Source organism: Pongo pygmaeus, chromosome 1, assembly GCF_028885625.2.
Source record: "Pongo pygmaeus isolate AG05252 chromosome 1, NHGRI_mPonPyg2-v2.0_pri, whole genome shotgun sequence".
NCBI classification, from domain to species: Eukaryota; Metazoa; Chordata; class Mammalia; order Primates; family Hominidae; genus Pongo; species Pongo pygmaeus.
In genome coordinates, this window is record NC_072373.2 from 171212769 (window position 1) to 171356947 (window position 144179).

General features: G+C 42.6%; 1 long non-coding RNA gene and 1 pseudogene across 1 annotated transcript; both read right to left on the reverse strand.

The window, feature by feature from the left end:
- Positions 1-24669: 24669 nt before the first annotated feature.
- Positions 24670-91018, reverse strand: LOC129015556 (uncharacterized). Its single transcript, XR_008494621.1, has 3 exons — positions 90870-91018; positions 89900-89989; positions 24670-24902 (listed from the first exon to the last, which is right to left on the reverse strand). It is a non-coding gene; the product is annotated as an uncharacterized LOC129015556 (long non-coding RNA).
- A 20037-nt stretch (positions 91019-111055) lies between these two features.
- LOC129012071 (prohibitin 1-like) lies at positions 111056-111869 on the reverse strand (annotated as a pseudogene).
- Positions 111870-144179: the final 32310 nt, after the last annotated feature.

The following is a 144179-nucleotide window of genomic DNA, read 5'->3' on the forward strand; positions in this document are numbered from 1 at the left end:
AAAGGGAAAGAGAGAAACTGGGTCAAAGATAGATTAAAGGAGTAGGGAATAAGGACGAACATAGGAAATGGTTAATAACATAATAATAGGCATCTTTTAAATGTATTGTTAGTATGTTCAGGCATTGAGCTAGTTCTTTTACATATATCATCATTTCTATTCTCATGAGAACCCCAGGGAACACTCCCACTACCACCCTTATTTTTGATTCCAGCCAGTAGAGTAAAGCAGTTGAAAGCACAAACCTGGGGGTAGAGTGTCTGAATTTGCGTGTCAGCTCTCTATTTATTAGCCGTGATCCCTGAATTTTTCTGTGCCTGTTTTTTCATCTGTGAAATGAACATAATGATAATTTTGCCCACTTTTAGAGGGTTGTTTATAGGATTAAAATTTAACAATTACTTACATCAGTGTGTGGCACAGTTTAAACAATAAATTCAGCTACTATTTCAACTGCAGCTGAGGAATCTGAGCTCAGAAGCTAAATCACTTGTCCAAGATCACAGAACTAGAAAGTGACAGAGCTGGGATCTGAACCCAAGGCTGTCTGATTCCAGAACACGTGCTCTCCATCTCTCTGCCTTGGCTGATGGCAACAGTAATGGTGGGCACTAGAAATACCACAGAGCATCTTTTCCTAAGGCACATGATGCCAACACCTGCCATTTGAATCAATCAATTTTAAATTTGTGGGTTATTTTATAACCAGAGAGTACAATTTAGAAACAACCCTAGAGGGCATCTCATCCAAAGATTGCAAACTGTTAGCCCAGGCATCCACTCATTTCCTACAGATATGATTTGTTTGGTCTGCACAGTGTTGGCTGGTGCAGAGCTATGAAAGCTTTTGAATCAATTACTCAAATGAAAATTGTGAGGTTTCATGAAAAACAAACAAACTAACCCAGAGGTAAATATTCTCTAGAAAAGTTGGAGGATCTTGAAACACCGGACCCCTATCCTTACGTGTAAGAGTTAGGTGTGCTGAGAAGCCTCTGAGTCTGTTTTCAATCACTTTTGGCTGTCTCCTGCATTGGGCCCACTTCACATGTTTATGTCCACATGACTGTCCATGTGGACATCAAATATGGTCAATAGAACCCATGCTCGCTGAACTTCCTCTTTTTTGACTTAATACCTTGTTCAATACATTTTTCCAAAGGATGGCGTCTTAATCCTCTCCCCAGGCTGCCTTCCTCTTCTAAAGCCTTGCATGGATCCATGCCCCTCTTCCAGCATGTGGCACTGAGAGAACCCGACTCCTTGAGTGGAGACTGACCAGCACAGAGTACTGGGCAACAGTCAACTCACTTCCCCTGAGGCCTCCCATTCAACTGTCTCTTATTAGACCAGCCTCCTCATATTAAGGAGGACTTCCATATGGCTCTCCTCAGCTTCCTGGTGATAAGGAAGCTTGGGATATTCCAGAACGTGGGTCTGTCCCAGGACCTTCACTGAGCATTGGAGAAGCTTCTTCCCTGAGGTTCTCTCTGAAAGTTACAGGGTTTCTCTTCCACTACAGCCAAGCCCATCTTGTTCAAGTGTTTTCAAGATCACAGTGACACTCACTTAACTTGTACAGCTGCAAACAGTGACACCCAGCAAACTTCAGAGACTCCAGCAGGAGCCTCCAATTCAACAGCTCAGTAATTCCCCATCCCCAGTGAAGACCTCCTTTATGTCAGGCTCTGTGCTTCTGCTGCATTCTCATGAGCAGGTGCTGCTAACCTTGCTTTGAGTACCAGACTCTCTTATTTAATCTTCATGACTACTCTGCGAGGCAAGTGTTAAAATCCCTATTCTACAGATGGGAAAACTGAGCCTGAGCAAAGTTAATGTCTTGTCCAATGATGAGTCTGTCTAATTTCAAATCTCCATGTTCTTTACAGTCTAGCAAATATAAAAACTCGGATATATACTATGGAGGAAATAATATAAGAACATAATAAATCCTCTGTAAGGTAAGAGGTAATTCAAAAAAGTGAGATAATATCTTACGGAGAAGATAGCTGATAGAGGACTGAGATAGGTCAGAGCTCCACAGAGAAGGTAAACTGGAGTAGATCCTTGAGAAATGGGGACAGTCTTTAGGGTGGAAGAGAAGATTACATATGGAGGCCACAGCAATACACAGTGTCGAATGGGAAAAATCTTAGGATATGTAATTGAGTTTACCTGACCTGGGATATCTTTGCAGTAATAAAGAGAAAGATAAGGCTAGATGATGACTGTTTCTCTAAGAGGCAATGAGGAATTCCAGATAGAGTTGGAGCGGTGGCCAGTCATAATCATTAGCCCCAGAGAAAGACACTCTCTCCTCCCCTACTTCCTCCTTCTGCTGATGTTGTGTCCTCCTGCTACAGATAGGCTTTAGTGTGGAGGTCAAAAGAGGCAGTAATGCATACTAAAAAATGTATGGGCTTTGGAGATTGACTCCAGCTGGGGCAAGGAGAGTTGGGAGTTATTGATAGAGAAGGGGGCATTTGACCAGAGTTGTGAAGGACAGTTGAGCTGTCAGCACTCAGAGATGAGGGCAAAGGACATCCCAGGTGGAAGAACCAGTGGGAGCAAAGGGACAGAGGCAGGAATTTAGCAGGTACATTTGGGGAGCAGTGAATAATTTACTGTTCCTGAAACAGAAAGTTTGTGAGAGGACAAGGGGTGTGAAGTAGGTATAAGGCAGAAATGATAGATTTTTGGCAAATGTCAGAATAAGGGCTCCTTTTCTCATCTGAAACGCAAAGTCAGCCTGGACCCATTTTGAGCAAGGGAGTGATATTGAAGACTTGGGCAATAGCTGGCAGAATGGATCAAGGAGAGGGAAGGAGACTTTAGACAGACAGCAAATAGAGCCGACCCAACATTTCAGGTGAGATGTAATGAGGATGTAATGTGGCGGTGAGACTGTAGCATTCTTTCTACCTTGGACTCCAGGAATATTGTAGTCTGGTTGTAAGCAAGACATATGCTTGTCATTATGATCATCTCCTCCTCCTTCCCCCACCCCTTCTTTTCCTCTTCCTTTTCTTCTTCCTAGTCTTTCTCTTCCTCCTCTTCTTCTACCCTTCTCCTCCTTCTCTTTGCTTTCTCTTTCCCTTTCCCTTTCTCCCCTTCTTCTATAATTATGTACATCTCAATAGCCTACTCAGATTTACTTTCACAATTATTTGCTCATTTGGTCGTTCAGAATGTTTTTCAACTCTATAGGAATTAGAATTGGATTCTACTGGGAGTAACAGAAGACCTAAAATAATGGTAAGCTTCCTTCTCCATCTCATCGTGTAGGCAGCCCAGGCCTAGTATGGCAGCTCCCTGATTGTCAGACCCAGGCTCTTTCTATCTTATTGCTCTACCCTTCTCAACTCATGGTTTCCATCTCGTCACTGAAGATGGCTGTTCAAGCTTTAGTCATATCTGTTTTTCAGACAGCAGCATGGCAGAGGAGAGCTGGGGAAGGGTACCCTCTCCCCTTTAAAGACACTTCCTGGAATTTGTACACTGCAGTTCTGTTTACGTCCCATTAGCCAGATATTGGTCCTTTGTGTTTCTTAGCCCTTTGTCCTCCTCTGTGTTTCAGATTTCCAGGCCTAGGGCTCAGGGAGGCTGAGAAAGGAGGGCTTTATTGCCACTTGCTGGAATTGAGACCTGGCATGGCAAAGAGAGATATCCTTGATCTCCCATTTTGAGGACCAGGCAGAGGAAAGTGATTACGTTACTGGCAACACCAGCAGACATTTTCTTACCACTGCCTGTGTAGGCCTGTGCCGTATGCTCTGGGGAGCATGGAAAGTTATTGAATGCCATATCTACCCTCAAGATGCTTAAATGCTCACAAACTGTAGAATCCCCCAGCTGGAAGGGATCTTAGGGATTGTCTAGTCCAGGCCTCTCTCTACTTCATTTACAATGGAGTAGAAGAGAGGCCTGGACTAGATAATCACCTAGTGCAATTATGATGTGCGTCTCCAGAGTTGGGGGCTACCATCTGAGCAACTTACTCTGTGAGTCAATAATGGTCATTTCTTCACTGAGTGACATGTGCAACCCTGTAACTTCTACGTAGCTGCTCTGGTGTTTTCAGGAAACAGGTCTTGCTTATTCTTCATTCTACAAAATAAATCACTTGCTATATGAAGGCAGCTCTCACATCTGTTTGTCCATCTGTCTGTCCTCTGCTTTCCCAACCAGTCTCCTCTTTTCTAAAAGGGTTGTGCCATAAGTTTAAGCTCACATACTTTGGAGCTCTCGGGCCTGGCTCTGACACTTAACAGCTGTGTGACCTTGAGCAAGTGACTTACACTCTCTGAGCCTTCATTTCTCCATTTGTAAAATGAGGCTAATATCAATATTACTCACCTCACGACATTATTGTAAGGTTTAAAGGAGCTAATGAATGTAAAACACAGAGCCTGACATCAAAGACAGCAGTTATTATCACTACTTATATCTTTATAATTAATAATAATGAAACATCTGGCCCCTCTTCTCTCTTGAGTAACTTGTGATATTAGCTAATAAAGGAAAGCAAACATTTAACACTTGGGGGGAAATTAGCATAAAAGTGCTGCCTACAATTGTGAGCAGGAGCCAAACTTTTTGTTCCTTTTACCAGTGCCACAGGATCCCTAATGCTGTTCATAAAAAATCACCTCCTGGGGTCGCCAGTTTGCTGTCTCCATTTGCAAACTGCCTCCTGGGAGGTTCCATCTGTTACAATGGGTATTGGCATTCCTTGGCTAATTTTTTTTTTTTTCTGGTTAGCAGAAGCAGACAGAACACAAATAAACAAACATATTGGAGAACTCAGATTGTACAGCATAGGGAAAAGAAGTCAGGAAGACTGGAATTCTGAATTCCACCTTACCACCCACTGGCTGGGTGACCAGCGATAAATTACAGTGCCCCTGTGGGTCTCTTGGATTTTTGAGAGCCTGTTCAGCAACAGCATCCTGTGACTTGAGAAAGGATTTGCAATGGCCCGGATTCCCCTGGAATCTCTTTCTTCCCACCTAGGGCTGGTCCAGGTGGGACCAGCATCTGGGCGGAGGCTGGGTACATGCCCAGACAGCCCTGCATGGTCTGTGAGCCAAGCATAGCCTGCCTGCTACTAGGGTGTGATTGTTCTTGTGATTTGGCAATACCCGGCAAACATGTCCCATCGGGGCTGAGCTAAAAATAGGTCTGATGCATGGGGCCCAGGAAAATCAGCAGCCCAGCACACAGGAGGTTGCCCAACAAGGCAGAACCAAGCTGCCACCACCACTTCAGGGGTACGATGACCAAAGAGATGAGGTTTGGCCAATTTTTCCACATGTATCCTCTTATTTCACCCTCCTCTGGTATCAGGTCCAATGCCTTCCCACTCTCTCTTCTCCTTCTCTTCTACTTCTGGATAAACTGATTTCTGCAGAGGTACTGAACATGGGCATGGTATAGTGAAAAAAGTGGTGTTTGGGCATAGGGGGCTCAGGTTGAAATCCTGGCTGTACTATTTTCTAGCTGTTTGACCCATGAGCATGAGACCCTTTTGAGGCTCAGTTGCCTCAGTGAAATAGTGACATTAATTATCCTTAATTATAAAAAATTTTATGAGTTACTGAAAGCAGTTAGTGTCTAGAGCAAGGTTCTCAAAATTTATCATACATGATAATCACTTGAGGAGTGGGGAAAGCTTGTTAAAATAGAGCTAGGCCAGATGCAATGGCTCATGCCTGTAATCCAAGCTTTGGGAGGCTTGGGCAGGAGGATTGCTTGAGCCCAGGAGTTTGCTACCAGCCTGGGAAACATAGTGAGACCCAGTCTCTCCAAAAAACAGAAAAAAAAAAGCTGGGTTTGGTGGTGTGCACCTGCACCTGTAGTCCCAGCTACTTGAGAGGCTGAGGTAGGAGGATCGCTTGACCCCAGGAAGTAGAGGCTGCAGTGAGCCGTGATCACACCACTGCACTCCAGCCAGGGCAGCAGAGCAAGACCCTGTCTCAAAATAATAATAATAATAATAATAATAAAATAAATATAAAAAAACAGAGGGCCCCACTGTACCACACCCCCACTTTCGGATTGGGTGGGTTGGAGAGCATGGCCTTCCTAGCAAGTCTCCAGAGGATGCTGATGATGCTGTTCCAGCAATCATGGTGAGGAGGAGCATGACGTTAGAGGTCAAGTGTGTGAGCTCTGGGGCCCTACCATGAGAGTGCAACCCTGGGCCCTGCCCCTTCTAGCAGAGTGTCTTTGGGCAAGTTCCTGAACCTTTCTGAACCTTATTTGGAAAATGGGAGATAATAATTGTTACTTTATAGTGTTGATCTGAAGATTAAGTGAGTTAATTCATATAAAAGCACTTAAAACAGCATCTGGCAAACAGCAAGCTTTGAGTGAACATTAGCTTTTATTAGTATCACAGAGTCTGCACAGGGTTCAGTACGTGTTCTTTTTCTGCTCTCTCCCTGCAGTTACTGCCAGTTTCGCTTGCATTTCTGTCTCTAGGCCACCCCTCCCAGGGTCTGTGCTCTGAGCCTTGCCCTTCTGCATGGAAGCGCAGGCGTATATTGGGAGGATCTGGGGCCACCAATGTGCACAGACTGAATGTTAAAGTTTAGAGATCACAGACGAACCTGAAACCCTCAGACAGGAATGGGCTTACCCCAGGGGATCCGTTCTGGAGTAGCAAAACTAGAACTTGACCCAGGTTTTCTGTCTTCCCAGCCAGGACACTTCCCATGACATCATGACCTGAGCCCTGGCTATTCCTGAGAGTGCTTAGGAAACAACCAGCTCCCCACCCCACTCCTACACCATTGCTTGCTTGGCATTTGGGAGGTTTCTCCTTTGATTGTTTGTGCTTGAGGATGACACAGTGGTAAACATTTAACATCTGACTATAAATGACTATTTTCTTTTGGATTTTTTTTTCCCTTTGGGCTAATGTCCTCAGAATGGAATTACTGGGTTAAAAAGTACAGACAGTGTTATAACTAAAAGAAAACTAGACTTAGCAACTCTCCCAGGGGGAAGAACTCACTGCTCAGAAATCTGAAGGTGGCTGGGATGTTGGTGTCTGAAGCAAGTTAGGGAATGGAGGGAGAGCCCAGAGCTGAATCTTCAAGTCAGCAGTAGGAGATAACAGTGGCTGGGAGAAGAGAGCCCTGGACTGAGAACTAGACACCTATCAGCCACTGGTAATTTCCCCAAGAAATTGTGTTTAGACCAATGCCTCTCAAACATTAATGTGCTTAGGAATTCCCTGGGAGATCTTACTAATATGCAGGATAAGATTCAGGAGGTCTTGGAGGGGGCAAGATTCTGCATTTCTAACAGTTCTAGATAAGTTTTGGTAATGCTAATTCTGCTGATCAATGGACCACACCTTGGAAAGGCAACGGTTTAGGTTACCATGCTTTTGCTCATGGTACTTCTCTTTCTAACCCACCAGTCTCACCATTTTTTAGACCCAGCTCTGAAGATGTCCCTGGATTTACCTCACTAGGCTGGGCTGGGTACCCCTCTTCTATGGTACCCTGTACCTATGACTATGACAGCACTTACCTTGCTGTACTAAATTGTCTGTCCCTCTCTCTTCCTAGGGCATGGAGCAGTCTTATTCATCACTGTATTCCCAGCATCTAGCACAATGCCTTTTGTGATGTGGGCCTAATTATTATTATTTATTTATTTATTTAATTAATTAATTAATTTATTTATTTATTGAGACAGGGTCTTGCTCTGTTGCCCAGGCTGGAGTGCAGTGGTGTGATCTCGGCTCACTGTAATCTCCACCTCCCGGGTTCAAGTGAGTCTCCTGCCTCAGCCTCTTGAGTAGCTAGGACTACAGGTGGGCACCACCACGCCTGGCTAATTTTTGTATTTTTTAGTAGAGTTGAGGTTTCACCATGTTGGCCAAGCTGCTCTTGAACTCCTGAACTCAGGTGATCTGCCTGCCTTGGCTTCCCAAAGTGCTGGAGTTACAGGCATCAGCCACCATGCCCGGCCGCCTAATTATAATTATTACTGTAGTGGGTGAATAGATGGATAGATGGATGGATGAATTAATAAATAACTCTAAGGAGAAGGGAATAGAAAGTGATGGGTTAGGAAAAGCATCATGAGCAACCAAATTTGGCTTCAAGATCACTATTATCCACTTGGCATTCTTTGAACCATATTCACCTACTGAAAGCCCGGAGTCAGTGACCCTCCTCTGATACTTGCCAGCTTTTTCCAGGCCCTGAAAAATGTTGACCCTGAACCAAGAGTGAACTCAGATAAATGAATAAGATCCAGGAAGCTTAGAGGTCCTTCACAGGGTGGCTCTAATAAATACCAGAAAACAAATAGCAGGTGTTGGCAATCTTTCTCCTGCCCAAAGAACTATTTACACAAGTTTCCAAAACAATCCCTTCATCGCTTTACATGCCTATTACATGGTTCTCTTTAGGGAAAGGTCTGGAGTTGGTTAGCTCAGTGGATTGAAGAGTGAGTCCCTGAAAGACAAAGGGTGGTGGGAGGGGGCCTTTTTCCTTCATTTTCTCCAAGGCTGAAAACTGACTCCCCAATCCTGGCCACAGTGCCTATGATCCTACGTCTTAATGATTAGAGAAAGCACGAGTCTGTGCAAACCCAATTCTCCTGCTCAAAATGAAAGGGAGTGCCACGAAGTAGAATGAACTTGAGCTTTGGTATCAGACAACCCTAGGTACAAAAACACACATGCCTCAGTCACTTCCAACTGTATACTCTTTTTCTAAAATTACTTTTTATTTTGTAACATTTCAAATCTGTAGAAAAGTTGCAAGAACAGTACAGAAAACTCCTGTGTACATTTTGCCCAGATTCACCAATTTTTTAAATCTCTTTTTTTATTATTATACTTTAAGTTCTGGGATACATGTGCAGAACGTGCAGGTTTGTTACATAGGTATACACATGCCATGGTGGTTTGCTGCACCCATCAACCCATCATCTGCATTAGGTATTTCTCCTAATGCTATCTCTCCCCTAGCCCCCTACCCTCTGACAGGCCCCGGTGTGTGATGTTCCCACCACCCCCGCCGTGTCCATGTGTTCTCATTGTTCAACTCCTACTTATGAGTGAGAACATGCGGTGTTTGGTTTTCTGTTCCTGTTTTAGTTTGCTGAGAATGATAGTTTCAAGCTTCATACATGGCCCTGCAAAGGACATGAACTCATCCTTTTTTATGGCTGCATAGTATTCCATAACAGATTCATGAATTTTTAAGTTTGTCATATTTGCTATCTCAGTCTCTTTCTTTCTTCTGAGTTTTTTGTTTCTGTCTTTCTCATTGAAGATGGCAAAAGTTCACTGAAACAAAAATATTAAAATAAAAAGGTTATTCAGAAGTCACAAAACTGAATTAAAAGAAACAAGTAAATTTCAAAATCATACTGTTTGTAAGTTGTAGCATTTATATTTTAAAAACTTTAAAAGTTAAATCTGCACTAAGATTTTTGGGACACTCTGTAATACAGTCATGTGTCACTGAATGAAGGAGATATGTTCTGAGAAATGTGACATTAGGCAATTTTGTTGTTGTTTGAACATCATAGAGTGTACTTACACAAACCTATGTGGTGTAGCCTACTGTGAACCTAGGCTTATGGTATAACACATTGGTGCTAGGCTACAAACCTATACAACATGTCACTGTACTGTTGTACACATGGCAATTTTCACACAATGGTGAGTATTCGTGTATCTAAACATAGAAAAGATATAGCAAAAATACTGTATTATAGGCTGGGCAAGGTGGCTTATGCCTGTAATCTCAGCACTTTGGGAGGCCAAGGTGGGTGGATCACCTGAGGTCAGGAGTTTGAGGCCAGCCTGGCCAACAGGGTGAAACCCTGTTTCTGCTAAAGAATATACACGTCTCTACTAAAAATACAAAAATTAGCTGGGCATGGTGGCAGGCGCCTGTAATCCCAGCTACTTGGGAGGCTGAGGCAGGGAGAATCACTTGAACCTGGGAGGCGGAGGTTGCAGTGAGCCGAGATGGCGACATTGCACTCCAGGCTGGGTGACAGAGCAAGACTCCGTCTCAAAAAGCAACAACAACAAAAACAGTATTATAATCTCACGGGAACACCATCATGTATGTGGCTAACCGTCGATTGAAATATCATTTACAGTGCATGACTGAATTATATAATAATATATAATGTATTTTTGGAACCATTTAAGAGTAGGTTGCCTATATCATGCTCCATATAGCATACCTTTTAATACTTCTGTATATACTACCTAAGAACAAAGGTATTCTCTTATACAACCCCAGTGAAGTTTCAGGAAATTTAAAATTAATAGAACACTTTTATATATAGGTCATATTCCAGTTTTTAAAATTGTACCAGTAGTGTCTTTTATAGTAGCCTTTGTTTTTCTCCAGTATCTGAAGTAATTATTTGGTATATTTGTTTCTGTTTGTATTCAGTTTTATGTTTTTCCTTGTTGATTTAACTTTGTTTTTTGAATCTGTAGAATATTAACATTCTTCCAAAGTCAAGCTATACAAAAAGGTGTACTCAGAGAAGTGTTCTCCCTTCATTCTCTCAAGCGTTGCAGGTAACCAATTTTATTGTTTCCTGATTTATCATTCCTGTGTTTCTTTTTGCAAAAGTAAGGCGATAGATACATATGAGTGTTCTTATTTCTTCTTTTTTTCTCACAAAAGGTAGCATCCTATATGTATACTTTTGCACTTTGCTTTTTTTCTGGCAGTCACTCCAGGTGCACTCATGGAAATGTTCCTTATTATTTTTTTACACTTGCATATTTGTGGAAGATTATTTGCTGCTTCTCTGAGCTACAAATTATCTGCTGCTCCCCTAGGGAGAGGTAGAGTCTATTTCCTCTCCCTTGAACTTGGATGGCCTTGTGAACTGTTTGAGCAATAGCGTGTGGTATATGTGATGTTCTGGGACTTCTATGCTCAGACCTTAAAAGGACCATTGGATTTTGTTTTCTCACTCTTGGAAGGCGTCTACCATACTGTAAAGAAGCTCAGGATAGGCCACTGGGTGATGAGAGGTCACATGCAGAGTGGTCCTGGAGAACAAGAGACTATCTTGTGTGTTCCGGCACCAGCTGAGTGACCTCAACCTATTTCATGTGGCCAAGAGAACAACCCAGCTGAGCCCAGTCAACTTACAGAATCATGAAGCATGATAAGATGTAGTTTAAAGCCAGTAAGTTTTGAGGTGGTTTGTTACCAAGCAATAGATAACTGAAACAATAATATGCCACTGTAGGTATGCTCAATCTCCCACATTTGAGCATTTAGGTAGTTTTTGCAATTACAAATAATGCCTCAGTGAATGACCTTGTACATATGTATTTTTGTGTTATTGGTTGTGTATCTTTAGGGTAAAACTCTAGAAGTAGGATTACTGAATTTTGCTTCTGAATTTTTGCCAGTCTGATGTGTGGAAATGGTATCTCACTGTAGTTTTAATTTGCATTTGTATTAGTTATCTATCATTACATAACAAATTGTCCCAAAATGTAGTGGCTTAAAACATTAAAAGATTGCTATCTCATAGTCTTTGTGAGTCAGGAATCCAGGCATAGTTTAGCTGGTATTTCTAGCTCAGGGCCTCTCAAAACAGCAGATCAAGGTGTCTGCTGAGGCTGCAGTCATCTCAAGGATGACTAGAAAAGGATCCATTTCCAAGCACATTCACGTGGCTGTTGGAAGGCCTCAAGTTTTTGCTGGCTGCCAACTAGAGACATTGTGGGCCTTTCCAGAGGGTGGCTCACAACATGGCAGCTGGCTTCTCTCAGGGCAAATGAGCTAGAGAATGAGAGGAGGTACCCAAAACAGAAGCCACAGACTTTTTGTAACCTAATCTGAGTAGTGACATCCCATCACTTTTGCAATATCCTACTCATTAGAAGACAGTCACTAGGTCCAGCTCACAATCAAGTGAAGGCAATTACATAAGGGTGTGAATACCAAAAGGTGGATATCATTGACACCTTGTTAGAGGCTCCCTACCACAGCATTTCTTAGCAGGAGTGGCTCATTTATGCATATATCTCTGGCATCTATTCATGTTTTTTTACATACAATCTTTGTTTTTCCCCTTGAGATTTGAAATCTCTTTATATGTTAGAAATTATCTGTGATTTGCATTGTAAGTACTTTTTCCCAATTTGTCATTTGTCTTTTGGCTTTGCTTATAGTATTTTGCCATGCAAAAGGTTTTTTGAATTTTTTAAGTAGTCAAATTTATCAATTTTCTTCTTTTATCATATCTTGACTTTGAGTCATAGTTAGCAACCCTTTCTCAACAGTCAGCTTATAGGAAATTTATCCATGTTTTCTTCTAATACTTGTATTATTCACTTATTTTACATTTAGATCTTTGATGCATTTAGAATTTATTTTTATCCATGGTATTAGGAATAGATCTAATTTTATATTTTTCAAATGTCTAACTAATTGTTCCAATACCACTTATTAAAAAGTCCATTTCTTTCGATCATTAAAAAAAAGTTTGAAAAAAAGTTCATTTTTGTCCTAATGATCTGAGTTATTACTTTTATTATATTCTTGAACTTCATATATGGTTAGGTTTATTTCTGGACTTCCTAATCTAGTCTATTGGTATACCTATTCACATAGTAGTGTTATACTATTTAAACCTATAGATGTTTTAATATTTGGTAGGGCTAGTGCCCTCTTCTAGCAATTTCCTTCAGTGTTTTCCTAGCCATTTTTTGCATTCTTATTTTATACAAATTTTTTTTTTTTTTTTTTTTTTTTTGAGAGGGAGTCTTGCTCTGTCACCCAGGCTGGAGTGCAGTGGCACGATCTCGGCTCACTGCAAGCTCCGCCTCCCAGGTTCACACCATTCTCCTGCCTCAGCCTCCTGAGTAGCTGGGACTACAGGTGCCCACCACCACGTCCAGCTAATTTTTTTGTACTTTTAGTAGAGATGGGGTTTCACCGTGTTAGCCAGGATGGTCTGGATCTCCTGACTTTGTGATCCGCCCGCCTTGGCCTCCCAAAGTGCTGGGATTACAGGCATGAGCCACTGCGCCCGGCCTTTTATACAAATTTTAATATCAGCTTGTTTAGCTTCAGGAAAAAAGTTTTTTTTATATTTTTATTAGAATTACAATAAATTAATAAATTAACTTAGGGTAGACTGGCTGGCTGATGATGTTGAGATGTCTGAACCAAGAACAGAGATATTTTTCTATTTGTTCAAGTCTACTTTTATGTCTTTTAGGTGTGTTTTAGTTTTCTTCATATAATTTCTGAACATTTCTAATTTAAAGTTATGTAATCTTAAACAAGTTACTTCATCCTTCAGAACCTCAGATTTCTCATCAATCAAAAAGGGGATTGTAATATCTTTCTTGAAGACTTGTTATGAAAAGTAAATGAGATAAATTGCAAAATAAGCGCTGTGTTAATCCTGGTTTCCTTATTCCTTCCCTTGAAGCTCATGCTTGCTCTTGGGCAGGGAGAGAAAGAGAATAACTTGCCACGTATATCTAGCAATAACATTGTCTATGTCAGTCAATAAGTAAATCGATATTCTGGAGTTCATCGTGTACCAAGGGCTGTACCAGTTGTTGGGGATATAATGATGAGAAAATCAAACATGATTCCTGCTCTTATAAAGCTTCTGGTTAATGAACCTTTCCTATTTATCATATGGGGTTTTATAAAAGCAAAATGTAAACCCAATTAGCAAGCCAGGCCCTGGAATTTCAACAGATTCTATAATTGCACAGCATAGAAAAGTGAAGGCTTTAAATACTTTTATGATCCAGATCCCAGTTTGACTCATCATGCAAGCAGATATTACCTAAAATGAGACAGAATCAGAACTGGAGGGAATACATGAAGGAGGGAACTGGGGAACAGTGGGTCATGATCTGACCAGGATCATATAATTAGTGAGTAACTGAACTGGGACGGGAACCTTGGTATCTAGCCTTCCAGGCTGGGGTGCTTTCCAGCACACACCCACTGTCATTCTACTTTCCATCTGCATCTTTTGTCACTGCCATGGATGTATCAGGGTTTCAGTATCTATGCTGATTGTCTAGGGAACATTAGCCAGAAATGAACAGCACATTTCTAAGAAGGACCTGATATCACCAGTCATTATGTCATGAGGCTGCAACTCAATCCCCAAAGAGGGTAATTTAACAAAACTACACTGATATGTAGATTCAGGATGTGGACTGAATGAGAAAAAAATTGGAGTTACTCTAGCACAGAGTTTTTTGGAATCAGACACAATAATCTACTCTTTGTGTGACTTTTTTCAGGTTGTTTAATTTCACTAAGCTTTATTTTTTTTTTTCACCTTTAAAATGAGCTTACTAGCATGTTTCTTGTGGGATCCAGGGAAGAGACTGCTAATTGTTCCCAGTTTGGTTTTCTCCTTCCTCTATAATAATAGAACTCAAAAAAAAAAAAAAATAGAACTCTTAGTTCTTAGCTGAGCAAACAACTGTCTGGAATGAAGACATTTCCTCAGTTTTTATTGTAGTTAGGGATAGCCACATGAATCTGTTCTGCACAGCGGGAGGTCAGCAGAAATGGCATGTCCAACTTCTAGGAAATATCCTTAAAGTACCAAGGCATGGCCTTCTTTTTCTCCCATTTTTCCACTGCCTCCCTTTGGTTGGAATATGGGGGTGAAAACTTCTGCTAGAGGAGCTATCGGGGACCATGAAGTAACTTTGGGAATGAAGTCCGCATGTAAGGAAGCATAAGATAACAGTCTGGGATGCTGTGAGCACTAAACCCCTATCCTTTTTAAACTATGGCTATTTGAGAACTAAGATGTCTCACACAGTGATGGGAAGAAGTCCCGCTAATATTAACTCCTTGCTCTAAGGACAGCTTTTGCTTTTGCCTGCTTGGCTTCCCTTTCTCCTGATTTTAATAATTGCACCTCATGTTTTCTTTGAGGAATGACCTCTTCCTCCAGACTTAGTAGAACTGTCAATTTAAGTTGTATCACCCTTTCCTAAACTGGACCAACTGGACTTTGATTTTGGATGGAACTTGAATCTTGAACAGTGTAACCCAAGCACGAAGAGTGCAAGAATGGATATGTTCTGGAGGTAGGTGACAAGGAAAGCTCTTTCTTACTAAAGAATATCAATATGGAAATGTAGCAGGAACTCTAAAAATAGAAAATCGGCATGGCTGTCATACTGGATTCAAACAAAAATCATCAATGGAGCTAAAACCATTGCATGAAAAGATGCTGGGAAACAGGATACTCATACAGTCTCCAAGTATAGTACTCTACAGATTACTTATCAACTACAAAGGCATAAAGCTACATCCCCAGTGGAGTAATCTCGTGAGCATCACTTAGCCAGGTGATCAAAATTTATATCACCAATGATAGAGCATACTGTGGGGCCCTGAGAAGGAACATCACCTATCTAGTACTCATGCCCAAATGGGTTAACCCGAATCAAATCAAGAAGAAATAAGCAGATGAATCCAAACTGAGGGAGATATTTTATGTCAGTTGGCCTAGACTCTTCAAACATTTTACTGTTATGAAAGACAAAAGGCAAACAAACACAATAACCTGGGAATTCTAGTTGAGGAGACTAAAAATAATGATAGTTAAAATACATGATGCTTGATTGAATCCTGGATAAACAAAACAACTTTAAAAGACAGTTTGAGGACAATTGGGGAAATTTGCATCTGGACTGTGTATTGGATTATAGTATTGTATTAAGTTTCCTGAGTGTGAAAACTGTGGTTATGTGGGAGAATATTCTTGTTTCCTTGTTCTTGGAAGCTCCATGCTGAAGTATTTGGATCAAAGTATCATGATGACTGCAACTAGTATTAAAAAGATTCAGCAAAAAAATTGAAAATAAATACACACACAAACACACAGGAGAGAGAGAGCACGCAAATATTGCCAAGTGTGAACCCTTGGTGGGCTGCTTGGAGGCTCGATGAACTTGTTGTGCTCATTGTACTATCCATGCAATTTTTCTGTAGCTTTGACATTTTTACAAATAAAAAGTGGGGAGAAAGTCTCTCTTCCTCTTTCCATTTATAGAGTGAAACACAAAGACCTTCAGTGCAATGCTTATCTCTTGTCACATGCCTTGGGTCCTTAAAGCCAAAAAGCCAGTTGATGTCCGGGGTGTGAGTCTGCAGCTATCAGCACAGAGCCGAGGAGACTGTCCGCTGCTAGGGGTGACACTTGATGTGACGTCCGTGCAGTCCATTCAGTCCGTGTATCAGTGGCCTTTGGGACATTCCCAGTGCAAGGAAATTGAGAGCCCATGACAGAAGTAATGAGGCCTGGCCCCTCTCCTTCAGGCTTGTCTCCTACCTCTCTCCTGGCCTTCTACTCTCTGGTTCCTTCTTCTCCGTAAATAGGTCCTGTTGGTCCTCAGCTCTAGACATTTGAGCCTGTTGGTCTCAAAGTCTGTAATGTTTTTCCTCAGGAGCCTTGCATGGCTGCCTCTCTCAGCTAAAAGCCACCTCCTCACCAAGGTCTTTCTTGCCCACAACAGCTAATGCTTTCCTCCACCCCCAGACCCCTCTCTACCCCATTTCACCCTTAGGCTTCTTTCACAACCTTCATCACTAGCTGAAATTCTAGCTGGAATTCTCTTACTCATTGTCTTCTGCACCCAGATATTGTATTATTCAGGATTCTGCAGAGAAACAGAACCAATATGAAAGGAGATTTATTATGAGGAATTGGCTTAAGTGCTTATAGAGATGGAGAAGTCCCATAATCTGCTGTCTGCAAGGTGGATACCCAGGACAGCTGGGGGTGTAATTCAGTCTAAAAGTCTGGGGGCCAGAGATCCAGGAGAGCCAATGGTGTCATTCCCAGTCTGAGGGCAGGAGAAGATGAGATCAGATGTTCCAGCTTAAGCAGTGAGGGAGGGAAAAAAAGGGGTGAATTCTTCCTTCCTCTGCCTTGTGTTCTATTCAGGCCCACATGGATTAGATGATGCCCATCTAGGCTGGGGAGGGCTGTTTGCTTTACTAAGTCCACTGATTCAAATCCTAGTCACATTGGAAGTATTCTTGCAGACATATCCAGAAATGATGTGTAGTCTGGGCACCCCATGGCCCCATCAAGTTAATCCATAAAATTAACCATCACAGATGGGACAAGGCCTGCACAGCTTCTGCTCTTGTGGTGCTTACATTCTAGCAGGGAGGGTAGCATTAGACAAGTAGCCAGGAACATGATGGGGTTAGGACATGAGGAGGAGCTATGGGAGGGGAGGGCAGGCACTTGGGCTGGAGGTTGGTGGGATTATTTGCAATCATCCAGGGATGGAGTGATTCCCATCAGGGTAGGAAATATACTCTACCTGTGTCTAATAATAAAGCTACAATGAGGAACTAGGTCTCACTGAAGCTCCTTTCCCTACTCCTAGAACCCACTATATCAGGCTTCTGTGGGTGCAGTGCCACTGAAGTTGTCCTCTCTAAAATCACTAACTGGCCTTCCAACTGCCCAATCCACTGGTCACTTTTTTTAAACTTTACATTTTATTTATTTAATTTTTTATTTGATAAGAATATTTACTCCTGCAAGAAAAAGCTCATAAAATTAGATTAAGTGAAAAAGGTAGTATACAAAACCAAATAAAGTATGCTCTCACTTTTGTTATATAAATTTATGCTTTTGTTTATTTGAGCATGTAAACCGATGTGCACATTGCAAGGATATGCAGCAAAATCCTAACAGGGATCATGTGAGGAGATGGAATTATGGTGATTTTCATTTTCCCCTTTATACTTTTTCATGATAAGCATGTATTACTTTTAGAGTCAGGGGAGGAATATTTTTATTTTTAAAGTGTATTGAGTGTGTTCCACCATCTTGCACTATGAACTGACAGTAGCAGCCATTTGTGGATGTGAAATGGCAGCTTAAAGAAGTGGCGCCAGTTCTTCACCTTTCTCTGGACCATGTGACTGCAGCTCCTCCCACAGTGGCAGAGTGAACCTCATGGCCTCTGTTTTGTTTTGTTTTGTTTCTTTTTCTTTTTTTTTTTTTTTGATGGAGTCTTGCTATGTCGCCCAGGCTGGAGCACAGTGGCATGATCTCGGCTCACTGCAAGCTCTGCCTCCCAGGTTCACGCCATTCTCCTGCCTCAGCCTCCTGAGTAGCTGGGACTACAGGTGCCTGCCACCATGCCCAGCTAATTTTTTGTATTTTTAGTGGAGACGGGGTTTCACCGTCTTAGCCAGGATAGTCTCGATCTCCTGACCTCATGATCTGCCTGCCTCAGCCTCCCAAAATGCTGGGATTACAAGCGTGAGCCACCACGCCCAGCCTGTTTTTTTCTTCTTCAACTGTTACTTTAGAATTGGGGGTATATGTGCAGATTTGTTACAAAGATATATTGCCTGATGCTGAGGTGTAGGGTATAGCAGAACCTGTCACCACTGGTTACTTTTAAGGCCTCTTCTCACTTGATTTTTCTCTGTGACATCTCTAGTATTGATGGTCACTTTTTCAACACTCTTTCCCTTCTGTGTTTCTGTGACGCATTCTCCTGATTCATTAACATTTACCACACTCTTAGTAAGTGCAGGACACTTTTTTTTTGAATCTTACTTGCAACATCTCACTTGATCCTCACAACAATCTTATAAGCTAGATGCCATTGCTGTTTCCTTTTACCAAAGAGGAGATAGAGGCTCAAATGTGAACTAAGTTGCACAAGCTCACAGAGTTCATAGTGGCAGATCCTAGACTCAAGTCTACTCTTATCTGATGCCCAAGACCATGGCCTTAGTTGGGCTCCATGCCATCATGCCATCTTTTCTCTCCAACCCCTCTCAATCCTTCTTCATCAGTCTCCTTCGTGGGCATTGCTTTCCAGACAGCTTAGCAAATATCAGGGTTCACTAAGGTTTTATCTTCATGTCTCTTCTTCATAAACTGAGTAGTCTCTTCTTAAAATAACCTCAGCTACCTTCAGCTTTGAACTACCTACATGCTGATGATAACCAAATCTTTGTCTATGACTTGGATGCTCCCAGGATGCTACTGGACATCACTGCCTGGTGGTTGTCTCCTGGGCATTACTATCCTAATATTTTCCAACTTGAACTCATCATTGTTAAATGAGACCTGCTTTTTTGCCTTCCTGTGTTCCCTGTAGATGGTGTGAATATCCATTTAGTTGCCTGAGCCTCATATCCTGCATTCTAGCAGTTAGCAAAGCCTGGGAAGTCTATTCTCTCCTCTTTCTCCTTGCTCTATTTGCCCTAGCACTGGTCCTCATCATCTCTCAGGATTGTTCTCCCCATCTGGACCCCTCCAACCCATCCTCCATCCATTCTCTAGAATGTGGAGGCCATCGCAGAGACCATCACTTCATGTCCCAGCTTAAATTTAGGCAATGTCTCTCCACTTTGGATGGAACCCCAGTCCTTGTGCACAGAGGGCCTTCCATCCTTGGATCTTTTATGCTTCATCCAGAGATATTCTCATTTGAGTCTTTTACTACGTTTTTGTACCTATGTACAAGTCAGTCTGGACCTTCTGTTGTTTGCCAACTTCAACATGTGCTGCTTTACCTTTCAAGGCTGCCCACCGGAAGTGGCCCTCCCCCTTACCCTGTCTCCAGTGACCATCCACACTTTCTTCAACCTTAGCTCAGTGCCTTCTTTAGTGGAGTTTTTCCTGGTCTCTCTTCCTGATACAGAAATTACTACGTCTACCAGTCTCCCTCCCTGACTGACCCCACTACACCCTTTCATTCTAATTGATACCTGGAATGTTTCACTCTTCATTGATCTTTCTCCTTCATGATTTTGTGAACTTCTTGCTACCTGGAATGTTGACTGACCCATTCCAATGTCAAGAGAAATGTCTAACACAGAGAAGGCACTTCAGGTTTAGGAACGAATGAATGAATCAATCAATCAATCAAAGGTAAAAAACTTCAGGTTTAATGATAAGATCAACCACAACAGCAACACTGTTGATAACAAACATTTATTGAGTAGTTATTCTGTGCCAAACATTGTGCTAGTTGTTTTTACCCAAATTACTAAGTTCCCAGAGGAATCATGGGTTATTGGCTCCTAATAACAGACAATCAGTATCAAGCTATTATCATGTGTCTAAGCATTTACATGCACTTGCTCATTAAGCCTCACAGTAGCCTTAAGAAGAATATTACTACTATTATTATTTTCTCTTGAAAATGAAGATACGGAGGCCTCAAGAGATAAGGTTATTTGTCTCAGGTGACACATCTAGTAAGTGAAGGAAGTGGGATTCATCTCCCTAAAGTCAATGACTAGACTCCAGAATCCATTATCACATACCTCCAAGTGTCCTTTTCAAAGTTTAGAATAACTGTAACTATAGTGTATAGTTTTAAATATTCAGTGTGGTCATTGCAAACAGTTCTGAACTTCAAAACAAATTTTTGGGAGGTGAGAATGTGATTCACATGCCTATGCACACCACACCTCTGAGTTGCCTGTTACTTAAACTCAGATGTCATGATAACAGACATTTTTACTTGCATCAGGTGAGATAAGTAACATGATAAAATATCTTAGCATGAATAAGTGCAGAAGATGTGACCAGGAGTGCTTTGGAAAAGCCATTTGTTCTGGATTCCTAAGTTGTAATCCTCCAGCAAAATGACTTGAAATTCAGACTTGCTGGAAACCAACAATAGACTAAACATTGCATGCTCACATTCATGCCAGAAGGTGGGATGTTAGAGGAGCCTGACTTGCTGGCTTCAGCCTCTGGCTCCTTGGAATATAGAGTGAAGCAGGATCTAGAAGTTCACAATTTGTACATTCATTTGGCATGAATGCTTGAATCACAAGTGGACTTCAGAATTAGGGCCAGGCTGGGGCTTGTGCTATCGCAACCCCAGAAACGTTGGGAGCTAGAGTCAGAGAGAAGGAGATGAGAACAGTGGATATAGTGACAAGTCAGGAATCCTTCAATCTGGGGCTAAATTCTTGCTCTATAGCCTACTTTCTGTGTGAACCTAGGCAAATTACTTGGCCTCTCTGTTTTATTTTCTGTAAGATGGCGATAATAGTTTCTACCTCATACATTTGTGAGAATTAAATGAGAATATGTCTGTAAAGTTCTTTGTAATAATGAACAACATTTATTGGGAATGTCCAATGCCAGGCATTGTTTTAAGCATATTTTACATGCATTAACTTATTTAATCTTCCCAAGAACCTGTAAGTAAGGTACCTGGAAATCAACAGGCTCTCCTGGGACACCAGAGACCAGGGATCCAGGAATGGAAGTAGTCAAGCACTCTGACTGTCCCACATAGCAGGTACATCTTGGAAAAGCTACTGCTTAATCTATATGCCTGCCCCTCACCTCCACCTTTAACGAGGAAGCACAGCAGTGAATAGCAGCAGACAACTTTAAAGTTAGTCCTCATTCTAGCTTTTCCACATACCACTGAATGTTCTTAAGCAAGTTGCCTAAACATTCTGAGCTGTAGTTTCCTCATTTATATTATGAGGGATAATCCACTGAACTAAGAGGTGGCAATGAGGATTAACTGTGATAAGATCTGCAATGATCCTAACTTTAATGAGTGCTCAGCAATGAAGCTGCTACTGTTATCATTTTAATTATTATTTCCCAAATGTAGGCAGTGCACACCTGCAGCCCCACCCTTGCCTCAACTTTATGCAGGTCTCAGCGCTAATTTCCACTCTCCAGAAGAAATTCGTTTCTACCAAAGATGGATTTTGCTGGAGATCTTATCAGGGAGACAGAGGAGGTAATTTACATCCCACATTCCAGATCAAGAACTTGGAATCCTCTGTTATCTTTCCTCATATACTTACTAAATCTATTTTCTGTGCTTCCCCTAAACCAGCTCATCTGTCTACCATGCAAAGCTCCATTCTCCAACTTTCAAATTCTTCCCGAATCCTTTCAGTCTCTCACCGCTTCTTAGTCTTGACTGAATTTTACATCTAAACTCACACATCCTACTCAACAAACACAAAGTGCTTCCATGAACCAGCAGATCCTCCTTAGAAGCTGTTTAACTCTTTAGGGATCTCAGTTCTGCCTCCACTCTAAGCCATCTATTAAAGTTCCTTCTAAACTCACAGAGCCCACCTGAAAAGTGTTCCATTAAGTAAATTTTCTCTATCTCATTCCATTACTACACCCTTCACTACTAATATTGGGTAGTAAAATCACCTTTGCAAAATTATAAGTGAAAGAATTCTGACATAGCTGACTCAGTCTTGCTTCTAACCTCACAAGCTGCCTTTTCTCATTCCTACTTGTATGCCAAGCTAAATATGAGAAGAATTTAGTTTACATTTTAATTTTAAACTAAGGATGATAATAGCCTCTTCCAAAAGCTAACCCCTTTCTTGTTCAGTGACTGAAGCTGTTTTTGTAAAACTAATGAAAGGCCACAAGGTAGAATTATGGTGGGGGCCTCAATTATGCTAAGATGTAGGCATAAACTCTAATTGGTCATTGTTTCTTCTGCTAAGATGTAGGTATTGTTAAACTGTAACCAGGCTATGTTTTATAATCTGCCTTTTGGAACTGCTTATTACTCAAGAGTCACATAGCCAGTGGTCATAAGATTTATAACATCCCCAATTGCCCCTTTAGATAATGTCACTATTGTAAAATCTAAGACTGGTGTTTGAGATATTTTTTAGACCTTCCTTTCTGATGGACCAACTGGCACCACCTGGACTGGTAACCCATACCAAGAAACTGACTCAACTGGTCCTGTAACTCCCATCTGAGAACTGACTCAGTGCAAGAAGACAGTTTTTTGGTGTTTCTGAGAGAGTCTCACTCTGTCACCCAGAGTAGAGTGCAGTGGCATGATCTCAGCTCACTGCAACCTCTGCCTTCTGGGTTCAAGCGATTCTTGTGCCTCAGCCTCCCTAGTGGCTGGGATTACAGGTGTTTGCCACTAACACCCTGCTAATTTTTGTGTTTTTAGTAGAGACGGGGTTTCACTATGTTGGCCAGGCTGGTCTCGAACTCCTGACCTCAGGTGACCCACCCTCCTCAGCCTCTCAAAGTGCTGGGATTACAGGCATGAGCCACAGCACCCAGCCAAGAAGACAGTTTTGACACCCTATGATTTTATCCCCAATCCAACCAATTACATTTTCTATTCTCTAGCCCTGCTGCTGCCCACCAAACCATCCTTGAAAAACCCTAGCTTCTGATTTCTCAAGGAGGCAAATTTGAGAAATATCTTCTGTCCTCCTCATTCAGTTGCCCTGTGATTATTAAACTCTTTCTCTGCTGCAACATCTGCTGTTTTCAGTGTGTTGTCTTTTTCTGGGAAGTAGACAAGAATAACTCAATTGCACAATAACAGTAGCTTGGCACATAATAAGTATTCAGTAAATGACAATGATCATATTATTATTTACAGATCACTCTTTCTGTTCTTAGTAAAGCAGGTTTCTTACTGACTTTTCTACAAAATACACTTAACTGATAGAGTAATTCTGCATACGTGGGTGTCACAAACATATAGCTTTTTAAAAACATGATAGTAGAGTGGCTGATATGGTTTGGCTCTGTGTCCACAACCAAATCTCATCTTGAATTGTACTCCCATAATTCCAACATGTTGTGGGAGGGAGCTGGTGGGAGATCATTTGAATCATGGGGGTGGTTTCCCCCACACTGTTCTCATGGTAGTGAATAAGTCTCATGAGATCTGATGGTTTTATCAGGGGTTTCTGCTTTTGCATTTCCTCATGTTCTCTTGCCACTGCCATGTAAAAAGTGCCTTTCACCTTCCGCCATGATTCTGAGGCCTCCCAGCTATGTGGAACTGTAAGTCCAATTAAACCTATTTTTCTTACCAGTCTCAGGTATGTCTTTATCAGCAGCATGAAAATGGACTAATACAGTGGGCTTACTCAAGATTTATTCAAATGATGATGACTCTTTCCACAGTTTAACATGTAATGACATTTTTTTAAAACTAGGATTTTCTTGAATGTTACTGACTAATAGGTAAACAAAGAAAGTTGAACTGGTACAGAAACACCCTTGCTTGATCCTTTAATAACAAGGAAGACAAAATTATATCAGCTCTTTATAAAGCAGCAAATGACCATTAGTTTGTTGGATGTAAAACACTGATGACCTGCAAGTGATATTAGCAGTTAGACAAAATCATCAAAATTTCAAATATTATTCTGGTTTCAAAGGATTGGACTATCAGGTCTCATTGAGTATTTTACTGACAAAGGTGTGTGTATGTGTATAGAACAGATGGAGTGAATCTAAGCAGTTTCTGACTATCCAGGCCACTTTCTAGAGCAAGTTTTTAACTTTGCCCCCAAGGCTGATGAATCCTATTCTTCACTACTGGAGAAGAGGGAAGGTCTTCTATTCTTGGACAGAAAAGAACTCAACATAAGATCCGACTTTCTTTATTAGAACCACCTGCTCCGGGCAGAAATTTGCAGATCTTGGTAATATGCTACATTTCTAAAGACTTTTCTTATTCTTTTTGACTTTGGGTGTTTCCAGTTCAGGTGTATGAATCCAAGGGAATAGGAGCAGGGTATAGAAAGAAAATACAAGAGACAGAATGTGGGGGATAAAAGCATTTATTGAGCACTCACTATATTCCAGGCATGCTGCCAGTTGGTTTTACCTACATAAGGATGTTTAATTTTCATTACATTTCAGGTGATCTGTATTATTATTTTAATTAAATAAATGAGGAAACTGAAACTCACAGAGGGTAAGAGGCTTGCCCAAGTTCTCAGAGCTCTGGAGGGGCAGAGTTAAATTGTTTCTTGGTCTTCTGATTCCAAGGCTATGTTCTCTTGTATGTTCTTAGTCTTCTGATTTCAAGGCTACATATACTATAATGCCTATGAGAGACAGAAGAGAGGTAACGTGCTATGGTTTTCCCTAGTCAGATTCCTTGCATGTCTTTTGGGGAATGTGGCGTGGTGGTAAGAGCTCAGGCTTTGGAGAGAGTTTGCAATGTACCTGTAAGGCTGCACCAGTTGTAAAAATAGTAAAAATTGAAACATTTTTATGCCAATTGATAGATTTCTGTTGCCCTGAGTCCCTTGAATATTCTCTCTGTTACCTCAGCCATTCCAGACTCTACTCCAGGATTTTCCTTACCTCCCTGTGAGTCAGCAGCCCAGTGGTTAGGTCATTGGACATTAGAGGGCCTTGAGGACCCTAATCCAATTCCTTGGCTAATCTATTCTGATTCATAGGTATCTTTATGATATGGTTTGGCTGTGTCCCCACCAAAATCTCAACTTGAATTGTATATCCCAGAATTCCTATGTGTTGTGGGAGGGATCCAGGTGGAGGTAATTGAACCATGGGGGGCCGGTCTTTCTCATGCTATTCTTGTGATAGTGAATAAGTCTCACAAGATATGATGGGGATTCAGCTTTTGCTTCTTCCTCATTTTCTCTTGCTGCCACCATGTAAGAAGTGCCTTTTGCCTCTCGCCATGATTCTGAGGCCTCCCCAGCCATGTGCAACTGTAAGTCCAATTAAACCTCTTTTTCTTCCCAGTCTCGGATGTGTCTTTATCAGCAGTGTGAAAATGGACTAATACACTTTACTATATCCATTGTTAATAATTTTGAGTACCATTTCTGCCCCATTCTCCTTCCTCCTCTCTCATGAACCCAGTCCATCTATGGAGATTTCTATCTTTGCTAATATGAGTCCTTGATTTTTGTGGTGCTTTATGTGAAATATGGGTAGAGAAAAGCAGGAGAGGTAGTCCATACAAGGCAGAAGACAGAAACTCAGTTCATCTACATTATAAAGAATTGAGAGGAAATATAGGAAAGAAAATAGCACCTTGAAGGCTGAAATTTGAGAAAGAGTGCCAGTGTGTTTGCTGAGCATGTGGTCCTGCAACAACAGTCAAATTCAATAAATTAGTAAGGAAGGAAAGATTTCTTGAGACATGTTTTTTGGGAATTGATCTTTCTTAAAGTTTTCAAAGGACATAAGAGAAAATGAGAATTTGTTTCTAATTACTACTGGGTTATGCTTCTTTATATTCTAGTCAATGCAAAGACTGGGACACATGAAGCTCCGGATTTCTGAAGGCGACAAGATGATCTCTAAGATTCCTTCCAATGTTAATCACAAACCAAACACCTGAATCAATCCCTCAGAGGTTCATCAACTTCTGTGGGTTCTATAGGTAAGATGACAAGGTATGAGGTCACATGAAACTGATCTCAGTATGTGAGTTACAGTCTTGGATGTACCTACATTTGACTGTGAGTTCTTAAGAAAGTATCTCACCTTTATTGGTCTCAGTATTTTCATTTGTAAAATAGTAGGTAACATTTATTGCTGTTGCTTATTTTGAAATTGTTTTTGTTGTTACCATTTTTTGAGTTTGACTTGTGCCACTCTACTTTTTGTCTATCACTTAATTAAATCCTTACAGCAAATGTGTGAATTATGTATGATCATTTCCTTTTCACAGAGTAGACCTGGAAAACATGAGAGGCATGTGTAAGACTCCTTGCTAGACAGCGGCAGAGCTGCAATTCACGGTGTCCTCTCTGCTCCAAATCCAAAGCTTTCTCCTTTATAACATATGGCTTCCCAGCCTACCTCAAGACCCTAGACTGGAAGTCATGAGTAAGCTTTTGTCTAAGAGAATGCTTTGAAAAATATAAAATGCCATAGAAATATCAGGGTTTTAAATATATATTATTAGCTACTCATCTTCTTCTCTGTACTTTTTGTTGTTTCATCAAAGTTGACCTTATAGATTTGAGGTGGACACTGGGATGCATCTCCCATATCTCCTTCCTTCCTTCCTTCTTCTCTCTCTTTCTCTCTCTCTTCCTTTTTTTGAGACAGGATCTCACTCTGTCACCCAGGCTAGAGTGCAGCAGTGCGATCTTGTCTCACTGCAACTTCCACCTCCCGGTTTCAAGTGATTCTCCTGCCTCAGCCTCCCAAGTAGCTGGAATTACAGGCAAGCGTCACCATGCCCAACTAATTTTTGTAATTTTTGATAGGATAGGGTTTCACCGTGTTGGCAAGACTGGTCTCAAACTCCTGGGCTTAAGCAATCCGCTCACCTCAGCCTCCCAAAGTGCTGAGATTACAAACGTGAGCCACTTTGCCTGGCTCCAGATCCCTTTTCAATCAAGAACTTGTTACTCTAGTTCCTGGAGTACTGTCAACCTTTAGGGAAGAGATGGCTGATCCCAAGTCACACTCCTTCCTGTAGCAACCTACATCCAGTGACTGATTGATACAGGAGTATAAAGAGCTCTGGCTTTCTTGGCTTCACTTCTGACAACTCTGAAGGGTCATTTTAGTTCCAGAGCTGTTGGTGGGATTGGCCAAGATAGTTTTAGAGCCTGCATCATGCTTTGCCTTCTCACTCTGTCAGTCCTGCTTGTGGCCTTTCCCTCTTCCACAAGTGTTCATCTCAAGGCATTCCCTAAGAACATCCTGAGTGCTAAACACCTTCTGAGCCTGCTTCCTAGGGGGATCCATCCTGTAATAATATTTTGTTATAGTTGGTTCTTCACAAGTCTGACTTCCCTACTGACCTGAAAACTTCTTGAGGGCAGGAAGTGTGTCATATTCATTCCTAAGTCACCAGTGCTTGGCTTGATATTAGGTCCAGAAAAAAAAAAGTTCATTACATGTTCAATGAACCTCTGGGATAATAATAATAATAGTTAACCCTTATATAGTATCCTCGATTAGCTAAATTCTATATTAAAGGCTTTGAACATATTAGCTTAAACCTACAACAGTCCTAGAAAGTAATATTATTATTATTACCATTTTACAGATAAGTAAAGGCAAGCACCTAATGGTTCGAAGTTCTACCCAAGCTTACATATCTGGTGGTGGATCTGGGCTTTGATTGCAGGAAGTCTGTCTCTGAAATTCACTCTCCTAGCCACTACTCCTTACTGCTTCTTGTATCTGTGTACCTATCAATCCACCACTTTATTGAAGGGGGATAGGAAAGAGCTAGGTAAGAGGATAGGGAAGGATAGTTTTTTTGTCTGTTTGTTTTTTGTTTTTAATTTCAGGGGAACTGGAATTACCACAGAACATTTCTGGGGATGGAGTGTCTACTTGTTTTGCCTGGAGTCCAGGCATGGCATATGAAGAGTGTAGGGCAACAGAGCTCTCCAGGTGACTCAGATGCACAGGCAGGTGTGGGAATCCCTGATGCAGGGGGCAGTTTCAAGTGTGCAGAAGGCACTTACACAATTGCCATAACAGAGGCCCTAAGATGTGCTATGATCTGGCAGTAGTTACTCTGGTAGAGAGAGAGGAGCCAAGACTCTCCCTTGTTTCAGGGTCCTGGTCCAGGGCTCTTTGAGCTGCACTTCCTGAAGTTGGGCCAGGAATCTGCCTTGGGCATGGGGGAACCGCATACCTCACACGTGCATCTAGTGATTACTCAGGAAGTAGAGGCTTTGGGGCTGACAAACGGTACACCGGAAAGGAGAGGGGAGAGCCTGCCAGGAGGGGGTCGGCAAAGCCAGTTCCCTCAAAGCATTGTCCTTTCCTTCCTCCAACAGGATGCCAGGAGCCCCACAGAAAAGGGACTCATTTGTCTTCCTCCCCAGCACAATAACCTGTTGCTGGCCTTTCTCTTGGGCCTTGCTCAGAGCAACAGGATACAGTCTTTGCCAGGGGAGAAGGAAGGAAGGAAGGAGGGGAGGGAAATGACAGGAGCTCAGGATCTCCAGTCCCCAGCCTGGGCCCCGGAGAGACCCAGCACTGTGAGGCCAGGACCCAGCCTAGGGCTCTCCAAGTCCAGTGGGCCTGGTATGAGGAACAATTTCATTTTACAGAAAACCTTAATCAGATGTAAGCTGAGTAACCGTTAGAAGCTGAGCTATCATTTCTGAGCATATCTGAGCGGCCTTTCTCCAACTTTTATCTTAATCTCATTTAGAAAAGAAAAATAAATTGGGTCAGTTTAGAACTGTACCTTCTTTCCTTTTTTCATTCATTGCTAAAAAGAAGAAAAGAAGGTATGCATTGGAGTTTGTTTGTTTGCCATGGAAAAACCCTCTTATTTGCTTGATTAAACAAAAATAACACAAGCTACATAGGAAACATTTTAGCTACATAGACACCACCTTTGTTTTAAGGCTGTAGTAGTTGACATAGCATCTTCTTGCTACTTTCTCCAGCCTTCTCTGTGGACCACAGTGATACATTCAGAAGCCTGTTAGTTAACACAGGAGTTTTTGAACACTTTTCTATTGGTTTTTCACCTGCTTATTGTCTGTCATGCCTGAGGCCTGCAATGGTAACCTTTAAAATTTAAAGGTGAAAGCTGCTGGGCACAGTGGCTCACACCTATAATCCTAGCACCTTGGGAGCCCAAGGCAGGAGGATAGCTCGAGTTCAGGAGTTCAAGACCAGCCTGGATAATGTAGTGAGACTCCATCTCTACAAAAAAAAAAATACAAAAATTAGCTGGGTGCCGTGGTGTGCACCTGTAGCCCCAGCTACTTGGGAGGCTGAGGTGGGAGGATTGCTTGACTCAGGAACATTTGAGCCTGGGAGGTAGAGGTTACAGTGATCTGAAATTGTGCCACTGCACTCCAGCCTGGGCAACAGAGTGAGACCTTGTCTCAAATTTAGAAAAAAAAAAAAAAAAAAAAAAAAAAAAAAAGGAGGGTGGGGTAGGTGGGGGGAAGCTAAAAGAGAAAAAAAAATAGAGCACTTTTAAAGCTCTTTTTTTTACAATTGAGGTTCTTCTGGTTTCACCCAAAACCTACAGCATCAGAAAGTGCATGTGTGTGGATGGTAGAGGCGTGGAGGGGGCTTAGCTGTGGAAAAGATGGCAGTGGGGTGGGTTGTAGAATTGGAATCAATATTGCAATCCACCACAGAGGTATAAACAAAACTGAACAAATCAATGCATTTTAATAAATGCTTATTTGTTGCATTTATGAACATGTATATATGCCAGACCCTGTGCTGGGTGTGGGTTGTACAAAGCTAATCCTGAAGCTTATAGTTCAATAGGTGGCTCAGATGAGTGATGAATAACTGACAGCGTTAGAATTATTTACACAGGGAGAGTCAGCTGTCTGGGAGACTGAGGGGCCCTCCTGAGGAGACTCCCTTACCCTGGCCAAGCACATGGGGGAGAAGGACAGATGAAAGTGAGTCTGAGCTCACCTTCCTCCGTGGGAATGGTTGTTGAAGAAATTTGCACTCCTTTTAGATTAACATTCTAGTCTTGCCTCTAAGACTCTTCCAAGGTGAAAAAAAAAATCATTATATTCAGCTAAAACATGGGCCCTTGATATGAACTCTGCTGCCTGTCAAAGAGATCACATAATTAATTTTTAAAATTAAAGTTATTTGGATTTCAGCACCGACAATTTAGTGATGAGACTAGTGCTCTCGCATACACACACACTCTCTCTCTCTCTTTTCTGTGTTTCCCACCTGGAGTTGAGGTGCAGATGTGAGGTGGTGAAGAGGGCCTGAAGACATTTCTGTGATGGGCCCTGAGGGAAGAAAGGGAAGAAAACAAAGTCCCTGGCCTGTGTAGCTCCCAGCCCTGCTGGAGGTCATAGTAGAAAGTAGTAGACTGGGACAAAGTCTAGAGTCAACTGACTCCATCCTCTCTTCACCACTCAGAGTTGCCCTTGGAGAAGATTTCCTAAAATAGGTGAGAAAAACAGGAAGGGTGGGAAGGAGTGAGAGGGCCAGGGAGAAACAGGGGCAGAGGAGACACTCATTTATTAAGTGTGCGCCCTGTCAAGCACTTTACACATAGGATTTCTCTTGGCCTTTACTATTAATACATCTCCATGAATTACAAATGCTCATCCTCATTTTCCCCGGGCTGAAAACGGAGGCTCAGAGGGATGGATGATTCATACACAGTCATATCACTGGAGAGGGGAAGAACTGGGATTCTTCCCCAAACCAGCCTCATTCCAAAGCACATGTTCTTTAGACTACCCCACCCTTTGGATTAAGAACCCTTTCCTGGCTGATTTTGCATCATCTGATGAAACTGAGATGTGACTGGACGGCAGGTGAACCTTGCCTGGCGAAGAACCACTCCACTGCCCAATGGGGAAGGTGCCCTCTTTCAAGTCAACAAGGGCACATTTTCTTTCTCAGAACTTTAATGATTATTTTACGACTTGTAATTTATCCTCCTTTCTGTAGGTATTTAGTGTTTCTTGATTGTTAAGGAAAGGAGGAAGTTTTGGTTTATTAAAAGAGAGAGAATTTTTCTGGCTAATGTATGGCCCATGAGCTACAGCCTTGGCATCACCTGGGAGCTTGTTATAAAGGAAGAATCACCAGTCACAGTCCTCCAGAATCAGAACTTCAACAAGATCTGCAGATGTTTCATATGTACATTCAAGTTGGTAATGCATGGGATAGAGGACATGATTTAGATTCAGACCCGGGTTCAAATTCCCATTCCACAAATAAGACCTTGGGCAGTTTACTGAATTCCTGTGGGTTTCACTTTCCTCACTCATAAACTAAGAAAGATGATGCCCATTGCACAAGCTTGTTGGAAGAGTAAGGGAGCAGTGTTAACTTCAGTGCTGCTACTCAGTATGTCAGTATGCCATCCATGAATGGTACTTCTTTTCTGCCCCATCTTCCCTTCCAAAAAAAAAGCATTTCCTCTTCAAGAATGTGCACACTACAGAATCTGTTCTCTGAAATAAAATGCTTCTGAAATGCTAATCATATCCATTTGACCAGTGCTTTGCAATGTGGTAGCCACTTGTCATGCATGACTATTTAAATTAAAATTAATTAAAATTAAATAAAACTAACACTTCAGTTTATCTGTTACTCTAGCCACATTTCAGTACTCAGAAGCTGCATATGGCTAGTGACTAGTGTGTTGGACAGCATTGATATTGGACATTTTCATCATCATGGAAAGTTCTACTTGACAGCATTACCTGGACACCTCCTATTTCTCCTGGGTATTTGCTAACCCACAACGTAACTGCTCATGCAGTAAGAGCTCAATAGGTGCACCTTGGCTTGAACTCTGCAGCCTCCCTTATTGGAAAAGAGAAATGATTTGAGAATCCCAAGATCTGTTTTCCAATTACTGCTCCATCTACTCACGAGATGCGTGACCTTGGGTAAGTCACTTTTCCTCTCTGAGCCTCAGTTTTCTCATCTGCAAATTTAGAGGGGAAAAGGTAATAAGAATACCTCATATTAGTCTAGAAGCTTTTTCACTTTTTATGTTTTTTGGTAGTTTTAGCAGCCTTTCATCCCATAGGGTGACCAACTCATCCTAGTTTGACTGGTCCTGAAAACTGAAAGTCTCACGTCACAGGAACCCCATCATTCCTAGGCAAACCAGGATGGTTGTTCGCCCTACCTACAGGTCCCCTCCAGTTATAAAACCCATGGTCCTGTGCAAGCCTGAGAGTAGTGTGCCAGAAGCCCCAAAACTGCTGCAAATACCAGAGGAGTGTGAGCTCAGGCTCTGAAATCAGGCAAACCTGGATAAGATGCTGATGCTCCCACTTTATTTTGATGCGAACTTAGGCAAATTCCTTAATTTCTCTGAGACTTAGTTTCCTCCCCCCCTGCAAAATGAGAGTGCTAATGATACTTCTTCCTCCTGGGTGTTGTTGTGAAGATTAATTTAACAAAGCTTTGCAGAACGCTGAGCGCTCTGAACAATGTGAGTAATTCAGCAGACTCTGGAAAGGGGGCCGATCTACCTTTAGGGAGACTGTGATTAGGACATTCATGTGTAGTCCAAAGTATCTGCTAAAAGAGAGATGACTTGCTTATGAGCCATTAAGTTTCTCTTATCAAAAACTCCCACAACCTCTGCCTCAGACTCAATTCGAATAAATAGCAGTTCAAACTGGTTAAATAGAGCACATTTCAACTCCCTGGGATAGTGACTCTGATGCAGCAAGTTTACTGAAACACAAACTAATCATTCCTGTTGCCAAAGTAGGCTTTTGGCAGAGGTCTGTTAAGAAAGAGAAAAAGAGTGAGAAAAATGTCCTGGATTGCTGAGGCAGCACTGTATTTAGACAATTAAATTTGGAAAAGCAAGACAGTTCCTGTAACTACCTCCCACATCCCCTACTCCAAGAACAAAAGGTTTTGTTGAAAGTATTCATATGGATATTAATACTGAAAGTTTAATGAGCCCCTCAGTAAACTCATCAGCTAAGTAATTACACCCAGCCACGGTGCTACCAGTGGGAAGGGTACAAAATCTCGCCTCCAAAAATTAGTCACTTGTAAGTTAACCCCACAGTCACGTCAAGCAACCCACACTTGATGGCTGATTCACAAAGATTCCTTGACATCTCTGTAGTTAAAGGGGCCAGATCACCATGGGAAGTCTGTAGAAAGGGAAAAGTTCACATTTACAAAAGACCTTTATGTTGGAGAAGAGTTTTGAGGAAAGCAGGGTTATAAGTTAATCACTGGGTTAATGAGGGCAGAAAGAATAGTACTGCCAAGCACTTGTTGGGGGCCAAGCAGGGCGCTGAGCATTGCACCTGCCTGATCTAGTTTAATACTCACCTAAATCCTGGGGGCAGGGATGTTTCTACCATGCCCAGGGGAGGAAACTGAGACTTAGGGGATGTGGAGGGCTTTGTCCAAAGCCTCATTTCTAAAGTGGCAGAGCCAGAGCTTTGAACTCAGGCTCTAGTTGAGATTTGAGCCTCACCTATGAATTTGAGATAGAAGAAAAAGATGGGAGTATTCTTTTTTACTTACAGGAGTTGTTTCACGGGTTAAATATTCACCTTGGGTTTGGCCTTGACCCTCGGAACGTAAATCCATACAGAAAAGACTCTCTTTGCTTTCCTAACCCACCCAATCTCTAATTGTCTCTCTCTCAGGCTCAGAGTCTACACAAAAGACCAGGGTTCAGACCTCTCATCTACTACCCGGACTGCTATATCTTTGTCCAATCTTTTATCCTTCCTTTTTTCTAGCTGGTTATATAGAGAAATAGGAAAGACTAAGAATGAAAGAAAGGGAGCAAATAAGAGTGAATGAGAAAGAATTAAAGAGAATAAAGAACAAAAAAATTGAATAAAGAACATTGAAGAAGAGCAAATGAGAGAGATAGGTTAGGCTTTTTTGTCACCCAAACTGCGTTTGAATCATTGCCCTTACATATACTTGCTAGCTGTAAAATTTTGAGTAAATTGCTCTGTCACTCAGTTTCCTTTTCTTAATTTCTTAGGATCATTGTGATGATCAAATAATATTGTTCATGCATTTTCTGTTCTCCATTAGGCACTCCATAAACCAACCAACCTCCCTCCCTCCCTCTTGCTAACTTCCTTCTGATTTAGTCCTTGAAACAACTCATGAAGCAAGTGGTATTTATATTCTCATTTTACAAATGAGGAATGGGGAGCCTAGGGAGAGGAAATAATAAGGATCACCCGGCAAGTGAATGTCCTAGCCAGAATTCAAATGCAGATCTGTCTCTCTCCACTACTTAGGAAAGAAAGAGCAAGGTTGGGGGTGGGGGGCAATCTGAATGGCACAGGCTTTTACAGTTTCTCCTTTAGCTGCTCCACTGGAGGGCTGTTGAGAAAATTATCCAAATCATGTTAATGAGCAATTGAGTGCCGAGTTTCTCTGAGGGAAGATAACAAACAAAAGCTCTGGTTAGGGCTGGCAGCCAGGAGCTGCGATAGTTATCTCAGCTGATACCACCAAGGGGCTCTCAGCTCAAATAATTAACTCAATTGCCTCCTCTCAGAGGTGAAGTGGGGCTAATAAAACGTAACCACCTAGCCTGTGGGAAAATGACTGTGTGCCCGTAGATGAAGTGCTTTCAAGACCATCTGGCACCTAGTGGTATCATCGCAGAAGCCTTGATGAGTACCGGCTGGGCCCAGAGAGAGCTTTGACTCTTTGGAAGGAGCCCACCAGTCTTGATGTTGGCTCAACAGAAGTGGATCTGAATCCAGGATGTATCACTCCAGAGCTTAGGATGTTGGATGTAGCTCTCAACCTCCCTTGAGACTTGGTTCCTCCTCTATAAAATGGAGTTAGTGGAATTTACATCCTGGAAAATGTGCTAGATGGGTATAAAAGAAAGATCTCGATACAGGACCTGACACAAAGCAGTTACTCAACATACTTGAGATTTCTTCTCCTACAACAGATGTCTTTGGGGAAGGAGAAGAAGAAAGAAATGCAGTCCCCACAGGCAAATAAACTGATTTGCATCCTCTTGTTAGGGAAATGGCAGTTTCCCAACTCTAAGATTTGAGTAGGCAAATCACTTTTACTGGCAGTGAGTTTTAATGGCTTCAGCCAGTTGGTCTTTTCCTCCCACTGCTCCATTACTACAGAAATGTATTTCCTTTATTCCTTCTGACCCACAGTCCTTGTTGATTGAGAGCTTACTTGAGGCACCGTGGTAAATGCTTTCCTGAGATCTCTCATTTCACAATAATAATAAATGAGTGATCGCATGTATCCTCCAACAACTCTGGAATAGGTGCAATTGTTATCCCTATTTTACAGATGAGGAAACCAAGGCACAGAGAGGTCTCAAGTCACAGGCCCAGGGTCATTTAGTAATAAGAGGGAGAGTTAAGACTCAAACACAAGTCTGTCTGAGTCCACTGCTCTTAGCATGGTTGGAGTCAGGAACTCTTTCCTAGATCACCCTGCAAACACCAGCTGACCAGGCTGAGCAGCTCACCTGTTCAGTTCAGTCACTCCTTCCTAGAGTCTGATGTCCTGCCACCCTCACATCCTGAAAGCAGGTTCAGAGCTTCATCGTCATTCGGAAGTCACTGGTTACCTTTCCCAAAGCATCAGTAGGGTTGCCTGACAAAGGAGATCATACTAAAGTTGCCAAATTGAGTCGTGGCCCCTCTCCCCTTGCCCAGCCCATCTCTGCTCCCTCATTCTGTAGACCCAGGCTTCCTCTTCCCCTCAGTGCTGCATGGCACACAGTAGGTACCTCCTACTCAGTGCTACATGGCACTTAGTAGGTACTTGTCTGTGGCCTGAGCTCTCATCACATTTACAGTCTTGCTATATGACTGACCACTGGAAAAATCATATTCTCTGAACCTCATTTTCCTTATCTATAAAACCAGCAGGGGGAGAGATAGAGATAATTCCCAGAAAGAAGTAACATAGCTAGAGATTAAGAGCATAGGCTTTAGAGCAGACTGCCAGATTCCAAATCTTGCTCCTACTAGCTCTGTAACCTTGGCCAGTTCACGTAACCTCTATATGACTCAGTTTACTGTAAAAGGTGGATGATGGCAATAGTACCTAGTTTGCAGGGGTGTTGTGAGGAGTAGTGAATACATGTAAACTACTTAGAACAACCTTCTAAAGGGCTGTATTCAGGATTTAATAATAATAATAAAACAATTATTACTGCTTGTATCCTGTTACAGAATATAAACATTTCACAGATCTCATTAGCCTCTCATGGAAGCCTTTGAGAGGTTTACCCTACCTCTTTACTTTTGAGATAACAGAGATTCAGAGAGGCCAAATAATTATTCCAAGATCACGCAGCCTGCGAAGGACTGAAAAGGGATGCAGACCCAGGATTTCTCTCCTCTGCAGAGGCAGACGTATGGTAGAGCCTGACATACATCTTAGTGAGTTTAGCTTTCGCTCCACGCCCCTTCCTCCTCCATCTCTGTGTATACCTGAGAATGTCTATGTTATCTAAGCCTTAGTTTCTTTAACTATAAAATGGGGGTGATACAGCCTATCTATCATCTGGGAATATCTAAACCTTTGCTGCTCAAAATATGAGCCACAGAACAGCAATATCAGACCCCCTGGAGCTTGTTAGAGATGTGAACCCTCAGAACTGCTGAGCCCAAATCTGCATTTTTAACATGATCCCCCAGGTGATCTGCATAAATGTCAAAGTTTGATAAACACTAGACTAAAAGACGTAAAAGTGTTTTGTAAACTATGAAGTCAGGTACACTATGTTAATAGTAATCTGATAGAAATGAATAGCAGCATTTCCTATACATGCTCAGTATTTCCATTCACACGGTCATTACTGGCCACTTGCTCCTGAGGAAGGGGAGGACAAGAAAGTGACCAAAGAGAGGCATTCCCTTGGTTCAGTGAATTGGTTCCTGGGGGAACACGCTTATGTGGGACATATACTAAAAAATTATTGTTGCTTATCTGAAATTCAAATTTAACTGGGTGACCTGTTATCTTTTGTTTTTTGTTTTGTTTTGTTTTGTTTTTTGAGACGGAGTCTTGCTGTGTCGCCCAGGCTGGAGTGTAGTGGCAGGATCTCGGCTCTCTGCAACCTCCGCCTCCCGGGCTCAAGCGATTCTCCTGCCTCAGCCTTTGGAGTAGCTGGAATTACAGGTGACCACCACCATGCCTGGCTAATTTTTGTACTTTTAATAGAGACAGGGGTTTCACCATGTTGGTCAGGCTGGTCTTGAACTCCTGATCTTGTGATCCACCTGCCTCGGCCTCCCAAAGTGCTGAGATTACAGGCATGAGCCACCACATCTGTCTGTGACCTGAATCTTATCTGGGAATTATTACTAAATGGATCCAGTTGTCTTTTAAGTGCAAAGTCCCTGAAGTTTGGGTTATTCATTTAGCTAATCGCAGAGCCCAGTGTTAGGGTCTCTTTTGATCCTAAGGTTACTGAACAATGGTAGGGAAGGGAATCCTATTAGCAAGTGTCCCCTTTGTGGAGTACCCATCATTTCCAGTCACTAGACAATTACTGCTTCAATCTTGAGCGTTGCTACTCCAAGTGTTGTTATGGATCAGTAGCGTTCCTTGTTAGAAAGGGAGAAAGAATCTCAGGCACCACTCTAGACCTACAAAGTCACCTGCAGTACAAGTGACTAACATGTACGTTAAAGTTTGAAAGGCATTGGGCTAGGCAATTTGGGGTAAGGAATAGTCAAGTAGTCCTTGAAAAAAAGAATCACTAGTAGACTTGATTTTTTTCTAGACTGGTTTGAGTGTACAGCAAAATTGAACAGAAAGTACAAAGCTCCTATATACTCTTCTCTACCTTCACCTAGTTTTCCCTATTATAAACATCTTGCTTTAGTGTACTACATTTGTTACAATGGATGAACCAATATTACATTATTACTAACTCAAGTCCATAGTTTACACTGAGGCTCACTCTTTGTGATGTACATCCTATGGCTTTTTGTGGGTTTTCTTGCTGTGTAAATTTTACAATTTATTAAAATTTAAGGTACGTTATAAAACTTAACCCTTGTAATAACCCCGTGAAAGTAGATAATTGAGGGTATTTCTAATAAATTTTACAAATGAGAAAACTGAGGCTCAGGGGGGTTATTTAACTTGTCCAAAGTCACAAGGCTACCAACTGGCAAAGGCAAAATTTAAGGCTAGATCTCTTAATTGAAATGAATATATTTTCTTTCTCAACTACAATGACTTAGAGAATCTGTTCTCTGTTTTAAAAAAATTATTTCAACTTTTATTTTAGATGCAGGGGGTACTTGAGCAGGTATAGTTAATGAGTATATTGCATAATGCTGAGGTTTGGGATACATATGATCCCGTCACCCAGGTGTGAGCATAGGATTCAATAGACATTCAATCCTTGCCCTGCTCCATGCCTCCCCTCTTTAGTAGTCCTCAGTGTCCATTGTTGCCTTCTTTTTTTTTTTTTTTTTTTTTAGACAGAGTCTCGCTCTGTCGCCCAAGCTGGAGTGCAGTGGCGTGATCTCGGCTCATTGCAAGCTCTGCCTCCCAGGTTCATGCCATTCTCCCGTCTCAGCCTCCCAGCTGGGACTACAGGCACCCGCCACCACGCCTGGCTAATTTTTTGTATTTTTAGTAGATATGGGGTTTCACCGTGTTAGCCAGGATGGTCTCGATCTCCTGACCTTGTGAACCGCCCGCCTCGGCCTCCCAAAATGCTGGGATTACAGGCATGAGCCACCGTGCCCAGCCTCATTGTTGCCTTCTTTATGAGGACCCAATATTTAGCTCCCACTTATAAGTGAGAACACGCGATATTTGGTTTTCTGTTCCAGTGTTAATTCACTTAGGATAATGGCCTCCAGCTGCATCCATATTGCTGCAAAGGACATTATTTCATTCTTTTTTTGGTGACTGTGTAGTATTCCATAATATACATGTACCATATTTTCTTTATCCAATTCACCATTGGTAGGTACCTGGGTTGACTCTATATCTTTGCTATTGTGAATAGTGCTGTGATAAACATACATGTGTCTTTTTGGTAAAATGATTTACTCTCTTTTGGATATATTCTATGGGTTTTGACAAATGCATGATGTTGTGTATTGGCCATTACAGTATCATATAGATTACTGTGTTACTGCCCTAAAGATTCCATGGGCTCCACCTGCTCATCTCTCCTTTCTTTTCCTTGAGCAAACTACTCATCTTTTTACTGTTGAATACCGTCTTGATTTGTTTACAAAAAAGAAAGAAAGAAAGACTCCATCCATAAAGACAAAGAGTATGTTTCTGATAAAGAAGCTGATACTTGCCCAAGGTCACCAAATTAGTAAGTGTAGAAGCTGAGTTTTCAAGTCATGTCTGCCTAACTCCAAAATCTGGGTTTTTTATTTCTTTTCTTTTTTTTTTTTTTTTTTTCTCTCTAATATGACCACACCCTCTCTTACTAGGAGAGGAGACATTTGTACTTTCGTGCTATAAGGAGGGTGTAGAGGTCTCTGCAATTGTTCCCTCTAAGGATAGTTTTGGGGCAGGGAGAGGGGATCTGTCTGGTGTTTGGACTACTGAGGCTCCCAAGGGTTCCCAGTGGGCACTTCAGCTGGACCTGTAGGTAAATTTCTAAAATCTCCCACCAGCTGTTCTTTTTTTTTTAATCACCTCACTCAAACCAGTTATTATTTACAAGTGAGAACATAGAAATGCTAATGATCCTGACTGGGCTTGCTAATTACTCCTTAATCAACTGCGAATGGGCCTTCGCTACCAGCCCTGGGTGGCTGAGAAGAGGGCTCCAGCTGGACAGAGTTAAAGGGAAGCAGGTTCCTGAAGTGCCACTGGCCTTGAGAATAGGAAGCCGTGGAGTGTGGTGGGAAGTGTCTTCTTTGCATATTTTCTGCTCTGCTCTTTTGTCCTGATGCTTTGGCCCCATCATGAGGTATCCCAAGGGAAGCCAAGGTATTCAGAGGATGTAAGAAGCCAGACAAAGCCGTAGTGAACAGTTAGCAAGCAGAGGTTAGTCAACAAATGATGATTGGATCTACACAAAATGTTGGATATTGTGTTAAGTGCTTTCTTCCTGACCCTGTGAAGATTCTGGTTTTGGAGAGAGGACATGGAGGCAAGTAAACGTGTAGGGAGGAAACTTTGAGGAACATTTATGAGAGAGGAAGTCATGAGTCAGAGGCACCTGCAGGGGGGCAGGAGAGAACAGGAAGAAAACACTTACAGGGCATGTTCTAAAATATTTGTTGAATAAATTATCTAAAATCAAACACTTTCTGTGAGAGATACTTTAATAATAATAGCTGCCACAAATTGAGTACCTAATATGTGCCTGGCCTGTGCCAGTCCATCACAATGACCATTTGAAGTAGAGGTTTACTGCACCTATTCTATAGATGTAGAAACTAAGACTTACAAAGGTTAAGGGTCAGACCCACGGTCATACTTCCAGTAAGTAGCTCTGATGTTTTTCTGATTACAAAGCTTATACTTATTCCATGGCTGGGTCTGCCCTTTTATTTGGTTAGACGTTTAGATGATACAATAAAAATAGATATTTCAAAACTCAAAAGTTAGAGAAGGGAAAATCCTACATTGCATCAGTAAAGGTCCAGCCGAGAGAGAAACCATACCAGTTATTTTAACATGGAGAATTTAATATAGAGAATTGCTGCCTGGGAACTCAACAACCAACATGGCAAAAAGAGAATGCTAAGGTATCATGGAGCCAACAATTACAGGAAGCAGCTGCCTCTGGAACTGGGACAACAAAAGAAAGGTTGGCATTATTAAAACTTAGAAATATGGGAGAGAAGGCCCTGCAGAGATGAAACTCAGACTCTGAGAAGGGACACTGCCTGGCTGATGAGAGTATTTCTGAGTTTGAAGGACAAATCTCATTGGTCTGGGACCCAGATCTCTGAGGAGGGGGCTCAGATTGGTTAGTGTCACTGAGGGGGCACAATGAGGCTGTTTCTGTGAGTGTTAGAAAAACTGCAAATTGGATTTAACCATTGCTCCTGAAACAACTACTGCTGCCAGGGTGAAGAGACATTGCTCATGAACATAGGAACGGGAAGTAAACAGAAAGCAGGAAGCAAACAGAAAGGAACAATCGCTTCTTTCTCTCCTCTGGCTGTGCAGCCTCCTGCTGTGGCCCCCATGGGCTGAGCTCAGCAGGTAACTAGCTAGTCAAGCTGAAATGTGGTTTGCAGAGTTCTAGCTGCAGCATCTCGAAGTACACGTTGTGGTTTGTGAAAAGTATCTGAAATTTAGCATCCAAAGACCTGGAGTACTGCAAAAGCTTTTAATTGGTTTTCCTTATTTCAGTCTTAAATCTGTAAACCATGCCTATTGCAACCAGAGTGATTGTCTTAATCGTAAATTATTTCTCTTTGTAAACCTACAATGGATTCCTACTGCACTTACAACTACTTAAACTCCTTGATCGGTTTGCAAGAACTTGCTTTGTTTCCAGTGTTTCCAGCCTTGCCTAAACCACTCTTTCCCTCAATTGCTATATCCTGGCTACAGCAGCCCTCGTGGGGTTCTTTGAATTCACAGAGCTCTGTGCCACCTGAGGGACTCTAGACTTGCTGCTCCCTTGGTATAAAATCTTCTTCCCCAATTCTCAGTCTAATTCCTCTTCATTTTTCAAAGCTGAGACTAAACATACCTTTTCCATTCTCTGATATTTCTCTCTCTTGGCTGGACCTTTATTGATGCAATGTAGGATTTTCCCTTCTCTAACTTTTGAGCTTTGAAATATCTATTTTTATCTATTTTATTGCATCATCTAAAAGTCTAAGCAAACACCCACCTGCCATTTTTCTTATTACTGCGCACTGTATATATTTATGTACAATTTAATGCACTTGTGTGTTTTGTTTGTAACTACTAAATATGTATCTCAGCCATTGCATTTTAAGCCCTAGGAAGGTAGAAATCCTGTCAGTTTTTTTGTCTCATAAAACCATGGGTCTGGCATAGAGTCATTACTCCTTAATTATTTGTTAAGGAATTTGTAGGTTTTTATCTAGCCCCCAGATTAATGGTTGTGTACCTCATATTACTTTCAGGAAATATTTAAGTTCTTCAAGGGCAGGGACCACGTCTTATAGGCCTTGTATAATAATGGACAAAGAATAAGCATTGATGGGCTGGGCGCGGTGGCTCAAAGAATAAGCATTGATGGGCTGGGCGGGGTGGCTCATGCCTGTAATCCCAGCATTTTGGGAGGCCGAGGCAGGTGGATCACCTGAGATCAGGAGTGCAAGACCAGCCTGGCCAACACAGTGAAACCCTGTCTCAACTAAAAATACAAAAAATTAGCTGGGCGTGGTGGCGTGCACCTGTAATCCCAGCTACCTCAGTAGGCTGAGGCAGGGGAATCGCTTGAGCCCGGGAGGTGGAGGTTGCAGTGAGCTGTAATCGCGCCATTGTACTCCAGCTGGGGCGACAAGAGCGAAACTCAGTCTCAAAAAAAAAAAAAAAAAAAAAAAAAAAAGGAAAGAACAAGCATTGATGAAGTCTTGTTGCTTTTTTATTCATAGTAACTAGTCATATACAAGGTCACCTACAGACTGTCCAGATTCTTTGGGTCATTTTCAAGTCTTCTATTTGGAGCTGGTAGTGGCCGCCTTAGGGGACAAAACAGGGAAACTGTAATCACAGGTAAGCATGGAAAACATACATAGAAGTGCTGAAGAGCATAGGCTACAGATTGCCTGGGTGTGAAACCCAGCCCTACCACTTACACGACCCAGATAACCCTGGGAAAGTTGCTTCTTCTCATTGTTGCAGCTTCCTCAACTATAATGGTCATAATAATGCCTTCTTTATTGGGTGCTGGAGGGTGTATTGAGGTATTCGTATTCACAGATGCTAATGGAAAAATACAAACTAAAGTGAATATGTAGGACAGCAGTCTCTCTTTATCCTTGGGAAATACGTTCTAAGATCCTCAGTGGCTGTCTGAAACCATAGATATTACTGAACTTTCTATATATTAGAGTTTTTCCTATACACATATATCAATATTAAAGTTTAATTTATAAATTAGGTACAGTAAGAAATTAACTTACTGTAATAAAATAAATTATAACAATATTCCAGCATCACTACTCTTACAATTTGATGCCGTTATTAAGAAAAATAAGGGTTACTTGAACACAAGCACTGTGGTATAATGCAACAGTTGATCTGATAACTGAGATGGCTACTAAGTCGCTAACAGGCAGGAAGTATATACAGTGTGGATACATTGGACAAAGGGATGATTCACGACCCAGGTGGGACTATGTGAGATTTCATCATGCTACACAGAATGGCACACAATTTAAAACTTAGGAATTGTCTATTTATATAATTTTCCTTGTAATATTTTGGACCACAACTGAAACTGCCAAAAGCAAAACTGCAAACAAGAGGGGACTACTGAACTGTGTTTGGAAATATAAGCACCTGACAAATATTAGCACCTGCCTCTCAGCTAAATTTTACTTGTAACAAGGAGCTGCCTATATCTTCTGTCACCCTCTTCCAAAATAGAATTGGTTATGCCGTATCCCATGACCTGAAATCTTTATTTTCTATCAACACTACTTACATGTCAGGCTAAGACTTCTTTGTTCACCTCACCTTCAGGTGTAACACTCAGTTTTTTGCAAGGCCATTCTTGTGTGTTAACTTAGATTTTTCAACTGCATTATATGTTTCTCAAAAGCCACATTTTAATTCTATGTTACTTTTAATTTTGCTAATGAGACTTTTAGGATACAAAGTGGGCTCCACATCTACTGCTTAATTCTATCCCAACACAAGGTGAAAGCCCCTCTTGATATCAGTTTAGGTAACTGTAACAGTTTTCAGTTGCAGAAGTATATTTAATTCTTCTAGCTAGTTTAAGCCGGACAGAATTTTTTTTTTTTTTTTTTGGTCAACTGTGCAGGAGACTATTATTCACCAATATCCATTTCCTTCCTTTCAAGACTAGGATTTTATCCCCTTCCAAGTTTCAGTTGGGCATTTATGTGGCTGCCTACATTGCAATTACATTTGCCAACCCCCTGGCTGATAGATATGGTCCTGTGGATAAATTATGGCAAACGGGATGCGTGTAAAAGTATGAAGTGTTAAGTCATTTCCTTAAAAGGAGGCTGCTTGCCTTCCATTTCTACTCCCCTACTTCCCGCATCCTGGATGATGGGACCTGGTGGTGGGAAAAATCTTCAGGTGGGAAACACTCTAGAGGTTAATAGGACACCAAGAAAGAAGAAAACTAAGTCATTGAATATCTTTGGGAGACAGAGCTACTATATTCCCCTGGACTGCCTACCAGCTTACAATTTTATGTGAGAGAGAAAAAAAACTTTTACTTTGTTTAAGTGTCCATTATTTATCTTGGTAAGTCAGCCAACACAATGTCCTAATTAAAATATATTAGTATTAAAATATCTTGTAAAATTGAGCTTTTATAAATCATTCCAAAGCCGTGGGCAATACAGGGATCTTCTATTTTTTCCTTGGACCTTCTATGAAATGGAAGGTTTGGTTCCAAAACTACCTCAGCACTGCTCTAACCTGGAAGAGCCATATTATGTATGATACAGTCTGTACCAACAGAATGGATGTTCAGTGCCTTGCCTCCTAGTCTCCACAAAGCAAGTGACCCAGCACTCGGCCCTCCACTGATGGGGCTGCAGAAAAACCAATCACCCTCACAACTATGTTGGCCACAGATGCAGTAGAGGCAGCAGAAGTGTGTCCCTTCACTCCTCCATTCCAGAATTTGTGCTCCTGCATCTGACTGGCCAAGCCTAGTTCTCACCCATTGCTTAGCTGTGAGAGAGTCTAGGACATACCTTATTTCTCTCTAGATTTCACATTGGGGATACATACTAGAAAGAAGATGAGATGTATTTTGACTGCCAATCCACCATATCTGGCATAGTAAACTTTTCAAATCCTGAAGGTATATAGCTAATCAATGGATATTTTTGAGCATTTATTATGTGTCAGCTGCAGCATTAAGTGCTGTGGTTACAGCTCAGTTGACACAGTTCACCCTTAAAGGATCATCTATGCAATTTACAACTCAGTGTGCTAAGTTCTGTGAGGTGATGGGATTCAGGACACACTACTCCCAAAATATGGCACCTGGGCATACTGAAGAAAACAGCAAAGGCAGGAAGGGGACTCTGACTTTCCTGTGCTCTTCTCCCCTGAAGTGGGTCTTAAAACCTAGGAAAGAGTTTTTGGCCTTCCCTTAAGCAAATCATAAGACTTTCCTGTGAGAGGTGCCTTCCTTATACCTAGAAGAAGGGAACATTTTGATTTCTGAAGACACAGGGATACAGAGTAGAATCTGAACAACCAGTCTTGATAAGTTTCCTCAATTTATTCCCATTAGATCATACCCTTTTTGCCTTATCATATTTCTCTATGGCTGTCTATACTTCATTAAATCTAGCATAAAAATATTCAGATTTAACTGTTTCTTTGGGTCCTCATTTCCCTATGAAGGCTGCCATGTCACATAAAATGTTAAATATATTGATAAATATATATAAATTACATTAAATAAATGTGTATGTTTTTCTCTCGTAATCTGTCTTTTGTTAGAGGAGCTTCAACCCTGAACCTAGGATGGTGAGGAAAAGGCATTTTTCCTCCCTTACAGAGGGAAGCGCACAGCCCTGGGGAAGGCAGAGCAGGGCTGCTCACAAGGGACCATACGTACACGTGGGGAAGAGGATGCGCTGCTCAGGGAAGGATGGGCTGCTCAGGGAAGGCCTGGGCAGGTGATGCCTAAACTTAGTCCTGATCATGATGCACAGCACAGCTTGTGCTTGAGTTTGGACTCTGATGTGAGACTGTGTTGAATCCCACTCTATCACTTATTAACTAAAACCTTGAGTAAGTTCATCTGTATGTCTGAATAAAAGGCAACATTTGTTTTTGTTTTTTCCCTATTTAAAAAAAAAACAAAACTATGCTTCAGAAAAGAGAGAGTGACTTTACATTCAACTTTTTACAAGAGTCAGTGTTTCATTAAACAAAAAGATATGACATTACCTTGAAATAATTATCCATTAATTGGGTGTGTGATGCCTTTGAAAGAAGTCACTCACCCAAGGTCACACAGCCAGAGGCTGGTGAAGCTAGAATTGCACTTTTCTCCATAGACCACCTGTTAGCTATTAACGACATCATTCTTCTTGCCTACTGGCTGCTTCTCCCTGGTGCACATTCCCTGCCCTGTGAGCTAATTTTCAGGCAGAACTTCTGATGCTTAGTACTTTACCTTTACTGTGTATTTTTCACTCAGCCTGCACCTTTGGCCTTGGTGTCTCCCAAAGTATCAGGCAAAGACTCAGCTCCAGCTCTGGGGCCTTGGGAAGCCCTCTTATGTTCTGGCCCCTTTGCTGATTGATGCTGAACTCAGCCCTTTCTTGAATCAGACATACCCCAATCTGAGCATGTTTTCAGATCAAGAAGAGGAGGCAACACTATAGACCCCAGACATGCCAACAAGCTGGGATGATTCTATCTGTGTGAGGGAGCAGAATTCAAACTCTGTAAACAGCTGGCCTGCTTAGCATTTGTATGAGTGCTCGCAACTCAATTATAGGCAATTCCCTTCTCCATAACACACCAGCCACCGTTTGACTCATCTGCCACCTGTATAAATGGGAAGCGATATGTAAGGGATTCCCAAACCTTTCCTCTGCCCCTCCCTGAATTTCCAGAGATGCCCTGACATCACTAGCTTTACCTGTTTTTCCACCATCACTTGTTCCTAAATCCACTTTGAGCTTTCTCTCAAACACTATGAGAATACGATTTGGGGCCTAATCCAAGGCCGGTGAGCCCAGTTCCCAGCCTGCCAGTGCCTTAACTTACCTAGCAGTATTGAGCTGTATTAAAGGACTAAGGCTCACCTTCCATGTTACCCTGAGACTTAGAAGACATTTTCTTATAAAGTACAGAAAAATAAGCCTGGCTTCTAGGAAGATCGCAAGCTGGAGAGGCAGCCTGAAGGCATGATTATTGGGATTCTAAAGATGGGAACTGGAGTCCTACTTCTGGTGCTGATAGGCTGTGTGAACGTTTGGCAAGTGATTCCCTCTACCCCTCTTGTTTCCTTCACAGTGAAATCCAGAATTTGGCTCGATGACATGAGGGCTTTTCTACTGCTAATATGTATACAAGTCACTTGAACATCTGTTAAAATGCAGATTCTGATTCAGTAGGTCCAGGGTTGTCCTGAGATTCTGCATTTCTAACAGAATCCCAGGTGAAGCTAATGCTGCTACACAGTTGGAGTAGTAGGGCCTATATATGATTTCAAAAGCTCCCTCCCACTCCTGGTCTCCATGTATCACATACTCTCTTAGTAACAATAACAGCTCCAAAGGGTTTAAATACATGCTTATATACACATTTATTAAATTACACATATCATAGATCGTTAAACCATCAAACAATACAGAAATATAAAAACACAGAATGTGGAAGTGCCCTGGTAACTCTACCCCCTAAAAGAACTATTGTTAATGGTGCAAAGTACTTAAGAATATGAGGACCCATACAAGAGTTTACGGCCTTCAGCTGTCCCTGCCCAGTGTGCCTCCAGTATGTTTTCTGGAAGGAGTTTAAGTTTCTTCTCTAGCTCAAAGTCACTGCAACACCCCAGTGTGGTAGATGACAAGGTGGCAAGCTTGGGCATATTAAGTGGAGGACCAGAGCTCTTTGTGTTGTATTCTTCTATGGGGATTTAGAGGTTATGGTGACTTCAGAATGGGATCTTCACAGAGCTAAGGAAGGGAGAATGAAAATACAGGCTCAGAAATCCAGTCACCTGGGGTTTTCCAAATAGGGGCTTTTTCCTCTTTAATCTTTCTGTGGGGCCATTGCCCACTTATTAGGGGGAAAGTTTGGTGCATGTTTTCCCTAGAAAATGTCCTGTGACATCAAAGAGTGACCTAATGGAACCAAGAACAAAGAGAATTTCTTTAGCAATGGGGGCTCAGGATCAACTGGGCCCTGGCTATCCAGAGCAGAATCCTTAGCCCAAGGTACACAGGAGAGAAGGAGATTTTATCTTCTGCCACCTCAAGTATGCAGGTGAGATGGCCAGATGCAGACTTTGCTCTTGCATATACTCTATCCTATTTAAAATGGTTTCTCCTAGGAGTTTATAGCCTAGAGTGTGCTTATTGAATACCTGTTGAATGAATGAGAATCCTAGAAATTTCAATCACTCAAGGAGAATTTAAATGATCGTAAGTAAAGATGTTTGCATGAATTCATTTCTGGTTTATTGAGGATTTACTAATAAGGATAGGGCCCTTAATGAACACATTTTGAGGAGACAGTACGGTATAGTAAAAAAGACCCTGTGCTTCAAATCAGAGAGACTGAATCCCAAGTCTACCATTTGTATATTGTTCATCTTTCAGCAAGTGATTGACATTTTTGGGCACTGTTGTCTTCAATGGGGTAAGAATGATTTTTGTCATTCTCACAAGATTAAACAAGATAATGGCTTGAAAGAACTTTATTGAGATGTGCAGATGTCAACACATTATTATTATGGGGCATTAAAGGAAATTAAAGAATATTCCAAATTTCTGTCACTTGAATTGGGGATGGCTTCATGTACAAGTGATGAGGATATTATCTCTCAGTTTCAGTTACAAATTCTTTCACCTCCGTACTCTGTTTTGAGACACTGGGCTGGGACTCTACAAACCAAATTCCTTCTTTGTCAGCAGCTCCCTTTTAGGCCCTGCCAACAAATGGATGCTTGAGAGAGGCTGTATGACAGGAGGAGGAAGAAAAGACTGGCTGCTTCCTGTTTGCTTCTGTTTCTGTCACCTCAGGCTGGCTTCTTCACACTGGCAGCAGCACTTCCTTCCAGTTGAGTCCAGTTTGCAGTTTTTCCAATACATGGAGGAGCAGCCTTGTTGCATTCCCTCAGAGACACCAACATAGCTGCTGGAGTTTCCTCCAAAGAGGTCTGGCTTCCAGCTCCACAGAACTTCTCTTCCTAGCCCAGAGACCTCAGCACCAGCTGAGCAATTTCTATGCATTTGTGACCTGTATTCGAGTGCTCTGGGGCTAATCCTTCAAGTTTCTGCCTTTTAATCATTCTAACCTCTCCTTTTGTTTCCACAGCAGTAGGGGTTGTAACTATTTCCTGTAATTGCTAACACTTGTTACTCTTTTTGTTATTATAGTTCTTTAGCACTTACTTAACAATTATTTATGTCAAATTCTCTCTTAAAAGTAAGCGAAGTGTTTTTTCTATATCCTGAACCACTGCACAAATGGACATATTAGGCTAGGTTTGGAGAAGAAATAGGAGGAGAACTTGTAAAGAAAAGAGCTCAGGAAACTCCAATAGTCCTTTATAAAGGTTCTTTGAAAAATTCTAGAATGTTCCTAAGGTAAGTAGCTTCTGTGATGGCCCCCAATGATACTTACATGCTAGCATTCATGTCAGAATTGATTATGCCACTTCTAAGATTAGGTTATTTTAAAAGTCTGTAGCTTCCATCTTAGGTACTCTCTCTTGTATTGCCAACTTTGGGGAAAACTAGCTGCCAAATTATTAGGTGGTCCTATAGAGAGACCCACATACTGTGGGGCCACAGCCTGCAAACACACGAGTGAGCTCGGAAGCAGATCACCATCCCTGCCCCTGATAGCCCTCAGATAAGACTGCAGCCTCAGCTGACTGCTTACAACCTTGTGAGACCTTAAGCCAGAGACACCCATACAAACCACACCCAGATTCCTGACTCACGGAATTGAGATTAAAAACGTTTGTTATTTTAAGCTAGTAAGTTTTGGGGTAAGTTGTTATGCAGCAATAGAAGATGAATGAAGTTTCTTTTTTGAGAAACTATGGAAGGACGAAAAGAAAATATTTTTCCAACTTTATTTTCCTAATCAGTGAATATAGAAAACTGATTTAAGAACCAGCAGTTGTATATAATTATATTCCATTGATATTCTTTCAGTTTCTGAGATTTTACTTTCTCCAAACCTTAGTTTGTTTCTCTTTCTGTCTTCCCTTTTAGTGAAATATATGCTGTTGGAGAGGAAACTGGGGCAGAGAGAAATAATACATATTTCTAAATAATCTTCTGGCTCTAATTTACCCACAGGCATACCCTGAGCTAGGTATTAAATAAAGAAAAACTGTGTATTTCAAACCCTAGCTCTCATTTCTAAGGCACTTACAAGTTAATTGAGATGACAAGACACGGACAAAATTAAGTAACCTAAGGAGACCAGGACTAATCAGGATTCTTGTTTGCAAACAGTGTATTTGTCATGGTGGGTTAACATCTTTAACAGGCAAACACAAAGTATCAATGCTTAGACATTATGTACAACTTTATTTCTTGGCATGAAGGGACTGCGAGGCAGGAGGGGCTGTGTTCTATGTACTTATTTAAGAACCAGGAGCTCTGGGTCCTCCCATCTTGTGCCCTTGCCTTCCTCTAAGTGACATCAGTGAGCAGCTGGGGAAAGAGAGCAAATAGCTGATGATGTGGGAAGTTTTTGTGGGCTAGCTCTGGAAGTACATCACTTCTTTTCATATTCCATTGGCCAGAATTCAGTTATACAGAGCCAAAGAACTGAAAGGCAGGCTGGGAAATGTAGTCAGCTCTGTGTCCAGGAGGAAAAGGAAAGTGAGGTTTGGCGAACACGTAAATGCAGCCACAAACAAACAAATTCTTGTTGAATTCAATAGAAAAAAATATATTGAAGTGGTATTTGCATAGCTAGTGCTACCAAGTAGAGTTGTGCAGGTTTTGTCCTGCAGAAATGTTCCTGGATGAGGGTAAGTGAAAGCTGTGTTCAGCTTGAAGAAAGGTTTGCTTCTTTCTAATGATCTACTAAGAGGGACGTGCCTTTGAGAAACCCATACAAAGGCACTACGTGTGTTAGGACACCCTGTATCTGGCTTACAGAATCAACAAGAAGACACAAGGGTGAGGCTTGGATATCAAGCAGAGCCCAATACTGGTCAAGAACAATCTATTACAATGTTGCTGGTGACCCTGCCACCACTGGGCATTCACTGCCATGTGACAGGACCCTGACACCCTGGAAGCTGTGTCCTTACATGGTAGAAATGGGTCTAGCTGGCTCTCTGGGGTTTCTTTTATAAGGGCACTAGTAAGGGTGGAACACACATGACCTAATCATCTTCCCACAGACCCCACCTTCTAATATCATCACCTTGATAATTGTTTTAACATATGAATTTTGGGGGACACAAATATTCAGACCATTGTATCATCTTATTGTTTTCTCAGATCACTCCAGGGACCACTCATCTGGGTTCTCTGAGAAACAGACAGACACTAGATAGGCTTCAATGTATGAGAAATTTATTAGGGAAAGTGCCTACGAGAGACAAGGGAAAGGAAGTTGGGAGTATGGGAGAGAATGCAAGTGATGCAAGTTTGACCAAGTGCAGAAGAGAGGGGGGATTAATGAAGGGAAATTGGGCATTAAGGGTCTAGGTTGCAGTGCACCTCTAAGAGAAGTGTGGCAACGTTGTTGGGGAGGCCTGAGCTAATGTTGGCTCATCAGAGGAGCCCCCGATCTCCCCAGGACCTGACCTATTTTAGTACTCCCAGAGTGCTCGGTGATTGGCTGGGAGCAGCAGTGGGAGCATGGCCCAGAAGCAGGTGCAGAGATGGATTCCAGTGCCCAGCAATGAGGGCACTTATGCTCCATGTAGTTCGAGATCTGAGAAGCCCATTGTCATGGCCACCATAGCAGCAATTAGAATGCTCTAAATCAGTGGCTAGACTCAACTGTTTAAAGATTAAGCTTCAGTCATCATTCCAAAGAGTGAAGGGTAAAAAGCTCCCTGGAGGTGAAACCCTGTCTGTACTAAAAACACAAAAATACAAAAAATTAACTAGTCATGGTGGCACGCACCTGTAGTCCCAGCTACTCAGGAGGCTGAGGCAGAAGAATTGCTTCAACCCAGCAAGTAGAAATTGCAGTGAGCTGAGATCATGCCACTGCACTCCAGCCTGGGTGACAGAGTGAGACTCCATCTCAAAACAAAACAACAAAACAAAACAAAACAACCTCCTAGCCTACGTATCTTTAAAATCATTAATTTCATTAACAAAGCCCTATTTATAATTTCTACTATGATAACTAATAAAACTTCTGGTGTTGAACAGAGATGAAAGTAACTGAAATGGCTCTGGAGTGGCCTTTTGAGTAAATGCTGGCTTTAATAATCCAGCAGTGTGTTTTCCTGCGTAGGGTCACTAGACATCCATGGTGTGGAATAAAATAAACTGATATGGTTTGGGTCTGTGTCCCTACCCAAATCTCATGTTGAATTGTGAGCCCCGGTTTTGGAGGAGGGGTTTGGGAGATGATTGGATCATGGGGTTGAATTTCTCCCTTGCTGTTCTTGTGATAGTGAGTAAGTCTAATGAAATATGGTTGCTTAAAATGTATCACACCTCCCCCTTCACTGTCTTTTCCTTCTCTGGCCATGTAGGACATGCCTGCTTCTCTTTTGCCTTCTGCCACGATTGTAAGTTTCCTGAGGCCTTCCCAGCCATGCTTCCTATACAGCATGCAGAACCACGAGCCAATTAAACCTCTTTTTAAAAAAATTAATTGCCCAGTCTCGGGTATGTATTTATGGCAGTGTAAGAATTGACTAATACACTGACACAGACTTGCAGAGCTCACTGAATCTACACTGAGTGACATTAAAGCACATTGGAGGCAATATAACATGATGATACCCATATATGGCAAAAATAACAAAGATGGAGCAAAAATGACTAATATCTTCGAATCATCGAGATAATCCAAATACAACAATTTATTATTATATCTTACCATATCACGATTTAGTAGAGTTTTGTAATATTATGGAAAGAAGCCTTTGATGCTATGGGATGACCAGAATTTTCTCATTTCCCTTTGCCAGGATATGAACAGAAGCAAGCAGAGGATGAAGTTGATGGTGTCCATGGTAAGAAAGGAGGGCTAGCCCTGCATGTGCTTAACATATGCAGGATATGTATAGACAGGTAGCTGGATTAGGTGTATGCTGGAAGGAAGGGCTGCACCCCTGACTCTGTGCACAGGTGTGTCACAGGTGGGGAGCCAGGAAAACACCAGTCCATTCAGGTGCAACTTTTGATTGATCAGAATCTGTGTCAATATCACAATGAGTATTTATACACAGCTTTGCTATTTTCAAAGCCTTTTCCTATACTACATTGTCTCACTTAATTCTCATAATCCTGAAAAGCAAGTAGCATTTTTGTCCCCACTTTAAAAAGTTCCAAAGACACACCTAGTTATTGTAAATCTTGAATCGAAACTTGAGTTCCCATACTCATGGTCCATCTGTCACCTGTCACCACTAGTTCATGCTGAGGTTACAAAAGCAACTGGGATGTATTCTGTGCTTGCGAAGGGCTCTTCTCTGCAAGAATTCCTTGAGAACATTTGACACTACCGATAATTCTGAGAAGCTGGAGAAAAAGTACTTTTTCAATTCAGGTTCTGGGAGAGTAGGGGGAGTAGAGTCACAATGAAGGGAGGGTATTTGTGTGTGTATCTGTGTGTGTGTGTGTGTGCATGTGTGTGTGTGTATGAGAGAGAGAGATTGAGAGAGAGACAGCACTTGAGAGAGACAGACAGAGGGGGGCAGACAGCAAGGCATCGCTAGCTACTGTCATAATGAGTTCTTTCCAGGCCAGTGCTTGCTTACCCCCCAGCTCTGATGGAGACACACACTTACTCCTTGGGAGAGGAGCTGAGGTGGCTTCCACGGCTCCAGCAAGTTAGTCTTGGGAGGCAGAAACCTGGAGACACTAGCTTGGTGGTTACCACATAGGTCGAGGCTTGGATCCCAGCTCTGCCTGTGACCTTGGGCCAGTTTATGGACTTCTACACTTTTAGTTTGCTAATAATCCTAGCCTCCTAACTCCTCCCTCTTGTCCCCTCTCTCATTCCCTTTCAGAATTGCTGTGTCGTACCTAGGAGTAATCTTTTAAAAATGTTAATCTACTGGGTGTGGTGCCGCATGCCTGTAGTCCCAGCTACTCGGGAGGCTGAGGCAGGAGAATTGCTTGAGCCCAGGAGTTCGAGTCTGTAGTGAGCTATGATCAGACCACTCCAGACTTGCAACACAGACCCTGTCTCACAAATTTTTTTTTTTTAATTTTAAAAAGTGAATCTGATCAACTTAGAACTCCTGAAGCTTCCTCAATATTGTCATCAGTAAATAAACCCCAAAGATTTCTCATTGTAGTTAGAACAAAATCTCACATCCTTTTCTCATGGAAAGGATTATGTGATCTGGCCCCTGCCTCCCTCCCTACTTCGCCACCCCCTTCACTGACAGTTCTCCAGCCCCACTCTCTTTTTTGTAATTTACCCCAAGCAGCCACCTCTTCCCCACCTCAAGGCCTTTTTCCCTGCCTGCTTTTGGGGACTCCCTTTCCCTTCTTTTTACCTGGCTAATCCCTGCTCATTCTTTAAGTTTCAACTTACCTTCCTAAGAGAGGCCTGCCCAGAATACTTTGTTTGAATCCAACTCCTCAACCCCTTTCTTTTCCTTTAAAGCATTTAGCATGATTTATAATCATGCATTTGATTGTGCAATTCTTTATTAATTTCTGTCTCCTCCCATAGGTTGTAGATCCCTTGAGAGCAAAGAGTGTTTCTATTTTCTTCCTTTATGTCTCCTCCTGGAGTCAGTCACAGTGCCTGGTACATAGAAGGTACTCAAGAAATACATGGTGTATGAAGGAATGAATGATGGAGAGTCACATGTAAAGCACCTTGTCAGGGAACTTTAGCAGATTTTTGTAGTCCTGTCCCCTCCTAGTGGATACAGCCAAGCACCATTCTCAGGAGTGGGTGCAGACAGCCCTCACCCCAACTATCCACCACTGGGGAGAAGGCCCTGACCATGACCCTGTGGGTTAGCCAGGTGCAAAGCCCCCGAGGCTGTGGAACCAGGCTGAGCAGGTCCAGTGGCAGGCCTGCCACCCTGGAGCATAGGAGTGGCCTGGAGGGAGTGGGGACAGGTTGCTGGAGAGCAGGTCCCCTGGGTCCTCATCGGACTCAAACCCTCCCTGTCTCTTTTTTCCTACTGCAGAAAGCTATTCTGCCCTGTCCAATGCCAATGGATTGGCTGCTTGTTTTGTTGTATGTGCTGCTAGGCAACTGGCCTGTTTTTGCTTATTTACCTCCCCTGGGCCATTTCACAACACTTTGTAATAGGCTGTGCTCTCTCTGCTGCACATCTGGGTTGGATTGAGCCTGTCAGAGCTCCCTCTGCGAGGAGAGCTAGTACTTTCCCCAGCAGTCACCAAGACGGCCCCCTGAGGCTCTGGCTGCTCCTTGGTGCTGGACCCCTCTAGGCCTGCCCAGCCCCCATTCCCTCTTCACTCTGCACCTCCCAGTCTTTTTCAACAGTTCACACATTTCAAAGCCTGAAGAGGGGAAATTTTGAGATGAAAAAACTGACAAGTGTTCAAGGAATATTAGAGGAGAAAGGAAACTTGACAAGAATAAAGTTTGAGTCCCAAACCCTCTCCTCCTCAACCAGAGAGGAGAACTGACTTACCCAATGGGACAGAGAGAGAAAGTGACAGACTCAAGACACTGCTTTCCTTGATATCACGCTCCCCAAACTGCAGCTGTCTCATCAGCAAAACCACCCTGAAGACAGAGAGGGTTCATTTGGACATTACTAGGTTTGAAGGAAACAATAGGTTTGCCCTTCTCCCCATCCTACCTAAAAATTTCAAGTGGGGTTTCTGTAAAGAACCAAAAGAGAATCAGAGGTTTGATAGATGTCATCTTAGAGACACAGGGAGAGAAATGAAATTTCCAACTTTTTTACCTACCTGCATAGAACATGTTGGCCAAAGCAGCGCAGGGGCAGGTGCAGGTGAGTGAAGGAAGGCTGGGAACAAACACAGGGCACCTCTCTCTGCAACTCACCCATTGTCTGGCAAACACATTCCGTACACAGTAAAATCCAAAATTCTGACAATGGCTTGCCTGGCCCTGTTACCTCTCTGACCTCATCCTCCCCTTCACCCACCCTGGTACATTTAGCTCCAGCAATTTGTGCCAAGAGAGCAGAAAAAAAGGTTTTCCTCGTGTGAAAGCAACCAGCCGCTGGGCAGAGCTCAGTGAACAGAGCAAGGACTGGATCACACACCCCTTTGTTCTGTTCATTGTTAGTTCTTGTACCTAGAACAGTTGTGCACAAAGATTGGGCTCCATAAGGATTTGTTGAATGAATGTATGAATGAATGAACAAATGAATGAGTCTGTTTTTCCTCCCAGCTTTTTCACATGATGATATTTCCCTATACTTGCCTCTCACTTATAACATAAAATGCTGATCTATCATCCTACAGTGTAAATCTCTCATGAGCATCCCTTTATCTCTCTGTTCCAGGTCACTGTGCTCCTGCCCATTTTTGAGCTTCTGGAATACAAGCTGTGCCTTTGCCTGGAATGTCCCTCGCAGTCTGACTAGGCATCTTCTGATGGGGTTTGACCCGGTCGCTTCTAACGCTAGGATGGACCTCTTGGCAATTTCTGGATACCTTTCTGTGTTTTTTTGTAATGGTAATTATTACTTATCTGGCTGCTTCACATTGATTAATTAATGACGGATAAGAAAACCAGATGGCTAGCTGTGTTGTAACGGAGAGCAGTCCATGATCTCTATCCTCTAAGGTTTTCTAGTGATTCTTTTTCAGGTTTATTTTTTTTTTGTTTTTGACCTTAAATATAGACCACAAGGGTGTACAGTGATATGCAAAGCAGAACCCTTGATTTATATTTTCTCCTCAAACTTTCATCTTCCCTAATTACCCACAGTGCATGGTAATCCCATCCATTTAATTTCTTAAGACAAAAAAGCCTGGGACTTAGCAATTGATGATGAGTCTGTCTTTTTCTAGAGCCAAGCCATCAGCAAGTCCTATCCATTCTGCCTGCATGGCACTCCTCAAATTCATCTTCTTCTCTCTACCTCCATGGTCCAGGTTCTCAGCATTCTTGTCTGCACCGCTAACTCTTTATTTTTATTCTCCATTGTCCAGCAAGTGATTGGAATCATGTTTTAAAACAAATTTGATCATGTTGCTCCTTTGCTCAAAGATGCCCAAATGGCTTCCTGCTGCACTTGGGATAAAAAGTCAGGCCTTTACCTTGGCCCTGGAAGCAACACTCTGGCCCCTGCTAACTTCTCCAACTTCAGTTGGTACCATCCTTTTCTCCACTTCTCACTGTGCTTCAGTCACACCAGCACTCTTTTTGTTCCTTGAACTGGGCAAATCATTCCATTGCCAGAGCTTTTTCATCACCTGTTTCCTACCTTTGGAATATGCTTCCCTCCAGTCTTCACATGGCTGACTCATCTGTACTTTCAGATCTTGAATTAAATGACACCTCTTCAGAGAAGCCTTCCCTGACCACTCCATTTGGAATAACATGACCTCCCTCCCCTCTGTACACACAGAGTCTTACTCTCTCATATCACCTTGTTTCAGATTCTTCCCAACATGCACCACCAGATTTTCTATTTGTTGTCTCTCTTCCCCAAGTCAGAATGAACTCTATCAGAGCAGGAACCACTGTGGCTCCAGCACCTAGACATACAATAGGCTCTCAAAATATTTGTTGAGTGAATGAATAGATGAGTCAATAGTAACCTGAGAATAAACTGAGAGTCAGGCATCCTGGGTTCAAATCTTACCTGACTGCTCTCAAGCTATGTGACTTTGAATATGTCATGTGTGGGCTCTGGGCCTCCCTCTCAATATCTCTAAAATGAGATCTGATTTAATGATCCCTAAAGTCCTTTGCAGCTTCCAGATATACTCTGATCCTATCAGCCTTTCAATATTGTTGACCATAAAAAATGGTCAAAGACACTGATGACAGCAATGACCCCAGCTATAGTTGAACTATTTTTTAATCCCATGCAACATCCCAGGTTACATTTCATTTATGATTTATATTTAAGCATCATATCCAAAAAGTATTTGATGCAGCTCAAGTTTCAGACCCACTTCCCCAAAGAAGTCCTTACTTGCACCATTTATACAGGGAGAAGAAGAAGTGCTCCCATCTACATTGCTGTATCAGAATGGACTGTTATGATTGCACATGGCAGAAACCTAACTCAATTCATCTATAACAATGAGGGAAATGTCTTGGCAGCTCTTGAAATCCATGGAAGAACCGAATGATCCAGGTGCTGGAGGGACAGCAACAGAGCTGGACCTCAGGTGCTGCTGGAGCCAGAGGCTCAATTCTCACTAGTCTTCCTTCCAACTTCATCTCTGTCTCTATCAGTGTATTGATATTCTTCTCTCTCAATACAGCCTGGATCTTTCCACATAGTCCCAGCGCAGCATTTATCACACTCTATATTAACTTATTTATTTGTTTTCTTGCTTACTTTCAGTCTCTCAGTACAATAAAATATGTTGAAGGCAAAAATCCTATGCATTTCTGTATCCCTTGCACCCAGTGAAGTGCCTGGAGCACAGAAGGTGCTCAATAAATATTAATTGCATAAATCAGTGGTAGAAAATATAGCAACCAACTTATTCAGTGTTTAATTTCCAACAACTTTAGTTCCTGGAAAAAAGCTAACAAAACTCTCTAGGGTTCTGCTCAAAAAATAAAATGAGTTAATGAGAAAAACAAATAAAATCTCAGGGAAGGGACTCATTTGTCCAGCTAGGCCATATGCTTACCCTTGGACCAAACAGTAGTAACTATTGAATGTGATAATGTCTTTGCATCTGTGTGAAGTAGGGGAGAAAAATCTTTTAGAAAAAGGTCATAGGAGGAAATCCCAGAGGAGTCAACACACTCACAGAGTTGTTGTGGAGATCAAATGAGCCATTGCAGAAGAGGGTGCTTTGGAGAGCTATTATGAAGTTCCCATTTTTGTAGGTCAAAATTGATCAAATATTGGCAATTTTATACATTTCCACTTAATGTAAAAGTGTTAAAAGTGTTACATGGATGTAAAATATGACTAATTTGATTTCTAGTCAGCAGAATAAGAAAAGAAAACCATGTTTTTAAGATGAAGGGTTAAGTTGATTCCCTTTTATAATGATGGTAGCCAAATAGGGTTAGCATGTGCTAGCTTTATGGGGAGCAGTGCTACATGGGTTATCTCATTTTTTTCCATGAGGTAGGTACTACTTCCATGAGGTAGGTACTAATCATTACATCCCCATTCTACAGACAAAGAAACTAAAGTTTCAATGAGGTTAAACTATTTGCTCCAGATGACACAGTTCAAAAAGTGACAGAGCCTGGAATTGAACCTGGATTTCTTGGCCATTTGTTACACTATGTTACAGAAGGAGTCAGAGGTTCAGCTCCCCTTTGAAAGCTAATCCACTACTACCAGGAAGAATGAATCTTTCCTTTTCCTGTGAATCTACAGACCTGGGTTTACTCTGCTTCCAAGTCATTTGCATGGCATTATAAGTAGTAGAGTATGTGTGACCCATGGCCAGACACATCTCCTTGAGGGCCTATCTTAATCACCTTTGCCCTCACAATGAGCCTTACATTCTACTCAGCCTGTGAAATGTACTCACCAAAGGTTCATTGAGGTAGGCAGAAGACAAAAGATAATTTGTTATCACAAAAGGATGTAGTCCTTTGTCTGCAAGGACTACAAGTTCCAGGGTGGTGAGGGAGATGGAACAATGGGAATAGCAGGGACAATTATAAAGACAAAGCTCTCATTTGTTGAGAGCCTATTAGGTTTCAGAAAGTTATGTCCAGTATCTTTAGTTTTTCTATTGCCTTGCAAGGTAAGTGGTAGTATCTCCAGATCTTACTGCTTGAGAGCTACAGATTTGTGTTATTTCTAAACTGTAAACATCTCTGTGATACCAAAGCTGGGCCATGAAGACGTGTTTGCTCTAATTAGGATCACAAAATCACTGAACCTAAAAACTATCCACAGCTAGAATTTCACAGAATTCCATTCTAGGCAGGCCCCTAAATTTCTCCTGAATTCAAACCTCACCCACACTCCAGAGCCCTACAACTGTGTCAAACAAATGCTTGACTTGATTTTATACATGAACTTGATCTTGAGCCATGGAATTTGAGTGCTGTGCCTGCAAGTCTGGAATTTAAATATTAGCCTTCCCAACCAAGATAGCTTTGATCTCTCAAGTTTACACACATAAGTATTGATAACATGGCTTGAATCGCAAGCAAGAGCACCAGGGCTGTAGCCCATGGCTGCCAAATGTGTGCATGTGTACATAGATCTCTACTGAGATCAAAATAGACTTAGGTTACACAAGTGCTTATCTGATGGAGGTGGGAGCCCCGCACATGGGCAGAGAAACAGAGCTTACTTTCATGCAGCCGCTCTTACTCGCTGCATCCTACAGGACAGACTTAAGAGTGAACTGTAGGTGAACTCTGGCATGAGCAGGCCATTACAATATGGCCCAACCTTCCTTAATTTTCTAAAGTCTGATTTCTCATTTGGGAGTGGCTGCCATGGTTAGCTACTATTTTTTTTCTGAGACGGAGTTTCGCTCTTGTTGCCCAGGCTGGAGTGCAATGACGTGATCTCGGCTCACCGCAACCTCCACCTTCCAGGTTCAAGCAATTCTCCTACCTCAGCCTCCCGAGTAGCTGGGATTATAGGCATGCATCACCACACCCAGCTAATTTTGTATTTTTAGTAGAGATGGGGTTTCTCCATGCTGAGGCTGGTCTCGAACTCCTGACCTCAGGTGATCCACCCACCTCGGCCTCCCAAAGTTCTGGGATTACAGGCGTGAGCCACCGTGCCCGGCAGTTAGCTATCATTTGCCAAGTATCTGTCTTGCACCAGGTACCTTATGTGTTTATATAATATTAATATCCACATATATTAATATTAATTAATCCACATATATTTATATTAATATAATATTAATACAAATACATTATAAGATATACAATACATTATATATTATAATCAATACATTATATATTAATTATATAATGTATTATATATAATTACATATATACATTATATATATTATATATTATATATAATAATATATAATATATAATAATATATAATATATAATATATAATATATAATAATATATAATACATAATCTATAATAATGTATAATATATAATATAATACACAATATATAATACATATTACATATATAATATATAATAACATTTAATATATATTACATATATGATATATATAATATATAATATATATTACATATAATATGAGTAATATATAATATATATTACATCTATTATATGTAATATATAATATATATTACATCTATTATATATGTAATATATAATATATATTACATCTATTATAGATGTAATATATAATATATATTACATATATATTATGGATCATCTGTAAATGGGCAAGGCTGCCTTGACCACTGAGAGAGGAAGACACCTTCATCTTTGCTTATTCTCCCAGCCTCTCTGCATTTCAGGTTGTTTATTACCTCAGAAATGTTTGCTTCTGGTCCTCCCAATCTCCCCTACTCCCCTCCTTCTCTCCAAGTTCTCCATGATTTTTAACACTAGCAAAAGAAAAAAAAAATCAAAGCAATCTACCAATTTTCTTCCAATTTGTTTCCTAGTGTCAGATGCACACACTTTCCCTTCTCGGGATCCATTTCTTCTCTTGAGCATGGCCTCCCACATATTCTAAGAACAAAGGCAGCTCCTTCTAATCTTCTGATCTCCTTTATCCTTCTCTTCCTCTCTCGGTGGTCAAGGCAGCCTTGCCCATTTACAGATTTGCAATCTCTCCCAAAGTCCCCTTCACAACCTCCCTCCACCCAAAAAGAAACCTAATCTAGAACTCTCCCCAGGACACTAAGACCTCACTCTGGTCTTGAGCACTAGCCCAGTGCAAGGGCTGACCAGCAGCCATACCTGTTCCTCACTTGCCCTTGAAGGAAGACAATGGCACTATGGTGATGTAGATCCAACTTCCATGGAGCCCACGGGTCTGGTTTGTCTTCATCTTGCTTAAGAGAGGGTAGGCTTATGCTTCTTCTGTCCCTCACCCTCATCTCTGTAGGATGGTTGCAGTAGCCTCCCAAGGAGACCCCTGCCTCTAGACCTCTTCCCTTTCCTCGAATCATTACCCACTCTGCAGTCATAGGAAGTCCATACTTAACTGCCCTTCATGGTCCCCTGTGCCTGCAGAATAGTGCTCCCTGCCTTAGCTCTCCATGAGCCAGCCCTGCCACTCTCTGAACAGATTTTTATTTCCTACCCTGCTGTCTCTCATTCCCTATGTCTTTGCTATGCCAAAGTACTTAGAATGTTCTAAGCTTTCCACACAAAAAGACTGCACATTCTTTCCCTCCATGGGTTGTCCTTCCTCAACTCTGCTTTCCAGGAAAAATCTGCATATCCTTCCAGTCCATATTAGGCCATTCTCACATTGCTGTAAAGAAATGCCTGTGTATGGGTAATTTATACAGAAAAGAGGTTTAATTGGTTCACTGTTCCATAGGCTGTAAAGAGAGTATGATGCTGGCATCTGCTTGGCTTCTGGGGAGACCTCAGGAAACTTACAACCATGGTGGAAGGCAAAGGGGGAGCAGGCACAACACATGGCCAGAGCAGGAGCAAGAGAGAGAGTGGGAAGCACGCCACACACTTTTAAATGACATCTCTCACGAGATGTGAAAACTCGCTATCATGAGGACAGAACTGAGGGTGTGGTACTAAATCATTTATGAGAAATCTACCCCTAAGATCCAGTCACGTCCCACCAGGCCCCACCTCCAACATACATTTCAATGTGAAATTTGGGTAGGGACACACATCCACACTATATCACGGTCCATGCAGAATACCTTTCATTTGCCCCTCTAGATCCATACATTACCTTTCCTCATCTGCTCTGTATTCAAGAGGTTGATCTATGAAGACTGAATTGGTGGGTCCTTGAACCTTCTGTTTCTGGTTGGGTTTGGCCAACAGGGAGCCACAGGAGACCAGAGGGAGGGAAAAGAGAAAGGGAGAGAGTATGGTATTCCTTTGATACACTGTTTGCAACGTCACTGAACTGGCCATGTTCCTCACTGCTCCTCCTAAGGAAAGCAACTCTGCAGGACAGTTCAGCAGCTATTAAGAGTTGTGAGAACAGTTCAGCAGCTATTAAGTGCCTACTCTCTCTTTTGTGATTCTTCTATATCTGCACCTTGGCATATAATCTCTCCTTGAAATCTGCTATTTCCTGGGAGCCGTCAGACTGTTGGGACTCTGTTTGGTACACAGTGTGACCCGGCACAAACCTCAGGGAGCTCTCTGAAGGCACATCTGCTATAGATCCTGTTACATCACCTGCTACCGGTTTGCTTCCCTGACTTCCCCACCAGACTGCTTCATCTCACCCTGTCTTGTAGATATGCAAGAGGCCTACCCACATTTAGTGAGCAGCTATTATGAGCTGGGCCATGGCCTAAGCCCTGAAGATTCAGAGATTGATAAATGATAATTCCTGACCTTGCAGATGCCTGACTCCAGTGCAGAAGGTGAGACTTGAGCCCCATTTAACACTGTGGCTCTCAAATCCCAGATCCACCACTGACTAGCTGTGTGATGTGGGCAAGTCATCTCTCTGAGCCTCAGTTTCCTCATCTGTAAATGGAAATCAGGGCAGCTACCTCGGAGGATGATTGTGAGGATTAAAGTAGTTAGCATAGTGCCTGGCATACACTAGGTATTCAATAAGTGTCCATTATTATTTTTATTGTAGCAGGTGCTTAGTGTATATTAAATGAATAACTGAATGTATTATCTCATTTGGTCTCCATAGCAACCCATTCTCTACCCTTCCCCACTATATCCAATCCAAGTAGACATGGAAGGAATTTCTTTCCCCATTTCACAGATGAGGAAATTGGGAGTGAATGAATGAATATCTAACCTACCAGCCTGCTCTGCCTCCCACCTTCTCCCAGAGGCCACAGTGAGGCTGTTTGTCCAGGGAACTGCGAGCCCTGGGCCCTAGGGGAGTCATCCTGGCTTTCTGCCTTACTTTCTGGCTCCAGAGGACTTGTGCCAGTAGCTCACCACAATTTGCTTTGTGCCTAACACAGTCTGGGGTTCAGGTGCTCCTGAAGTTTGTAAACACTGGGGTCTGCCAGGTGCTGCCCCCAAATCCCCAGCTTCCCAGAACCGGTGGCCCCAGTTCCTGTTCAGCTGCTGCTCTTTCTGTAACTCCTTTGCAAGTACCACTGCCCTTTCTGGTAAGTGCAGGGGCCAGGAGGCAGGTTCCATTTTCACATTCACTACCACACCCACAGGAGGGAGATTTCTTAAAGTGGAGGGGAACTTTCCTTTTGCTGTAGGCCCAACCTCAAGCCTCCTCAACACCTCAGTTTTTTCAGGGGATACTTAGTTTCCCACTGAAGCTGAGGAAGGGTAAGTCCCCACAACATCAAAACTTGAATCTGCCCCAGAAACACGGGAGTCCCTTATCCCTGCAGAGACCCTGCCCTGCGCTTGGTACGTTTGATGTATACACTCATGTACTCCCTCCAACGCCCCTGCATGGTGGGCATAGCTTCTGAATGACAGCAGCGGGACTGAGGCTCAGGGCAATGGAATGCCTAGTATTGGAATGTTCGAATAAGAAAAACTACACCTTCAAACTTTAGAAACAGAGTTGGAAATCACTGCAAAACAGAAGTCCCTAAACAGAATGAATCTTTGATGCTTCTGTACCATATGCACAGCCCTGCTACTTTGCTTTCTATGAACTGCATGTCTATTTGTGTCCATATCTGTCTCCCCTACTTGACTATACCTCCTCAAGCATGGGGAAGATGACTCACTCATGTTCCTCTCCCCATCCCAGCACACGGCCTGAGGCAAGAAGGGACGGTTGACCTGAGAAGCTGAAAGCAGACCACCGTGCCTGGTGGTAGGGTCAGCGTAGGAGAGATGCAGGGCCAGGTCACACAGGGTCCTGTAGGTCATGGTGAGGAATCAGGATTTAATTATAGGTGCAAATGGAAGCTACTGAAGGCTCTTGAGGATGGCCCTTCCTTCCACGTTGTAGAAAGATAATTCTGGCTCTAGGATGAGGAATAGATTGGAAGGTGACAGAGGAGGAAGCAGGAAGCCCAGTTAGGAGCTATCACAACAGACCAGACAAGAGCCAAGGATGTTTTTTCAGGACTATGGTTCCCAGGCTTCAGTGGGCATCAGGATCACCTGGAGGGCTTGTTAAAGCACAGCTCACTGGCCCCAACCTCAGAGTTTCTGATTCAGTAGGTCTGGGGTGAGGTCTGAGTATTGAGTTTATTGAGTTTCTGTGAAGGTGAGATGCTGCAGTCCCCAAGAACCACTGCTTGAGAAAAGGAGAGGAAGAAAGAGATAATGTGTGGTCTTGTTCTCAAAGAGCTTTCATCTCTGTGAGCACTATGTGAACAGTGCAATTCTAGAGAGCCAGATGGATGTCCATTGTGGGAGCCCAGGGAAGAACATCTCCCCAGTACGGGTGTGGAGGAGAGGGTCAGAGGAAGTGTATTAGTTTATTCTCATGTTGCTATAAAGAAATACTCGAGACTGGGTATTTTATAAAGAAAATAGGTTTAATTGGCTTCACCATTCTGCAGGCTATACAGGAAGCATGGCTGGGGAGGCCTCAGGAAACATTCAATTGTGGCAGAAGGTGAAGGAGAAGCAGGCACATCTTCACATGGTGGAGCAGGAAAGAGAGAAAGTGCATGAAGTAGGAGGTGTTACACACTTTCAAACAACCAGATCTTGTGAGAACTGTGTCACAAAACAACACCAGGAGACGGTGTTAAACCATTAGAAACCACCCCCATGATCCAACCATCTCCCACCAGGTCCACTTCCAACTCTGGGGATCACAATTCAACATGAGATTTTGGTGGGGCCCACAGCCAAACCATATTGGGAAGTTCCTGGAAGAAGAAACTCTTGAATGGAGTTATACTAGTTAACTGGGACTTAACCAAGGGAGGGAGGTCCCTGGAAAGAATGAGAAAAAGAGGATCTTCAAGACAGAGGACACAGCTTGAGCAAAGGCAAGGAGATAAGAAACGGCAAGATATGTTCGAGCAATTGGGGATGAGAAATCCAAAATGAAGATGGTGTATGTAAAAACTGTGTCATGAATGGCTTTGTATTTCCTTTAGACTGAGAGGTTTGAACTTTATCCTGTGGAGCAGTGGTTTGTAAACATTTTTTAGTGCAGGAGGTTGGTCACAGACCTCTCTGAGAATCTGATCAAAGTTAATACTCACACAAACAGAACTAGGGTATACATTTCAGGATTTTCACATATTTCCTGAAACTTATCCATGATCTTCAAATGAAGAATCCCTGCAGTTGGCCAGGTGTGGTGGCTCACACCTGTAATCCCAGCACCTTGGGAGGCCAAGGCAGGAGGATTACTTGAAGCCAGGAGTTTGAGACCACCCTGGGCAATATAGCAAGACCCTGTCTCTACAAAAAAACAGAATTTTTTTGTAGAGTGTGATGTGGTGGTGGGTGCCTGTAGTCTCAGCTATTTGGGAGGCTGAGGCAGGAGGATTGCTTGATGAGCCCAGGATGTCAAGGCTGCAGAGAGTCATGATTGCACCATTGTATTCAGCCTGGGCAACACCGTGAGACTCTGTTTCAAAAAAGAAAAGAAAAGAATCCCTGCAGTGAATAATGGGTTTTAAGAGAGGAGGCAGCCTAATAGGATTTTTATTTTGGAAGGCTCTCTTGGTGACTATGCAAAGAATGGATTTGAGCAGGGGTAGTTGGCACAGAAAAGCTGAGGTCTAACAGTCTGAGTGAGAGATAATAAGTGGTAATGCAGATGGGGGACCAGGTTAACACCTTTAGGCAAGTGTTAAGTTGGTGAGTGTCATGATCATACTTGCTTTTCAGCAAGGTCACTCTGCTCAATTCAAAAAGCATCAGTTGATTGCTGAGCTCAGAGGCCTTCTTTGCATGGCTTGAATCTAGGCTGATGGGCAATGCAGGCCAGTCAAGCAAGAATGAACCTTCCCCACCCTCACCCCACATACTGGAATCTGCTGGTCATCAGTCAGTTGGGGCCCAGATATCCCATGCCTGTGAGGGCTGGAAGCCAAGGACGTGAAGGAAGGCAGCACTCTGACAAGCTAGGGAGAGGCCACAAGGGCAGAGTGGGGTGGTTAGTTCCTGGGAGGCAGCCGAGGTGTCATTCCTTCCAAAGCTTTCGCAATAGCCAGAGGAAGCAGACAGAGCTCAGATGATTATCTCCGTTGTACAGATGGGAAACTGAAGGCTAGGGAAGGTAAGGACTTGCCAAAAGATGTGTAAGAAACACCAGGGCAGAACTGGGACTAGAACCCCAAGAACATTTGACTCCTATGTCTGTGTCTTGCTTTAGGCTGGCCCTGGGGCAAATTCTGTCTTGCCCACTTCTGGTAGCTCTAAAATCCTGTAATTCTATGATTTTAAATTACTGAATCCTAGCAAAAGGCTCTCCACCATTCCTTTGGGTTATTTTATCTGTATCTGCCGTTCTACCCCAAGATCTTATTCTCAACAACCTGTGAAGTTTGGAGCGAGCCATTTGGCCTTTCTGGCTTGAGTTTTCTTTTCACTTCTAAAACAAGAGAGTTCCTCTAAATGCTCCCAAAATATTTTTCTTCTCTGAATGGCAGTGGTTCAGCAATGGCTTCTGAGACCTTAAATTCTGCCCCAGCTTTGACATGATTACATGATTCTCAATAGCCCAACTCCTTTTGTATATAGGTACCAGGGAATAATAACAGTAATAATTAATATCTTTTCTTCTTTCCCCATGGGCCAAGCACTGAACTAAGCACTTTGAAGCTTCAGAACAACTTTACAAGGCAATTGCTACTCTTGCCCCCATTTTACAGACAAGCAAACTAGAAAACACAGAGAGGTTATATTACTTAATGTAAGGCCATCAGCTAATCAGCATTCATATCCAAGCCTCAGGGTTCATGCTCCTTGTCCCTAGGAGCTGAGTAGTGAGGGATTAAAAGTGCAGGGAAGGTATGAAAACAGCCAGGTAAGCTCTTGTGACAAGAGGCTCACTACCCCTCAGTGGCATGTTCTATCATTAACCCCATTTTGCAGGTTGTGCTATGACATGGTACCTCTTACCACCTTCAGGGGGGCACAATTATGAGATGTTTCTAGTGACTTGTGGAAGGAATTGTCAGATTTGGCAAATAAAAGTACAGGACATCTGGTCACATTTGAATTTCAGATCAAGTTCGTGTGTCCCATGCAACATGTGGGACATACTTATTCCAAAAAAGTTTTATCATTTATCTGAAATTCAAATTTAACTGGGTATCCTATATTTTATCTGACAAATCTATTTCCAGTGCAACAGAATAAGGACAAGTGATGGTGATTTCTTTCCCTTTAGAAGACTTGAATGGGTGTGATTACCGCTTTGCTCAACTGGTGCAGAAGGTTGACATGAAAGGCTTGGCTGAATCAGTTTCAAGGGAATGGGGATGACCTCTCTTTGCTCATCTCTACTGGGAAGTCCTTTGAAGCCTCCAAAATCACCACTGAGGGAACCTGGAACAGCCCTCTAAACTGGAGCAGAACTCCCCGGAATGATCTGGAGCAGGCCTTGCTCGCTGGCTGGCTGTGTCCTTGGCTTAGTTTCCAATGCCTGGCGCACAACTCGGAAGCTACTTTAAACAATAATCTCCCTCCTTCTCAACTTCACAAAGGATCTCCAGGGTCCTTCTAGGTTGTTTGGGTCTCCAAGCACTAATTCCTGCTTCTTTCTGAAACTTAGTAACCTCTTCTGTGATAATCAGAGAAAAAAGAAGAAAAACCCATAGTAGATTTTCAATAGATATAACCCATTCACTCCCCTCAACCAATGCTGCCGTCTCACCATCAGATGTCATAGTAGTCATTCCCTTGGGTTTTCCTGCCAGTGAATATTACAGAGTCCTAGAAGAAGAATAACAAACCTCAAAGGATTGCCTGGTTTTAACAACATATTGTGAATTCCCAAAAAATTTCCCCCAGGAAATCTGTTTTGAAATATACGTGGGGTTACTCCACATCACAGACATCTGTGCTGAAGCTTGCTTTCCTCATAGCTGGCATCCTAGACAGACCCCTTGGCTGGAACAAACCTTCATCTCCTTGTCACAACCTGACCCCAATCCTTCCACCTCCCCCTCTTCCCCACAAAGTCACACACCCATGCCCTTTGTGGAGTGGTTTCTATCAGCAGAGCACGTTTGAGCTCACTGGGAAAGTGACCTCTCACATGATTTTAATCTGCTTTGTCTTCCCTGATTACCAAGATGTCCCAGACCAAACTACACTTAGATGAAATGTATTTAGGTGGGTGCACTCTGCCTGCCTCAGCAGAAATATTGTAGCAGCCACCCAGCGCATAGCTGAGACATGCACAAAATGCAGACCAGCATCTCAAAGCAAAGGGAACTTTATAAGGTGTATTATATTAACATCCACAAATATGCACATTTATAGGCATCCTGATTAGGCCTCAGGCAAAGGCCATAGTATTTTTTTAAAAAGGAAAACTCAGTTAAAAAGGACTGAGAACAGAGCAAAACCAAACCCTTCTTGGGTTTTTTAGCTTTGTGGTGTGGATAGGAACTTTTCCTTCCTTTTTGCCCTTCCTTGAGTACAGTACATCTCACTGTGGGATTGTAAAGGACAGGGTCCCAGCTTTTTTTCTGAATAACTTCTTAATGGAAGCTGCTAAACTGACTTTATCAGCCAGACATGTCCTTGACTTTGTCAGCTGGAGCCAGAATATCCTCGTCACCATTATCTTCATCATCCCATGGCTAAGAGTCATTGATCATTTATTTTGTGCCAGAAATTTTGCTAAATATTCTGCATGATTTATCTAATTTAATTTCATAGTGATCTTCTATTAGAGGTGTAATTTTTTTTTTTTTTTTTAGATAGAGTCTTGCTCTGTTGCCCAGGCTAGAGTGCAGTAATGGCTCACTGCAGCCTTGAATTCCTGGGCTCAAGCAATCCTCCTGCCTTGGCCTCCCAAAGTGCTCAAATTATAAATGTGAGCCACAGGGGCACCCCAGAGGTATAATTTCTAGTCCTCATTTTAAGAATGAGAAGACTGAGGTTTAACAAGATTAAGTGATATGCCCAGGGTCATATAGCTAATCAAGGGGAAAACTCATATTCAAATTCCAGACTGTGCAACGCAGGGCTGGCACATTTAACAACCGTGCCTATTGTTCCCCAGGGATTGATAGCAAGGCAATTCTGGTAACTACTGGGCCAGGGAGATTAAAGAGACTCATCCGTTAAGGCCCTCACTCAAAACCTTCCTGTATGGTAGAGTGGATCCATCCCTCCTTTTTTTACTTCTCTGGTCTAGGAAGTTATTTCTAAGAGTTTGAGCTGTTTTGAGGAGACAAGAGGACATAGTGGGGCGGGGAAAAACCCGAAAACTTTGATGTGAGACAGAGCTAGATTTATAGCATGGCCCAGAATCATATGAGTTATATGAAGTCAGGAAACTAAATCTTAGTTTCCTTACCTCTAAAACAGGTATAATTATATTTGCCTCATAGGATTAATATGATTACTAACTAGAAAAACCTAGCCTCCTGCTATAGTTCGAATGTTGGTGTGCCCTCCACCCCAAAAATTCATAGGTTGAAACCTAACTCCTAAGGTGATAGTATTAAGATACAGGGCCTTTGGGAGGTGATTGGGTCATGACGACTCTGCCCTCATCAATGAGATTACTGGCCTCATAAAAAGAGGCTTGTTTTCCACCACCACGTGATGACCCAGTAAGAGGGTGCAGTCTATGAAGTAGAGAGCTCTATGAAGCTCCCTATGAATCTATGAAGTAGAGAGCTCTCACCAGACATTGAATCGCTGACACCTTTATAAAGTCCATGATCTGGGACTTTCCATTTGCTGGAACTGTGAGTAATGAATTTCTATTGTTTATAAATTACCTAGTCTAAGGTATTTTGTTATAGTAGCCAAATGGACTCAGACGCCAGCATTCAGGGATCCAGTTTTTTTTTTTTTTTTTGAGTACCTATTATATACAGAGACCTTTAAGGCCTTGACAAATGTTCATTCTTATCTTTCAATGACAGGATTTCTAAATTACAGGCTTTATATCCCCAGGACCTAGCACAGAGCCTGGGAGATATTATGAGCTAATTAAATGTAGAGCATATGATACTCTCATGAATTAATAAATGAATGCAATAAAAGCCCATCCAGTTTATCTTTCTGACCTCATGGACCACCACTCCCCTCCAGCTGCATATGACTAATTTGGTATTTAACATACAAGCCACGTCTTTCCAGATCTCAGCCTCAACACAGGGCTCATATGATTCTCTGTGTCTTGAATGCCTGCCACACCCGCTTTGTTGGCCTGGAAAACTACTTAGGAGTTTTACTTTATGAAAAATGCAGAATTAATCTGCTCCTACTCCGTATGTCAGCTCTTCAAGCAGTTGAAGTCAGTCCTCATGACTCCCTTCCTTGTTCTACAAATTAGTGCTGCCTTCCAAGTCGAATTTCCCTCCAATAATTGTTATTGGAAATGGCCTCTGAATCCCATACTATTTTGGATACTCCCTGCTTTTCCAGTTGCCTCCTATTCATTCATTCATTGACTATTTATTGAGCACCTACTAGCTGTCACATGAAACAGATTTTTTCACTAGACTATAAGCTTATGAGGTTTACATTCTGATGAGGGGAGCTGAACAACAAACAAAAATATACTACATATGTCAGCTGTTGATGTGTCGTGAAGGAAAATTAAGTGGGGAGATGAGGATGGAAGGAAAGGGGAGGATAGACAATTTATGTAGAGTGTGGTCAGGGGAATGACCACAGTTTGAGCAGGGGAATGAAATGAGGGAGCAAACCATGTGGCTGTCTGAGAGAAGTGTGTTCCAGGTGAAGAAGAGAAGCAAGTGCAAGTGCCCTTAGGCAAGAGTGCTTTGGAGAGTCTGAGGCAGCACCAGGAGGCAGGAGAAGGAGCAATTGGAGATGAGCTCCAAGACAACTAGAGGCAGATCATGCAGGGCCTCGAGGCCGCTGGAAAGGACATTGCTTTAAATAAGATGGAAATCCAATTCAGAGTTGATTTGAATCCCCTGGAAACTTCTCTCTGGGGCTCTGCAAAGTTGAGCTTTTAGAGGAACAATGATGGGAGCAGACAAAGCTGTGGGGGAGTGATTGCAATGACTGCAGCAAGAGGTGATGGTGCCAGAACCAAGGTGGCTATGCTGGAAATGTGGAAGATGCACACAAATTCTAGATGCACTTGGAAAGTGGAGCTCATTGCATTTGGTTTTCTGTTTATATTTTTCCCCAGTTTTATTGAGGTATGTTTGACAAATAAAAATTGTATAAATCTAAGGTGTACACAGTGATGATGTGATATATGTATTAATATATATCATGAAATGATTATTACAATCAAGTTAATTAACATACCCATCACTTCATGTAGTTACTGTTTGTGTGTGTGTGTGTGGTGAGAATACCTCGGATCTATCCTCTTAGAAAATTTCAAGTATGCAATGCAGTATCATCAACTGTATCACTGTGGTATTCATGAGATTCCCAGAACGTATTCATCTTATAACTAAAAGTTTGTACCTTTTGACAAATGTCTCCCTATTTCCGTCACCCCCCTCAGGCCTTGGCAGTGATCATTCTTCTCTCTACATCTAAGAGGTCAATTTTTTAGATTCCACATATAAGTGAGAATACGTAATATCTGTCTTTATGTGTCTGATTCATTTCACTTAGCATATTATCCTCAACATTTATCCATGTTGTCACAAATAGCAGGATTTCCTTCTTTTTATGGCTTAGTAGCATCGCATTGTATAAATTTGTACAGCACTTTTTTAATCCATTATCTATTGACAGATATTTAGGTTGTTTCCACATCTTGGCTCTTGTGAATAATGCTAGAATGAACGTGGAAGTGCAGATACCTCTTTGAGATAGTGATTTTATTTCTTTTAGATATATACATAGAATGGGATGGCTGCATCATATGCTAATTCTATTTTTAATTTTTTGAGGAACCTGTATACTGTTTTCTATAGTGGCTATACAAATTTGTATTCCCATCAACAATATACAAGGGTTCCCTTTTCTCCACAATCTTGCCAACAGCACTTAACTCTTGTCTTTTTTTTATAATAGCCATCCTAACAAATTCCAGTTAATGTCCCATTGTGGTTTTGATTTGTATTTCCCTTATAACTAGTTATGTTGAACACCTTTATACACCGGTTTCACATCTGTAGATTTTCTTCGGAAAAATCTCTATTAGGTTTTTGTTTGTTTTTGAATCAGGTTATTTGTATTTTTGCAATTGAGCTGTCTGAGTTCCCACTGCATTTGTCGGAGAATTAGATGTGGGGTATGAGAGAATGTGCCCCTGTTTCCTTATTTGTAAACTGAGGATGATATTTTCACTGCAGGGTTGTTAATCTTCATGGTAGATGCTCAAGGAATGTGAATTTTCTCCTTCAACTGTCCAGTGCTATGATCAGCAGTGGTTGTAAGACCATTGATTGTGGCAAATAATTCGAGAAACGGATAGGGGAGGGGAGATGATGAATTTCAGGTACCTGTGGGATCCCCAAGGGAGAAGTCCCATTGGATAGGGGTAGCTGACAATTTTGGATATAAGCTTCAGATATAGGTTTAGGATAAAAGTTCAGGAGATGTCAAATAAATAGTTTGAGAGCTGAAACTATTGGGACAAGTTAAGAACAGTCTTTTTCCATTTCCATAGCAATATTGTATAATATTTATGGAGCTAATATATATCTTAAAGAGGGAATCATCGGATCACTAAAAGAAGTATGCAAAATCTGGTATCAAATGAAATGAAGGGATAATTATTCCAGAACTTTAAGCTAAGGGAAGTCAGGGAAGAGTGTGCATCTCCTGAAAGTGTAGTATAAAGAAAAGCTGAGCAGCTAACATATATATTAGTCATCAAGGAAAGGAAGACAGTTTAGGCAACACAGGTGTAAATCAAAGAGGCATGAGTTCTTATCCAGGACTTTCCCCCTACACTACTAACTACTTGCTTTTTTTCTTTTTTCTGTTTTGAGATGGAGTCTCACTCTTGTCGCCCAGGCTGGAGTGCAATGGTGTGATCTTGGCTCACTGCAAGCTCCGCCTCCCAGGTTCAAGCGATTCTCCTGCTTCAGCCTCCTGAGTAGCTAAGATTACAGGCACCCACCATCACGCCCGACTAATTTTTGCATTTTCAGTTGAAACAGGGTTTCACCATGTTGTCCAGCTGGTCTTGAACTTCTGACCTTGTGATCTGCCTGCCTCGGCATCCCAAAGTGCTGGGATTACAGGTGTTAGCTGCTATGCCTGGCCCACTACTTGCTTTTTAAAAGATTGGCCATGTAATTTTCACTGGTTTGAGTCAGGGGATAGTACATCCATTTGGTCAGTGCTTCTGTGTCTATGGATGTACTGGTGGTGTTCAGATGCACGGTCTGTGGTCCCTGAATGATGATACAAACATGGTAAATTCCACACATAGTGTTTGCATGTTGGGAAGTCTAGTCACTTCTCCTGCTGGCTTATTGGTGTTTTCTCCATCATCCCAGGTGCCTGGGGATCAGCAGAATGGGACTCTGTTCTGGCTCTCTCATCGCCCAGTGGCATCTGCAAGCTGAGATGATTGCTCTGTTCTCCATGCTTGCATAACCATGTATGGTTCTGGACCAACACCGTATGCAGGTCACTGATACACTGTGATTCCAGAAGAAGGGGACCAGGTGAAACAGAGGGGTTGGGATTGCCTGGAAGACTTGTCTCGCTCTGTCACCCAGGCTGGAGTGCAGTGGTGTGATCTTGGCTCACTGCAACCTCTGCCTCTGGGTTCAAGCAATTCTCGTGCCTCAGCCTCCCAAGTATCTGGGATTACAGGTGTGCACCACCACACCTAGCTAAGTTTTGTATTTTTAATAGAGACAGGGTTTCACCAGGTTGGCCAAGCTGGTCTCGAACTCCTGGCCTCAACTGAGCTGCTCACCTTGGCCTCCCAAAGTGCTGGGATTACAGGCATGAGACACCATACCTGGCCCCTTCCTTATATTACAAGTTTTTTTTTTTTTTTTTTTTGAGACAGAGTCTTATTGTATCACCCAGGCTGGAGTGCAGTGGCAAAATCTTGGCTCACTGCAACCTCCGCCTCTTAGGTTCAAGCAATTCTCCTGCCTCAGCCTCCTGAGTAGCTGGGATTACAGGAGCCCACCACCATGCCCAGCTGATTTTTGTATATTCTTTAGTAGAAACAGGGTTTCACCATGTTGGCCAGGCTGGTCTCAAACTCTTGACCTTGGGATCTGCCCATCTCAGCCTCCCAAACTGGGATTTTTTTTTTTTTGGTATGGGGTATAAGAAATTCAGGAGGAATATGATAATGTCTTCAAAGATTTTAATGGCAACTATTTGGAGGAGAAATTGACCTGTTCCTCATTCACACTGACTAATATATTTACATTATATATCACATCTGTATTTATATAGATTTATATTTATAGATATAATATATAAAAATAAAATATTTCTAATAATTTTTGTTACCCAACAATCAAAAGAGCTCCCCTTGGAGAAGTCTCCACATTCAGGATGACTGACTGAACCCTTTGAGCTTGGACTCCAGTGTGGGATCTGAGATTGAACTGGATAAACAACACCCTCTCGCCTTCTCGCTCCTTCTCAATTTCTCCCCTTCCCCATCTCTATGGTCGTCTGTTTCTATCTTGGAGGAACAAAACTACATGAACTTTTTCTAAGTGGGAGTCAGAACTTAGGCCCCTTTCCTGTCAAGAGGCAAACTGTCACTTTGACCCAAGATATTCATAACTCTTCCAAGTGATTAATAGGGGAGTCAAATACCTCTCATTCCTCGAGGCTACTGAGGACCATGTGGTGACTGACCTCATCTGGGCACCGAATGGCACCCCAGCCCCCAACGGTTCCTTCTCTTTGGTGCGGCCCCAGGTCATGGCCGATCAATTTTGCTTTGAGGGGAGGAATGTGAGCACGTCCTCCACGAAGGCCCGGAACAGACGCTATGTTGTTCTTTCATGACTGCCTTTGCTAAGTGGCTTGTGAACTGAGCCCTTGATAGTGAAGCCAGGCATGGCTGGAGAAACTAACTACACAGATGAGCAGCCCCCCAAGACAAAGGGGGAAAAGTCCAGTGGGTAGGTTGGAGAGGGTGAGTTGTGTCTCAGGAGCTATGGAACTATGCAGCAGTTTCAAAGCCAGAGAACCTAACAGGCCTTATAGTCTTCTGACCACTTCATTTCACAGGTTAAGAAACTAATCGTCAGAGAGACAGTGACTGCCTTCAAGTCATGCACGAAATCAGCCGTTAGGGGTGAAATTAGGATGAGGCAAATGAGGCACCTACATGACCCTAAGAGGACCCCTCCTTAAACTTTACACCCGAGGCCCCTCACTCAGCTTACCTAATCTTGGCCCTAAGTCCTACACCACCCAGGCTGTGTAACACTTGCCAGTCAAAGACCTTCCTAGAGATTGTTATGATATAAATGTTTGTGTCCTCGCCTGGTTAAAATTCATATGTTGAACTCCTAATCTCCAATGTGATGGTATTAGCAGATGGGGCCTTTTAGAAGTGATTAGGTCACAAGGGCAGAGTCTTCATAAATGGGATTAGTATCTTTATATTTAAAAAAAAGGACCAAGGGACCATCTTTGCCTCTTCTGCCATGTGAGGATGTATAGAAGGGGCCATCTATGAGGAAAGGGCTCTCACCAGACACTGAATCTGCCAGCACCTTGATTTTAGGTTTCCCAGCTTCCAAAACTGAGAGAAATAAATATTTGTTGTTTATAAGCCACTCAGTTTATGATATTTTGTTATAGCAGCCCAAGCCGACTAAGATAGAGTGTCTATCCATAGAAGGTGCCATGTTTTCTGGCAGATGAAACTGTCCTCATCGGAGCAAAGAAGGGCCTCTGCCTACAAGCAGCCAGTGGAAGTCTGGCAGGCAGCTGGGGAGAGTTTGTGTGGTCCACTGCCCCATTGGGGCCTGGGTGATTTCACTGGATGACCAGAGTTTCTCTTGGAAATTTGAACCGTCAATAGGGGAGAGTTTGTAACAGCTGAGAGATGAAGTCAAAGGCATTCTTGCTCCCCAATTCTTGTTGCTTGTACTGTCCTCAACACATTCCTGTGGTGGAAACGGAGAGAGAGGTGACCAGTCTTATGCCTGTCCCAAGCGGCTGTTGTGCCACTCACTGTTCAGATTGCTTCCTACCTCATGGGAGAGTGGAGGCGTGGTGGCAGGGGGACCTGCCTCTCCTTTCATTCATTTAATAATTATTGAACACCTCATTATTGCTAGACACAAAGGTCATTAACATTTGGTCCCTGATATTAGGTGCTTACACATTAGCAGGGGAGACAGAGGCAAAAAAAGAGATAATTATATTGCCATTACCACTTAATAATTATAATGATGAAGAAAGGCAACAGATATTGTTGGGACACCAGGAAAAGATACATATCCATATGGAAAAACTGGGAATAAGTGCAAAACAATGCTGCCTGAACTGAGTTTTAAAGGGATGAGCAGGACTTCTTCATTCATCAAGTGAAGAGCAAGGGAAGGGCTTTCCAGACTTGATCAAAGGACATGGCTGAGGACAAGCATGGCAGGTGTGGAGGTACTGCAGACAGTTTGGTAGCTATATGAATTTTAAGTGAGGCAGGGCACAGCAAGAAGGATGCTGAACCTGGTTAGCCCGGCTAAGGAGCTTATATCTCATTTGCCAGGCCAGCTCTCACACACTGGTAGTCAAGGCCAGGCATGGAATCTCAGGACAAACTTTATTTGGCCCATAGAAGGTTTTACAGAATTCTGAGTTTGGATGCCTTTAGACAGCCAAGCTCCATTTCACCACAATCCCCACTGCTCCCCATTGCCTACCTATGGACCTGGCACTCATTTCTGTTTCCTCCTACCTTCTGTAGACTCTAAGGATGTGGTGCATGCTCTGGGGAGTGGAGAGTCTCCGAAGGGTTTCCACCAGGTGATAAGCATGATCGTGCCTTTGCTTTACAAAGGTTCCCTTGGTGATGATGCAGAGGAGGATGGAGGGGTGTCCTGGAGACAGATGAGTCCCTTTGGAGGCTGTTGCAATAATCCAAGCAAAAGATGTCAAGGGCCTGCAATTGTGTCCTGGAAGAAAGCATAGTAGGCATGGCAGGATAACCCCACCATCACCCATTGTGGACCCTTCAGGCCTGGGGAAATATGGGAGAAGGTGATGGGCCTGGAGCTAGCAATTCTATGTCCAGGACCACTTTAAATGACAGACTGTTGTAAGCATCCCTAACCTACCGAGCACCTACTATACCCAAAGATATGACATTCATAGTCTTCTGTAATTATCCCAACAACCCTGTGGAGCTATTGCTGCCCCTCCCTGCACTATTCTAAGGCTCAAAGAGCTTTCAAGTAGCTCCCACAAAGGATCCTTGCTAAGTGCTTGTACTGGAATTCAGACTGAGAATTATGCGATTGCAAGGCTGGGGCTTTTTGTTCACTACAAGATACCTGTGTGGGTTTATCCTGATGTCATCAGAGTCCAGAGGCCAACAGAGTGGTATCTGAGGAGTGTGACCCAGTAAGGGATCAGTATGGACTTTGGCAATTCCCTGACTGAGAAAAAAATAACTGAGAGAAAACTACCCAAGAGGACAAGATGAGAATGTGCATTTGGAGCTTGTTTATTTGGCTTGGAGTCTTAGTCCACCTGGGCTGCTGTAACAAACACCATAGACTAAATTTATTTCTCATGGTTCTGGATGCTGGGAAGTCTAGGATTAAGGTGCCAGCAGATTTGATGTCTGGCAAAAGCCTACTTTCTTATTCATATGTAGAGCCTTCTAGCTGTGCCCTCACATGGTACAAGGGTCTAGCTAGCTCTCTGGGCCCTCTTTTATAAGGCACTAATCCCAGTCGTGAGGGCACCACCTTCTAATAGCATTACCATGGGGGTCAGGATTTCAAAATATGAATTTTGGGGGACACAAACATTCAGACCACAGTACTTGGCAAACACCCCTCTACTTTTTCCTCAGAAAATTAGGAAAAATTTCAAGTTTATTTACACATTAGAACACAAATGCCAAAGCAAGGCTAGATGTCATACTTTGGGGTCTGCTGGCTATTAAATCTCTGAAGGAGAAACCAGGCTGGAGACGGCCTCAAGTGGACTGGCCTGGGAGCTCTGTTCTCTCTGTTCCCCTCCACCAGCTTTAAGGAGAATTAGAAAACCACCTCTATGTCCCAAATGCCAAGCACTCAAAGTCAGTGGTTCTCAAAGTGTGGTTTCCCAAATCGCAGGATCTACACCACCTGAGAACTTGCTTGACCAAATTCTCAGGCCCTACCCAGACCTCCTGATATGGTTTGGCTCTGTGTCTCCACCCAAGTCTCACCTTGAATTATAATCTCCATAATCCCAACGTGTCAAGGGCGGGACCAGGTAGAGTAATTGAATCACGGGGGTGGTTTCCTCCATGCTGCTCTCATGATAGTGAGCGAATCTCACAATATCTAATGGTTTTATAAGTGTTTGGCATTGCCCCTGCTTGCACTCATCTTCTCTCCTGCCACCCTGTGAAGAGTTGCCTTCTGCCATGATTGTAAGTTTCCTGAGGCCTCCCCAGCCATGCAGAACTATGAGTCAATTAAATCTCTTCTCTTTATGAGTAACCCTGTCTTGTGTATTTCTTCATAGCAGCATGGGAATGGACTAACACACTTCCTGAATCAGAAACTCAGGGGATGAGGCCCACCAATCTGTGTTTCAACAAGACTTCCAGGGGACTGCGATGTGCACTCAAGTTTGAGAACTACACCAGTAAGTGATAATAAATATGACAACATATTTTTTGAATGCTTTAATGAACCTTATCTATTTTCCTTGCAATGCCCTGGGCTTCCTCCAAATGAGTAAAGAATTTCTGCAAAGTCACTTGGGGTTCAGCAGAATCCCAGGTGTGGCCAAAGAATGTGCATGGGCAGGTAGACCATCAGTAGGTTAGAACTCAAGTTCCATGATGGCTTTAAAAAAAAATTGATGTTGCTTGATCTGATCTCAGCTTCCAGGGCACCTCTTCAGGGAAGGCTTCCCTGAGCTTCCTGGGCTAAGGTAGAAGCTCCTGTCACATTTTCCCAGAAGCATTCCAAATTTCTGCTCATTGTCACAGTGCTCATCATACTGCAAAAGGTCTATCTGTTTAATCATCTGCTTCCTTCACCCTAAGCTTTTTTTTTTTTTTTTTTTTTTTTTTTTTTTTTTTTTTTTTTGAGACGGAGTCTCGCTCTGTTATCCAGGCTGGAGTGCAGTGGCTCCATCTCCACTCACTGCAAGCTCCGCCTCCTGGGTTCATGCCATTCTCCTGCCTCAGCCTCCCGAGTAGCTGGGACTACAGGCACCCACCACCACACCCGGCTAATTTTTTAATATTTTTAGTAGAGATGGGGTTTCACCGTGTTAGCCAGGATGGTCTCGATCTCCTGACCTCGTGATCCACCTGCCTCGCCCTCCCAAAGTGTTGGGATTACAGGCGTGAGCCACTGCGCCTGGCCACCCTAAGCTTAGTGAGGGCAGAGACTCTGATATTCTTGTCCTTGAATCCCTGGAATCTAGCAGAAGGACACTTAGTAAATATGCATTTAGTTAGTTGAACACCAAGCTCACCTTTGCCTGTGGGGCCTTATCATGCTATCCCTTGGCCTGAATTCTTTCTCCCCAGATTCTCTGTGGCTTGTTTAGCTTCTCATTCCAACCATAGCTGCTAGGTCATCATCTCTTGACCACCCAACCCAACCCGGGCACTATGTTGGTCTCTACCATCCCCAACACTTTGTATTCAACACGGCACTTGATCACTATTCCATAGTCTACTGATTATTTTATGTTCTGACTCCTACTTCCTAGAGTGCAAGTTCCCTAGTCAGGGGCTGGTCTATCTTGCTTAACGCTACCCTCAGCACATTAAATCCCTCAGTAAATGATTTTTGAACGACGCATGACTTTTTACTGACTCATTTATCAAAACACTCTGACATTATCTATGTATGATCATTTTAGAGATGGAGGAAAATAAACTCAAGAACTGGTGACTTGCCCAGGTCACCCTGCTGGTGGGTAGCAAAACAGCAGCTAGAATCTATAGCTTCTGGCTTTCCAGCCAGTCCTTGTTCCACTACATTCATTACTTCTTTGCTGGACTGAAAAGCTTAGGACTTTTCCTGTAAGTAATACGGAGCCATTGAAGATCTGAAGTTTCAAGGAAGTGGAAGAATGGATTCTTTTTTACTATAAGGTAAGTGCCTCCCTCTCCCATTTTGCCACATTGACTAATCTTATTTCAAAGGCATCTGTTTTTCCACCTGGGGGTCACAAAGTTACTGCCTCACACCATAAATCCACCGTTGGCATTTCCTTGCAGCTGTGTTAGTTGACAGCTCTGCATCACCAGCTCTGTGAAGATGTGGGAAAGCTGGTGCTGTCAGACTCCATCAGCAGAAGATAACCTGTGATTGCTGATGGTTGCACTAATGTACCTGCACTGTCGGGGAGGCCCTTCTGCCCTGTCTGGCATTTCCAGGGAAAGGTAGAGTGGAGATAGAGATGTCACTTCAGGGGGCAGCTGATTTATGTCAGAGGATTAATATGACCCTATATCAAGTTCAAGTTTTGGTCAATCAACTCAGAGCCTCCTAAACTTTAGAGAAAGGTAACCCCTTTGCTGTTACTTTGGCCCAAAAGAAGAGCACCAATCTTCATTAAAACATATTTGATAATTGCAAAAGAGGGAAAGGATTGATTAAACCAACTGTAGTACTTTCATAGGATGGAATATTATGTGGCTATTAACATTTGACTTAAAAATAGGTAGAAATAACTGGATTCTTATAATAAATTGGTTAGAAAAATTGGTTACAAAATGTAAAGCACCAAATGAGCCTATGTTTGTTTTGGAAAAGTATAGATGGATAAATGAATGGATGGATGAATAAAAAGATCATCAATATGTAAACAAATGTATAGTTAGATGGACAGACAGATGATTAAGATAGAAAGACACTAAAGAAAGCGGGAAAGGCCAACATAAATATGTTAATAGTGGTTATATATGGATGGAGGGATTAAGAGCAACTTTAAAAATCACCTTTATTTCCTGGTTATTTAATAATAAACATATTGCTTTTGTTAACGCAAAAGCATAGCTATTAATAACAACAATTCTAATATTTGGAATCAAGAGCTCGTCTTTTACCTATGTGTCCTCTTTATACCCTCTTTACTCTTGTTACATGAATGTTCATAATACCCATTCATTCATCCATCCATCCATCCATCCATCCATCCTTCCATCCATCCATCCAGGAGGCAGAGTCTATCTGGACTTCAGGATGGTATTTAAATAATCCCCCAAGAAAGTTTTATATTGATTTCAGTTCCTCTCATTCCTCTGGGCTATTTTATTCTTCTTGTTGTTGTTCCTCTTCTAGACCATGGAGCCCCTTTCTATATCCCATCATGCCACCCTTTGTACTCCTGGTCAATTTCTGCTCATGCTCTAAGACTTTCTTCAGACCTCACCTTTCCCTCTTTCCTCTTGTTGCTTTCATCCCCTCCTTCTACTCCCTCCTCCCCCATGGCCTTTATTCTCCAATTGCACCTTGTACTTTGTACTCTGCCACCCTTTGTACCCCCGGTCAATTTCTACTCACGCTATAAGATTTTCTTCAGACCTCACCTTTCCCTCTTTCGTCTTGTTGCTTTCATCTCCTCCTTCTACTCCCTCCTCCCCCATGGCCTTTGTTCTCCAATGGCACCTTGTACTTTGTACTCTATTTGAAACTTTCCAATATGTACAGTTATTATCTATGTACTTGCTGTCTCTTGATTAGACTTGGTGCTTCCAGATGCAGAGACTATGTCTTTCATCTCTGCACTCAGGGCCTAACTGCCTAGTAAAAGCTAGTCTGCTTCTCTCACAAGTATGTTTTTGTCAGCCTAAACAGAAGATTGACCAACAACCTTGATACCATTCATTTAATCAACAGGCACTTACTAAGCATCTACTATATACAAACCACAGCGATTAGTAAGACACAGTTTCTTCCTCCAGGGGCTCACAGCCAGGTTGGGGAGGCAGACAAGGGCACATGAAAAAGAACCATAAACAGGCCGCCATAGGATGTCAGAGTCCTATTTCAGCCTAGAGAGTTCAAGAGACCCCTATAGGCTGTCTGGACAGGGGAGAGACTAGATGGCAGGGGGAGGCAGTTAAGTTTTGAACAGAGACTTCAAAGAAGAGAAAGATTTAGACAAACACAAGGGATGAGGGATGGCATTCCAGGTAGGGGGCACTGTGTGGCAAAGGAGCAAAGGTGGTGGGCTCCTGGCTTGTTATGAGTGTCCAGGCTGTGGGAGCTGAAAGGGCATCAGAATTAGTGTCAGCCCCTGGGGTTATGTCTAGCTAGTATCATTTAGAAGCAGTGCGACTTCTCAGAGCCTCAGCTTCTTCAACCATGAATTAAATATTAAATTATCTGCTTTATCTCTCTTATAGCGAAGTTGGGAGAATCCAGTGACACATGGTGTGTGGAAATTTTTGTAAATTGTAAAACAATACACTTATGTAATTCACAGAATAAGAATAATCAGCAATATGGCTAGAGGAAGGGATTTATAAGGAAAGGAAAACACTTAGGCATAATGGAATATTTAGAGCAGGGTTTGGGGAAGGCCTTAAAGATTCTGACTCTGACTTTTCCATTTAGCTCTCATGATCCCCAGTACCATTTCTCTTGTGAATTCATTGATTTCTTCCAGCCTGGGTTAGATGCCTCACCTCATGTTCCCAATATCCCACTTACTTAGTAAGATAGCCTTTTAATTTCTTTTAACATCTATCTTCCCAACCAGGCCGGGAGTTCATTGAAAGCACACATCTTGCTTCATTCATTTTGTAGCCTCAGTGTCTAGCACATTATCTGGCACACAGTCGGGATTCAGTAGATGTCTGTTAGTGATAACTGTTTTAATGGCTACTCTTCATGAAGTGCTTACCAGTTGGCAGTCATTTTGATAAGCACTAAACAAGAATTTGCTCATCATCACAACAACCCTTATTCTCATTTTGCTAATAGAAAAAGTGAGTCATAGGAGGCTTAAATAACTCAGTCAGTTTCACTCAACACATGAGCATTGGAGCTAGAATTTAAGCTGAGGTCCTGAGGTTTCTGAGTGCCATATGTTTCTTGTGAATTCATTCACTCATTCATTCCACCAATAATGATCGTGTGCCTGTCACGTGCCAGGAACCATTTCAGGCTGAAGGAATGTGTCTGGAAGAAGTGATAAATGGGATATCAGATAATCTCATGCTAGCTGAAAATGTGAAAAGTATGTGTGACCAAAGTACAGAGCATCCCAGAGGTGTGGGCAACTCAGCTGTGGGTGGGGGTGGAGAGAAGCCTCCAAGAGAAGAGGAAGAGAGCCAATGGCATTCCATCCAGGTAGAAGAAAGGGCAAGTGGGAGGACACCAGGGTGGGGTGTAGCAAGTTGAGTCTGGATGTTGCAGTGAGTCTTCCTGACTAGACAGTGTACTTCTTGAAGGTGGAAACTGTGTCTTAAACATCTCCACTTTCATAACCCTGCACAGTGCCTGCATCTGGTTGCTCAGTGAAAGCTTGGTGGATGACTGAGATGGGTTTCTACATTTTGAAAACAGAGAGCAAACCTTAAATTTCAGAAGAACACTAGAAGGCCGTACGAGAAAATGACTCCAATTTGCAAGGGGCAGCCAAGCATGACCAGAAGGAAATGAATTTTTGTATTTACCAAGAACCTCTTTGCTTGGCTCAGAATATCCTCAGATCCCCATCTCAAACCTGCTCTCCTGTTAAGAGCATGCAAGACAAATTCTGTCTAAGGTACTTTGGCTTTTGCAAGTTGCTAGGATATTAATATATTTATCCACAATCACAGACACTTGGCTCAAGAACAGCCCACTCAGCTCTCACTTGAGGCTAGATCATGGAGATTCAATCAACATGAGGTCCTGAAGGGGCTTTTAAGTCAGCCAGGGACGTGGTCATTGCTTGGAGGTGCCACTGCTGAAGTTTTTCTCCAGGTTTGGTGATAATAAGTTATTTTTGTCAAGTTGATTTGCTTTGGTCTCTTTTGAGGCTTCATATTCAGTTGTGATTTGCACCTGCTTTTTTTAACCTAAAAACACATGTGAAGGAGAGGAATGGAGGCATATTTTCCCACTCCACAGTCCCTGGGCTTCCAAAATGGGGATGCTTTGGGTCTCGATATCCTCAAGGAAAATAGGACACTTGGGTTTCAGGGCTCATTATGTGGATGTGAAGGAAATGTGGCCTAGAACCTGTTGATATTGTAGCCCAAGGGTCACATACTAGAAGACCACTACCTCTACAATGATTTCAGTGGTGGGCGTGGGGAGGGGAAGGGAACAGGCAGGGCTATCTTTTGTTAAACTGTAGGATATAGGGATGACTCATGACCTATACAGGGCCAGGCATTTAGCTTTCACATGCCTCAAACACAAATCAATTTGACTACACAAGGGGAAAGCAAAATAAATTCACTTCCTGATTATTTTTTCTTTGGAGGGGGGTCTTGCCTTGTTATCCAGGCTGGAGTGTAGTGATGCAATCGTGCCTCACTGCAGCCTTGACCTCCCAGGCTCGAGAGATCCTCACACCTCAGCCTTCTGAGTAGCTGGGACCACAGGCATACACAACCGTGCCAGGCTATTTTTTTTTTGTGGAGACAAAGTCTTGCTATGTTGCCCAGGCTGGTCTTGAACTTTGGGCTCAAGCAATCCTCCCTCCTCAACCTCCCAAAGTGTTGGGATAACAGGCATGAGCCACCATGCCCAGACCTATTCTTTTTTTTTTGAAGAGCTGCAACCTTCTGTTGGCATCACCAACAAGCATCATTTTTTGAGGCTTTCTTCATGTAGACCCTGAGACTACAAAGGCCAGCACTGATTCCTAACTATCGTGGTTGTATAATAAGTCACAAAGGTGTCCCATCCCACATTCCCAAAGAGATGATAAAAAAAGAATCTTCTCTCTGACTAATTACTTAAATGGATAAGTGATCGTCTATCAAATTATTGGCAGCAAGGGTGGCTTAATATCAATACTTCTGAAACTTTATTTTGAGCTGGCAACTACAAAAATGTAACTGTCTCATAGCCCATAACCCTTACAATAGCTCAAGTTTTTTTCCTGGTAACTTTAATATAATTGGCAACTAATTTAACCTGGAAGATTTATTGGCAAGTTATATCGCTCAAAACTGCATGTTTATAGTTATAGTTTTAACTATAATTTAAAATAATTCTGTGTAATGAAATGGGGGATATATATGGGAATAAATTCTATGCCATTTATTTCTATTTGAATTTCCAAATTGTAATGTTGCCTTTGTGCTATAGGAATAGGATTAAATGGGATAAGACTAGAATTTATAAGGGCTGTATATGAGGGGAGGGCAGAGATGGAACAATGAGGGTTATGGTGATAGTGAATAACAAAGAGTGAATTCTGTATGTTTTTGCTGTGGCACTGAAATGAAGAGATACTAGCTTTGGCTGTTCACAAAATAGGGCATCATGATTTTCAGTGTTTGAGAGAAAATTGATGGAAAAAGTTTGCAGTACTTGACGTGTATTTGCATGCACAAAATAAAATTATTTGTCCGCCTTAAAAAAAAACAACTGCATGTTCCATAGCATTTTACTAAAATATTTATTAGTGGACAGATAACTCCTACTCTAAAAACTGTTCAGGTCTAAATCATTCGACTATACTCAGTGGTTTATATGAGCTTTCCCCAAAGCTTCCTTTGCCAGAGTCCCCCAAGAAGATCATATGTGTAGAGGAGATCAGTGATCTGACTAACTCTGTGCTTGGTTTTGGCCATGAGGCTGCACAGAATCAAATGGATCATTCATTGATAAACATCATGAGGGTTCTTATAATTTTTTCTGAACATCCTGATTTATGTCTCATATTTTGATTTTAACATTTTAAAATCTTATAAAGACATAAAATTATGGCTTTTTTTTTTTTTACCATCACCAGTGATGCCTCCAGGCCCCTTCTTTTATTAAAGCCTAAAATGAGCCTTTTTGTTTTTTACAGAAACACAACAAAATGAGATTCTACTATCCCAGTTCTGTTCTTGTTGAATTTAAGACACAATCTCTGACCTCAAAGTGGCCATGGAGAAAGGGCAGAAAACCATTTTCTGCACTGCACCTTTACCAATGGAAACTGGAGAAATAATACATACTCATGTGAACTCAGGTGTGTTGTAGCAGCTTTGTCAGGTCTGGTATGTTATAGAAATGTCTGTTAATCATATAAGTATAAATAGCATGATAGGCCTACAAAGCAAAGCCAAAATCGTCCATAACTGGTCTGCTAGTTTCCAGACATGATTTCCATACAAGGATTCTCTGCTCCAGCCCAATTGGAATTTTCTCAGTGGTGAACACCTCTTCTACATCACCACCTCTGCCCACCTCTTCCTCCTTCATCCCCCTTCTCATCCACCCTGACCCAGCACCCTCTCCCTCCTTACATGTATTCACTCATTCAATTGCTTATTCATTTGTTCTTTTTATTGATATCTACATCTATCCACATCCAATATCCACATCCAACTGGCAAGCAAGTGGCATCTGTTTCCTATTAACTGGAGTAGAAGTCTAAGCACTTGTGCCCGCTGCATGTTGGTTTTGAAATTGCCACGGAAAACACAACACGATCAAGCACTGGATGGAACAGGACTTTGCTCACACAGAGAAGAGAGAGATCAAGATCTGCTTCAGTAGTGGGTGTCAGTATCCCATGGACAGCAGGTCCATCCCAGTAGCTGACACAGGCCATTGAATGACCTCTCTTATGCTGTAGCAGAAGGGCCCATCCCCTGCCTGCAAAGGACAGATACAGTAGCGAAGTTTCTAAGTGTCATATGATGCATGCCCTTAAGCAAAGCAAAACAGTACAAACAGAAAAAGATATTCCCTCAAAAGCTGGTAAGTCCAGCACAGGCTGAGGATTCTTTATTTCTTAGTAAGGAAGTCTTCCAGGCCCAACGTGCATTCTTAGGTGGCCAAGCAGGGGTGGAAAGACGGCATGCAAGAGACTGCCTTTCCCAACATACATCCCCACCTTTATCCACATTTGTACCTGCATCCATATCTATCCATATCCATATCCATTTCCATATCCATATCCATATCCATATCCATATCCATGTCTATGTCATCTCTCAGGTTGCTATCACTTGTTTTCAGTTATATTCATCTGTCTGGTCTTGATTCATTTATTTTGATGGTGGATTTTTTTCTCCTATATTAGACCATGAGTTTCTTAGAGATAGTAGCATGATTTACTGATTTCTGCATCTTACACCAGCACACAGTAAATCCTTAAGGATTTGAAGATATTGGGGAAAGTAGCACCTTTGTTAGGCATTGTTCTGGCCAGTTAGGCCGCACCACCTTATTTTAACCCTGGTTACCCTATGACCTTGTCTCACCTCTGACCTTTGCACTGGCTGTCCCCAGATCTGCCTATGGTTGGCTTTTTCTTTTCATTCTCATTTAAATTCAAAAGTCATTTTCTCTGAGAGTCCCACCCTGACCACCTGACCCAGGGATCCCAACCTGATTCCCCCACAAAGTTATTCTATATCCCAGGGTCCTCTTTCATTCTCCCCATAACACCTATCAGTTCCTGAAGTTAGCTTTTTAATGAATTTATTGATTTGTCTATTGTCCGTCTTTTCCAGCCCCTTTCCCAATTAAAATATAAGCCCCATGGTGGCAGGGGTTAGCTTGTCTTTTTTGAGGCTGTATGTACAGCTTAGAGTAATGTCTGACACATGGTAGGTGCTCACTTATCATTCAGTGAAAGAGTAACCTCAAGCAGAGGCTGTTACTATACCATTTTTTTTTTTTTTTTCAAGATTGGGTATCGCTCTGTCACCCATGCTGGAGTGGAGTAGCATGACCTTGTCTCACTGCAGCCTCCACCTCCCGAGCTTAAGCAATCCTCTCACCTCTGCCTCCCAGTTACCTCTGTCCACAGGCACACCCAACTATTGTTTTTTTTTTTGTATTTTTGGTAGAGATGGGGTTTTACCATGTTGCCCAGGCTGGTCTCAAACTCCTGAGTTCAAGCAATCCAACTGCTTCGGCCTCCCAAAGTGCTGGGATTACAGGCGTGAGCCACCATGCCTGGCCTATAGCAGTTTTGGAGATGAGGAAGCTGAGGTTCATGACAAGCCCCATGTCGACAGATCTGAGATCCAAAGCCCTTTTCAAAGCCCAAGTCTCTTACAGGATGAGAGACTGCCACTTACCAAGCACAGTGGATACGTTGATAGAAATATGATGCTTCTACTTTAATCAGACTTTCTGATGTTTCTCTTTTTCCCTTGTCTGTTTTGAAACTGTAGACAAACAGGCATGTGAGTCTCTAATTCCAGAAAGTTTTATTTACTAGCATAATAATAAAAATATTATTATGCTAGTAAATAGCTTCAAAGTATGCTAAGAACTTTGTATACACTATTTCACTTAATCCCCACAACAAGCCTATTAGAAGGATAATTTAATCTTCTTTATACACATAGAAAAATAAAATTCAGGAAGATAAAATACCATACCTAAGGTCAGTGGTATCAAAACAAGAATCAGAAGATACAAGCAGTAGCTGAATGTAGTGGCTCATGCCTATAATCCTAGCACTTTGGAAGGCTGAGATAGGAGGATTGCTTGAAGCCAGAAGTTTGAGACCAGACTGGGCAACATAGTGAAACCCTGTTTCTACAGAAATTAAAAAAAAAAATTATCCAGAGGCATTGATGTGCACCTATAGTCTTAGCTATTTGGGAGGCTGAGGCAGGAGGATGGCTTGAGCCCAGGAGTTCGGGGCTGCAGTGAGCTATGATTGCACCACTGCACTCCAGCCTGGGTGACAGAGTGAGACCGTGTCTCTAAAGAGAGAGAGAGAGAAAAAAGATACAAATGGCTTAACTTGAGAAGTGATTGATAAAAGACTAAGGAAACCAAGATTCAAACTCGCATCTTTTTGCCTAACCACAGTGCTAGAGTAAACACTCCCTAAAGGCAGGCTCTGAACTGGGTACCAAGGATACGAAGACTCATTCCCTGACCTCAGCAAGCTCATGGTCTAGAAAAGGAGGACCCAATTTGGACAGGAAACAAACCAGGCACAAAACAAGGGGAAGAGGAGAATGGAGAAGGAGGCCTGTGGGGACGTGCTGGGCTCCTGCAACCTTAATGGGGGTAAATATAAAAGGGACTGACCTTCTAGGTTTTCAGTGTAACACCAGAGCTGTAGAGGGAGAAGGGCCACTAGGGGATTCTATTTCAGTGATGTAGCCAGCAGGAAAGCCCACATAAGTGAGAGCCTGGAGAAGTATCCGGCTACCCTGGACCGTGGCAGGAGGGAAAAAGAGCAGTCACTGTAGGGTGAATAGAGTGGTCCTTAGATTTAGTGTTTTACTTCCCCTCCCAGCCTTGAGCCAGCTGCTGTGACTCATGGCTCTTTGGCTGCAGGAAACCCGTTACAACCTAACTTTCTGCCTAGGTCAATTGGTTTTGGTTTCATTTTCTAGTCTGGAGTATGATCATGTTGTCTATTAAACTTAGAAATTTCCTTGACATTTTCAGTTTCATGCAGAATGAAAAAGAAGTGGTCTTGTGACAATATGATCACCTTGCTGAATGTTCTAGAGCTAACCAGTGGGACAACGGCTTCCTTATCAGGATGAAGTCTCGGTCTGTGAAGCCAGCAGTCCCAGTATTTGAAAAAAAAGTTGTCTCAGTCAGTGTTCTAGCAAAAAATGGATGGTACACTCAAACAGTGTAACTTGGAGGGAATTTAAGGAAAAGATCATTTACTTAGATGCAAAGGAAACTCTGGGGCTTATAACAGCAGGGAGTCATTACCTTCCCTATCTCTTAAAAGGCAAGAAGAGGGAGCAGTTCCTGGAACAAAAAGACGGGAGTTGTAGGGAGAGGGCTCCCCAAAAAGAGGCTGTCTTCATGAGACGAAAGCAGCCAAGCCCTAGCAAAATCCTAAAAGGAGGGAGCAGGGAGAATAAATCCCCCATCCTCACTCTCCTGCCACTCCCTGCATCTCTTGCTGGTAACTTGCAAAGGCTGGGCACAATTGGGAGCTAGAGGGCAAGGGAGATCATTGATGGGGCCCATGCAGATTAGCCTCCTAGGGTGCAGAGGTGGGTACAGAAGGGTAGGGAGATATGGAGAGCCATGGAAACTCATGTAACATGTAACAATAGTTATGGCTGGTTGATAATAACTATACAAAGAGTGTCGATTGTGGTAGACAACTGCCATTGACTACTCAGGGTACATCTAGCCCTTTCAAAGCACTTTTATGAACTAGCTCTTTTGATTCTCACAACAAGTCCTTAAGGTAGGCACTGTCCTGGACCCATTTTCCAGACAGGGAAAGCAAGGATGAAAGAGGTTAAACATTAGCTGGGAAATGAAGGAGTATGAACTCAAACCCAGATGGCTGTGGTTAGAGATCCAGTGCTTGTTGTCCACTGGATGGGCCCATCTTACCCAAAATGATAACCGATGAGCTAGGTCCTCAATCATTGCTGAAGGGTAGGGACATGAGTATGGCCTGGGGAACAAGAGGAAATAGTTCCATAAGCATTGTTTAGCATAAACGAGATCAAACAAACACGCTTCATTTAAAAGACGTTAAAATATCACCCAAGTGGGTGGGGGTGGGGAGACAGAACCAAAGAGAATGAGTGAGAGCGAGTGAGAGTGAGCATGCACCAACTGCACATAGGATACGAGCCAAATGTCTAATTATAGCTGATAAGGCCCCTCCTGATCTGTGCCCTGCCTACTCATCTTTCCCTGTTCCCCATGGGGCACTGTGTCCCAGCCAAAGGAAACTCTACTTAGTTCTCAAAATAGCCCTAGGTCTTCTGCCTGGGACAGTTCACCCCACTTTGTATTCGCCCACCTCAAATCCTATTTATCTATTGGGTCCTAGTTTTGGCCTTTCTCTTGCCTTTCTTCCTCTGTCCCTCCCTCCTTCCTTCCCCTAGCAAAGACTTATTGGCATCGGGTGTGTGCAGATAACAGTGGTCAGTGTTGCTGACCTGGGTCAATACTGGTCCCTGCCTTCATGGAGTTTCCACGAGGAAATCTTCCCTCCATGCCCAAGTGTAGGTTGGGGATTCCTCCTTTGTGTTTTTGCGGCCTCTCTTCCTCTGTCGTCTAGCACCTGGTTTCGTGCCTGTCTCCTCTATCAGACCATAGACTCATGAGGGTGGGACTCTGTCTGATTCTGTGGGTGTTCATTTCCTATCACTCCTGTAACAAATTCACAGCTAAAACAACACAAATGAATAATCTTACAGTTTCAGAGGTAAGAAGCTGGACACAGGTCTCACTGGGCTAAAATCAAGGCAGTGGGGGGCTTTACTGCTTTCTGGAGGCTCTAGGGAAGAATCCATTTTCCTGCCTTTTCAACTAGAGGCTTCCTGCCTTCCTTGGTTGATGGCCTCTTCCTTCATCTTCAAAGTCAGCCAAGGCTGGTGGGGTCTTTCTCACATCACATTTGGACATTGATTCTTTTGGACGCTGATTCTTTTGCCTCCTTCCTCCACCTTTTAAGGACTCTTGTGATTACATAGGCCCACTCAGATAAAGTCAGCTGATTAGCAACCTTAATTCCATCTGCACCCTTTATTCCCTTTTGCCACATTCCAGGGATTGGGACATGCTAGTAGGTGAGGGCAAAAATGGAATGTCTGAATACGCAGGATATGCATGTGTGTGGAACACATAGAATCTCTATATATGTCAAAGGCATGTGTCCAAGTAACACATGTAAGTATGTTGCATGTCCACAAGAGTGCATGTGGATGTGTGTGGTTTAGGATGTATACACTGCCTGATCACATTAGTTGTGGTCATATGCATGTATGTGTGTTGTGAGGTGGGAGGACCACTTGAAGGGGGAAATATAAACATGCATAGGCAAACAAGTACTATTTTTCTGACAGTTGTGAAATATTTGTGGTTTTTCCCCCATTATGGACACTTGTACTGCAGAGATCTGGATTTCTACGATCATACTCACATGTACTGGTGACCACTCTCAGAGTGAAGGCAGCATCCTCTCTGGGCCAGTAGCTCTTCTAGAAGGGCCTATATGAGTCAGCCTGCAACTCAGACATATTCGTTGCTGCAGGCAATGAAATCAATCAGAGCCTAGTTTCCCATTGTCCTGTGAGGGTAAGAGCCCCTGACATGGAATCCTATTTAAATTCCTAGCTCATCCGTTAGCTAATTTCACAAATCCAAGAGCAGCAGAGCCCTTAAGGATCATCTAACCTGCACCCTTCATTTAACAGATGGATAGGGCTTAAAGAGTGGGGACTTGTGCAGGTTGATGCGACCATCCAGAGCAGAATAGGAGGAGGGACCCCTATTGCAGTTAAGATCTTTATGAGCTGACTATCACTTGAGGTCAGGAATGTTGCATTACATGCTCCTAAAACATTAGGCTTCTGTAGAGCCCCCTGCTCCCCAGGTCCTCATGTCTCTAAGAGATAAAACCCAGACACGGTGTTTCTAGACACAGCCTCTTCATTCCCGAGAGAAGCTTCTACTCACAATCTCGGTCAGATTTCTCACACAGGGAGCTTGGCTGGACATTCTAAAAACCTCAAGGAATTTTTTCAACCCATCTCTTAAAGCTTAGACCCAAGCTAGAGCAAAACTGTAGTTTCTTGCTCAGTGTTCTTTGGTTCTGTGCTGGTCCCCTCAGCATTCCCAAGCGTACATTCTTCATCCATATATATATAAACCAATGTGTTTATGCAACAATATTTGGGGTTCCTACTGAATATGGCCTCTAATGCTGGGTGTCAGGCACACTGTGGTGAACAAACTGACCTGGAGCCTAGCTCTCAAAGGGGTGTATAATCATAGAACTTCCAGGTTACATCCAACTCCAGTCGGCCCCAAAGCTATTTCACTTTAATATATTTATTTATTCTTTTTATTTTTTATTTTTTGAGATAGAGTCTCTCTGTTGCCCAGGCTGGAGTGCAGTGGTGCGATCTTGGCTCACTGCAACCTCCTCCTCCCAGGTTCAAGTGATTCTCCTGCCTCAGCCTCCTGAGTAGCTGGGATTGCTGGTATAAGTCACCACGCCCGGCCCTGCTGTTTCACTTTTAAATATGAGAGGGGAGAGAGAGAGAGAGAGAGACAGGGAAAGAGAGAGAGAGGTGGACACCTGCATAGGAGTGAGAGTGAAGTGGGCAAAGAGAAAAAAGATCATGAGAGCAAGAAAAAGACATCAGAGGCACACAAAGACCCAGAGGGAGACAGTGTGGTGGAAGACCTAGCCGTAGTTGTGCATGCTGCTGTGACATCAGTGAAGCACAGTGGGTGTTCTGTAAATGGTCATGCCCTTCCCCAATAAGGCTGAGAGCAGAAACCATTCATTTATTCTCATGCTCTCAACAGATATTTATTGAGCATCCACAGTGTGCTAGACACTGCACCTGGCACATGTCGCATCCCTAACTTTGACTCAGGGGTCTACAGAGCAGGTCCTCACACCCCTGTACTGCAAACAGAGCAAGGGTGCTAATCCCTATCATAGAGACAGGGGTTAGGCAGACCCCTGAAGGCACCTCCCACACAGAGTTAAGAGTTCTTGTACGACAAGGATGCTGGCTTTAATCTCTGGCATACAGTAGGCTCTCTGAAGAGTGAGTTTGCATGAGTGAATCAAGCACTGGAATTTAGGCCTCTCAGACCTGAGAATCCTTACTGTCTCATTCAAGTCTTAGCAGGGGGACCCCTGCCCTCAACCCCAGAGCCTCTTTTCTATCCTATTCCTAAATGAAACATGTGCACACAGGCACAAGTGAGATCATCTTGGAAGCATCCTGGAACTTCCTCCTATGCAACAGAAGCTGAGTCAGGGCCAGATCAGAGTTGGGGGAGGTGGGAGCCTGAGCCAGGCTGGCCCTTACTTTAATTCCTCATGTTTAAGGGACATGACAAATTTAGGCTTGACCCTACATGGGTCCAAGGGGATGGAGGTACTTGGTGGCAGGAGGATCCAGACAATCTGTGGCACCTGGAGTTAGGGGAGGTCCAAGCTGATTTCCCTTTCATTCTCCAAGGGGATCTCTGAAGGGGACACAATTTGCTGCCTATAATAGCAGCCCCTGTCCTGTTCCAGTCTCCTCAGTCACTCTTAGACCTAGACAAAGCTCTGTCCATGGTTTTCCGAGCAATGCTGGAAGCCATGTGTTCACCCTCATCACCACGAGCACATCCCCACATGGGCCTCTCTTGAAACAGGCTCAGTAAGGCCTCCTATGTCCATCTTAAGTCTCTCCCGTAGGTCAGACTCTACAGTGGGTAGAAGGGATATAGTGTGAAGATGTGTACAAGCTGCTTCAGAAACACTTGGAGGGAGCAGCACTCTGCTTAGGGGAATTCAGGAAGGCTTCACAGAGAAGCTGGGGTTTGAATCAGGCCTTTAAGCATAAGGAGAGTTTTTGTTTTGTTTTGTTTTGTTTTGTTTTGTTTTGTTTTTCCAGCTAGAGAAGAGGGAGAAGAGCACCCTAAGTCAAGGGACCAGCATGAAGCACAGAAGAGCATGGCGAGTGTTTCGGGGAGTGGCCACATGTCGAAGGGCATGTGGATGTGGCCATCGAGTGGCAGAGCAAGCCTGGGACTGGCTTAGGGAGGGCTCTGAGTGCCACGCTCCAGGTCTTGGACCAGCTGCATAGGGTGAGAGGAACATAGGTTGTTTCTAAGCAGGGAAGCAATGATACTGAAGTCAGAACACTCTTGTAGCTCTGGAGGAGATTCTTTTCATGGGGGGTAGAGAGAGTGAGATTTGATGGAGACCAGCAAGGAGGCTGTAGCCCTGGTCTAGGTGAGAGGCAGTAAGAGTCTGAATGAGGCAAATGGCTGTGGGGAAAGAGAAAGGTGGACAAATTTGAGAGATATTTGGCAGATAGAATAAACAGAACTCAAGGCTTGATCAGATAAGACAGCAAAGAGTTAGAAGGATTCCAGGCTTCCTGCAAGGGCTTTAGAGGATGATGGTGTCACCAGGTGGGGAATTTGGAGACAGAACAGATTGGGGAAAAGAGCAAAAATTCCATTTTGAACAGGGTAGGTTTGAGGTTTCTGTCTGATATCAGGTGAGATGCTATGGCAGGCTGGACACATGAATCTGAGCTCCTGAAGCCATAGGTGATAGCACTATCCAGAGGTGGATGGAGGGAGTGGTTGTACAGAAACAAGCGAGGCACTGAGAACCATATAATGATGAGAGAAAGAAACAATACACCATCTTTTTGAGCCTCCATGTCTCCTAGAACTCAGGATTGCTATTGGTAGAAAGATTCTTCAGTCTTCAAACCGAATATGCAGACATCAAGATTAGGTTTACACCTTCTGGCTGAAATAAACATTTACCTATCCCAGAAACCCAAGATTTTGCTAAAACATATTAGCCTTTCATTTTAAAAATCTTTATTTCCTTAAAACACAACAAATTTCAGTCTGTGGTTGGAGGCAGAAAGAGCTTAACCTAAAATGAAAGCTCAGTGTTTGAGGCAGCCCTTTTCTCAGCTGGCTCTTACCTACATGATATTGTCCAAGATTCCTTGTACAAGATTAGCAGATTTTCTCTGTATTACCAATTTACATATTTTTCTTCCAGCCATCAAAAAGAGTGTTTCAGGATTTTAAAAGTTCCTACTGGCATGGTACACAATAAGGAATAGCAACATGGTCCCCGGTCACCGAGGCTCCCATGTGCCTAGGAGAAAATGTTTACGGTACAATTTAGCCTGAAGCAAATCCACCATCAGCATTTTCATAAACCTCACAGAAAGAAGAAACAAAAGCTGTTGAAATGTGAAAATAATTAGGGAAGAGACTTTCCCAGGGAACGAACATGGCCCACACTGTACAGAGGGAAGAACGAACAAACTTTGGAGAGGTTATGGAGCTGTAAAACCCTTGTTTATTTCTGAAAAAAGAAATAAAGTTGGAGAAAAGCCACTAGGTCTGCACAATAATAAATCGCGTTCCAGGGGGCGGGGAAGGAGGAGTGAGACTGTAAATTCAGAGTCAAAAACAAAGCAACATTCCAGCACACGTCCCTGGTGGCATGTGAACCTGTGCCGTTTGATTTCTGGAGAGATCTGGCTCCTGCCAGTGTCAGTGTCCTCGCAAAGTCAAAGTGCCCTGCCTGGTTGCTCCTTGGGGTGGTCACCCATCAGAAAAGCATTTGGCTTGGGTTAAGATTTCTAAATCAAGTCTTAGGATTGTTCGACTTTCAAAAAGAAAGAAAAAAAGCAAAACACCCTAGTTCCCTCTTCTCAAGCTGAACTTTCCACAGCAGTTTCAGCACTGACAGAAACTGCAAGGAGCTCAGTGAGGCACGGCCAGGGCCGGCCCAGGAAGGCCCTGGAGGAAATTCCCACAGCCCGGTGCCCTTGGAAGGGGAGCTCCCTAGGCCTCTTCCCGCCCTAGGCTGTGAGTAAATTTGCCTGTGAAAGGTCACAACGGTCTCTTGGCTAAGGGATTTTTCTCCAGGCAAACACCTCAGGTTTCTGGGAGAGACAGGTACCATTTCCTGAGAAGTCAACCTCCTAGAAACACCGAGAATAACTGAAAACCCTGTGCCTTATAAAATGAGCACAGGGCTCGGGCACCAAGCTGCAGTTTTCACATGTGGTGAAGAGCCCAATAACATTCTTTGCTTCAGATCTGCAGACTTTTTTCTCTGTTTTTAAATGGAAATTCAAGCGAAGGAATTTAATTCGTTGAATATTGACTGAGTGCCTACTACCTGCGTATGCCAGCTTCAAAAGCACTGTCTTATATATTCCGCATAACAATTCTGTGAGATAAATACCATTATCATTTCATATTACAGATGAGGATGAGGAAGAGGAGGATCAGAGTTTACGTGATTGGCTCAGTATCACACAGTACCACACAGTAAACGGTGAGAATAGAATGCAAATTACGGCCTCTACCTTCATTTCTCTTAATCACTAAGCTCTGCTGTTTGAGTAACAGAAGGTTCTTGCCTACAGAACCTAACTGGTTCAAAAATACAGGAGTCAAAATTTTACTACAGTTGATTAGGTTCCCTGAGAGCTGAGTAACAATAATAACAATAATAGTGCTAAGAAATTACTAATTAATAAGCACTGACTATGTATGCTCAAGCTAAGTGCTTTCCCTGTGTTATTTTCACCTCTCCACAAAAGCACCCTTTGAGGAAGGTGGTATTCCCATTTTACAGACGAAGTAACTCAGTCAGAGAGCAGGTGACAATCTTCCCGAAGCTCACCCAGCTAGTAGGTGGCAGAACAATCTCAGAGTGTCAGCTAGGTTCTACCAGTGGCTCAAAGACAGGTTCATGTGAAGAGTCTTGGGGTCTTGGTGGTCACTGCAGAATATCACCTATAGGCATAATATTTTCTTTTTTAAACTTGAAATGACTAAATGTATAATTTTGTGCTAAGTCGCATGCCATCTTAACAGGTTTCTGGGATGGGCAAAAGCCAAAGACCTAAATGAAAGTATAAGGGTGAAAAAGTATGAAGGCAAAACATAAAATTAATACATCTCTATCTTTTGACTTCTTTCTCTCCTTGTAAAGTGAGTATAGAGGGCTCCTGTTGAACTTCATCAGTGGGTCACTTTGGTTCAGCTATTGCGTTCCACGAAAGGAGAGTTAGAACCCACCTCCACCATCTGGCCATGTTTTGTCATTCTTTAATATTAATCTAATAGTAGCTGCCCTTTTTCGAGCATCTACATATGACAGGTAGGTTTTTATCCTATTTTACAGTTGAGGAGATTCTGGCTCACGGAGGTGAAGTGATCTGCTCGAGATGAAATAGCCAGCTGGTGAAATTACTGAGACAAGCACTCAGGTCTGTGGAGATTTTCTGCAGGGCTATTTCAAATCCCCCACATTAGTTCCATGCCTCATTCTTATTTCTTTATTTCTGCTATTTTTTCCCCCTCACTTGATGTCATAGTTTCCTATTGATGCTGTTAACAAATTACCACAAACTTGGTGGCTTACAACAACACACATTTGTTCTCTTACAGTTCTGGAGACACAGGTCTGAAATCAGTGTCCCTGGGCTGAAATCAAGGTGTTGGAAGGGCCACACTCTCTGCAGAGGCTCCTGGGGAGACTCAATTTCCTTGCCTTTTCCAGTGTCTAGAGATGCCTTCCTTGTATTCCTAGGGTCATGGCCCCCTCCTCCATCTTCCCAGCCAGCAGTATAGCATCTGGTATAGCATTCAGCACCCATGGCTAATTTGGAGCAGTCTAATCTCCCTCTCTGCTTCTTTCCACACATTGCCTTCTTTTCTGTCTACATCAAATCTCCCTCTGCCTCTCTCTTAAAAGGGCATTTGTGATTGCATTTAGGACCCATCTGGACTATCCAAAATAATCTCACTAACTCAAGCGTCTTAACTTAATCACACCTTTTTCCATTTAAGGAAATAATCACAGCTTTCAGGGATGAGGACCTGATATCTTAGGCGGACATTTTTTAGCCGACCGCACTTTCCCTCAGAAAATTGCACTTTGCATTATTTTTACAGAAGTGGAAGTAGGATTAAGTTTGATCATCCACACTATCTTGCTTGGTCTGTTTGGTGACCGTGAACACTATATGTTTACTGATTTCTTTCCAGCTATCCAACTTTGTGAGCCAGTTGCCTCATCAGAGTGTCCAGTTCATGGTGCGTGCCCTCTCCCTTACATGGTTGTTATGAGAAAGTTTTGCACAAAACCGTGCCTACTCAACAGTAAAAGATAAGGAATTAAGCTCATGAGAAGGAGAAAAGTGCCTTTAGGAAGCTGATGATCAAATTGTGGCAATATATCACACATACACATGAAAAGTTGCCTAGTAATGCCAAGGATTGTTTACTAATTCACAAGCCATGAAGGGCAAATGAAATTCAGAAGAGAAAGTGTCCCATGAGCTGAGGAGGTCAGAGAAGGCTGGAGAGGCTGCAGCCTGTATTGAGTTTTGAACAGTAGGTAGGATTTGTAACAAGTAGAAGGAAGCTACCATATTTGAACATCTTCTATGGGCTGAACCTTTCATACCTGTCATCTCATTTATTCCTTACCACAACCTTGGGTGGTGGATATTTTATATATATATATTATATATATATGTTTACAAATGAGGAAACCAAGGCTTAATCAGAGAGTTTATGTCCCTTGCTCAGCTAGTAGATGGCAGGCAGAGTTGAGATCCAACCTTAAGCCACCAGACGGGTGTGTGTTCTTTCTGCCTTCCAACATCTTTGGCCTGCCACCCTGGTCTCAGGGCTAAGTCATGGTAACATGGTCATGGTGTCCAATGGACAAAGGGAAGAAGATGCCAATAGTGCAGAGGAAAGAAACGACACGATATGAACACCTACAATAGTAGAGGTGGCCCACAGGCTAGATCAGACTTGAAGATACATTTTTGGATGGGCTCACCCAAGGTTTAAAGAAAATATGAAGCCCATCCCTGCAGTTAAAAAAAAAAAATAGCTGCCTGGACACGGTGGCTCACACCTGTAATCCCAACACTGTGGGAGGCCAAAGCGGGGGGGATCACCTGAGGTCGGGAGTTCAAGATCAGCCTGACCAACATGGAGAAACCCTGTCTCTACTAAAAACACAAAATTAGCCAGGTGTGGTGGCACATGCCTATAATCCCAGCTACTCAGGAAGCTGAGGCAGGAGAATTGCTTGAACCTGGGAGGCAGAGGGTGCAGTGAGCTGAGATTGTGCCACTGCACTCCAGCCTGGGCAACAAAAGCCAAACTCCGTCTCAAAAAAAAAAAAAAATAGCCATCAACATAATGAAGGAGGTAGATTTTAATTCTTACCACCCACTTTCAGGCTTTAATCTCCAGGTTCCTATAGGCATGCAGGTTGGGGACTCTTGGTAAACCATATCTTTCAACATGCAGGCACTCATTTTGACAAACAAATCAGATATTCTCTACCTTCAACGTTGATTAAACTTTCTAAATAATGTCAGTATACTGACTAAAGACAAATTAAAGCACACTTGTATGTTTGAGCCATACCTCCTAGAAGCCCTGCCACAGGTCCCTTCTTCAGCGTCACTGAAGAAGCATCACATGACTATTTGAAATTAATAATACCTCTTGTCAGACATGTACTGCATTTGTGTACAAAACATTTCCCTATCCCTTTGTTCTTATTATCCTCAGAAAAGTGCTATGAGTTAGAGGTTCCTAGTCCCATATGCAGATGAGAGAATTCTTTAGATTGGCAGTGACCCCTATTGGAAAGAGCACTTTGTCTGGGTTCAAGCCCTTGTGAGATATCAAGCCAGGGCTTCCCTTTCCTGGCCTCAATCTCTATACCATGTGGAGGTGGTCAGACAAGATAGCTTGTACCAACCCATCTACTCCGAAATTCTGTGAAAGAAGAGCAGAATTTTACAACTGTAAACATATTCACCCTCCTTTGCAATGACACAAAATGGCCCCAATTTAAAATAAACTATGAACCTTGGTGGGCAGGTTTAGAGCTTAATATCCATTTTGCTCTTCTGCCCCAGTTCTGCCCATGTCTCTGTAGGCCCAGAACACCTTGCCATGTCTCCTTAGCACAGGTTTTTAGAAGGAATGAATTCCTGACTGTGAAAACTTAAACTGGCCCTCTGAAGAAAGTGAGGCTCAGAGGTTCAGTACCTTGTCTGGGGACACACAGCTGGTGAATGACATAGTTCAATGCAAGCAGCACACAGGACAGCAACAGTCTGTGTAGAGGTGTTCCAGGTAAGAGCATTTTCTCTGTGATTCCTCCTGGGGCTGAATGTCAGGTGAATTCAGATCTGTCCTTGAGGTTAGGCCCTTTTAGGTCAGATTCGAGAAGCAACCCTTGGCCTTTTGGAGGTCTGAGGCCTCTGCTTTTAAAATATACAGAGGGCCCGATGGCATTACAAGGCAAGGCTGTGGATATATCTGAGCCAATGTGGACACATGTTTGGTTATGAAGCCAAAGGTTTGCAATTGGCTGGAGTGGCCCAGTGGGTGGCGGTTTCTCTAGCTGGTGGTCTGGCACCATCATGAGTCACAGCCTCAGGAGACAGAACCATGTGCCTGGAGATGGCACTGCCTGGGCCACCCTGAGCCCTGGTCTGTAGTATCCTCTCCACCTCTCTTTACTTTGGTTTCCTCCTCTGGAAAATGAGAAGACAACGCGAATTCCCAGAACTGTTCTGAAGCATAAGACCACCAACTTCACATCTCAGCTTGTTTCCTTGCTGTGTGATTTGGGGCATGGTATTTAATCATTTGAGCCTGGCTTTCTTCATCTGTCAAATGAGCATAACAATGATGTCTCCAAAAGGCTGTGGTTCAGATGAGATAAAATCCTAAGAGTAAGGAGCCTGGCACTTAGGAGAAAGGCAGCCATTTTTGTTAGACTATGAAAGGGTTTTAGGAAACAGAAAGAGCCGCTGCGGTCTACAGTGGAGGTGAAAGCAGCATCACTTCTGTGGTGTTGTTACCATCCTTGACAGATGGGCCTGGACCAGAGGTCTGAGGCGAGTCAGGGAAGGCATGAGTCATGTGAGGGCAGCCCCCGGAGCTCCCAGTGCAAGAGGCACTGCATTTTAGACGAGTTGTAGAATTCATTCCACTGCCTTTTTCAGCCCCAAAGACATTGGGGAAAAAAAAAAAAAAAAGCAAACCACAGCATTTTCAAGCCTCCCACTGGTTTTGCCTTTCTTCCCCTCACGTATTGTTTTTGGGAAGGGCTGTTTCAGCCACAGCGCTGTCAAGAAAACAAGGTGGTTTCCCTTGACCCTTGGCAACCAACGCATGCTTTTTCCTACACTTTGGTGCAGAAGCCCACAAGTGATTTTTTAAAATAATAAAATTCTTCTCTATAAATAAACCCTTATGCTTTCTGCTGTGGGTCTTGGATGGATGAGTTTCTTCTTCTTTCTGAACTCAGTAAGGGCTAAGTTCCCCTCCACAGAGGAACTGCACATTGTGAAGCAAGGGATATTTTGGTGAATCACCTGCCATTGTGTTTTCCACCAATGCAGGAATGGCAAAGTTCTGGAACTTTTACTTAAAGATCCACCATTCCTCAAGAAGACCTATAGCCTCCACGGAATACCCTATCCCCTCTTCCCCTAGAGATTTTACTACTGCTACCGTTACTGGTTTTCCAGAGTCTGACAAATTAAGCATTTATAAGAATTGACTCAGTGACCCCAGAGCAACAGAAAGAGGATGAGTTTTAGAGTCCAGAGACCTGGGTTTGAATTTTAACTTTGCTCCTGACTAACTGTAATTCTGGACAAAAGGCTTATATAATTTTGGGCAAGTTACTTAACATCTATGTTAAATGTATGCCTGCCTTGTTTTCAGGATTCCTGAAATGGATATAAATGGTCCATAACTCATGGAGCTGTGGTGAAAATTAAATGGAAAAAAATGCATTTGAAGCCCCAAGTACATAGTAGGTACTCAATAAATGGTAATTGGTACCAGGTAAGTTCTCAGCATGACTAGTTATGATCAAGAAAAAGAAGGCTTATGCAGCGCAGACTTGGAAGTGGGATTTGATGAAGGGACAACAATTTATAGGGATAGGGACAGAGCTAAGGAAACCAATAAGAGACGTTGAAGCACTCAGAGACTTGCAACACCGGAGAACCATTGCTACCCTGAATCTGCAAGGACAGAAAGAGGGCAAGATGTTGCTGAAGCCATGGAGGAGGGGCTGCTGACAGGAACTATGGTTGCAGAGGAACCCAGCCACTGGCAGACCCTGGCACAAAAGCAGGGAAAGAGCTGGAGGAAATTCCCAACCTCTTTCTCCTCCCACCCTTTAATCTCTTGCTGATGCCTACCACTGGCTAAACCCAACTGGAAGATAGGAGGCAAAGGAGTCCCCTGAGGCAATCAGGGGCATTATCCTCTCTATGGCACAGTGCAGACCAGAGAACAGATCTGGATGGGAAGGGGGTACAAATGGAGAATCACCAGGTCAGAGAGAATTTATTGTGATTCACATATTGGCTAGTATTAGTCCACCCAAACCATGAATAAATCTTCTGCAAAAATCCTAAAGTGGTGACTGTGATCACATCACTTCAGGTGTTAAAACAGCACACTGGACTCCAGTGCCTAAAGAAATGAGCTCCCCTCTCACCAGGCATCCTGGCCCAGGCCCTCTCTCCCAGTTCATCTCCTGCTTCTCCCCTTCTTGCATTCTCTGGAATGCACATGCCCTGTCATGCTTCCAAGCTTTCCACTTGCAGTTCTGTTTGAAACTTTCGATGGGTGAAAATCCTCACCAATCTTCTGCCCCCATCTTCCTCTGATTGGCCAACTTCTCATCCTGCAACAGTCAGGCCAGTCATCACCTTCTCTGCAAAACATACCTAACCAATCCTTCTCTATGTTCCCATACCTCTAGAAGCAGCAGAGAGTTACAAGCAGGGCTATTCCTGGTTGCCCTAGTTTCTAGCTGCATTGTGCGCTTGCCACTTAATACTCTTGGTATGTCATTATTGTCATCTATAAAGTGGGCTGATAATAGTGCCCACCACATAGGGTTTGCCTAGGGAAAAAATAAGTCCATGTATACAAATCAATTAAAGCATATAGTAAGTATGTAGTAAGAATAAATATTGGCTAACTTAGTTTTATTTTTTTATACCGTTTTGTCACAGTACTTAACTCACTGTAGTATAATTCAAGGTTTATTTTATTCCACCATTGATTCTGTGAGCAACTCAAGGTTAGAGTCTATGTGTGTATTCCCAATGCCTGGCATAGTGTTTGACACATAACAAGTGCTCAGTAAATGTTGGATGAGTGAATGAATTAACGAATGAATACATGAATGATATGAGGACTCAAAGTGAGTTTTTGGAATCTGGTTTGAGTTTTCATGTGAAGCACACTATATGCCTTTTCTCAAGAATTTGAACAGTGAAGAAGTCAGGTCCAAAAACATTAAGCCCCCCCAGAGTGAGATGGGGCCACCCAGCAGGACAACTCTCCTGTAGGCCTTGTTTGGGTGGAACCCTGCCCTGAGCAGCCAGCCAGTTTCTAATCTAATTGTGTGATAAAAGAAACACCTCCTCCACCCTTCACACTTCCTCCTCCCACATTAGAAACCAAGAGTAATGATCTGCATTTGTGCCAGAGCCCCAGCCATCACTGGGGAAGACACACATGTTCCCCTGTTCAGGCAAAATCATCCTTAGGACATGCCAGGGTGGAGGAGTCTGATCAGATAATCCAGAGTTCTGGGATGTTCCAGGGGTCAACTCAGTCTTGAGAGCAGGTGTGTGGTTGGGGAGTGGAGGACACAGAACCTCTGCTCTAGGCCCTCAGCATCTGGACACACTTCTGGACTTCTAGTACTCCTTCCTTACTTCCATTGACTCATTTACTCTCTTACCTGTTTCCTCCCATCACATCCCATAATATTCAGTTAAGATAAAAGGCAAAATCCTGTACAGCCCTGCATGATCTGCCCCCTGGCAACACCTCAGCCCTCATTTCCTCTGCCATCCCCCTCTCTCACTTATGGCAGGTGAGCAAACCCCTTAGCTGGTTTTGGCTGAGCAAACACACTTGCTATTTCCTTGCTTGGAAGTTTCTTGCCTTAGGCATCCTCTTGGCTCTATCCTTCTCCTCATTCATTCATTAGCTCTTTTATTTAACAGACAATTAAACATTTTTGTTAAATTTTAAATTTTTACATTTAATTGTTGAAAAATAGACAAAAACTTACCACATTAACCATGTTTAGGTGTGCAATTCAGTGGCGTTAAGTTCATTCACACTGTTGTGCAACCATCATCACCATCCATCCCCAGAACATTCTTCATCTTCCAAAACTGAAACTCTATACTCATTAAACAGTAACTCTCCATTTCTCCTTTTCCCCAGCTCCTCACAACCACCATTCTACTTCCTGTTTCTATGACCTTGACTACTCTAGGCTCCTCATAGGAGTGGAATTATACAGTATTTGCCCCCTTTGTAACTGGCTTATTTTACTTAATATGATGTCCTCAAGGTTCATCCGTGCTGTGACATATCTCACAATTTCCTTCCTTTTTAAGGCCGAATAATATTTCATTGTATGTATAGGCCACATTTTGTTTATCCATTCATCTGTTAATGGACACTTGAGTAGCTTCCACCTTTTTTCCATTATAAATAATGCTTCTATGAATGTGGGTATACAAACACCTGTTCAAGTCCCTACTCTCATTTCTTTGGGGCATACACCCAGAAGTGGTATTGTTGAATCATATGGTAATCCTATATTTTTTGATAAACTACCATAGTGTTTTGTTCTGTAATTGCACCATGTCGCACTTCCACCAGTAAGGCACAAGAATTCCAATTTCTCTACATCCTCATTAACATTTGTTATTTTCTGTTATTGTTCTTTTTTATGGTAGTTATTCTATCCGATGACTGTGACATGGTATCTCATGGTGGTTTTTAACAGACTATTTTTTGAGCACCTACTGTGATCCAGGTCTAAACTGGATGATTGTCAGAGCATGCAAGTAAAATCTAGTCCCTGCCTGCGAGGAAGGGAGAGGGCAGAAAAATAAACCAGAAGTGAACCATGTGTGAAACTGAGCCCCTTACTGATATTCTCTCATTTGATCCTTACAGTCTCCGTAAGGTGGGTGTAATTATCCCATTTTAGTGAAGAAACCAATATTCTCCAAAGTTCAGTAACTTGCATTCTGGTCATAGAACTAATATATGTGACCCAACTGAAAACACATGTTTTTGAGACTTAAAAGCTCTTTTGTCTATGACAGTTGTTCTCAAATATTTTTTTTTTAATTTAACTCAGCAGAAAAATATAAAAATAACTTCGAGGCATCGATAGAGTGTTGCCAACTTTTTATTTGGCAAAATGAGAACATTGGAAATCAATTAATTTATGATCTAATGTCACTATCCCTGCATAAAAAGAAATTTTAACCACATACCCTTTGGAAACATACACACACACACACACACACATGCATGATAAAAGAAAGTTTATTCAACTGAATAAACTGAGCTTTATAAGAACCCCACTCCATTGCCAGTATTTTCCTCATTTCCCTGCCCCAGTAGTGAGGATCATGTCTCAAACTACGGCCAGTCCTTGGCTTCTAGGTGTGGAGTAAACCAGCCTCCCAGGCCCTCAGGTGCTGTGTAGGTGTCGTGGGAAATGCAAAGCCAAACGTGAGTCTGCCTTCAAAAACTACAGAAGACAAATTTAGTCATGGACACGGCAGAGAGAATTAAGTGTTCTCACTGCTTAGCCAGCCTGCTTTGCAAACAAGGAGGTCGGAATGTTCACCAAACCTCACCATTTCCGCTGCTTTTATAACCTCTCTTGAATTTTCCTCTCTTTCACCCCTGAATCAGCTTCCATTTTCCAGAGGGAAGTAAAAACTTCTATGTACAAAAGCCACCACAAACAAAGAGAAAAGATGAGGCATGAATGGAAAAGTAGTTGCTAAATAAATAAAATACACAAAGGTTTGCATTAAGAATATATAAGATTTCAGTAGGGAGGCTGGGTGCGGTGGCTCACGTCTGTAATCCCAGCACTGTAGTAGGCCGAGGGGGTGGATCACCTGAGGTCAGACATTCGAGACCAGCCTGACCAACATGGCGAAACCCCTCCTCTACTAAAAATACAAAAATTAGCAGGACATGGTGGCGCAGGCCTGTAATCCCAGCTACTTGGGAGACTGGGGTAGGAGAATCACTTGAGCCCGGGAGGCAGAGGTTGCAGTGAGCCAAGATCCTGCCATTGCACTTCAGCCTGGGCGACAGGTCAAGACTCTGTCTCAAAAAAAAAAAAAAAGAATTTAGTAAGGAAATCAATAAGCAAAATGAGCCCACTATCGCTCTGCCTTCAGCCTTGCCTAAGTCTATACTGTTGTCCACACAGCAAGCGGAGTAATTGCTCTAAAGTAAAGCATTGCAGTGGATTGTTCGTGTGGTTGACCAGTTCAAGATTTGGGTCTAGGCTGCCTGGCTTTCATCCCAACTCTTATTTTCTAGCTTTCTGACTTGGAGCAAGTTATTTAACCTCTCTGGGTTTCAATTTATTTGTAACTGAAGATAGGTGTGCAAGCTTCATAGGGTTGTTGTATAAAATAAGTAAGCTATTACTTCTAGAAGTTAGAGCATTACCTGGCATGTGGTAAGTGCTTAAGAATAACTAGCATCACCTGTGGGAAGCCCTTGATGACCTATTCTTCCCTCCTCTCCTACGCTTTGTGCTTCCATAAGATCCTGAGGATGCTTTTATCAGAGTGTTCATATATTTTAAATATATAGTACTTACATATTTAAAAAACTTGCTGGGCACGGTGGCTCATGCCTGCAATCCTAGCATTTTGGGGGGCTGAGGTGGGCAGATCACCAGAAGTCAGGAGTTCAAGACCAGCCTGGTCAACATGGCAAAACCTTTTCTCTACTAAAAATACAAAAATTAGCCAGGCGTGGTGGTGCATGCCTGTAATCCCAGCTACTATGGAGTCTGAGGCAGGAGAATCTTTGAACCCAGGAGGCAAAGGGTTGCAATGAGCCGAGATTGCACCACTGCACTCCAGCCTGGGTGACAGAGTGAGACTCCTTCTCAAAAATAAATAAATAAATAAAATAAAATAAAATAAAATAAAGTAAAATAACATAAAAAACTATAAAATATTCACTACGCAGGAAAATACAGACAATGTACTGAATGGTAATGTCTCTTTCATTTTGCTCTTCAAATCTTATCATTTTGTCATATTTGATTCAGATTTTTTAAGAAGAGTTCAAACATTACAGTAAAGCTGTGGCTCCTTGTGTGTCAGTCTCCAATCCTATTCCCTTCTGTCACTCCCCAGATGTGGCCACTATTCTGATTTTAATGTTTGCTATTCCCTTGCAAACATTTATACTTTATCCATAAGCAATTGTAATAATTTTGCATAGTAAAACTGTATATAAATGATATCATACTATAAATATCCAGCAATTTTCTTTCTTAGTCAACATTTTATCTTTGGGATTTATTCATGTAGAATTATGTACTCCATTTTTGTAGTTGCCATTTACCATGTTAAGGAAGATCCCTACTATTCCTAGTTTGCTGAGTCTGCCATAGATAGATATTGCTTTTTCTGCATCTATTATCATGTAGTTTTTCTTTAGTCTGTTAATAGGGTTGATTACTGTCTTTGATTTTTTTCAATGATGAATCACCTTGCATTCTTCATATTAATCCCACTTGGTTGTGAGCTATTATCCTTTTCATATGCTACTGGACTTGATTTGCTAATATTTTGTTTAATTTTCTTTTATATTATTGTGTTGTGTCTGGTTTGGATATCAGGATAATGCTGGCTGCATAAAAGGCGTTAAGAATGTTCCTTTTTCCCTATTTTTTGAAAGATTATATACAATTAACATTTTTTTAATGTTTGGTGCAATTCACCAGTGAAACCACTTGGACCCAAACTTTCCTTCATTGGAAGGTCTTTAACTATAAACTCAATTTCTTTAGTAAATATAGGACTAAGTAGGTCATATATTTCTTCACAAGTGAGTTTTGGTAGTTTGTGTATTTTACGAAAATGGACCATTTTATCTAAGCTGTCAAATTTATGAGTTATTTATAGTATGTCAATTATCCTTTAAAATCTGTGAGTTCTGTGGTTATAGCCTCTTTTTTTGTTCCAGATATTGGTAAATTATATCTTTTCTCTTTTTATCTTGTGCTTTCTTCATTCCTAAAGTCCAAGTATTTTTGTTGTTTTATCATTTCCTCTCCACGTGAAGAACTTCCTTTAGCATTTATTTTAGAGCAGGTCTACTAGTAACACATTTTGTTGATTTTCCTTTATCTGAGAATATCTTAATTTTGTCTTTGCTCCTGAAGGATATTTTCACTAGATATAGAATTCTGGGTTTGCAGCTCTTTTCTCATAGGCCTTTAAAAATGTTGTTCCACTGTTTTCTGGTCTCCATGGTTTCTGATGAGAAATATGCAGTCATTGTTCCCCAATGTTTTCTGGTTCCTTTCAAGATGTTTTTCATTGTGTTCAGTTTCATCATGTGTCTTGGTGTATTTTACTTTGAATTTATCTTGTTTGGGGTTTCTTGAGCTTTTTAAAACTGTAAATCTATGACTTTCATCAAATCTGAAAATTTTTTTTTTTTTTTTTAGATCTGAAGTGATTTTACCTTTAATTCCATCACTTTAAGCCAATCATGAAATTTTACAGTGATATCTGGGGTGGGGGCAGAAGGAAGGCAATGTTAAATATCACCAGGGCTGTGGCCCAGTCAGCCCGTGGAGGTGCAGGCAAGGTGGGCCCTCACTGGGGCAGCTGGAGGAGCACGGACTGCCCCGCCAGCAGGTAGGTGATGTTGTGAGAGCATGAGAGCTGGTACGCGATGTCCTCCGCAGCTTACAGCTTGCGCAGCTCGATCAGGCCATCCCCTACGGTGGCCAGTGTGTTGGCAATCAGCTCAGCTGCCTTGGAGTCACCCTCAGCAGAGATGATGGCCGCCTTTTTCTGCTGCTTAGCCTCTTCCACCACAAATCTGGCCCTCTCTGCTTCCTGCTGAGCCACCTGTTTGGCTTCCACTGCTTCTGTGAACTCCTTCCTGAAGGTCAGATATGTCAAGGACACGTCATCCAGGATGAGCCCAAAGGTGGCTGCTCACTCCATAAGGTTGTCACTCACCTGCCTGGAGACCCAAACTCTCTCGGTGATTAGTTCTCCCAAAGCGAGCCACCACTGACTTGAGTATCTCAGTCGTGACGGATGGCAGCACACACTCATCATAGTCCTCTCTGATGCTGGTGAAGATGCGAGGAAGCTGGCTAGTGACAGGCTGGAAGGGGATGTGCAGTGTGATGTTGACATTCTGTAAATCTTTGCTACCAGTAATGACTGACACATTACGTGGTTGAGAATGGCAGTCAAAGATAACTGGTTTCTGTACCCATGGGATGAGAAAGTGAGTCCCTTCCCCTACCACACTTTCCTATACTCCATGGAATCGGTCAAGGATGACAGCTCTGTGCCCAGCATCCACATTATATGAGGCAGAGTTCACCACACCTCCTACAACAGCTAAGACCAGGCCAAACTTGCCTGTGGACTCAAACACTTTGGAAGCCATGTTTTCTTCTGCTGGACCTCTCACACCTGTTTCCACTTTGACCTCCACATGAATTCCCCCGAATCTGAGAAGTTTTAGCCGTGATTTCTTCAAATATTTTTCTAATACTAATCTCTTTCTTCTCTTTTCTGTCATTCTGTCATTTCACTCCGATGACATGAATGTTACATCTTGTGATATCAGTCCACTTGTCCCTGAGACTGCTTATTGTTTTTCAGTTACTTTTCTGTATTTTTCAGATTAGATAGCTTCTATTGATCTATCTCAGTGGTCAGAAAACCATGGTTCACATGACAAATCTAGCTTGCCTGTTCATTAAATAAAGATTTATTGAAACAGCTCTTTCCATTAATTTACATACCATCTATGGCTGTTTTCATGCTATAATTGCAGAGCTGAGGAGTTATGACATAGTTTATGGTCATTCAATTCTAAAATATTTACTATCTGTTCCTTTACAGGAAAAGATGGCCAGCCTAATTCCTCATCTTCAAGTTCACTGACTCTATCTCCATTATGTTACTGATCTCCTTCAGTGAATTATTTTACTTCTATCATTGTATTTTTTCATTATAAAATTTTCATTTTTTTTCAATAGCTTCTATTTTCTTTGCTGAAAACCTCCATCTTTTCATTTGTTTCACTATTCACTAATGTTCTCTCCCACTTCATGGAGCTTAATTATATTTGTGTGTGTGTGTGGAGGAGGTGTGTATGTGTGTGTGTATAACAGTTTCTTAGAGTCTTTGTTTATTCCACCATCAGCACCTGGGTCAATTTGGTGTTGGTGTCTGTTGATTGGTTGATTGTCTTTTATCTTTGAGAGTTGGTGAGATTTTCTTGGTTTTTTGTTACTTGTGTATTGATTAATTTTGAATTGTATCTTAGACATTTGAATTATGTATAATTCTCTAGGTCTTGTTAAGATTCTTTGAAGAGGCTGGGTGTGGTGGCTTGCCTGTAATCTCAGCACTTTGGGAGGCCAAGATGGGTAGGTCACTTGAACCCAGGGGTTTGAGACTAGCCTGGTAAACATGGCAAAACCCTGTCTTTACAAAAAATACAAAAAATTAATCAAGCATGGTGGTGTGCACCTGTTGTCCCAGCTACTTGGGAGGCTGAGATGGGAGAAGTAACTGAGCCTAGGAAAGTTGAGGCTGGAGTGAGCTGTGATCATTCCATTGCACTCTAGTGTGGGTGTTGCACTGAGACTCTGTCTCAAAAAAAAAAAAAAGAAAATTTCTGAAGAATGTTGATTTTTTTAAAGCAATTAAAAGAGTTAGGCTCATACCCCAACTCCCAACGTATTTTTTGTGGGCTGAGGTTCTAATGCTAGCTTCATTTTCAAAGCCTTTGCAGTGCTATTAGGGCCTGCCCCATGTGGACACTATTCAGGGGCTGGTCTGAGGCCTAGGAAACAGTCCACATTGTAGTTCAGACTCAAAGCCTTCATTATACTGTTTTGGGTCAGTTCCTTGTACGTGAATCCTGTGAGTGAGCCCAGGATTTCATACCCAGATTTAAGAGATCCCTTTTTCCATCTCCCTCTTCTCTATGATTTCTCCACTCTTCCATATGCAGGGTCGCATTTTCCTGGTGTGCTGGATAGAAAGCCAGGGTTTTAGCTTCCTGTGCTGTCAGACATTTTTCACAACTGTGTCCACTTTGAGAATGAAGCAGTTAGAAAAAGGAGGAACAAAATAATGGAGACCGCTTCACAGTCTTTAGATTGCAGGGGTCTCTTTTCCCAGTTCTTTTGGTCAGAGGGAAGAATTTTCTCTTACACTTTTTATTGCCTAAGAACCACTGTTGCCACCACTGCTGCAGGAATATAGTTCATTACTAAGGCTGGCTTTGGTACCAAGCTAGGAGAATAAAAATGTAAAATGAAATGAGAGTACCCCCCTACAGTCTTTGTCCTGAAGGGCCCGCCCTCCCAGTCTTCCAGCCAGAAAGAGAGAGTTCATCTTGATGTTTTTACTGTCCATGTTTACTGCACACTTCAGAGATCCAGGCTGCCCTAGGGTTTAAGCTAGGAGATATAGCAGGGGGAGAAAACCTCAGGACACTTAACCCCCCAGTGATGGTTGATTTTATGTATCAACTTGGCTGGGCATTGGGGTACCCAAACATTTGATCAAACATTATTTTGGGTGTGTCTACAAGGTTTTTTGTGAATGAGATTAATACTTAGATTGACAGACTGAGTAAGCAGATGGCCCTCCCCAATATGTATGGGTATCATCCAATCAGTTGAAGGCCTGAATAGAACAAAAAGACTGACCTTCCTGTGAGTAAGAGGGAGCTCTTCCTGCCTGACTGACTTCAAGCTGGGACATTGTTTTTTTCCTTCCTTCAAACTTGAAGCATCAGCTCTTCCTAGGTCTTGAGGCTGCCAGCTTGTGGACTGGTTCTACACCAGTGGCTCTCCTGGTTCTCAGACCTTCAGATTCAGAATGGAACTATACCACCAGCTGTCCTAGGCCTCCAGCTCACTGACTGAAGATCTTGAGAACTTTCAGCCTCTATAATCACATGATCCAATTTCTTACAATAAATCTCTCTTGATATATAGATACATCTGTATGTGTGTATATATGTACATATATCTTTATGTGTGTGTATATATATATATACACACACATACAGAAAAAATATATATATATACATCCTATTGGTTTTCTCTTGAGAATGCTGACTAATTACACCCCTGTATCAGTTGTGCTTTTAGTTTTTATTTCCCTTCCCAACCCACCTGTTATTGTTTACTTGTCAGAGTCCTTAGATAGTTCCTTATGTATTCTCTCCAGGCTTTTTAGTTGTCAGTAGTAAGAGAGACAGATTAGAGTGTGCTCACTAGCTAAAACCAGAATGTCCCAGCTCAGTTATTTTTAACTGTTATAAGTATTACATGAGATGAATATACTACAATGCATTTCTCCATTGATAAGCACTTGGGTTTTGTCTGCATATTCTCTGTGAATATATGCAGAGCTTATCCAGAATATATACTTAAATGTGAAATTGCTGAGATATAGAGTATACCTATCATCAAATTTACTGAATAATGCCCAAATGTCCTCCAAAGTGATGATGTAACAATTTAGACTTATACCAGCAATGTCTGAGTCTTCTCACTGTTTCCTGTGCTCATCAACTGTTGGTATTATTAGATTTTTAAGTATGTGCCAATATGTATGAAGTGATACCTCAGTGTTTTATTTTTCTGATTACTAGTGATATTGGGCTTCTTTTCCAAATTTTACTGCCCATTTATATTTCTTCTTCTGGATTTATTTGTTTATATCAGTTCTCTCCTCTTAGACTTTTAAACATCTTATTCTTATTGATATTCTTAGTTAATACTTATATATAGTCTATTATCTTTCATATACGTAGCAAATACTTTTCCCCATCTGTCTCTTGTCTTTCTCACTTTGTTTATCATAACTTGGTCTGTAGAAGTTTTTATATTTTAATGCCAGAAGAGGGAATCATTGTAAATACTTTCTTCTTTCTTACCCTCTACATTAAGTTAGTTTCCAAACCCTATTGATCTAGATTTCCAAACCCTGTCTCTGCCATCTAGGCCACATTAACTCCTTCTGCCCCAGTTCAGGCCCAGCTGCCTCTCTCCTGGACAATTACAATAGTTTCTTAATAGCTCCCTGATACCCGCTCTCACCTAGACACACAGTCTTTATGGGGCCCTTTAAAACATGCAAATCCAGGTATCCTTCTGGGTTAAGACCTTTTGTGGTTTTCCTTCACATAGAGGACCAAGTGTAAGCTACTTCACATGGCAAACAACAACAAAACACTCCACCAGGCTCTGCCCATTGCTGGTTCCTCCAGCCCCATGGACTCCTGCTCACACCTATGCTCCAGAAACACTGTGTTGCTTCTTTGTTCTTCAGAACACCAAGCATTTTCACACACTGACTCCCTAACTGACACCTTTATATTTAAAATAACCAGTGACAACTCCCTGTCTCCCTTGCCTCAAAGAAATATTTCCAAGGCTTCAGGGTGGGGTGGGAGGTTCTGGCACATAATGAATAGCTGCTATGTACCAGACACTTCCACCTATGTGATAGTCATATTTAATTCTCACAACAACACTCTGAGTATACACCACTGACCTCATTTTATAGACAAGGTGGCTGATGCTCAGAGATGTTAAGCAACTTACTGAAGACACAAAGCTTGAAAGCAGCAGAACCAGAGACTGAACCCAAGTGTTTGGTGCTCTAGTGACTGATGCAGAGCCTTTCTGGCTCATGAGGACTGGATTTGAATCCTGGCTCTGCCTCTCCCTAGCTTTATGAGTATGTGAAAGTCACCTCACCTCTCTGAGCCTCAGTTTGCTCATTTGCAAAATTGGAAAATTGTACTTAATGGTCTGTAAGCTTCTTTTCCTCCTGGAGACATAGAATTCTCTGCAATACCCACATGGTCCTACACATTCCTTCGGTACAGTGCTTCATGCTGAAAATAGTCGACTTTCTGATGATCCCAAGTCAGCAGAAACCTGATGATCTTCTCCCACCCCCTTTAAAGTTTTTATACCAGTTTCTGAACTAGCACAACAACTCCTGCCAAAAGTCTGCATGTCTAGGCTCATGCCTCGCTTATTGCATCTTTTCCTGGAGCCAAAAATCCACTAGAAAAAGGGAGACAATAAATCCAAAAGCAACATTCTCATGAAATTACATTAAATTCTGCTCACTCTCTGAGTGACCATGTGTAACCCTCTGCTCCACTTTGAGCCTTGATGTCCTCACATGTACAAAAATGAGGGTTGGTTTACAGTAGACTGAAGTCCAACCTTCTATGATACCGAGACATTAAAAACCATCTGTGGCAAGAATTTGCTAACAAAAGAGTGAATTATGAAATAAATCCCCAGTCTCCTAGGGAAAACTGAACCTCAGCATGTTCAGGCTGTCTCTTTTGGAATTCTCAGTTACTGTCTCAATTTCAAGGTGAGAGTGCAGGAAAAATTTCCCAAAGAGCAATGATTTAAAACTGAAGAAAGGAGGGAAGGAGAGGAGTAAAATGGAGTTCCGTCTTACCTAGGATGGACATTTAAGATGGTGCTTTTTTTTTTTTTTTTTTTTTTTTTTTGAGACAGAGTCTTGCTCTGTCGCCCAGGCTAGAGTGCAGTGGCACGATCTCGGCTCACTGCAAGCTCTGCCTCCCAGGTTCACGCCATTCTCCTGCCTCAGCCTCCCGTGTAGCTGGGACTACAGGCGCCTGCCACCACGCCCAGCTAATTTTTTTTTTTTTTAATATTTTTAGTAGAGACGGGGTTTTACCATGTTAGCCAGGATGGTCTCCATTTCCTGACCTCGTGATCTGCCCGCCTTGCCCTCCCAAAGTGCTGGGATTACAGGCGTGAGCCACCACGCCTGGCCAAGATTGTGCATCTTAAGTTTGCAGAGACTTGGAGTCAGGTGATCTTAGGTTTAACTCCCCGTGCCATTACTCACCAGCTGTGTAACCTTAGGCTTGTCACTTAACCTCTCTGGGCCAGTTTCATTATCTGTTAAGATGTAGACTAATCGTTTTTATCACAATTACCTGTGAGGCTTACAGGAGATGGCATGTGAAAGTAGCTGTTTATTACAGTGTAGGTGTTCAAAATTGCTCATCTATTTTCTTGTGTATTTTCTGTTTAAAGAAAATTAGGAACTGCCAAGAGAACACAAAGAAACTCAAGGCCAGATGTTTTCAGATGACACATCTGTAAAAAAGTGCTCTGGCAGCATCCTGAATCACAGAATCCTAAAACTAAAAGTGACTCTAGCAATGATCAATTACAGAATGCTTACACCAGCTTTACTATGCTGTATCCCCTGCTATTTGCCACTGCTTGAATACCAACACTGATATCGGAGGTCACTGCTTTCCAGAGTTCATGAAGAGAGGTGGCTTGGGGCAAATCATTGGTACTTCAAATGTCAGACCCAATGACCCTTCCAATAATGAAGTCTCCCTATGTCCTCATTTATAATCTAACCATTACTAAACTATTTGTAGTTTCTAACACACTCCTGTATCATTCTACCAAGCTTTTGTCTTTGCTGTTCTCTCTCCTTGGACACTCTCTCCCTGCTTTGCCCTCTTCTTCATCCTTTAAGATGCAGCTTAAACATAACCACCTCTGAGAAGTCCTCAATGAACTTCCTGCTCCAAGTTGGGTTAGGAGCTTCTCTGTACCCCCTACGTCCTTTTATAGAGCATCCAGTTAAAGTAACTGATATTATCTCTTCACATATTGGTCTCTCTCACTAGACCGGGGTTGTTCAAAAGCAGATACCTTTACTTCCACATGTCTATATCCCCAGCTTCTTGCACAGGGTCTAACTCAGTAATGTAACTATAAACTCTCTGAGGGGCTGAGCCACCCAAAGGAGCAGGGAGGTCTGCGTGGAGGAGGCAGTGGCTGTGTTGCACAGGGAGGATATGCCCAGCAAGTGAACTGAGATCTGGTCTCCTGAATGGGATAAAATAGAGAAGAAAGGCTTTTATTTCAAAAATTCTCTGGGAATGGTTTTTGTTTTATGTCTGTCTGCCTCCACCTGAATGCAAGGAAAAGCCAGTGGAAAGTATCAGAACAGACTTTTCTATTCTTCCCCCTTAAACTATACCCAGCAAATGGGTGGAAAGCTTGGACACGTGTCTCAATCACACTATGTTCCAAGAACAAAATAGTAACTGTTCTTCAGGTTTATTTGAACAGGACAATGGGGTGTGATGCCATTAACTTTTAACCAAGTTATTCAATAATGTGGAAGTAGGAGGGATAGACATTCTACCAGTCCAAATACTTGACATTGTGCTAGGTGCTTTCCACACATTAGTGCACAATACATCTGTGAGGATAAGGATTGTTGTCTGTTTCACACATGTAGAAACTAAAAGTCTAGAGGTTAAATACCTTTAAGCTAGTCTTACATGTAGGAGGAGACCGATCCAGGTATGATTCCAAAATGTATGCTTTTCTGTAACAGCCCCATAACCAATATGCTAGAGATTGTAAATTACCTACCAAATACTTGTTTTCCCCTTTGTGTTGCAATATGAAACTTCTATTCTTTACTAGGCAAATTGTCATCTAGAATAAAGCTACATTTCCTAGCTCTCCTTACAGTTGGAGAAGTCACAGGACAAAGTTCTGCTCAAGGGTGGTGTAGTCAGAAGGCGCTAGTGAGGCTTCAGGGAAGGCTCCTCGAAAGGAATAGCATAAGTATCCTTTTGTTTCCTCCTGATTTCTCCTGCTGCTAAGCTAAAACCAGATGTGTTACATGGATCCCTGAAGCCATGCTGGACCTTGAGGTGACTTTGAGGATGGAAGCCATGTGGTAGAATGGGGGTGTCCCTGATAACCATAGAGCCTTCAACCAACGCTGGGACTTCGGACTTCTTTTGTACAACAGAGGAAATCCTCATGTGCTTAAACTCTGTTTCTAAGGCTGATAAAATACTTATGAAGTCTAGGCTGAATCACAAACTTACTGTGGAGCTTTAGGCAAATTATTTAATCATTTTAGACCTTGATTTTTTTTTAATCTGGAAAATAAGTAAGTTGAATTACAGCAGCATTTGCAAAGGTTCTTTCTAAGGCTAAAGCAACAATTATAATAACTGGGAGCCAGCACTGCTGGCTCTAAAAAGACCACAGAATATCAAAGTCCTTTTCTCAAGGATTTCCAAGGTAGTTAGGAAGACAAGCAGAACATTCATTCATTCATTCATTATTCATTCATTCATCCATCTATTCATCCAGTGTAGTGAATGCTGTAGAGTACTGCCCAGATGCCCAACTAAGATCATTCCCTTAATTGCCAATAGTGTTGGTAACTGACAGCTCACAGTTCTTCTTGTTCAAGATTTACTCTTGGTTGAAAGGTACTCCCCAAGCAAAGCTATGCCTGGTTTCTATTGGCAGTCCATATTCATCATGGATTGATGTCAAAGGTGCAAGAACCTGGTCCCCGGCCTCAGTTTGTGACAATTCAGAAGCACCATCCAAACTGCAGAGCCTCTGACTGCTGCATCCCAGTTCAACTTCTCCCTCCACCTAATCCTACTTTGCTTACTCCCTCATGGCTGGTGTTTCCGGAAGCACTCACCAGTAAACTTCCTTCATGCAAATATCTGCCTTAGAGTCTGTTTCCCAAGGCACTGAACTTCAACCTAAGACAGTTGGTACCAAGAGTGGCTCTACATTGGGATTTTGGAGGTGAATCACCTGCCATCTAGCTGGCAACTAAAATCCCATCTCTGGAGCAGGCAGAGTACTGATAGAATCTGGCATGCTATAGCCTGACAAATGGGAGAATTTTCACTTTTAGGGAGCTGAGATGGGGTTATAGTAAAAGAAAAGGCACCCACAGGTATAATATATCAGATATTCAAGAGCTATGGAGGAAAGCACAATTATTAAGACTATGGAATGAGATGCTGCTGCTGAGTGCTATCAGTGTATTGGAGAAAGTCGTGAAGGCTTGAAGTGATTATTCACTAATTTAAGACAAACTGTGAAAGTCAGAGGGCCTCCTTGACAGCATATTCTTATCTCCTGCAGTTGGAGGGCAGAAAAGCTGAGAATCAGGCCATGACTTAATTACAAGGGTAGCAGAGTTTCAGTGAGTCTAATTTACCATCCTGACAGACGAAGGCCAGGGCCCTGGTCAGGAGGCGTGGGACCCTTAGATGTGGGCTAGGAATATCTGGGTTGAAGCCCTTGAGAACCTGAGAATGTTGACATTCCAGCTCTGCTTGTCCCTCCTGGGCTGCAGAAGTGGCTCAGTCTTCCCAATTATGGGCTAACTCTTCCTCCTTGCTTGAAGATGATATAGAGGACTCTGCCTGGCAAGGTAGAACACTTCTGCTCCCCTTCCAGGCCCACAGACCAAAAACAAGGATCGAGTCACAACATAATTCTGCCAGGGACTTGCTGGGCTTCCAGGAAAGGGACTAGACCCTGAAGGAGCTGTAGGGCCTAGCCAACCTGCACCTGCAGGAGCCAGGAGTGTGTGTCTAGAACTGGATCCTGAGGATCCAAGATGGGTGACGTGGGGGTGGTGGGCGTGGGCGGGGGGTGGTGGTGATGGTATAGACAGTCGAATAATGGAGAATGTATTGATATTGGAGCACTCAGTAGTGTTACACAGGATTTAACACATGGTAAGGACCCTGAGAGACAGTCTCAATATGCCACTAGATTGGGTGTGGGGATCTTTCAGGAGGCCATGCTAGGGGCCCACACTAACTGAAGTAGACAAGCCAGGGGCAAGAAGGGAGGAAGAAATCAGAAGACTCAGAGAAGTGAGCATGCTGGGGTGGATCAACTACATAAAGCCAGAGAATCTGACTTAAGACCTTCAGTAAATATGGCCTGAGCATTCCCAGTGGGGAAGGCACTGTGATAGTGTCTTGGGATACTAGGATCAATAAGACACAGCTCTTGTCCTCATGGTACCTAAACTGTGATTATGAAGCAATGAGACTGATTTCTAAAAACAAAATCACTCAGAATACATGGATCCAAATGGGTGTGACTCTTGTAAGAAGTCCCTTTGGGAGACTCCAGACATCTCACTCATGTGGAGAAATCAGGGGAGGTGAAGTCACACAGACTCTGGTTTAAGGGTTTAAGTCTGGTTTTGATATAATTTCATTAGACCCACAGTTTAAACCTATAAGGCCTTGGGAAACTGTTTAACTCTCTGCGCTCAAATTTTCTCATCTGTAGAACTCAGATGATAATATCTGCTCTGGTGGGGTGGTATCCCATTTAAATTAAAGTAAGATCGCATAAACAAAATGCCCGATCCATTAAACACATTATAAACACTCAATAAAAGCTGGTTCCTTTTCCTTCTCTTATGATTCTGTCTATTACTCTGCCAACTCCCTTTTGTAAAGTGACATTTAAGTTTAGTCTAAAAGCCAAATAAGAAAATTCATCTTGTTTTTTCTTCCTTTTTACCTTCCCTCCATGTCTTCTTGCTCTGGTTTATTTAACAAACATGGACTAGAGCACCCATTATGAGCCAGTCCCTGGTTTCCATCACTTATCCTCTTCACCTGGCTCTGAAAGAGTTTTGACTAGTTTTACACAATGTATGTAGACTTACAAGGTGAAGATTTGCCCCTCTAGGAGACACATGCCTTAGGTTCTGAAGCTCCAGGAAATGCTGGAGACATAGCAGCTTCCCTGGAATAAGCCTTAGTTTTCACGATGTGATATGCTTGAGAAATCTGCCCTCACTGGATGTCTGACCTACATACGCGAAGTTCAATAGGAAAAGAAAGAAGTGACAATCCAGAACAAGAAATGCAAAGGTGCGCTATCTCATGTGTCATAATCTCATATTTCATTTGTCATTATTATTAATAATGAAAAAATACTTAGTGTTTACAGTGGGTCAGATGTAGACCCTGGACAAGCGATGGGGGAGACAACCATAATGAAATACAGCCTCTGAGGGCTCCAAGTCCAGTGGTGGCAGCTGACTTGCTCATAGGTAACTATGCCACATGCTAGACCTAACAAAATATGTTGGAAGCAGATACCTCTGCCCAGGGGTCAGAAGGCTTCACGTAGGAGGCAACCCTTAGCCTGAGACTTAAGGATGAAATGGATGGAGTGAGGAGGATGGCATTTCAGGCAGAGGGAACAGCATGTCCCGGGCACAGTGGCCAGAACAAGCAAGGAACATTTGGTTAACTACTAGTTGTCCATCAGATGCTGGGAAACTGTAGGTTGGCTGGAGTACAGGAGAGGTCAGCAGGTCACATAGGGACTATGTGCCCAAATTTTAGTGTTATCCTAGTTTAGCCCTTGGTGTCATCCTAGTTTAGGCCTGTCAACCAAGCATTATAATAACAGCATTGCCTTTCACCCTCGAAAGTATCCCCATTTGGGCAATCAATTGCAGAGTCACCTTGTTTAAAGTAGGAGAGACATATGCTCCAATCTGTATTGTAGGATGCTCTCTCTAGTTGCCATGTGTACTAGCTTGGAATAAGACTAGAGGCTTGACGATGCCCTTTTAAGGTCCCATCCAGCTCCAGCATTCTCTGATCCAGAGAGTTTTTAGACCACTCTTGGAATGGCACAAAACTGTCTTTTACTAATGCATAAATGCCTAGTGAGCCCGCAAATGTAGCAGAGTTAAGAGGAGGGTGCTATTTCTGTGGCCTGAGGTGCTCTGGACAAGATTCCTGGAGAAGTTGGGTCTGGACCTTGACCAGGAAGATGGATAGGATTTACATAGTCAGAGAGGTACAAAGTGGACATTGTGTGAGCCAAGGTGCAAAGGCAGAGATGATGAGGGAGTGCAATGAGAATGCCTAAACGTAACAACCCTCACCTAAATGTCAGCAACCATGACTGCCACCCAATAATAGAAGCACCTTACAAGCATTTCCTCTTTTGTTGTTTCTCCAAACTCCCTCCAAATCCCTGTGAAGTGTGGAGGAAATGCGTTAACCTGTGTGTTCCCAGAGCACTTTGAGCCCAGCCCTGGAAGCCATTCCATATGCACAGAGGGGCTCAGTGTAGAGTCTGCCTCCTCCTCCACTATAGGCTCCAAAGGGCAGTACCAAGCATCCCTATAGCTTTGAGGCTTGGAACAGAGAAGACACACAATAATGTTGGCTGATTAATTGACCAGAGAGAAAACAAAGGCTCAGAAAAGTTGAGTGACTTGCCTAAGCCACACATGGTGAACAGATGCTGGCAATGGACCTTGAGCCCAAGACTCTAGAACCCTGTTCTTGCCACTGAACCATGTGGCCAACAGGTATAAATTAGTGCCCCAAACACAGACAGCATAGCATTGTGAGGTGGCACAGTTAGGAAGTGATTTTAACTACATAGGGTTTACATCTATCTTTCAGCCTCTCTTTCCAAAGGGATTCCTCGCTTTACACATCCCTGAGTCTTTGCATGTCCTTCCACCCAGCATGACCTTCCCCTCCATCTCTCCATAAAATCTCGCACATCCTTCAAGGGGCAACTAGAGTGTACCTCCTCTGTGGCCGTCTTCCTGCCACCCTGACTGAGTGAGTAACTCCTCCTCTTTGCAGTCATAGCATCATGCTCAAACAGCAATTATCAGCATGTAATCTACATTTTACAGTGGTGCACTTACATAGTAGAACACATAGAATCTTCCTTCTATGTCACACTGTGACCATTGAAGACAAGGGACTCTATCTTATTTATCTTTATATCCACAGCATCCAGAATAGCTCCTGGTACAATTGCACCAGGTATTTGATGAATATTTGTTGAATGAATGAAAGAATCTGCTTAGCCCTTATCCAGAGCTCTTGCTGTGATCCTATCCTAATTGTACCCTTATCTGGTTTTCAGTTGGGTTCAGCCCATGGGAAGCCTTAGCAGGAGATCAGAGGCTGAGAGGAGAGGGGTGAGCCATTAATTCCTCTCTCTGACTTTCAAGCTTAGAAGGGAATGTGTTCATTTACTAGGGCTGCCATAACAAAATATCACAGGCTGGGTGCATAAACAATAGAAATTTATTTTCTCACAGCCCTGGAGGCTGGAAATCTGAGATCAAGATGTTGACAGGATTGGTTTCTTCTGAGGCCTCTATCTTCTCTCTGTGTCCTCACATAGTCTTTCCTCTCTACATATCTGTGTCCACATTTCTTCTTCTTATAAGGACACCAGTCATATTGAATTAGGGCCCACATTAATGACCTCATTTTAATTTAATTATTGTATGGAGACCTTATCTCCAAATACAGTCACATTATCAGGTACTGGGGGATAGGGCTTCAACTTGTGAGTCTGGGAGGAACATGATCCAGCCCACAGCAGGTGCTAACGGCTCCCTGCTATTGTGAGTTCCTGGGTGCCATTCCCTAACTCTGCCTATACCTCTGTAATAGTGTCTTTATAAATTCTATTTAGCTTGAACCCTTTACAGGTATACTGGCTGTTTTCTGGCAGGTTCTTGCAGATACAGATATTGACAGCTCTGGTGATAATAATCTACAACTACTTGTATGTTTCTTGAGAAGAGGAATTTAATGCCAGCCGTGTGAGAAATTCAAAGTCAAGTAATAGACCCTTCTGTCTCTCTCTGTGCCTCATTCTTTTCATCTGCAAAATGGGATACTGACAACAGCCCCCCCTTATAGAGTCTCACCAGAGTCCACTGTGATAAAGGGTGGGACAACTTTGCAAACTGGGAAGAACAGTAAGACTGAAGGTGTTTTGAGTCCACAGAGTAGATTCATTTTACTAGAAGCAAAGAACAGCTCTACAACTCTGGATTCCCAGGTTAGGAGCCTGAAGTTCAAAGCTGTAAGAATGGGGGGACATCTTAAAGGACCAGGCACTGCTGCTAACAGAGAGGGGGTGGAATGTGGGCCATGGCGTTTTTTCTGGTCTTCAGTCAAGAGGGCCTCTTGTCAGGATGAGTTCTAGGAACAAGGGAGGGTCTCTTTTTTCCTCCTTGGTAATAACGACCTAGCTCATGGGTTTGCTGAGTATCTATGGAAAACAGTCCAGGCAGAGATCCTGGATACGTCTATTTATGATGATGTTGACATAGAGAGGACCAGTATGTTCATGCAAAGGCCATGTTTCCTGTTTCTATAAACATCTTCAATGTGAGAAAAGAGTTTGATGGGTCCATAGGCACAATTTATGGCTTGATCTGTGCCAATATAAATCAAGCACACATACCATCCCAATGAAATTGTGCAGATCATTGATTTAGGGTAATGAGGACCTGTAAACAGGGTAGATTCCAAGGCAACTTATTTTTGCACATTGGTTAACCTTCATCTCTGGGACCAGAAAGGGCCTATTTGGCCATGTAGTGCCATGAAAGGGGTGCAAGCTCTGGCTTAGACAGTGTGGGCTCACTGCTAGCATGGGACCACATTGTTTAATACTTCAAGTCTTAGTTTTCTCGTCTTTTAAAACTGAGTTAATGGGGCTCTCTCAAGAGGCTGTTGGAGTAGGGGGTCAAATGGTGCTACTTAGTGATAAATGTCACTAAATTGCACTTAGCAGGTTACTTTAGTGTTAGTTGATACTCCCTTTCTCTAAGATCCTGGGTTTGTTTTGTTGATGTCTTGGAATTTTAAATTGGTCTCCAAATTGGCAGAAGCTGAGCCAGTCACAGGAGTGACCTCCAAAGGCAACCTGAAGCACTTGCAATGTACTCAGAGATGATGAACATGACCCTAAGACCCCATCAGGAGCTCGTCTAACTGAGTGTTGAAGACCACAAACCCTTTCATTTGCACTATTTCCTTTGGATGCTGATTCTCCTAACTACCTTTTGAGAGGAGTAGGTGGTTTACCTCTATTTTTAATAATAATTATAAAATAATAAAAATGGGATAATAACTTAGCATCACAGTAAGTCAAGTTGCAGTCTACAGCGTTGTACTATCTCTTGGGAACTAAAATGGTTCATGGGTTACTGGGAATCCTTCATAGTTTCTAAGAAAGAGAGTGTTACAACCAACCCTCTACAACATAGTCAGATTGAGTTACCTGCATCTTCCACGGGCCAATCGTTGCCCAGCCTATTCAACATTTATTTTACTTTAGAGCAGCGGAAAATATACATGATGTATCTCCTGTCACTTAGCCTTGGGGATTGTTAGTTTCATGGATTCAGAAGATCTGACTTTGGCACCTAACTCTGCTACTCAGTCACCATGACACCACATACAATCATTTCCCCACTCTTGGTCTCAGTTTCTTCATCAGTAAAAAATCCTACCTGATTCAAAGGAGGGTAAGAGAAGACCCACTGGCCAGGCGCGGTGGCTCACGCCTGTAATCCCAGCACTTTGGGAGGGCGAGGTGGGCGGATCACGAGGTCAGGAGATCGAGACCATCCTGGCTAACACGGTGAAACCCCGTCTCTACTAAAAATACAAAAAATTAGCCGGGCATGGTGGCAGGTGCCTATAGTCCCAGCTACTCTGGAGGCTGAGGCAGGAGAAGACGTGAACCTGGGAGACGGAGGTTGCAGTGAGCCAAGATCACACCACTGCTCTCCAGACTGGGTGACAGAGCAAGACTCCATCTCTTAAAAAAAAAAAAAAAAAAAAAAAAAAAAAAAAAGGAGAAGTCCCATTGAGAAGATAAGTGTATGGAGTGTATGGTAGTTTGCAAACTGACTATTGGGTCAAAGAAAAGGATGTTTGCTTTTTCTCCCCATACCTCAGCTTCACCCTACTTTAGTCAAAGGCACCAGCATCATCTATTTCCTCTTGATTTCTTCACTCACCACATGCCATTCACCAGCAAGCTCTACCAACTCTATTTCCTTAGATGTAGAGTGATTCTTTGTATTTGTAATATATTTATTTTGACATATTTTAACTTTGTATTCTAAAATTATTTGACTTATGGAAATGTTACAACACTTATACAAAAAATTGTGTTGTACTCTTCATCCAGATTTCCCAAATGTTAACATTTTGCTGGATTTGCTTCCCTGCCACCCCGTGTGTGTGTGTGTCTGTGTGTGTGTGTGTGTGTGTGTGTGTGTGTCTCTACTGCTGGTCATTCAAGTTTTAGCTCAAATATCTCCTCTTAAAGGTCATCTTCCTAAGCCCATGGTCCCACCCTATGGCACAATTCCAATTGTAGTACTCTACAGAACACTGAACTCCAGCTGATATTTTTCTTGGCTCTTTATTTACTGGTTACCTCCCTGCTTCCCCCATGAGGATGGGAGTCTTATTGGAGAATTGGCCTTGTGTCCCTTGCCTTATTCACTGCTGAATCCTCCAAGCCTAGAACACAGCCTGCGCAGAACTGGCACTTAATCATTATTTTGCTGAATAAGTGAATTGGGGAACTGCTGTGTCTGTCCTGTACAAGATCTTAAGTGGTGTGCAGTGTGTTCTCTGCAGTCAAGGTGTAAATGTCCTTTGGAGCCTATACTGGCTGCAACATTCACTTCCATCTGAAAATATTTGTCTGCTCTTGCCCTAGGAGGGGATTACTTAACACACAGCTAATGTTTGGGTGTAAAGTCTCCAAGAAAGAGAAAGAAAATCAAAGAAACCACAGAAACGTGGACAGACTTAGGAAGAGAGTATGGCAACTTAGTTGTTTGCATTTGGGCTCTGGAGCTTGAATGCTTTGTTCACATGCAGGTTTTGCCACTTGCTACTGTGATTTTAGACAAATTACTTAAACACTCTGTGTCTCAGTCTCCTTATGTGTAAAATAGAGATAATAAAAAATCTTCTTCATAAACTTGTTGCATGATCAAATATGTTTAAACTGCTTAGAGCCATGGCTGGCACATGGCAAGTGTTCAGTAAATGTCATCATGATAAATAGTTACATAATTGAGAGCAGATGGTGCATACTGTCTTATAACCTTTTTTTAACTTGGCAAAATATTCTAAATATTTCATATCAACAAATAGTCTTTTACCACATGATTATTAAAGGCAAAAATTTTTCTGTCATATAGATGCACTATAAGTTTCCTGAGATATTTAAGTTGCTTCCAATTTTTTTTATTATCAACAATACTACATTGAACATCCTTGTACATATATCTTTTCACACATCAGCAACTATTTCTCCTTCTTGTATTCCTAGAAGTGGAATTGGTGGGTCAAAAGCTATGCATATTTTCTGACCTGAAATACAGATTCCAAGTGCCCAAGACAGGTTGTCCCAACAGAGGCATTTCCTCAGAGACCCAAGTCCAGAGGCAAGGGCGGTTCCTAATCTCAGCCATTTCCCTGTCACTCTCTCCCTCTGCGCCAGCCAGGCTGCAGCCAGTGTGTCCAGCTGAGGCCACCACAGATTCCAATAATCCTGTTTACTCGGCTCTGGGCAGGAACACAACCTGGATGTTCTCTCTCCAGGGGATATCAGGGACTTTTGCTTTGAACTTCATCCAAGAGACTAAAAACAACCACATCCACCACGTCTGCTGTTTCACCACTGGCCTCACCCCCGTTGCTTGACCCTGTTGCCTGGCTGTGTTTACAAAAGCATCTACACTTTTTAACCCTTTTCAATCATGGCCTTCCCACCCCTGTTACCCAGCAGAAAGCCTTCTGTTCTTTAAGACTTAGCTCAAGTGCCACCTCTTCCAGGAAGGCTGTTCATCTACGAACAATGCTTCCCAGTGTGGGGAAAGGAAACTCCTGGGTAGTGGAGTCAGACGCATCCGGGCAGAGCAGCAGCACACTCCCCTCCAGCTGTGTGCCCTTCTCCTTGGGTGTTTTCTTTCTAGCCTCAGCATCCTCTGCTAAACTCACAGGTAAAACGACGACCCTAACACAAACCTCTCAGTGTCTTTGTAAAGTGGTGTCTTTAAGCTCCCAGTAAGATTGATACCAAGGCAGGTGATTTTTTAAAAGGAATGGTGTCCACGTGTTCTCACTCAAGAATGAGAGCTGAACAATGAAAACACATGAACACAGACAGCAGAACAATACACATTGGGGCCTGTCAGGGGTTTGGAGGAAGAAGAGCATCAGGATAAATAGCTAATGCATGCGGGGCTTAATGTCTAGGTGATGGGTTGATAGGTGCAGCAAACCACTATGACACATGTTTACCTATGTAACAAACCTGCATGTCCTGCACGTGTGTCCCGGGACTTAAAATAAAATTTTTTTTAAAAAAAGAATGGTGTTTTTGTGCTGTTGGCTTATATGTTTAGTTTTTGGTCTGCTTGCTTATACTCTATGGCAAGAATGTCCTTTTCAAACTCTCCAAGAGAAGGAGGACGCTCTTGTCTTTCTGACGGTCTGAACAATGCTTACATATCCTCTCCCTTATTACTCTGCTTAAAGAGAGATCCATTATTCCAGAAGGGGAAGGGTAGGCCAAGACTGGTGCTAAGGTTGAAAAGGTGGAATGGCCTGTATCTGGCAGGGATTCTCCAAGATGGCAAAATAAACTATAGTGGCTGCTGTTTCCAAAGATGGGGAGCTGCATCCTACTACCATATAGCATCCCAACCCAGGAGGGGCAGAACCTCTGGAAAAGCAAAAGAAAAGCCAAAAGACTTCACATGCAGAGTTGTGGTTCTAGCAGTTACAGGGAAAGCTGCCCTTGGCCTTTGACTAGCACAGCAGGAGGGCTAGGAGAACTGTCCCATTTAAATGGGGCACAGCACAGCACAGCAGGAGTAGATCTAGACTCTCCATTATCATACAATCCCCCTTGGCTACAGACTTTTGAATACAGGACAGATATATTTTAATAAAGAGAATCTGTTATCCTAAAGAAAATTCTCTAGGTGAGCCAATGTATAAGAATTCAGGGTCACCACATGTTATTATTGCTTTGGGAATTTGGATTTTTTTTCCTTTTCTTTTTCTTTTTTTTCTTTTCTTTTCTGTTTTTTCTTTCTTTCTTTCTTTCTTTCTTTTTTTTTGACAAAGTCTCACTTTGTAGCCCAGGCTAGAGTGCAGTGGCACAATCTCAACCCACTGCAACCTCCGCCACCTGGGTTCAAGCGATTCTCCTGCTTCAGCCTCCCCGGTAGCTGGGACTATAGGCATACACCGCCATACCCGGCTAATTTTTGTACTTGTAGTAGAGACGAGGTTTCACTGTGTTGGCCAGGCTGGTCTCGAACTCCTGACCTCAGGTGATCCACCCCCTTTGGCCTCCCATGGCTCTAAGCAGTTTAAACATTTTACGCCAAAATTGCTGGGATTACAGGCATGAGCCAGCATACCCAGCATGGATTTTTTTTCCTTTTTATTGCTTAAGGCTTTAATGTCTATCTCAGTGGCCAGGATATTGAAGCATATACAATTTGCAGAGCTTTCTTTCAGAAAACAATTACAAATACAAAATGCCTATGGCCACTCCAAGTTACCCAGCAGGAGGGAAAGTGTGATGGAGACAATGTGGGAGTGGAAGGAGATGGCAATCTTTACTCTTAGAGACTCAAATATTATATTTTGGCAAATTTTATAATAATATCTGACAGCATGGACACATTGCTAGGGTCCCCCTCAGAAGAAGCCTGTGCAATGAAGGATTCAGAAGTATAAGCTTGTTAATGTCACCCTTGTAGTTGGGACATCTTTATGCTGAAGACTAAAGACAGACCCTTATCTTAAACTCCATTCCTTGTAAGTCCCCAGGATTTGGGGCAACCCCTACCCCATATAACAGATAGAATTTCCTACCAAATTGGGGGTGGAGGTGGCAAGCCAGATTTATTTGATTTAGAAAAACACATAAACCTGACACTTTTGCACAAAAGCATCATAAAATATCTTAACTACATCATGCTCAGGAAATACCTTTATTTTTAAAAGGCAATCAAACAACATATTGAAGAAAATCAATCCCTTCAAGGGTCTCAGTTTCCCCATCTCAAACATGGAGATGACATCACCTACCCCATTGATTTGGTGTAAGAGTAAGATGAGCTACTACTCAGAAAGACCCTGGTGCAGGAGAAGGCATTAGTTTCCAAACATCTCTGTGATCCCTTGCCCTTGCCTGAGTTGGTACCAAGAAGACAGAGATAAATGGAACCAGCTCCTTTTCTCAGGGCACTTATGTTCTGATCTCTCTAGGCTACTAAAGAAGTTAGCTGTGCAAAACTGAGCTTTGCAAAGCAGAGGAGGGGACAGGCTGGTGAGTGTTAGCCCACAGATAAGAGAAGCTCCCTTAGACTGAGGCCAGGAGAGTTCTAAGAGCGTTGGCTGGCTTTGGGAGCAAACTTTCATACAGCAGTCTGGTGGAGTTCATCTCAGGGCTAGATCTGCCTGGCTGTGTGTTCTTTGTAAGGTAAATCACTTGCCTTCCAAGGGCCTGAGTTTCTACTGGGATTTGGTGAGAATGTCAGAAGGACTAACTGAGTTAAGCGTCCAGCACAGAACAGGTGCTCAACAGGTGGAAATACGTTCCGTTATATCCATTCCTACCCTAGTTGAGATCCTTTGGTAAAAATCATCCTCTAGTTCCCTGGGAAGTCTTTTCTGGATCCTTCTTTGCTGCAAGAAGTCAATTTCAAGGTCCAAGCAGAGGGCTCAGTGTGCTTCCCTCTTGCACTTAATTCCACTGAATTCTATTTAAATGAAGCATCCTCCTTCAAGGAGGAAATTCAAACCACTTCCTCTTACTAGAGAGTTTTTGCAAGGTCTACTTTTCTTAACGTCTGGCCAGATGGCCAGCTGTGAAGAGTAAGAATCCTTTGATTTGAGGGCGGTTTTGTGGCGCTTTCTCCTGGTTCCTGTGCTGACTCAGGCCAATGGGTCTGACCTACAAAGCTCAAGTCTGCCATCCCAGAGCTCTTCCCCATCATCCTCCCTGTGGGTTTCTTGCCATTAGCACCCTCCAGTCTGCCAGGCAGTCTGCTGCCAAGACAGCAGGCCTCACTCCAGTGATTTCTGTTCAAACCCAGTTGTCTCTTGTCCCTCGACGGCTTTCCCCACTCCATCATCTGTGTCTTTGTTGCAGCTGCCTCATGAGGGTGAGGGCCACCCTGATATCATGGCTGAGTACTGGACTGAGAATCAGAAAACCTCAGCTCTGCCAGCAACATTTGCAGCCTCCGGGATGTCCCTAAGCTGCCATTTCATCATGTTCAGAATAAAGGGGGCTGGATCAGATTAGCCCAAAGGGACCCCCAGGAAACCGTCAGCACCCCATCTTCCCCATCCTACTGCTTTCTGTTGAGAACTCCGCTCCCTGTTCATTGGAGCATCAAGGTTAAATTTTGGCATGTCTCTTTAAATCATTCACTGAGAACTTGCTATAAACCAGGCCTATGTGAGGCTTAAACATACTTAAATGAATGACACAGTGCCTACTCTGAAGGAGCTCACAGAGAAAAGCATGAACTTTTGGAGATTATAAGAAAGGTGATATGCTAGGAAGGAACACCTCAGAGGCCCCTCAGAGGTGTCATCCCAGATGAAGATCCATGTTGAATCTTGAGGATCAAGTTGGTCTCTGTGCTCAGAGGAGGTAAGGGAAGGGTGTTCCAGGAGGAGAGAATAGCATGTGCAAAGATTGAGCGTTGGTTCAGAGATTTAGAATTAATTCACTGGGGCTGCCATGCAATGTTCACGTGTGAGCAGCAGAAGTGCCCCAGAAAGAGGACAGAGCATATAGTAGGACCTGGGGCCTCCTCCTGCAGAAAGAGAAACATCTGTCTGGTGGTCATTTGTGGAAGTCTCCAGTGCAAATCTGATGTCAAGGAGCTCACCAAATCCAGAAAGCAGAAATAACTTGTTGAGCCTGGGATTCTTAGTTTCGCATTAGAATCTCTGACTAAGACTAGAAGGAAACAGTCTTAAAAGTAAGAAAATATTCAGAGTTTAAGAGCTAAGCCTACTAATTAGGAAGAATGGGCAACTTGAATGTGAGATGTATACCTTTGTCCTCCCTAATTAAAAGCAGACTTTGTTTTCTGGTGGAAGATAGATTGAAATCCCCCTGCCTGCTCAGAAGTAGAAAACTACTTCTGAAGAGCCATTGTTTTATGTTATAGGCAACCAAATTTAATAAGGTAACAGACAAGAAAAGAGTGACATTAATACGGCTTTATCTGGGAATGCAAAGAAATAGATTGTTCATTTAGGCTGACGTTGTTCCAGTCTTAATTGTAGCAGAGGAGAAAAGTTAAAATTTTCCATCTTTTGATCTTCTTTGCTTTCCCCTACCCTAACCCTGATATATTCACTCTGAAAAATAAGTGCTTGCTCAGCAAAAGAGATGAAGTTCACTTCTCTTCCCTCCATCCCTTCCCAATGTAGGAGGGAGCTGATATTTACTGATACCTGCTCTGTGCTGGCCCTTTATCTACATTTACCTTTCACCGTAAGACATGATCCTACAAAGAAAACACTATTTTCTCCATTGTAAAGATGAGGTAACCAAGGCTGAAAGAGATGAGGTGAATTTGTTACAGTCCCACAGCTCAGGTAATACTATGTGTGATTGTTGAGTTGGGATTTTGACTCCCCTGTTTTTGTTGACACCAAAGCCCATGCTCTTTCCACCTGTCCCTCTAGATACCTATAATCCGGAGATTTGCTTAATGGAGAGTGGCTGTCTATGTGTAGTATCTGTGGATGAAGAGCTTTAAAGAAGTGGAATACAATAAGCTCTGTTTAACCATTCCTTCATTTTTTAATTTAACAAATAATTATTGGGCACCATGGTATGCCAGGTATTATTCTAGGCACTGAGAATACAGCAATGAATCAAACAGGTAAACCCCTGCCCTTGTGCAATTCACATTGTATGGGCAGAACAGTACAGTGGGTGTGAATAAGAACTCAGGAGGCAGATTCCTGGGATCATGTCATAACTCTGCCACTTGTGAGCTGTGTGACCTTGGACATATTATCTAACCTCTCCGTGCCTTAGTGTCCTCATCTATATAAAGGAGCAATAGTAGTATTCTCTTTCATAGCTGTTGTGAGGATTGAATGAGCTAATATTTGTAAAGCAGTTAAAGCACATGAGTTTTGTTAAATGAATAGTGGAGTTTCACAGGCAATAGCAAAGTAAGTAAAATATATAGCATATCCCGCAATGTTAACTGTTGAAGATAAGAAATAAATCAGGGAATGGTGATAGGGTATGCTTGTGGGTTTGCAATTTTAGATAGGGAGGCCGGGGAAGATCACACTGAAAAGGCATCATTTGAAGGAAGATCTGAAGGTCAATGAGCCAACAGAAGCTGTGTTTAACACTTTCATTGATTGTTCAGAAGGCACAGTATTCTGTGGCCCTGTCCCTGACTCTTAAATGTCAATTATCCATTTGGGAATATGATTAACAAATTGCATTCTTATATTGTGATGTGATATAAATTATCCATGGGTTTGTAAGACAGTCGTCCTCTAAAGTGTTCTCAGAGACCAGTGAAAAACCTGTGTGCCTTGAAAAATAAAGTCATTTCTGGAATATTCCTTTTAATAAGAACAAAATGACTGAAGCCTACAAGGTGTACTCATAGTCCTTATCACATAGATAAAGCTTGCCACAGCTGGCTCCAGGGCCTGTACATGGTGTGCCTGTATTCTGCTCTTGACTTTCTCTCAGACCACATCTGGCTAAAATCCTTTGGTCTTGGGAGTGGAGGTGGGTACAAGGAAACTGTTGAGTTTAGTTCTCTTTTGAGTGAAAAGAATCAACTCTAGCCACGTTCCTGTTGCCCTGACCATACACGAATACCACTCAAATGTACTTTCTGGATGCCAGGATGCTTGAAGAACAATTTCGTTTTGATATATTCCCTTTATGCTCTCTGAAAATTATCTTTTTTATGCTTCTGAGGCCCACAATTTAGGGATATGTTTAACAAATTGCAACCTTGTTATTATGATGTGAAATAAGAACACTGGCCTGGGAGACTAGAGATAAGTCTTCAAGTCCTAGCTCTGCTGTTAACTCCCACGTGTCTGTATATGTCACAACTTCTGTCTCTGGCTCTAGTTTCTCTGTACACACAGTGAAGAGGTAAGGAGGAAGACACACACACACACACACACACACACACACACACACACACACTGCTCTTTATTGCTTGTCTTTTTTGGGCCAGACATATCACATATATTATTTCATGTTAAAAATCACAACAATCCTAAGAAGTCAGTATTATTATTATTATTACACTTACAGGTATAATTTAGTAAGTGGGAAGAGGCAGAAGAGTATCAGAACTCAGACCTGACTCTAGCTATTAAGCTGCAATTGCTTAGGCTTTTGCTGTAGAGTGAATGTCTGTGTCTCTCCAAAATCCATGTGTTAAAACCTAACTCCAAGGTAATGGTATCAGGAGGTGGGGTCCTTGAGAGGTAGTTAGGTCATGAGGGCATGACCCTCATGAGGGAATAATCCTCATGAGTGGGATTAGTGCCCTTATAAAAAAGACCCCAGAGAGGTCCCTTATCTCTTCCATAATGTGAGGATACAGCAAGAAGATGGCAGTCTGTAAACCAGGAAGTGGGCCCTCACCAGACACTGAGTCTGCTGGCAACTTGGTCTTAGACTTTCCAGCCTCCAGAACTGTGAGAAATAACTTTCTGTTGTTTATAAGCCACCCAGCCTATGGTATTTTTGTTATAGCAGCTGAACTAAGGCAGCTTGCTAAGCATCATTCCCAGACTGCAATTCCCTGATTTTAGAGACTGTAGCAACTATTCAGTCTGGCTTCCTAGGGAAGTCACTCCATCCCCTCAATTATTTGGTGTGAGTTGTAGACAATCTCTCTTTTCCTCCAGTGCCTATGTCATGGGTTTTATTCCAGCTATGAAGACTCTCTGGCAAAGGGAAAACACAATGACAGATTGGCATTCAAGTGGCAGAAACTGTCCAGGGCAATTATCCATTCCATCATCTTGCCCCTGGAGGCAGACCAGACTAAACACAGGAACAGTGCTTTAGAGGAGGGTTGAAAAGGCTTCGTAGGGTGACTCCACTGGCCTTGCAAGAAGCCTGAGTCTTCAGGGATCAGCCTTGTCCTCTGGCATCAGCCTTGAGACCGTTCTCTGGAAATGCTTTTCCATGTCAGTGCATAGGGCAGACAGGTGATGTGGTCTCAGGAAGAAACACTAAACCAGGAGTCAAGAGAGCTGGCCCTGTCCTGGAGCTCCCTCTGATTCTCCACATGACTTTAGGCAAATTGAGTCCCACATTATTACAAAGAAAAGGTGGTGTAGGGTAAAATGCAGCTTAGAGTTTGGGAACAAAACATCTGGGTTTAGATACTGATTCTGCCACATATCAGGGGGAAATGAGATGTGGCCTTTCAGCCAAGCCACTTAGCACCTAAGCTGGAGTTCCTCAGCTCTAAACTTAAGTCTGGACTGGAAGACCAAGCATTAGGCTTTGCTGCTTACTAGCTGTGAGGCAGTGAGGCAGTAACTTAGCTTCTCTGGGTGTCAGCTTCCTCATCTGTAAAATGCATAGCATAATAAAAGCTATTGTGAGAATTAAAGATCATGTATACAAAGTATCTCACAGAGTGTGGGCCCTCAGTACTTTCTAGGACCAACCCATTGTCCCTCTCCACTCAACGTGGATCAAACTGTCCAAGAAATGCTTCAGAACTCCACATCATTTAGAAAGGTGGTCTATTAGGAGCCAGACTACGTTCAGAGACTAGTTTGCAAATTCCATCTCTATGAACTAACTCATTCAAGACTAGAAATGGAGGTGTACAGCTGGGTTCCATGCCCACTCAGTGGGGTGTACAGAGTTCTGTATCACTTTGGACATTCCACAGAAGAAGTAGGTATGGATATAACGGGGCAGTTCAACAATGCTGAGGCCTAAATGGACAATGAGCCTTCCTATATATAAAAAGCAGAAATCAGGTCATTCTGAGTCCAGCAATTGGGTGGCTTCCTCCAGGTCAAGATCCCAAGTCTGGGCTTTGGCATACTCAAACAGAAAGAAAAGATGGGTTCCCTCCATTCCTTTCTGGTTTAATTTTATTTTCCTTTGTGTACTTGACTCAAGCAGAGAAAAACACGAAGGCATTCAAAAGTTATGTCTATCATTGTTAACATTTTCAGCTGAGACCCAGAGAGGTCAGAGAAGGAACAAATACTTACCAGATGCTCCCTTCTAACGAGGTAGGCAGATAACACGTGCTGGCAGTAAGGAAAGTAGACACTATCCCTCCCCTCAGAAAGCATAGACTCAAGGGCAAATTCAGGTGAATTGTATGGATGATTCTAAGACATTCTTGTGTTGAGACATTACTGTATCCAGTGGATTTATGTCAGGGCTTGCATTGCCTTCTCATCTGCAGGAGAGCAGACCCCTTGTCCAGGTGTCCAATCATGCCTCAGCGTGTCACAGGGGCTCTGATTAGCTGTTTGGGTGGGGTCCTGTCAGGGTGCAAACGATGAAAAGGATCACTTCCTCCTGGGGTCAGGAATTGTATGGATAATTGCATGCACCCTGATAAGACCCCACCTGAACAGCTAATCAGAGCCCCTGTGACACCCTGACGCGTGACTGGACACTTGGACAAGGGTCTGCTCTCCTTCTGAAGACAAGAAGCCAATGCAAGCCCTGATACAAATCCACTGGATACAAAAACATCTCAACACAAGAATGTGTTAGAATCATCCTTGCAATTCACTAGCCTGGGAATAGTGCAAACCAAAACCAGACAAGAACTCTGACCTCAAAGAGCATCCACCCTAATGGAGAGAAAAAGAGACATCTGAATGAATGCCCATGGTAATTTAGCATAAATTAAGTGATATGGAAAAAAAATAAAATGGGAATGAGAATGAATGTTTGTTGGTGGCGGAGGAGGACTGCTTTCCTAGAGTGTTTAGGGAAAGTCTCTCTGAAGAGGTGACACAGAGTGAGACCTGAATGATGAGAAGCAGGCAACCATGGGGAGATCTGGGGGACACTCTGCAGGCAGGAGGAACTGCAAAGGTCCTGGGACAGGCATCAGCTGGTGTATTCAAGAGACAGAAATCAGGCCATCATGGCTAGAATGGAGGGAGCCATGGGGTATATATTTAGTAGAAGATCCAGAAGGGCCCATTCACTTGCTTCAGAGAATGTAGCTTTTCCTGTGGGAAGAGGATTTAAGGACAGAATGTGGAATAAGGCAGAGGTTTTACTGTCAGAGTTAGAAGGGTAGCTTTCCTGGGAGAGTCAGCTTGATGCAAAGGGGATATCCCCACTCTGCCTCTTCCCAACTGTGTGAACTTGGGCAAGTGACTTAATCTCTCTGGACCTCACCCTCCTCCTGCATACAGTGGAGATGATAATATCTGCCTCACAGACCAGAAGTGAGACTAGACAATAAGCACTGGCTCATCCCCTTCTCCTGCTGGATAGTTAAAAAAAAAACAAAAAAAAATCGCCCTGGGGACCATGGGGCATCCGGCATGCTCTTGAAGCTAGTCACTAGAAAGATTTTGACAACTTATTTCTTAACAAATAGATCATCATCTGTCCATCTCAATGAATGGTATACTGTTCAAGCAGTACCAGTACCTCTTCAGGATCTGCACAGTTAAAACTACTGGGCTGCCCTCAGGTGATGTAGGTCCATCCAAGGACCACACTTTGAGTAGCAAGGATTTAGAGCCAAGGGGCTTCCATAGCACAGACAATATTGGATCCACCACCAAAAGGTTACAAATCAATAGCATGCTTTTAGTAGTTTATTACTGAATTCATTAGATAAATAAATGTTCCTACAGTTCCTACTATGTACTAGGCATCATTCTGGGAAGTAGGATTTCAGTGGCAAACATTGATCAGGGCTTGTTCTCAAACAACACTTATCCTAGTAGCAGACAGCCAATTAAATAAGCAATTAAGATCACCTAAGTGCAGGGCCTGGGGGTGTCCAGTGTGTTAGCTTGAGAATGTCAGGGAAGATCTCCTAGATGAAGTGACACTGAGGTGGAGAGCTGGCCCTGAGGAGGTATGCAGGCAGAGGGAACAGCATCACCAGGGGCCAAGGCCACCCAGCCAGTCAGAGGCACAACCCTGATTTAAATCAGGTCTCTTATCTAAAGACTTGCTCTTACTAGTATCTTCCATGCTGTATGAATCAAGTCTTGCAAAAGAGCAGCTGCCAGCTGTCCTTCCCCAGCGATGTCAGAGCAGCCGCTCCCAACTGGAAAGATAACTGTTCTGAGCAGAGGTCTCGGCATCACCTGACAGGCATGGCCATTACGAAATTTGCCTCCATACCAGACATGTGGCACCACAAACACCATCCAGGCATTGCTTCAAACATCCTTCCTCCCAAAGACTCCTGACTGGGAAATGTGATTGCCCTCTGATTGCTGCTAATAATAGCCTTATTTTTTTTTAAGCAACAATGAACTTTGAAACTTGGGTGATGGTAGCTGGTCACATCAGCTTGGGTGAAGTTCATCAGAAAGTAAGAGTCCAGTGACCTAGAAGTTTCCAGGACTCTCTAAGAGGGAGAGATACAGAAATTCACCTGAAACAAGGACCCTCTATGTGGCAGACAGTGTATGCACCTTATTTACATTAAGTAGAGGTGACACAGACCTGGCATGAAACTTTGAATGCAGCCATGTGACTTTGGGCAAGTCACTTAACGTCTATCAATCTCAGTTTCCTCATCTATTAAATGGGAGATGGATTCCTACCTTACCTGTCTTATGTATGATGATGTTCATAAAATGCTAAGCTCAGTGAGTGGTACATTGTCAGCACTCAGTAAGTGAGGATGGGAAATAGTCTTATTACACCCCGGAGAGGTAAGAACAGATGAGGAGACAGATGCAAAAAGGTTAAGCGATTTCTCTAGTCTCCAAAGCAGGTAAATGATAATTCAGATTTGAAGTCAAGTCTACCTTCAAATCCTAGAATCTTTCTTCAATTCTTCATGTTCTGTTTCTTTTAGAATTATACCTTTTGCCATTTGACTTTGCTGTGCCTCCCCCTAGAATGAGCAAATGTGTCTCCCTGTGCAGTGATATTGGGCTTGACCATTGACTTGCCCTGGGCAAAGTTATGGGGGTGGAAACAACAGCATGACAGTTCTGGGCTGAGACCTCAAGAGGCTTGATCTGTTTCTACTTATCTCTTGCTTCTGCTCGTGTCTCATGTCTCATTTACCACCATGAAAAGAGCAAGTCAGAGGTTCTTTCAGCCTGGCCCCCAGAATGAGACAAACGAAGCAGACCCAAACTGATCCAAAGCCCTGGTGGCCTGCACCTTGAACCTGAGGCATCCAGCCAACTCTCAGTGAGAAAAATAAATGCTTGTAGTTGTAAGCAACTGAGTTTCATGTGGTTTGTTACCCAGTATGATGGTGGCAATATCTGACTAATACACTGTCATAAAAAAGTACAGCCTAGCCAGGCCAGCACTGCAAGTATTTATTGAGTACCTGCTGTGTGTGACGGGAAGTAAAACGGAATTTAAAATTATTTCTACCTATGAAGATGGTTTTATCATTCTTCCTATCTCTTTTGCCAAATATTGTCATGACACAGAGTGGAAAACCACAAATCTTTATTTTATTTTTTAAAAATGAAATAAATGTTTATATGTATTTATATTGTTGAAGAGAAAAGCAAAGCTTCATCAAAAGATAACGAGCAATATTGAGGCACATATTTTCTAGGAACTCAGCAGTGGGTATCAGATTAGCCTACTCAGAATTTGTAAGAGTCAGCTAGTCCTTAAGGGGTGGGAAGGATTTAAAGAGGCTGGACAGAGCCCTCCAGCCAAATCACACAGCTTTCACATTCAGGTTTATTTGCTGGGGTGGAGAAGAATGTGACAGACCTGAGTTCAAATCTTCAGGCTGCCAGTTTCTAGCTGTGGGACTTTGAGCAAGTCATCCATCCCTGACCTTCAGATGAGCTCCCCTAGGTTTCTTTCCTGTACCTGGAAGGGCCCCCTTCCGACCTTTGTATGCCTATAAAGTCCTACTTGACTCCTTATCCCCCAAGAACTAAGGCTTCTCCCTGTTTTGTCCCAGCCACACTGGACTGAAATGATCTGGGCCCAAGGGTCCTCTGGGATTCTTATCCATGCATGTGTCTTTTTCTCTTTTTTCTTGGAGGAGAACCACAGCTTTATTAATAACACTTTTTAAAAATTTTAATACACATACAAATGTGTAATTCAAATATGACAAATATAAAAATTAGTTAATTCTAGGTGGTGGAACAAATGGTAATTTGTCAAGTTGTCTGTGCTTTGTTTTTAATATTTTTGAAACTACATGTTTACTGTAAAATAAAGCCAACTATTACATCCATTTAGAAAACAATATTCCTCTTCCTCATTCTCTTACCTGATCATCACTTTTTTTTGTTTGTTTGTTGTTTGCTTTAATTTTTTAATTTTTTTTATTTTTTAAGTTCTGGGGTACAAGTGCAGGATGTGCAGGTTTGTTGCATAAGTAAATGTGTATCATGGTGGTTTGTGTCACCTATCAACCCTTCACCTAGGTGTTAAGCCTAGCATGCATTAGCTCTTTTCTCTAATGCTCTCCCCACCCACCTCCCCCAACAGGCCCCAGTGTGTGTTGTTCCCCTCCCTGTGTCCATGTGTTCTCATTGTTCAGCTCCCACTTATGAGTGAGAACATGCGGTGTTTGGTTTTCTGTTCCTGTGTTAGTTTGCTGAGGATAATGGCTTCAAGCTTCATCCATGTCCCTGCAAAGGACATAATCTCATTCCTTTTTATGGCTGCACAGTATTCCATGGTGTATATGTACCAAATTTTCTTTATCTAGTCTATCATTGATGGGCATTTGGGTTGACTTTTTTCTACAGCAGCCGCTGAGCTAGCTCAGGATGGGGCAGCCCCTTTAGCAACCCAAGATGCCCAGTGCCTGACATGGAATAGACTGTCAGTAAATAGTTGCTGACTTGAACTAAACTGAATGGAATTGCTCCAAATATTCACCAGGAATAAATTATTTTAAAGTACAATTTTGACATTGTTTTTAAAAACAATCTTAGAGCTAAATACATAACTAAAAAAAATACATGCTGAAAAACACATCCACACAAACAAACATGTAGGCAAACAAACATTTGCCAAACACAACTCTAGGAGGCTTTTGCAGACTTGTCTGCCATTTAAGGCCTGTAATTTCCCGCTTGGCTGACACTGGCTTTGGCCTGGGCTGTGTTTCACAGACTCCTGGCAGGCAGCCTCGTTGGGCTTTGCTTAGCTTTTTTTTTTTTTTTTCTTTCATCAGACTTGAAACTGAAGCGACAGGACTTTCTGAAACCTTCTGTCAGCTGTAGCTGCCACGCTTCATGTCACCTCCTTACCCCTCCCAGGTTCTGTGGCTTTATAAATGTGTCTAGAGGTCCAGGAACAAGGTAGTAAACAATGGATTCCTTCTAGAAGGAGAAAAAGAGGGTTCAGGAGGCACCACCCAGTCTGGGGACTGCCTGTGACCCAGGCCGGGCCCCTACTCCCCCAGAGCAGATTAGATCTGATGGTCTGGACTGCAGGCCAACTTTCAGCATAAAAAAGGTAGAGATACTGGAGAGGAAGTAAAGGCACATGAAAACAAAACCAAATGAACTCTGTTGTGCTGCTGACATGGGTAAAACTTGTATGAACCTAACTGCTGGAGGAAAGTGGGGACAGCTGGTTTATTCTACGGAGTTCTAGTGTGAGATGCAGTTCATGTTTCTATGCCAATTTCTAATGAGCAAGCCACACCACTTCTCTGAGCCTCATTTCCTTATTCATGAACTGGATAATATCTACCTTGCAGGGCCAATGTGAGGTTGAATGAATTCATGTTTGTAAGGAGCTAAGCGCTTCATAGAAGGTTAATAAATAATGGTTTTGTTATGGTAAAAGAGCCCCCAGTCACAAAACTAGAAGACCCCATTAGAGGGATCCAGTTCCCACTCCTCCCCACACCACTTAAATTGTAGCCTTCTCCATAGCTGCCTCCCCTAGCCCACGCTCATGTGGGCTGCCTCTCCATAGCTTCCTCTCCCATAGCTTCCTCTCCCATAGCCTTCTCCATAGCTGCCTCTCCCAGCCCACGCTCATTTCCCCAGAAGCCTGCTGCATCCTGGGGAAATTCTCGCTACTAGAAAGTTTCTCCTTGGGCTGAATCAAAATTGATGTCTCTGCAGCTTTCACCTATTGGGCCTTCCCCCTCAAGAACACTGAAAACAAGTCTATACCCTCCACCTCTCTGCAGTCTTCAGCATAGAGGACAGCTCTCAAGCCCTCTTTGAGGTGTCAACAGAAGTCTTGAGGCTTTAGTTAGGTATATACACATACAATATACATATATACTATATATATACACACACATATATATACAAGATACATATATATGTATGTATATTGTATGTATATATGTGTATGTACATATCTATATATGTATGTGTATATGTATCCCATACATATGAAGAAACAGAGAGTTTAAGGTATATTTATATACACTCATATGTAAGTATGTAGAGGCAACTACAAGGGCCCATGTAGGCAAATACATGTGTACCTATCCAGGACTTGCGAGGTCCAGGAGGGCTTCTTAGAGGAGGTGATTAACCTGAGTAGGCAGTGTAAAGTGCATGTGCAGTCCCACAGCTAATAGTGAGGAACCCAGCCTCAGGCGCATGCCCCCTCTGCTGTAGCAGTGGGTGACAGTTGGCATCAACAAAGTGTGTGAAGCTAGATATCATTATTGTCCATTTGTAATTGTTTTTTATTATCCAAATTAACCTTTCTAGGCCCAGTTTCCTCAGTAGCCTTGGCCCATTCTTCTGACAGCATGTTTCTTGATTTGCCTCTGTAATAAACAGGGA